Below are 144,179 nucleotides of genomic sequence, written 5' to 3' on the forward strand. Positions count from 1 at the left end.
AGTAAAAACAACGTAGGAACAGCTAAACCATACAAACACAAAATGGTTTGTGATGCACCTCCCTCTAGGTAAAGACACGGGTCCTTACGTTATATGCCCCCTGCGTTTAAACAAAACAATGATCCTTATGCTCTCACAGTATGCAACACCACTGCCCCTGCCGTTCCCAAGGGGCGGTTAGATTAACCAACATACACTTTGCTAACTGTAGGTTGCACCACACAGTCCCAATGTTCATAGATAAATAACTTTGCGAATGTCCGTCCAATATTAATAATGTTCAAAGTTCTGTATTCTTCTTTTCAATTGAGAGATATACACCAAACAGCCAACGTGTTTCGTTTTATTAGAAGAACTTCATCAGGGCGAATGTGTTATTGCTTGTAAATTTAAATCCAAAGGAAAAAAGTCGTCCGGCTTCTTCCACTATGGACTCCCAGTTTAATTTCCCCTTCCATTGAGGTGTAACCTGGCCGAGGCAAAATATGTCTACTATGCCTCTTAGACGATTTTGTCATGCGAAAGTCCAACTTCGACGACAGTACAATGTAAAAAGGCTGATGTGCCAAAGTAACACGGTCCCGGGCTTTGCGCACTGGAAAAGTTTCACGCTTCAAAGTATCAAAAAGTATCAAGAAAGTAAGGGCAGGAGGCCGCACCTTTTCTCATCTGGCCGCAACTCAATGGAATGAACTACCGTTAGATCTACGTCTCACTAACGACTAACTGGCATTCAGAAAGAAGCTGAAAACCCATTTGTACTCCAAGTCCTAAGTAACGGATATAAGGCCATCAAGCATCACTCCACATCACCCACTACCATTGAATCTCGCTTTCTTAGCGCCATGATATCCTTCTGGATGACTGTTGCGCTCTATAAATTTGTGAATTTTGCTTAGATTTCTACAATTTTGTAATTCCTGACAAACAAATGAGGAGTAGTTATAATGCCTAATTTGCTGAATTATCATGTAGATTTTACAATGATGAAAGATGGAGGAAAACAATAGGTCTAGACTTGAGCAAGGTGCATTGGGTTCAGTTCTGCTAAGTCAACCATTGTCATGATGCGCAAACGGAGTCTCCGGGTCAGCTCTAGAAAGTTTGTCTTCACACAGACGGCTGACATGAGTGACCTTAGTTCAGTGTGCCAACGTTTGAATGTGAGAGACAGGTTTTTGTAGAATCGAAGAACCCACCCAATACATAATTGAAGTGTTTTTGGGTTACTAACAGTCCCTAAACAGGGATGCACTGACACCATGATTATAAGAAGATTAGAAACACACCTTTTTTCATTCTCTTCAATAACACAAAATTGTGCTAAGAAAAAGATGCTTTAACTAAAAAGTATTGTTATTTCAACATGTGCACTCTGTTGCTCAGCACGTCAAAAATAACCACACAGAATACGATTAAAACTGCACAAGTGCATGTTGTAAAAATCGAGAATACAATTAGCATATCTATCATATCTATCTGTCTATCTGTCTGTCTGTCTATCTATCTATCTATCTATCTATCTATCTATCTATCTATCTATCTATCTATCTATCTATCTATCTATCTATCTATCTATCTATCTATCTATCTATCTATCTATCTATCTATCTATCTATCTATCTATCTATCTATCTATCTATCTATCTATCTATCTATCTATCTATCTATCTATCTATCTCGGTTAAAACGTCATCTAAGAACCTAATACCCTAAAACTACACTACACTACACTACACTGCACTACACTAGGAGAGCATGGAGTGGTGTAACTTGCGTCCACATTTTCATAGGGAGAATGAGCGTACTGCATGCCTGTTTATAGAAAAATGCTGTAATTATCAGGAGTGAAGGAGGCCGTGTTCCTTGTGAAAGGGGTGCATGCATTGCAACAGCATCAGCAGCTCCCAGACTCAATATCAGCTTTCCGTAGAAAGTGCAATACAGCATCATTTCTGGCAGGCAGGATTTACTGGGAGTATCTTGCTCACAATAATCTGGGGCACAGAACCTCTCCAGGCAAGTGGTCAAGTGACAGTCCTTTTATACAATATCTTATCTAAGATGGAATTTCCAACATCAACTTATGAATGTTTGATATAGCCAACGAGTATCAAGACACAAGTCTAAGACACATTCTTTTAAACAAAGTAAAAATACGACAATTTAGACTACACTGTTTTGGCTATTGCTCTTGTCCGCCTCTGATATTGAGATAACAAGGCACTTGTTCCAGACTGATGTCACATCAGGCGCCTTGTTGATGTTTATATCTAAATTGCTTGACACTTTCACAGGTTCTTGGAAAGATAAGGCAGACATGTTGATGATAATGCAAAAATACAGAAAATGGATTCTCAGCCTACTTAATATGGAGTCAGACCTTATGTCTCTATGTCAGTCAATGGATAGGGTCACGTAGCAGGAGATAATGAATGCAGAATTAAGTGGAGCGTGGAGGATGAATTTTATCAACTAAGGTTAATTTTGGTTTTAGATGTACACAACAAAGGATTGCTTTTAGAGTGTATTTTATTCCTGTTAGGATGACCAAAGTAGCCTTGTATAAATTGGATATATGTTGGTCATGGTAGCAACAACTTGGTATGTTGAAAGATATGTATTAGAACTGTCAAAAGTTGTTAAATCTCTGGAAGGAAGAAGTTGAGTGTATGTATATATATATATACTTTGTAGTGCATGCTTAAGAGAGTGTATAAGAAAGTGCGTTTGAGCCTATTTTCAATAATACAAAAATCAGTCTTTGTTTTGCACTGGAAGATTCTTAATGTATGGAAGCCAACGCATAAGTGATCCCTTAAAAATTGGCGAGAGGAAATGGTGGTGTTTTCTGAGCATGAGATATTTCAGCCCTATATATTTAACACTTGAATGAGGTTATATGATCTACTTTCCATGGCTATTAAACTTAAGGATGAGGAGTTGTGTGTGTGGTTGCTGATCCTTGCCCTTGCTGATGTGTATTTACAAAATAAAATGTCTATTTAATGTTACATTCTGGCGTAACAATTGTGATTCTTTTGTGTTTTTATCTTGCAGTTATAAAGTATCTCATTGTTTTCTGTCTTCGGTAACCTTTTCAAATTAGGACCCCTCCTTCACCCTCAGTGACACAGGCAACTGGTATGCAAAACACAATCTTCTTTCTGGACTAAAACCTTACACATATTGTCAAGCTGCAATTCCAAGAATATCTAAAATGTTCACTTTTGAAAGACCTTCAGAGATCTACATTTAGACCACTAGGTGCCATTAAATCTATTCTAGGGAGTGTCTGGGACATAACTATGGATCCGGTAAAAGTTAGACAGCTTTTTCTGTTGTAATTTTTTTATTTTACTCTAATTTCCAAAACATCACTCTGATTATGTTGCTGACTGAATTGTTGGCAATACTTCGGTAGCAGTTGCGGTGGCGGTTGTGGTGGTTGCAGAGATCTTAGTGTACGGGGAAAGTACTGTCAGGCTTCTGGTAGTCTTGATTGGGATGATCAGTGCTTAATTTGAGCCGGGGGTTTCAGGTGGTCGGCCTCAGCACTTAATTTTCAGCACCGTTGCTTGGGACAGACTGCCACAAGGTGGTGCTGTCTGACTAATTTAGAGAGGACCATAACAGTTAATTATTAAAAATACATTAAAAAATGACTATTTACTGCTGCCCGAGCAATTCTTATAGCATTGGGTGCCTGGAATAGTAGGAATTGTCACACTTGTAGAAGTGTGATGGTTAGTAGTTGTGTTGTTACTATCATTGGCAGCATAGCAGGGGCAGTGTGTGGTGCAAGCTGCAGTGCCCTCCCAACCGTACCCCGGCACTTATTTGTTTTTACAAATTAAGCACTGGGGATGATAATGGTTTTGGTGCTGCTTCTCCTGACAATAAATGCCACAAGTATGCTAGCAGATAGTATGTTTTGTATTTTGCTGCTGGCAGTACCAAGGTGTTGTACTGTAAGTAGCATGTGATGTTTCTGTTGTGAGCGGTGGTGGAGGTGCTATTCGCTTCTCTGTTATTGATGTAGGGGTCACGAGTATTCATCCCTGTGGCAGTGCTGTAATCTATTAACCCGTCTCATCAAAGACATGCTTTCTCATCTCTGTTATTTGTGTGATTTAAATTATTTGTTTCACTTTCGAAGTCTAAACTTCCCAAATCCCTTGACAAAAATCTTACATTGTAATGGTGTATAGAAGGACGCAGAGGCAAGGGAAGGGTACGTTTGAAAAGAACTTCTAGGAAACGACTTCTCAAACTTCATGACCATAATGTGGAAAAGTCAAATAACGAAAGGCTTGCGAATTAACCAAGTTTGGAGTTGTATGGAACAAGAACTCCCACAATGCACTGATCATGGTGAGCGGAGAACTCTCGCGGAGTATAGGCAAAACTCCTACTCCGCAGCAGAGCAGAGTTCTGAGCCCTGGGCCCCCACGTTTAGCTCCCCACATCTTATTTATTGTAAAACAAATATATATTTAATTTGGGGGGGGGGTGGAAGCATGGAGCAGAGTTCCACTGAGTTTTTGCCCAACTCCGTGGAACTCCGAGTAGAGCAACTCCACCAGCTCCGCCCAGGGTTACGTTCAGAGGGGCATATTATCAAGGGACCGCGATAAAATTATCGCCGCTTTAGCGTCCGTTTTCGGGTGAAAAGCGGCGATAATTTTACCGCATTATCATCAAGGACACGCTAGCGCGTGATTCCTTCACTTAGCGCCCGTTTTCCACACGCCTCGCCTCGCATTGCATCGATAATGAGATGCAAAGGAGGCATGGCTGTGAAAACAACATGGGATAATATCGCGAAGGCAGCTTTGCGATATTATCAACGAGGGGTAGCGATATTTGAAATCGCGTTAAGTATGCCTTAACGTAGGAATTTAACGTCAGCTAAATTCCTAACTAAGGCATACCTAACATGGGGGGTGGATTGTGTGGCTAAGACCACAGGCCCTATCATCAAGGATATCGCCGTTTCCCATGGAGCATCGCTGGAAAACCAGCGATGTTCCATGGAAAACACCGCTATTGCTGGAATAATTATCGCCATTGCGCTATGCGTTGTTAATACAGCGCTAGCATGGCGATAATTTCCAGCGATCGCAGGCAATAAAAATCCTCATGCTAAGAGCGGCTAGCGATAATTATCGCTGCCGCTTGATAATATGCCCCAGAGTAGGGTACTTATGAGCAACATACTTCAAATTCGAGTCAGTGCAAATGAATTTGAGATTGCAAAGGCAGAATTTGCGATACGCACAGCAATTTAAGCTCCAAAGATGAGCCACAGCGCAAAGCTAGCAACTACTTGCAGTGCAGGCTCTTTATAGAAAAGTGCCAAGTCAAAATGGGCACAGAATCCCTCTGTGATTCGCATTGACCTGCAAAAAATACATACCTAGTAAAACGTATTAACAACTGCAAAAAAGCTACACACTGTGCACAAGCCAACCCAGTAATGAAATAAGCATTGGTAAAGCCAATAAATCGAGTGCCAGTCCTTTAGCTTTGGCAAATCTTTTTTTGTTCTGTCATGGTATTTGCAAAACATTGTTGTGAGGGATGCTATCAGCGCAAATTAATTTAAAAAAAAAATATATATATTGCCCTAAGTTAAAAATATTTTTTTGATCTAAAAAAACACATTTCTGTGTACTTCTAGAATTATTGGCTATTTACAAAGATATTTTACAAGTAGTATCTTTATAACTGGGGCTTCTCTGCATATAAAAAGCTAGGGCTGTCTTATCATTGTATGTGTGGAAACTCCGCTGTCGTAAAGATACTACTTGCAAAATACCTTTGTGAACAGTAAATAATCATAAACTTACACAAAAGTGTATGTTAATCTTGTGAATAAGACCCCTAATGTTAGTAAAATCAAAATGTCTTGGCAAACAATAGACCTAAGAAAACCAAATGTTTTGTCGTTTGCTGTCACCCTCTTGCCTTTGCTAATGCCTTTTGAGCAATAAAAAAATATTTATTACAAATAGATAGGGAGGGTTGAAAAGATAGAAACATATAGAGGCTTGCAAAGACAGATAGATTGAGAGGGTTGTATAAATAATTAGTGGTGCATAGATAAATATTGGAAAACCACAGGAGTGTAACCCATAGACCCAACTGAGATCAGGGTAAATGCAAAATATTTTCAACAATATCTCAGCAGGAATTATTGAATTCTTTGCAATTGTATGTACAAAACATTACAAACCACAAAGCAAGTAAAAAAGAGGCTTCAAATAATTTGATTAACGCGCCCGTAGGCGTCATGTACCGCACACGTCTGTGGCGGCTTGGTGTACCTTCGTTGAATCTGCGGACCCTGACTCCCCTGACCTGCTTATCCAATTTCGTTGAAGCTTCCCTTCGAATCCCTCCCTGGCTCCCTAGTTCCGCTCTTGTCAGCGAGACGCCAATTCCTCACCCTTTCGGATGTCATGCAATTCAATTCCTTGACAACAGACACGCTACATTCGTTCGTGCCTTCAATTGGATCCCCACCGTGATGGCTTAACATCCACTCTCCGGTTCCTTCCACTTCCGAGCCCCTCCTTCCCGTGCCACAGCACTCCCTGAATTTTGCGACCCTGGTCCTGAGGATGATCCTAATTCAATAGGATCGAAACGTCGTCGACCAGTGCCCATCAGCCTTAAACTCTTTCCGGCGCCCTCTATTGCTTGGTTCTCCGAATAATTTCGAAAAATACCAAATGAACAATTGACAAACATTGGATGTTTTCTGAACCTTTCATCTTGTATATATTTTGTAAATACTGTTCTGCGCCATTTGGCTATGGTTTCTTTCACGTTGTCACTTGCGCCGTCACTCCATTATCACGAGCACATTGTGCACTTCTTTCTTTAGGGTTGTGTTGGTATTCATACCAAGTAGTGCTGTTACAATCTGTATATATTTTTCACTTAATCTTCTCCAAATACATGACGCCTACGGGCGCGTTAATCAAATTATTTGAAGCCTCTTTTTTACTTGCTTTGTGGTTTGTAATGTTTTGTACATACAATTGCAAAGAATTCAATAATTCCTGCTGAGATATTGTTGAAAATATTTTAGATAAATATTGGAGCATAGATAAATAGTGTTACATATATTTATAGAGATGGTTGCATAGATACATAGCTAGATAGGGAGGGTTACATACATAGAGAAGGACAGACAGACAGACAGACAGACAGACAGACAAAAATTGGAATAAACATAACAGTATCAATTAGTAATATAATAGTTAAATGTCTATATAAACATGACATGCATGGGCACTGAAAGAAAAGTAGAACGCTTGACAATATGGTTTACAACTATAACTGTAGTGCTTAATTAAAATACATACCAGCATGACATACAGGAGTGCCCTTAATGTACTTCATAACCTTATAAACAATGTTGCAAATGGACACAATCTGGTATGCTGTGAAATAGCAAAAGTCGGATAAACAAAGGGCCCTCCAAAAGGAATTTTCAACAGCCTTAGCAGGGGAAAGTACTGATAAAGATGGTCTTCATCAAAGGCATGAAGGGTTGATAGAAAGTGTCCTGATATCACATCAGGATCTGAACACAAAGCCAACACTAATGTAGTAATAAAGTTAAAACAAAAACTCTGGCACTGAAGGGAACTGTCATATGTGTGGACCCGCTTCCTGAGAAACAGCAACATGTAGTCTATCAAAGGGAAGTTAGCTCGTGGCTGAAGTGGACTGACCCTTTGCCAATGCTGCATGCTTAGCGGGCAGACGCAAAATGTGAACGATAGAATAAAAGACCAATGGATGAAGAGAGCTGGATGAAAGCCCCTTTAAGTAAGTATTTAATTTTAGTATAATCAAAAGGTCTTAGCTAATGCCAGACTTAAAAAGTACAAAGAACTAAAGCTAGTAATAGATATAGTAGTTGCATTATTATTGTTATTATCTACTTTGTTCCGATGATAATTCCATTATTTAAGAATAATCAGCAAATCATTGTTGATATTTTTTCCTTCTTCTTCTTCTTCTTCTTTTTCTATTTCTTCTTCTATCTTCGTAATAATAATAACAATAGTATTATATTTAATCAATCAACAATGAGTTCAACAATAAAATGTAAAAGTATAAATCTACTTTTAGTACTGAAGTGCAGAATTATATTTTTCTGTCAGGTTGTTTTCTTCTGAGTCATTCTTCAACCATTGTCTCAGATCAAGCTGAAAGGACTGCGCGTGGTAATACTTGTGTGGTATAGAGACCCTGATGCTATATTCATCCATTCCTAAAGCAATCTAAACAATTGGCTCTGAGTCCTGGGGTGAGGTGGCACAGATTGGTCAAGTGTGGGCTAAAACATATTTAGTGAAATGAGCCATCATGATCTCATTAGTTTCATGCATGGGACTGACAGATCGTGAAGAGGGATGCTGATTCAAGAACAGCCTTTAATGATAAAACTCTTGCCATTGATAGGCTTGTCCCATCTGGCCAACATATTAAAAGAATATGTGAAGATCAGCACTCTCCACTTGAGGGTGAGGTGTGATCAATGGCAGACAAACTGAGCAGGTGGGGTGTTGATATTTGGCATCACAGTATTAATGGCAATGATGCCCTGAAATGCAGCACTGCTTAGAAACTCTCCAGCCTGAGACAAGTTGCTAAAATACATGTCATACATTTTTATATACTTTGGAGAGGCCTATGACCTGCGGTTTTTTCAGAATCACCTGTGGTGTACCCCATGGCTCCGCATTGTCCCTGCTCCTCTTTAATATTTACCTGCAATCCCTGGTGGAGGCCCTGGCGCATATGGACTGCCGGGTTTTCAACTACGCAGATGATACCCAACTACTCATCCGGATTAACAACTGTAGTCAGGCCCAGGAATCTGCGCAAAAGCTACTCAGATTCACAGTGAACTGGATGACGGCCAATTCCTTGAAAATAAATCCGAACAAGACTGAAGTGCTCGTCATCCCTACAAAAACTAGCCCTTGGTGCGACCTTTTGTGGCCACCGGAACTGAGCACTGCCCCCACACCAGTCCCGGCTGTAAAAAGCCTGGGTATAAAAATTGACTCTGAGTTGTCCATGTCCAGCCAGGTCACCACGGTGGTGGGAACTTGTATAGGGTTGATGAGGCAGCTGCGGAAACTTGCCCCCCTTCTGTCAACTGCCTCATTACAGGCAATTGGATCTGCTACAGTCATCTCGAGGCAGGATTATGGGAATGCCCTTTACATTGGACTCCCCCAGAAACTTATTAAGCGATTGCAGGTAGTGCAGATTGACGCAGCCAGGCACATTTATAGACTTCCCAGAAGGACTCGGGCTACCCCTCTTCTACACAAATTGCACTGGCTTCCAATCAGACAGAGAGCCCAATTTAAAGGCCTCTGCATTGCCCACAAAGCAATTTATGACCAAGCACCAGTGTACATAAAAGAACGCCTGGAGAATTATGTTCCTGGCCGGACACTGCGATAATCTGAGGGCTGCCGTTTAGTCCTTCTCCGATATATCATCAAATCCAAAGGGGGTAGAGCGTTTTCTGCCATGCTTCCACAGATTTGGAGCAATTTACCTGAGCACCTTCGTAGGGAATCGGTCCTCCTTACATTTAAGAAACAACTTAAAACGCTCCTATTCAGGGAGACATTAGTCACAGTGTAATTCTGTTGACTTGCCGATTGCCATCTGTGATTCCGGTCACTCTCTCTAAAAAGCGCTTAGAGGCCTGAAGGTGATTTTGCACTATATAAAATACATCTAACATAACATTAAGGGGCATGCTGCTGTACAATGAGGGATGTATAGCATCACACACTTCGTGAATTTGTCAATAGCCAACCCTTTATGGAAATGTGACGATTTAATCTGTTTGAAAACAACATTATTTTCTACCTGGAAAGAGTACAACAAAATAACTTAGATACTAAACTCTACAGCGTGGAAGCCAAAATCCCTTTCATGGCCTTTATTGAAACAATACCCTATACTGTAATTGAAATATTGTACTTTGCATGCTTGCATCAGTCTTTGAAATTGTACTATTGAATAAAACTTTACCAGTAAGAACACAATATGCTACATTGTGTCTCACAATCTTTGATTTCATGCATTACAGTGGCTCTGGTGAATGTCTTTGATTTTACCTCGCATGAATATACGTATTGTTTGGAATTCCTGGTAGGGTCTCATGTATTAAAGGATGTACCACTGCAAAATGAGTTTTAAAATGTACTAACCCCATTTAGCAAATCAGTAAAGCATTTCTGAATCACAAAAGGTGTTAAAGTAATCATTCTGAATAGCAAATAAGAGGGGGCATCAAAGGAGCGATTAGCAATGGTGTTCATCAATGGTTTGCAATTGCATCTGCGTTCACAAACCATTGATAAGTTACTAACTCGTAAGAGGTGGTAGTAAATTGACAAAGAGCTAGCTGTCCCCGTTGGATTGCTTCCCCTCTTGGAATTGTGGCAGGTGACCTAACAGGGAGCAGGCTGTGATCTGCAGGAGCACTGCCACTCCCTCTTGGTGTCTTCCTAAATTGGAACCTTTTTAGGTCGAGCCTAGACAGTGCTGAAATATCTGTTGTATGTACTTTGTGAGATCTGGAGATCAGCTCTAGGACTTGTCTGCCTACACCTTTGCGTAGGGACTTTTTTTTCTTTTCAACTGCCTCTAATTAACTTCCTTGACAGAAAACGACCAGTAGAGGTCAGTAAAATACAAGAATTGCTTTCTGATTAGGGACTTTTTTATTTTTCTGGCAACTGCCTCTATTCAACGTTCTTAATTGAAAACGACCTGCAGAGGTCAGTAAAATACCAGAATCACTTTAGCATTCCCTAAAATCCAGGCCATAGAAACATGTCTTCCACGAGCACCCCTAGACAATAATATTTTTTTAAATCTTGTACTTTCAGTGATATGACCACCGAAGGACCTGATTTTATATTAAAAACAAGTTTGGACAATACAATTTCCCGCTGACAGGCAGTATTTCTCTCCATATGTTCCCATACCTGGCATGTTCCTCAGTTTTGTGCTTACTTTCCCTCCGTGTTAAAGAACAGTAGATGTTTTAGCACCCAGGCTAATGTGCTGCATAGCTAAATACATATAAGGCCCCAAAGGCAAGACCGATTGAGGCAAAGTTTTTATTTGCAATAGTAATTGTGATATCAATCAATTGGTAGCACATACTTGTATATTTTATAATTAGTTCTATATTTATATTATTGGGTGGGCAATTTTGATTTTGTTTATCTAATTGATTGTTTATGTATTGTCTATATATTGTTTTGGTTTTAACAAATTTTTATTGATGGTAGAAAAGTGTTTGTTTAGTTAAAATGAGGTTGGTTATTTTGCATTGTGCATTTATTTTTTATATTTATTACAGTGATATTTAATTATCGATCTGATTTTTTTGTCTTTTGATTACTTTGTTTATTCTTATTGATATTTCAATTTTGCTTTAATGATATTTAGAAATGAATAGTAATAAATATTAATAAAGTATGAGTATTTGTGTCTAGGGTGGATAAATTGTCTTGTTGTTTGGTGTCTTTCTTTCTACTAAGGGCCTGATTATAAGTTGGTTGGTGTATTCCGACCAGTGCATAATCCTGTTTACGCACGGGTCAGAATTAAGAGTTGGTAGATAATTATTATATGTGTGAAATACCTCAGCCTTCATTGCATTTTGACATGTCAAACCTGCTGAAATGTAATGGGAGAAAAGCAGAAGACTTTTCCAGAATCATGCAGATTTTGGTCGGTTAAACACCAAAATACACATGTTGTTCCCCACAAACTGGTAATAGGTGCTATTTATCACATCATATAAATAACGTACCCCAGGGTATAGTTACTTATCAGGTGTGATAAATAGCTCTTATACTCATAATCAAGGCCCTAGACAAGATATGGTAGACCTTGGTTGATGGTAAAGGGTCTTACTTTCAATGCCAGGAATTCATGCATTTTCTTTGTTTGGGGAGCTTTAGTTTGAGTTGTGTTGGAGATGGTTTAATTCTTATCTCCTGGAAGCTTTGTTCTTTATTCAGTGTTTCTAGGAATCGGTTGAGTGTAGGGTGTGCCATGCTTCCACTGCGTTATTTGTCTTTGCTTCTTGGGACACAGTGCTGTCATGGACGTTCTACCATGGAATGTGATACTTGGGTTGAGGCTTGTGTTCTGATTGGTGCAAGTGACCAACACAAGCATCCTCAAATTAAGCCTTTAGTGGAGCTAGTTTATTTTCATAATGTAGCTAATACAGGGTTTCATGGATCATATCTTAATGTTTAATGACTTCTGTTGCAGGGACATATGCTAAAGTTATTAGATGTTTTATTTCACATGAAAGTTCTAGGTCAACGGCATAGTCTATGTTGAGGGTGGACTTTTGTACATGTCTCCACCTCCTCTGGTTAAAGTGACAGTAGTGTCTCTGAATTTCATTGTTTGGGTAGATTGTAAGTATGGTTGGAATCATTACCTATTCAAAATCTATGCTTTTTTTTGGGTTATAGTTGATATTTTGTTGTTTTATATATTAGCATTTTATTGCAAGTTGCTCTTTGTATATTAGGTAACAGTGCAGACACTAATGGGAAGTTTGTATTTAGCTATTGACCTTGTACTGTGTATATCTGACTGCATCTGACAATTTAAAAGTGCCGCCCAGTGTTACATTTTGTTAAGGTTACCAAATTGTTATCAGTAACATAAATTATTATTCCTGAAGGCCGCAGGTAAGGGAGGGGGACCAAAACTCGTGCTGCCCGGGGCGGACCACCTCCTTGCCCCCCACCCCCCTTGCTACGCCACTGGGAGTTTGAAAGGCATTCTTGCACCAAGGCACGACCCAGAAACACACTAAGCAAAGCCTCCCAGCGGGTCTTACATGGAACAGAAGAAGCCAGGAGGTGGCAAGAAAAGAGTTCACATATTCCATATCCGTGATAGTGACCATGGGGCAACTGGTGTAGGTAGGACACAACCAGGAGGCACGGCATATGCTGCAGAGCAGCCTAAAACAGAGACTGGTCAGAGAGGGAGGAGGTGGAGGGTGAGATACGAAGAGTGGGGGCAGGCTTTAAGGCCATGAGTTGCAGACAAACATGGGGAGAGAAGCATTCAGTGGTGAGCTGACACTGCAAGGACACAATAGGGTGGGAGGCCTTTCTCTTTACCTGACACAAATGGGTCTGCCCACAGTCCCTTAAGATTGTGGATTTTGTTGCTGATCTCCTAACACTTCAGAAATGGTAGCCACCTTCAAAGGCAGCTTTCTATGCTGAAAGCATAATTTCCAGCATAATAGCAAACGGATGCTTACTTGAAGTATGAGCTGGATACGTTTGTAAATGCACTATATTATTAGTTATGTTTAAAGCAAACTATTTTTCACAATTTAATGTGGTGTTTAATCAGAATAAAATGGCATAAAAAATGACACCTCATTGATATAACAATGGAATGAAATACTTATATAAATCATACGCCATTTGGTTAGGATGCAGAATTTGTTAATTTTTCATGAGGGCAGCCTATTTCTAAGATAGTTTCTGTGTTCACCAAATAGTCCTCGCCAGCTGTTGGAATGCAATGTATGGAGCTCTCTCTAGGATTAGCCACAGTATGGCGGCAGACGACAAGTACTCTTTGAAGCGTGCTTCATGTACAGTTTAGAAAAGTAGCGACACAGCTTCTGACAAGGAGTTCAAGATTGGAAGCAGGGACATCTTAAGGATTTTGGAGGCCCTGGGCCAAACATATTTTGGGGGCCCCTGTTCAGAACAGCTTTGAATTTATGATCCAATTTGAGCCCACGTTTCCCATGCCGTTTACGCTTCCTCAGCTGCGTTAGCAATCCAGTTTTCATCATTGGCATTAGCCTATAAATTCCCGATGTAAACGGACGCGTGCAGCTGAAAGCGGTAGGATTTATTGTTTCCTGCCCTGCTATAAGGTTTTCAATACTTTTAAAATTGTATATGTGTGGCTGAATTACTCTGTGCTTTTTAACAATTTCTCCTACTTACGCACACTTGCACTTTACTTGATTCTGCTTGCCTACACCTCCTTAGCTGCTCCGATTAGTTTCTCGCTTTTCCACCAGTCCTGGTCCGCCGCGGCTGATACGCCGATTGTGCGGAGGGCTGGGGCTACTATCGGGCTCCTCACTTCTGCCCATGCAGTTTCCGTTTCCTCAGCTGTGCTAGCGATCCAGTTTGCATCATAGGCATTAGCCTATATATTCCTAATGCAAATGGATGCGTGCAGCTGACAGCTGTAGGATTTTGTGTTTCCTGCCCTGCTACCAGGTTTTTAATACTTTTTAAATTGTATATGTGTGGCTGAATTACTCTGTGCTTTTTAACAATTTCTCCTACATACACACACTGTACTTTACTTGATTCTGCTTGCCTACACCTCCTTTGCTGCTCCGATTCGCATCTCGCTTTTCCTCCAGTCCTGGTCTGCTGCGGCTGATACACTGATTATGCAGAGGGCTGGGGCTAATATGGGGCTCCTCACTTCCGCCCACGCAGTTTCCGCTTCCTCAGCTGCGTTAGCGATCCAGTTTGCATCATAGGCATTAGCCTAAATATTCCCGATGCAAACAGACACGTGCAGCAGGCACGCCAAAGGCAAGTCCGTCTGCGCCCGTCAGTGTCCCTTCAGCGTCCATCGCCAGCCATGCTGCCCAGTTCCCCTGCAGTGAGTTTCTTCCTCTATTTTACAATAGGGAAAAACTGCTTAGCCTTAGGCGGCTACCATTATGTCAGTGTACAGCGGCTGATCTGAGCTTGGAGGTCGACTTTCGATGCAATAAGTACAACTGGTCTCTCCTCCATCCCAGGAAACTCGCACCCAAGATCCTCCCACACAACAATAAGTGTAAAAACAATGAGAAAACAGAGGACTTAAAGGCCACCCTTTTCAATTCTCGCTCTATGCAAAAGTATGAACCACACATTTATGACCTACTTTTATATGAACAACTTGATCTTTTTTTCTCACTGAGATCTGGCTGTCTTAAGCCTCCAACCCTACTATCACCTTGGCAATCCCTACGGGTTATGAAATCCTTAGGAGTGACCGACCGAGTGGGAAGGGGGGGCGGTGTTGCCATAATTTACAATCAAATACTAAACTGCTCTCCCATCCCGATGGAAAACATCGAGGGCGCAGAGTCCTTAGGCTTCCACTGTACCTTATCCCCCCATAATAGCATAGCTGGTTTTCTGATTCACAGACCTCCTGGTGCAATTGGAAATTGTATTAATACACTTAATACAGCCACCACCTCCCTGACCTTAAAATACAACTGCCTTATTATGGGAGATTTCAATAAACATATGGATAATGGAAAAGAAACTCAGACAATTTCCTTGTTGGAGATGCTGCAGACCTGCAACATGTTTCCATCTATTTCTTCGGCCACCCATGAGAAGGGCCATACCCTAGACCAAATCTTTCACAAGTTTGAAATATCAGTAAGCCTACCTCTTCCCATTACCTGGTCTGACCACCTCCTATTAAAATGTGTCATTCCCAACTCTGCCACAGCCCTTTCGGGCTAAGGCAGGACAGAGGGTCCCTAATTACAGGACGTTCCATAAAATAGCCATCCCGATATTAGCAGACGCTCTCAGTCGTTCCTCACCAGAGCTGTCTGGCTGCCCCGACTCGGACACCCTCTTAATAGATTCATGGCTCTGACCCAACATTGGTGCAGCAATACCAGTTGTTTCCCATTCCTCAAAGAGGTTGGCCCACCAGCTCCATGGTTTAACGATTCCCTCAGATCTAGCAAAAAAAATTGTAGAAAAATTGAATGGAAATGGCGTAAATCCTATCTACCTGAGGACAGGAAGGTGTATAAAGACACTTTAAAAGCTCATTACATTCTCGTGAAGGCAGCCAAGAAAAACTTCTTTCAAACCAAGATTAAAAATTACCAAAATAAGAGAAAGGAAATCTTTATTATAGTTAAATCCTTTACCGCCCCGAAAGCCGGCACAAAGGAAGGGCCATGCACAGAAGAATAGTCTAAGCAAATAGCTCAATTCTTCCACAAAAAGATCTCCGTGATTCAACAAGCCTTCACTAACATCTCGGAGGAAGAACTGACCTTTTACCTTAGTACTAATAGCAAATTTCACCTCTTGGATCCTCCATCTTTACTAGCTTTCCCTGAGTTTCAGCTTGAAGAATCACCGACCCTTCTCCAAAGCATTAAGTCTAGCTCTCCTACTGACCCATGTCCAGCAAATATCCTGAACCTATTAGCTCCCACCATAAACCCCACGGTAAACCAGCTCTTTCATGCTTCCCTCTCCTCAGGCAACATGCTGAAATTATAGAAGAATGCTAAGATTCTTCCACGAATAAAAAAAAACCGACGGACCCTGCCAACTACAGGCCAATCTCCCTTCTTCCGGCCCTCTCCAAAGTTTGAGAGAAGCATGTAAACAAGGCCCTCCAAAAACACATTGAAGGTGGGAAGCTCCTTCATGAGCCCCAATCTGGTTTTAGGGCTAACTACAGTACAGAGTCTGCTCTGCTGGAAGTAACTGAATTTCTCAAGGGTAAGCTGGACCAGGGAGGCAAGGCTGTTCTGATAGTGCTCGATCTATCGGCGGCCTTCGATACTGTCCCACATGAGAGGCTGCGGGAGAGACTTGCTAACATCAGCCGGGGGGGGGGACCGCCTTAACATGGATGTCATCCTTCTTGGCAATGATGTTGCTCCTCTGTACCGTATTATGTGCCTCCCTTCGTAGCTTGCTGTCTTCCTGTTTATTGTATTGCTCTCCTGGATTCATTTGTCTGGGAATCATGCCATTATTCCTACTTGATGTCGATATTGGATCTATGCTCTTCTTTTCCTCATTATATGCCCCCCTTGTAGCCTGCTTTATACCTGTTTATTGTACTACTCTCCTTGATTCATCTGTCTGGGAATTATGCTATTATTCATGTGGTGTATTCTTACTTGATGTCGTTATTAGATTTATGTCCTGCCTTCCATCCTATGTAAAGCGCTCTGATATCCTTCGGGATCTTGTTCGCGCTATATAAAACTTTATAAATAAATAAATAGATAGATCTCAGGACATCTGGCTCCCCCCTTTCTCATCCCCGGTTCCAGCCATGAATGTAGGTGTCCCTCAGGGCTCCATTCTCAGTCCTACCCTTTTTATTATATATCTATCCCCCCTTGCATTTCTGGTAGAGGAAGAGGGCGCCAAAATTGTTTCCTACGCTGATGAGACTCAGCTGATTTTTACATGTAAAAAATGAACCGACGTTGACGGGGCAATGATTAGGTCTTGCCTCACAAAGGTTTTTAACTGGCTTAAGGTCAATCAGCTGAAGTGCAATCCTGACAAAACTGAAGTTGTTTTCTTTGGTAATCCATAAACGCCTGACTGGAGCGCTTGCTGGCCAAAAGATCTGCCGCCCCGCCCGCTGAAAAGGAGAAAGTCAAAAACGTAGGCATTGTCATAGACAAGACACTCTCCATGTGCTTTCAAATTCAAAATCTAAATGGCACTTGCTTTGGCATACTCTGGATGCTAAAAGAAACTCCTGCCACTGTTACCGCTTGAGAGCAGAAAGATCGTGGTGCAGACTCTGGTGACATCAAAGCTTGACTATGTCAACAGCTTGTACCTCTGTCTTCCCAAATCCCTTATCCAGCGCCTACAAGTGGTACAAAACGCGGCAGCCAGAGCCATCCTGAGACCTAAACACAGATCTAGGTTGACCCCTATCCTTAAATCTCTACACTGGCTCCGCATAAAAGAACGGATCGACTTCAAAGCGATGACCATCTTCTTTAAAGCTTTCCACAGCTTAGGAGATGGCTATCTAAATAAGTGCGCTAATCGCTACACAACATCTAGACCCCTAAGATCCTCCAATGCCAACCTGGCCATCGTGCCTAAATTATGCTGTGCCCGCACTGGGGGCAGATCCCTCGGCTTTCTAGGCGCAAAATTGTGGAATAGACTCCCTAAGTCTCTGAACCGAACCACAGACCTACTCTCTTTCAGCAAGAACTTAAAAACCTGTCTTTTTAATAACGGATGGGCCTTTTACATGTGTTTTCCTCTCGCAGTCACGCGCCAGGACACTCAAGTCTGAGTAGCTGCGTGCTTTATTAAATACACTATTTCATTTCATTAGGTCCCTGACAGTGCAAAGAAACACTCGTCCAAATTGTAAGGGCCTTATTTATGAGGCCTTGCTTCACTTTTACGCTGCTGGTGCGTCACTTTTTGTGACGCACTAGCAGCGTAAAAAATGTGCCATGTTGCCCCCTATTTACAAAATGACGCATCTAGGCAGATGCGTCACTTTGTAAACCCCTGCACCACATTATTCCTGCGCCAGGTATAATGTATGCAGGGTGGGCATTTCCACGTAAGTAAGCCTCGTAGAAGTGATGCAGTGAAATCTACCAGATTTCACTGCGCCACTTCTAGAGTACAAATGCGTCAATATCTTACACCTGCCTCACAGCAGGCATAAGACTGATGTAGGCCCTTTTACATGGGGCTTGCCCCATGTGAAAGGACACATTGCTGGAGTTGCGTCTATTTTCAGACACAGCCCAGCAATGCATCACTTTTGCGCCTACAGATACTTCAGAAATACTGACGTATCTGTAACTCCTTGCAACATGATGCTTCATGTCGCAAGGAGGGCGCACTAAGAAGTGGCGCATCCCTGTTTTCACACAGCGATGCATCACTTCTCAGCAATACGACCCAAAATGTGTTTATATCTAATATTCAGGGATAGTTATGTGTGTTTTCAATATTGTAACATAGCAGCAGCTCACCAATATTACTGCAAATAATCTCTGTGAGGTCCTCCCATTTCTTATATGTTAGGCCTTGTTTTGAGCTAAAAGAATTTTTTTTTTAATGCATATTGCATGAAACATAAACACAGCATTTCTCTGCAAAATGGTTGTATTAGACTATCAGGTACATAGAAAATAAATTAAAGGAAAACAGTATTTAAAACACTCTATTTAAGAAATATTCAAGGTCATTAGGGCAAAACTCTGGAGAACGGAGCTGACTCTGTCAGGGGGCCCCCTAAAAGGCTGGGGCCCTGGGCCAGAGCCCACTTTGCCCCTGCATTAAAACGTCTCTGATTGGAAGCCAGGCCAAGAGAGGGCAATGGTCTTATTTCCCCAATAGAAATGTTCTTCAGGTTTTTTTTTTGTGACTAAAATTCATATATGTTACATCTGGTCTGGTGAAACAATATGAAGCCCTTGGTTTAAAAGGGTGCACGCTCGAAGTGTGTTCAAAGGGTCTTCGGTGACATGAAATTACTTTTATTAGGGTGGAAAGAAATGCAAGGACATTGTAGAGTTAGCTATTTAAGTTAAAGGTTATTGGTTCCAAGATACCTCCCCCTACCAACAATTGTTGTAATGGGTCAAAGCCCAATTAAGCTTTTATGTGTTTAATAATAAAGCAGAAACTTCTGATGTTAATATCACTCATAATTGATGGCCATCCGGCAAAACAGAAACCGGGTATCAATAGATTCTATCTTGCTGCTGTAGCGCAAACATTAATGTAATGCTGCCACCGTGTGGACATTAATATGAGCTTGGTTACATTCTATATTCATTTATTTTCAGAAATCCCTCATTTTCATGGCAACTAACCGGAAATACGTGCACCTCCCGTACATGCTCGAAAATGATATCAAAGCCCTGCCAATCTGTAACCCGGAGTCTCTGGCATTAGAATCTAAAACCGAAACCAACTGTGTGTGAATAAAATATGTTAGTTTCCTAAATCCTGAAGATAGAGAAATTAAGTCCCTGTGTTCAACTAAAACGTCTCTCACTCGCGGTTTCGTTGACCTTTTCTGCAGAATTGGTCCAAACAGAGAAATGTGACCTTAGATAGTTTCTTTTTTGACCTCTCAACAGCAGTTCCCACAGGCTTTAGTGTTGAAGAAGAGCCCTACACTATTGTTGAAGTAGTTACCCCAGAAGAATCACTTCTAAGTGTTTACAGTGCTGCAGTTCTGAACTGGTCTAAGATGTAAAAACAGGGATTTGGAAAAGGAAATCCTAAATCTGGTTACATCAAAATTTATTTTTAATACTGTGCTTGGGCGCCCACCAACGGCGGCTCCTCCGCTAAATCGGAGGAGCGTCGCCCCACTGCTTCTTAGCAGTGGAAATTTTTTTTTTAAATTATAATAACATGATGTTATTATTATTTAATGTTTCCGTGTTAAAGCTAATTTTGGGGCCTGGTGGGGCTTGGCTGTTGTCACAGCCAGCAGGGGTGAGAAGTGGTTGGTGCACTTAAGTGCTTGGGCTGGCCAAACAGTTATGCGCACTTAAAATGCTCTCCACCCGGCTGTATTGCACAGCCTGGGTGGAGAACATGCACAGGCTCCAACTCCGTGTCTAAGTGCCGAACCAGGCCACTCAGACCAATCACGACGCTGGTGACAGTAGCATCGTGATTGGCTTTGGGGTACCTGTGTGTTTCCTGCTTCCGGGAAGAGAAGTAGAGGAGAGACAACAGAGGAGAGATGGCGGCTGTGCAGAGGTAAATTACATTTTCTTTTTTTCACCCCCCAATCCCCCGTGTCCATACCAGCTGCCACTGGTGCCCACATGACACAAAGCGATGCCAAGGAATGTGTTAATCAAAAAGCCTGTAGGGGTAGCACAAAAACTGTGCAGAACAAAATTGTGGAGCGTCATGCGTGTGCCAGTGTACCTGTTAGTACATCTAGGCTAATGTATTTGGAGGTCAGGAGTGATAACTAAAGCAAAGGTGTAGGAAGGTAGGATCCTTCTGCATCGTTACCCCCACTTTTTGCCTGGTGCTATGCTGGTTTTTTACTAGTCTGACTGGAATCCTGCTAATCAGGACCCCAGTCTATCTTCTTTCACCCTAAACTGTTGTGTTAGTTAGTACCTAGGTATAATCCCAGATTGGATACTGGGGTTCCCTTGTCAGTCCCTAGTATATGGTACCCATGTACCCAGGGCATAGGTACCCCAGAGGTCTCCAACGGGCTGAAGCATTCATTATGCCCCCCATGAGAGACCATGTAAAATGGAACTACAGGCTTGCAATTGCAGCCTGTGTAAGTTGGTGCATGCACCACTTACTAAAGATATAGGATTACTATATCTAAGGGTCACTGCACTTAAAACCTATGTCACCCCTATAGCAGGCCTTTACAGTCCTGAAGGCAGGGTGCTTGGTTCTAAGTGAGAGGGTGCCCCTGCATGAGCAGGACACCCCTGTAGCCTACAGAGTCTATTCTCCCGGGTTGTCAGTGAAGCAGCCATATACTATATAGATGGGCACGGCATAATTATGCAATGACCATCTCCAAAACGGCTGCAACAAATCCTATCATGTTTGGTATCAAACATGTTGGAATCATATCCCCACACCATAAAGGGTGCGGGAGGTATGATTCCAAGCACTGGTAGAGCCCTCCAGTAGGCTCTCAGGGGCCGATTCACAGAACTGCTTGTGGACATTTAAGCACATTCTGGCAGCATGCTTTTTAGTCTAGCAATGATATTCTTCATGAGGCCACCGTGAATAATAACTGTACATATATAGGGGTTCCCCTGATACTTGGTGGATTCCTAAGCCACGGACTGAAGATCAATTGTATAAACAATGCTTAGGCAACTGTGAATTGGAACGTTATGTTTTTAACAGGGGCATCCATGAAATAATGCCCGAACCCAGAAGAAAAAACTGGATTTCAAATATTTATTGTATCAAAAATAGAAAATTCATAAAAATACATACATTTCAATCCAATTATGATCTATAGGTCAGTTAGTTCAAACATAGTTTTGTCATGACCTAATAAGACATCCTTTTTATATTCATTCGTCCATCCTCATTCATCCTTTTTATTGATTAAATGTTTTTCTTTTATGCAATCTTGCAATATTATTTTAATGTATAAACATTTTATATTTCAAATCTCACAATGGGGACTGGATTCAAGCTAAAGCAATCAAAGACAGACCAAAGGGGAACAAGGAAGTGGGTTGTATTGAGAGTCACAAGTAACACAGCGGTACGCCCGGTGAGAAGTGGGTATACATTGCGGGGCCTAATGGGGACAGCTCCTGGGGGAGTGTTCAGAAGTGTGGCAAGAAAAGGGGTCACAGCAGCACAGCTGCTTTGGGTGATGCGGAGAGCGCTTTTGCTCTTGGGGACAGCCCCTGGGGAATATGGTGCCCACTCTTTCCGGATCGGGGTAGCAACGGACGCAGCAAAGCAAGGTTGTGGGGAGGACAGGATCATGCATTTGGGGCGGTGGACGTCTGATTGTTTTAAAACATATATTAAGCTGGGGGTTCCAGGGTATGGTGATGCCTAGTTTCCATGTACTTACACTTGTGTCTTTCAAGGTACAGTGGCTGGGCCAGCTTCATGGAGCTTTCTATATGGATAGTTAGTTATTCTTTTGTAAGATGGGCAGAAAGGCATGAAATCCAGAAAGTGAAAGGTTTGGATACGTCTTTATTCCATGTTTCTTGGCGCGGGAAGGGTGGAATGAGACCGCACAAGCTCATCCCCTGTCTGAACACCTTAATTAGCAGTAACATTTGTCCTGATGTGTTGTTAGTACACCTGGGTGAGAATTACCTTGTGGTGTGCAAAGGTTTAGCCTTACTGAAGCAAATGAAAAGGGACCTGTTAGAGATCAAGCAGCAATGGTCCCGTTGTTTTATTATTTGGTCAGAGTTTATTCCCAGAAGAAATTGGAGGGGTGCGAAAAGGCCCGCTGCAATTGATAAGGCAAGAGAAAAATTAACAGGGACATGAGGATTTAATGTGAAAAGGAGGGTATCAGGAGAGTAGAACATCCAGAACTGAAGTATGCTGCGGTGTATTTTTTCAGGGATGATGGTGTGTATTCATCACGCTTCGGGATGGAGTTGTATCTAATTCAGATAAAGGAGATCATAGATCGATATTTTAATATTAAGAGATATCCTAAGCACCATAGGTTAGGGGGGGTCAGAAAAGTCATAAGTCAGGCGCGGAGGGGGGGACGTTTCTGAGTGGCGTTTTGTAGCTAGTATTTTACAGGTTTTTCAGGTTAAAGTTATGGGTTGGGAACAAGTTAATCCGGGAGCAAGCACTAACGGGATGTTCCGATCCTTAGTTAGATAGATGTTTGGAGAAGTAGGAAGAGGTTACAGGGTTAAAGTTCAACGGTTAATGATTGAATAGGGGTTGTAAATAGTTGCAAGGAATCGGAAAGGAGGGAACCTTAGGGGTGTTATGGGTGGACTGAACTCAGCAGCAGTATCCTGAGGTTTGGGTATGCAAACTGTTATTTCACTGCACATTGATGTTTAGCTCAATTATTCTTCAGCACACTATAGCATGTTATGCATTTGGATATACATCCTGTTGTTTCACTGCATATTGATGTTTAGCTCATAAACCAATGGTAATGTTATGTACCTTTGCCGATCGGCTCCCGTAATGTAATTATTATGCAAATCTTAAAAGGTGGTCATAGAATGTCAAATCTTAAAACTTGCTTACAGAACTTTCTGCTCGCATCTGCAGTAACATGCGCATGTATAAAGTGTTCTTTTGTGCGCACGTGGAAACCGTTCTTTCAGGCACAAGTGAATACTTGAAACAGAGCTGAGCGCGTAGCTATTTAAACCACGCTCTCCTCAGCACTGCTGAAGTGGCAAGGAATCCAGACGAATTAAGGTGAATTAAGAATGAAGTTTATTAAAGTACTCCACCCATCACACGGAGCATCCCTTTAAGTCGAGACTCAAACAGCAACTGAATCGTAGCGTTCGAGTCTCTGACAACGGACTCACCCCATGCGTGAGCCACATATTCAAACACATACAATTAGTCAACCTATAACAATTGGATGCACGAGCACCGCATCATGTGAATGATGCATCGCGCGCCAGTCGCGCGATGCATGACTCACACCTAATGCCGTACCGACCGTAAGTTACTACCACATCACCTTCCCCCTTATAAAAATTAACAGAAGAAAAATATACAAATATATTTTTTTTCAATATCTAATAAACATATTAAATCTTTCTGGTGCTCTGATGGTACACCCTCGAGAAGAGCGAGGATAAACCCTTGAAGAATTCTGGCTAACAGTAAGAGGAGCACAGGATGTAGAACATGGAGAGGAATTAATGATCTTTCCAGAAGGTTCTAACCAGTGACTCCAATGAAGGTCCTCCTCGTCCGTCCCATGCCTGTCCTGCATTATTCCAACTTGGCGTGTGGACACCTTTACCAAATGCCTTTTATTCCACCAGCCTTTTCTATCAATAAAAGCAGCCCCCTTACTGACTTTCATAACTTGAACTGGATCATAAAAGATAGATTCGCCCTTCCTAACACAATTCGGTTTCTTAGTAAGAACCCAGTCTCCAACAATGACATCCTCATAAGACCCACTCTTTTTATCGAAACTAGTCTTCATCTGATCCTGTTTCATATTCACCCTTTTATAAACTTCGTCCATGTTAACCTTTTTCTCCCCAGCAATATTTTGGAGCCAAGATGGGAATAACGTGGAACGTACCTCCCTGCCTCTTAACAAACTAAAGGGAGAAACACCTGTGGTGCAATGAGGGGAAGTATTATAGCTCCAAACTTTCTGCCTGATAAAATCCTTCACGTTAATTCTGGACGATAAGGCGGTTTGAATCCCTTCTTTGATTATTTTATTGCCTCTCTCAACCAATCCATTCGATGAAGGGGAATACAATGCCACCTTCAATTGCTTAATGTCTAAGTTCTTCAAAAATGTACACATTTTCTCTGAAACTAAATTGAGTACCATTATCGGTAACTATTATCTTTGGGGGACCTTCCACTAGAAAAATCCTATTTAAGAACGAAATAGTTGTGTTGGTGTCAGGAGAATTGACGAAATCGTAGTACATCCATTTTGAATAGTAATCAATTAGAAGAATGATGTACTTATTATCTTGATCCAAAATGGTATAAGGACCAGAAAAATCAATCCCTACTTTTTCCCAAGAAGAGTGAGGAAATTCGGTAGGGTGAAGTGGAACCTTAAGTGTTTGCCAGTGCTTATCTGACAAAAGAAACTCAGGACAATCATTAACTGACTTTCTCACTTGACTGTTCAGAGAAGGCCACCAATAGTGTTGTTTGATCCTCATAATGGTCTTGGTAACCCCAAGATGCCCCTGATGAGCTTTATTTATAATTAAAGGGCGCAAATTTTTGTCGGGGGGACAAATTTTTCCCCTCTACGGACGATACCATTCTCCACCAAAAGTTCCTCAGCTATTTGGGCAAAAACCCGTAGTTCGCCATTGAGGCATCTAGTCTCAGGCCAATTTTTAGTGGAATACTCCATTACTTTTTGAAGTACTCCGTCCTCCCGGCCTGCTGAATTCCAATCATCTTCCGATAAAACTGAACAAAATTCGGAAACGGCGTCTACAACTGTGACACATTCAATGTCTTCAGGTACAGACTCGTTGTCATCATCTTTGATCATCGACAATCTGGACAGACAGTCAGCACGGAAATTCTTTCCTCCCTGAATATATTTCACCACAAAATGGAATTCTTGTAATCTAGAAACTAACCGCATTAACCTGGCGGACATTGAAGATGAACTAACTTTCTCAAATATGTAAATAAGTGGTTTGTGATCGGTGACCAGTTCGAACTTCCGACCCCAAATGTACATCTTACATTTTTGTACGGCCCACACACATGCCAAAGCCTCCCTTTCAATTGTACTATATTGCTGTTCAAACGATTTGAGGGACCTCGACGCGAAGGCTACTGTCTGTTCATGGCCATTAACTCTTTGCGTGAGGACCGCGCCTAAACCAGAGAGGCTCGCGTCCACTGTTATAATAGATATGCAATCATCTCTAAAAACGTGTAAAGCTTGTGCAGAAGTAATCATTTTCTTTACATCATTGAAAACGTTATCTAGTTCCGGTGACCAGTTAAAGCTAGTGCCTTTCCTTAAGAGTAACCGTAAAGGTACAACCACCTGAGCATATGCAGGTACGAACCAGGTGTAATACTCAGCTAATCCCAGCGTCTTTGTCAGATGGGTGTTTTGCATCTGTAATAGCTCTGATCCTCGAAAATTTTGGTTTGATTCCATTCTTTGAAACCGTGTGGCCCAAATATTCTAGCTCTTGCACAGCTAATTTACATTTATCCGAACGGACAGTCATGTTCCTAGATGAAAGAATTGATAAAACTCTTTTAAAAACTATGTTGTGGTCTTCAAATGACTTTGCAAAAATTAGAATGTCGTCTAAGTACGCTTGCACCCCGCTGATTCCATTAAACAGCGTATCCATAAGTTTTTGGAAAACGCTTCCGGCCGATGCCAGGCCAAAAGGAAGGCGTAAAAATTTAAAAGCCCCGAACGGTGTAACGAAAGTAGTCAACTCTTGAGATTCTTTAGCTAAAGGAACCTGGTGATAAGCAGATCTTAAATCTATCAGAGAAAACCATTTCGCACCACCCAGGTTTGCAAGTAGTTCATGAATCTTAGGCAGCGGGTGGCAGTCAATTATAATATTTTTGTTTAAAGCGCGTATGTCCGCACAGAGCCTAATCTCGCAATTTTTGTTTCATGCGACCACAATGGGTGCGACCCATTGTGAAGAATCCGTTGGTTCTATAATACCATGGTCGCATAATGTCTTTAACGAGTCCTTCAATTCCTTCCTAACACTTAATGGAACAGAACGTACTTTATGGGTTACCGGCTGGGCCCCAGGGATTACCTGATACGATGTTCAAAACCTTTCACAGACCCCACTGAGCTGCTAAAAACTGATTTAAATTCAGAGATGATTTCCTTCATAAAGTCAGACTCAGTATTGATGTTGTCACATTCAACGTTACACACTGGTAGTTCACCTACTTTAATTGGGTTCGCATGCCCTGGAACTAAATACAAGCCCATACGGGCAAGATCCTTCCATCCAATAATGTTCTTGCCCTTTTCAGCAACATAGATCTTTGTCATAGTCTCTCTACCCAGACACTGTACCAAACCTGGAAAATAACCCAGCATGTTAATATCTTTCTCTCCAAATGCTTTTGGGTTTACATCGGACATCAACAGATTATTTTTTCCTTTCCATAACTCATAAAAAGTTTAATCCCTCAGGATCGTGATCGGGGAACCTGAATCTGCCATTACCTGTAAAGAAACATTATCAATTATGGCAGAGCATAAAGGACCTTTTATGTGATTTGTTTGATCATCACAATCTAAAGTTATCACAATGTTATTCAAAGAACTACTACAAGCATCAACATCAGGATCGACATAGTTCACATTAAATGACTTTCTAACATTTCTACAAACTCCTTGAAAATGACCAATCTTTTTGCATATAACGCATCGTTTGTTAATAGCTGGGCAATTAGGAGCATTGCCAATGTGGTTTTTAGATCCACATCTATAACAAAACATCGGTTGTCTCCTTTGAAAGGTTTTTTGTGGTTTGCTCCTAACGTTCACTGCACATAATGCGTTGTCATTGTCTGGTTCGGAGGTTGAAACAATGTTAACTCCGCTCTTAGAGCCATCTATTACTTTGCTGGAGATGGTAGAACGCTCAATGATTAGAGCCAGATCAATTACTCCAGACAACGTTGGATTCTTGCATTTTAGGATTCTTTGTTTAATTTTCCGTGAAGCACAATTAAAAACAAATTGGTCTCTGATATAATTGTCAGACAACGGACCAAAATCACATGTAGTAGACAAGACTCTGAGAGCAGATATGTATTCTTCTACTTTTTCCTCATCTGTTTGTTTCCTGCTGTAAAAATTATGCCGTTCTAGCATTATATTGGGTTAATCTAAAAATAGTTTTTTTAAACGGGCTACTGCTTCCAAGTACACATTCAATACTGTCAAAACTTCTTTGGGCGGCCTGGCCCAAACATCCAAAGAGAATAGCGAATTTGCAGTCAGGGGAATAACCAACAGCGTCAATAGCCATCATATGGTTTTGAAAAAGCCTGAACCATTCAGACCAAATAATCTCAGGGCTACCAGGTTTGCTGAGAAATGGAGGGGGTTGGGTAATCTGTTGGACATTAGTCATGGTGAAAAATACCTTATAACTACACACAATGCAGAACAATTAGAATGGATTAACTATCACTCTCTGTATAAATCAATGTATAAGAATAAACAATTATTCGATTATTGCATTTTACCCATCTTCAAAAATAAAATGCTTATCAAGTTTTGACAAATATTACCTTTAACTCGTTTAAAGGTTAAAATGACAACATGTTGATCAAAATAGTAGATACTTGTCACATTAATCTTATGAATTCTTTTATGAGAATGAAGTAATATTGAAAAAGGAAAAAAATAATGGATATTTGAATAAATGTGGACCGCTATACTTTACAAGTAACCTAAATATTAATTTTCTAAAATTTGAGATCCTGTATTTAAATAATCAATTTGTGTGCAAGCGTGCGCGTCGCTGAATAACAAACGACGAGCAGGGCACATGCAGAACAGTGAAATCGTTCAAGCGTGCGCGTCGCTGAGAAGCAGATCGACGCGCTGGACAAACACAATGAAATAGAAACGTCGCTGTCATGACTAAGGATGCGCTGGCAACAATAGCAACAATGTATCCGTTTGCTAAATAAAAGGGATCAGTCCTTCGCCGCTTTTGAAACGTAAAACAGCTTCGACCAATCAGGAGATGTCTCACGGTATGCTTGTGAGGGGAAAGCGTACGAGCCAATCCGACTCCGTGTCAGTTAAATTTAATAACGTACCTCTTCCGGGACAAACCCTGATGTACGTAAAATCCGGCTTTGAAGTCTGCTTCCGAAGCTTCGAAGGAACTGGAAGGACATAAGATCAAATCCGCCGGCATTAAATCCAAATTTCGAAGAGCGTGGGTATGGCTGGAGTTTCCTGATCGTCGCCAAATGAAGTGGTAAGGAATCCAGACGAATGAAGGTGAATTAAGAATTAAGTTTATTAAAGTACTCCACCCACCACACGGAGCATCCCTTTAAGTCGAGACTCAAACGGCAACTGAATCGTAGCGTTCGAGTCTCTGACAACAGACGCCCCATGCGTGAGCCACATATTCAAACACATACAATTAGTCAACCTACAACAATTGGATGCACGAGCACCGCATCATGTGAATGATGCATCGCGCGCCAGTCGCGCAATGCATGACTCACACCTAATGCCGTACCGACCGTAAGTTACCACCACAACTGCACTTCACTTTTGATGAGCTCAGCACTCACCTGACTCCAGCGACGCTCCTGTCTTCCCCATAGCTCTTCAGAGGATTCCTGCTCCGGTGTTCTCCGTCTCCTGTCCCTCGGCTCCTCTTTCCCAAAGCGCACCTGAGGAATTCCTGTTCCGGTGATCTGCCGTCTTCTGTACCTCGGGGCAGCTTCCGGTTACAGGCAAGCTGTGCATTCCGGCTCTCCAGTCCTGATTCCTATGGAAACAAAAGTCAGAAAAAGACAAACCAAGCTTGGTATAATGTTTTCTTGAAGAGATTTAATGCGGTAAGACTTTATTACCTTTAAAGTGACTCTGGCATGAGGCATGTTTCCTTTCATCAAAATATAACGTGGTAAGACTTTTTAACCCTTTAAAGTGACTCTGGCATGAGGCATGTTTCCTTTCATCAAAATATAACGTGGTAAGACTTTATTACCCTTTTAAGTGACTCTGGTATAAGGGATGTTTCCTTTCACCAATATTTAACGCGGTAAGACTTATTACCCTTAAAGCGACTGGTCAAAGGAGAGCTCAAAAGACTCAAAGGAACTTTTGTCTGCACATGAAAAGCACAAGAAAATAATAACGCTCAGTATAATTAAGGCATACTGTATCAAGGGCATTGTACTGGACATTTTGCCTGTATTTGTTTTGTGTTTTCTTTTAGTACTCAAATCATTTGGAGGCTCTTAACAAGAGAACACAAGGTATGATTAAGTTGCATGATTATGTTCACAGCATATAATATAATTAGAATTTGAGAGGATAATAACCTGTTGTCTCTTGTTTATAATATTACAGAAGTTTGTCATGAGAAGTACTTAGTAAAGAGAACAGTAAAATCGAAACCCACTACCCATTGATTTGTGCAAGAAACTGGTAGGCAGTTGTGAAGGAATATTTATAGAATTATTGTGCAAAACAATTTGAAGTTCTTGTTAATCAGAGATTCCCTTTTCCCTTGTAGATCAATCACTTACGGTCCTTACTGTCATCAGAGACACTTCCAGGGAGACACACCAAGAAACTTCCCTGAGAGACGCGCCCAGCAGCCAAGACGAAGCTATCGGGACGACAAGTGTAAAATCCCTTGTCGGTCTGGTAGGTTCCGGAGGGATTTGGGACCAGTCAGCATCAAGGAAGGAACAACTGGAGAACAGGTGGGTGTTTTCTAACAAGGGGTGGGTGGAGGAGGCAGGATAGGTGAAAAATGTATAGCTAGGATTAGTTTTATAAGGCAAAGGCCAAGGGTAATGTTTTTGTGAGGTGCGCACCTGTCTTCAATATAGTGGCCGTTTTCACTCTTATTCGAGAGTGGTTGTTGTCTGTGCTGCCCCCCCTTTGGTCCAAACCTCCAAAGCAATGTTGTGTAGTGTATTTCACCGGTCCCTAAATCCATTCAATTCCAACTTAGGCCCCAAAATTCGAATTTTGCTCAAATCTGCTGACTTTTTAAACTCTTCACCACTTACCTCTCATATCGAGAAAGCGGCCTGAATGGAAACAGTTTGCCCTAGGTGCCTCACTGCCACAGTGAGGTAAAGAAGCTGATTATGTGTTCTTTGCGATTTTCTTAAGCCTGCATGAATCTAATGTCAGTGTGACAAGGCTGCCCTTATAAGCTGAATCATGAGTTCCCTTACACAAACAGTGGCCATAGTAGAAGGGAAAGTCTGACGCCAAATATCCTTTAAGCTAAAGTATTAGTTTTCCTTCAAAAAGAACGCGGACATAAAAATGGAAAACATAAGGCTACAACTAATTCAGCAGTGTCTACATCCACGCTCTCCTACCTATATTAGAGATATGTAATTGGCTTCAACAAGGTCCTGCAATTCACAGAGATGGACAATTAAAGGTACAAAATCATTATGTCTTAGTCATGGCCCAATATAACAAGCATTGGCAGAGCCAATAGGTCTCATGATTGGGACCTGCAGGTTTTACCAGTGCCTTTGGCGAGGCTCTTCAGGATTGGCAAAAAACTGCGTAGCATGGGCAATACAAAAAACACTTAGTGTACGTTTTCTAAGTGTGTATCTCATGACATAACTTAAGCCCACTTTGCTTCCACTGACAGGAACAACATAGGGTGACGCTGGCTTTTGAGCAATGGGCCTTGATGAACCCAGCACTAATAATGATTCACAGTAGAAAGGAAAGCTTTGTGTGCATCCCTAGGAACAAACTTTCCAAGATGGAGCTCTGAAAATAATATGCTAAGCTTAATGTGATATGAGTAAAACAACATTTCCTCTTATCTGAAAGGACTAGCAGATTGAATACAGTGTGGATGAAGACACCTATGTGTAATACAAAACAAAACCAGATCTGATGTTATCTGCTGTTTTTAAACACAAATTACTATCTTTTACCTCAACCTGTAATTATTGTGGTCTGCAGAAATAACTGTACTGCATCTTTAATTTTGAGGAGTGGATAAATTAAGATAGGTTCAAACACAATTAGGAGATATCAAGGGACGAAGACATCACAGTAAAACTGCATTGTGAAAGACCATTGAACTGCAACCATACAATCAGCCACTTGAGATCTTAAACACATGAACAGTGCGTTATACATTTTTTGGCCTTCCAGGCCTTTTACAATGTTACCATGCAGAAGGTCTCTAGAGAACAAACTACTTCCAGCTGTAGACTAAAACCTTCTACCCCGGGAAAGCTTGAAATGCATTGGAAGGCAGTGAAGATGATAATTTTTAGGTCTCATCCAACTCAGGGTGAGGACCGGGAAGTTGACAAGAAAAGCAAGGCCACGTAGTGCGGAACAATTTGGTGGTAGTCCCGTTGCCCTAGGACAACTACAGGCTGAGATATGGATGAAAAGGCGTTTTAAAGGCCCACAAAGCATTATGGGGCGAGTTTGCAGCAAGCAATACATGTTATTCTGGTGGCTCTCCTGCTGTGCCAGAGAGAGCCATGGTGATATTTCCTTGATGGTTTTTTTAGAACGCAGCCTAGCGTGTACCAAAGCAGTCAGCGCTAGTTCTGTAATAGGAAGTAACCCCAAGACATGCAAACTTGTTGCCGTCTACGCCGAATTTTTTGAAATATTCTATGTGAGGAGAGAAGAACAATAATTACAGCCCTGTTTATGGAGGAAGCCTGAAATGAGTGCTGCGGGGATGAGGGGGTGCGGTAGCGGCTAGATGCCTTTAAGCTGCCATGAGAAAGTCAAGCAGCAATAAATAAACAAATAGTCGCAGAAACAAACAGAGAAGCACCAAAGTGGAACATTACCAGTAGTTTGGCAGTGCTCTGTGGGAGTAAAAACACAAAAAGGAGGGACAACGAGATAGGATTAACCAATAGCAGGCAAGTATTTTTGAAGGACAATCGAGGGGCAAATAAAAAGGCAATGGGCGGGCTGTAAGCCAACTAAGTGGATACAGCATGTTTCGAAGTGACAGCGCATGCTCTGCCTAGGCTCAACCTAAAAACAAAAAATAAAACTCCTTTCAAATGTAATTGATGGAAACCATCTCTTTTGAATCCAGAAAACTAGACTTTCTATTCCACTTCCACAGATGTATTCAAGGTATCATCACCCTGTTGCAAATGTATTGCCATGTCCCACCAGACCCTCGCATTCACACTAATTCTCTAAATGTGATATGTCAAATTCAATACTACTCTCTAAGTAACCCCTTCCTGTTCACATCACCATTCATTCACTGATCCATATCTTCTCTCTTGTGATCCATATACCAGACAATACAAACCAATCATCTGTTTTACGAACTTGTTAAAGACATGCTCACCAAGTCTTAAATGTATCTCTCTGCTAGACTCTCTGCTATATCTCCTTAACATAAGGGCAAATAATTCTGTAAACAACATTTATAGTCCTAGAGTTTGTCATTTATTTCAGATATCTGGTCTTACAATCACATGATAATTAATTAGTAACCACTGCTGCTTTATTGCATGATAAGTGCCACACTAGGGATTTCATGTCACTGGGGAAAAATTCTACAGTTTAGCTAGGGTCTCTGTCTCTTCTTCCCTCAGGATACTATGCATCTAATTGTCCCTGTGGTTTCTAGCCTTATTAAAGGCACACAAAGTCTTATTAAAGCTCTTACCCAAATCCGTATTTTAAATGTGGCAGTTCGCTGGGATCAACTTCTTAATATTTTTACTCTTGGTCGAAAAGTTTGTAAGGGGCTCAAGTATGCCCTATGAATTCTTAGTTCTTGTATTAGTGAACATTGATTTTCTGTTGTCTCGTAAGATGTACAATGTAACCCCAAACACCAAACTTATCGATCAACACATATTTCAAATAGCCCTTCATATCCAGGCAATTCTTCTGGAGTTAGAGAACACTGGCCAAATAAGATGCCCACGGGTTGGCTCTCAGAATGAAACCTTTACATATGTAGTATAATATTGCAAGCTTTTGATTTCACAAAATATTCCACCTTGAGGCTGTGGTTATCATTACTATTCTGAATGTCTGGGAAGCATACCCTGATCTTACTTTTCTTGGCTGTAAATTTAAAGTTTACATTACACAGCTAGAATAACAAGAAGAATTCATCTATTCCTCCTCATTACTCCAAATAAAGAGAATTTCATCTATACATTTGGACCAAGCTGTGACATTTAATAAGAAATTTTCATTTTAAATATTAATAAGCTTCTCTTCAAATGCCCGCATATAGAGTTTCATTACACACGTGGCGCAGATGGCCCTATACTGATACTCTTCAGTTGTATTTTGAGGAGTCCTTCCAACACAAATTAAATATTGGTCAATGCAACTTCCAAATATTTTACAATATATTAATTAGGGGTATTCTGAAGTTTTTGACACACAAATTCCCTAATAGCCTCTATTGTTTTTCACTGAGGGATATTGGCATATAACACTTCTAAACGTAGTGTCTCACACATTTACAGATTGTCATTAAATGGAAGCTGTTCAATTTCCTTATGAAATGGGTAGTATTCTTGGCAAAGGACTGAAGTGATCTTAAATTGGTCCAAACTGTATATTCACACATTTAGACAGAGGTTCTGGTCACATTAATGTTCTAAAGTATGGGTCTCCGTCCTCAGTTTTATAGATGTCTGTTCAATATCCAGCACAAATTGTTGATGGGAAAGAGGACAGACTTGTCCCATACCCCAATCTTACTCAATACACAGAAAGAATGTAGCATTGTTAAGGACAATTGAGACTAATATATATCTCAGTGAGCAACAAGAGCAACAAAAACCCAACCTTCTCATTACTGCACAGAGATAGTTCCACTCAGGGAATCACGAAAAAGTGGCAGTGAATTGGGGAATTCTGAGTCTGTCAAACTCAAATGGAATGGCACCTCCTGGGCAGAGACTATTTTTTAAATCTTGAGAGATCTGCAGCACAATACCATTGTTATCAAAGAGACAGTGGCCTCGATTGAGGCCTCCGTGGCCACCCTTGACCATTGGTTAATCAAAATGGAAGGTGAAGTACAGGGAAACGCCTCGAAACTCACATGGTTGGAGCCTCGATGTTTGTGCTACAAGTAGAATGCAAAGCACACCAAAACTTTAAGTACTGTGGAGTGCCAGTTTTGATCCACGTGGTTACACACAATAACTGCAATGCCAGAGACATGCAACAAATATCCGAATTTCAGGAGTACCAAGACACTCAGCAACTGAGCAGTCCTTGTGGGTCATTGCCCAGGCATTTTAAGAAACAAAGATATTAGCCACCGACGACACAATGGAGACCATGGTGAGGAAGGCATATTAAGGATTTTGAAAGAGGCGTCCAACTCACAAGAGTCTACCATTGAAGACAATCACATTCTAATTCTTCCTGACTACAGTGCATCAGTGAAGATTTGCCATTAAAGCTGCAAGGGGGCAAGAAGGAATTAGTTCAACTGGGCCTGGAAAAATCCTTGTGGCACCCCCACCAAACTGAAGGTGCCTTTTGATGACAACTGTCATGTAGTCATGCAAGTAGAAACAACTGAAGAATTTCTAAAGGCAAGAAGAAAAGAACAGCAGTACTCTTGATGTCCCTATTGTTTGCACTCATTTGGTCCGTAAAGAGATTGGTTGCCCAGCTAATCAAGGGGATCTACTACGGAGTTGAGCAGGAGCAATAGGTTCTTACTATGTGTGACCGACAGATGGAATGGAGGACACATCGTAGCAGTTGGTGTGCCCGAGTCTATAGACAGGTGTTTGACCTGACATCCTAGGCACGGTTTTCCCCCAAACTTTTATTTGCCTTCACTCCTCCCATTTTACTGTATTTGTTTTTGTTTTCTCTAGGATTCTGCGCATAGCCTCCGCTAACAAGTGCTAAAATGCTTATGTTCATTCCTGTAAACGAGGTAAAACTGGCTTACACCCAATGGGCATATTAAATGTACTTGTTAGTCCCTAGTAATGTGGTATACCATATACCCAGGGCTGGTAATTTGAATGCTACTAGTAGGCCTGCAACACTTACTGTGCCACCCACATAAGTTGCCCCTTAAATCCTTTCACAGTCCTACAGTTAAAAGTGGACTGGGTTTTAAGGTCTCGTCAGTGAGGCAATAAGGTCTACAGAATGTCTTTGTTGAATCTCAAAACTAATTATTTTTTTGTTTTCAGACAAAAAGCAAATAGGCCAACATGTGTTTCACGACACACATCGCTTCATCAGGGCCATTTCAACAATAACTAATAGTTACTTTTAAAAAAGCTTGGGGTTTAACATATGACACAATTTGACAGTGAACATAAACAAGTAATGAAAACAGAAAATAAAAATATTGAAGCAGGTAAAAGAAATTATATTAGTAACTAATATCACAGTTACTGAATGTGTACAATACTTAAAAGACAGTAAGATGATTATTAGAAAATAGAGAAACAATGGAATATTGCCAAGAAAAAAAGTAAAAAGGAATCAGAAGGAATCACTAGAACCTTAACTGTGGGAAAAAAACAGTATACACCGAGTGATTGAAAAAGATACTGAAAAGAACCCAGGAAAAGATATTAATTAAACCTTTGCACGATGTAAAGAAATCAAAGACAGAGTAGCAAGTCTTCAAGGTGAAAAACATATCGGTAGCGGCTTTTTATGAACCAAGTGATTCTAAAAGAAGGCCTACAATTATAGCCTGTGTGTGCAGTTGAAAACTGCTATTTCAATCTAGAAAAATAAACCTTTTGCCAGGCTTAATCAAACCTTTCTTTTTAACACATATAAGTCACCCCAGGATAGGCCCCAGACAGCACATAGGGCAGGGTGTGTTGTGGTTAAGAAGTTGGAAATTTACTTTTGCGTTTGCATGTCCAGGTAGGGAAAAACCCTCAAATTATTTTTTCACCACTGCAAAGCCTACCTCTACCATAGGATAACATTTGGTTAACTTCAAACATTTAATAAGTAATAACTTGTGGTTGGGAGTAGGTAGGGAAGTCATGTTTGGTGTCTGAGGAATTGTAATTTAAATGCCTCTTTAATGATAAAGTCAGACTTTACATAACAATTCTCAAAAAGCCACTTTTAGAAAGTTGGCATTACCTTGCCCTAACTATTTGGTACCTGAAGTCTGTTCCTGGGTCACATGACTTGGTGTAGTTGTCAGGCAGTCTTTGTGTATTCCTCCCAGACAGTTGCAAAATATAGAGTCTTGGTGTTGGCAGGATGGGCCATCCTGACAAGATGAAGGAGGCGGAGCTGTCACTTGGCACACTTGCACTTCAGAGACACTGCCTCAGCTAACACACAAAGGACATTACACTAGCCTACTGTGCCTGCAGACAGACTGGGACAAAGACAGGGAGGCAGAACATTCCAGACACGTCTGTAGGAGGAAGACTTTAGAAGTTTCATCAGTTTCAAAGAGGAAACCATGTATAAAAAGGGGACCTCAGACCCACTCTTCAGTACATGCCTGGGCTGGTGGATACTACGGAAGAACTGCCCTCACGCCAAAGGGCAACCCTGCTGCTTGAGGCCTGTCCTGCTGTCCGAGAAGAAAGATTGGACCTGCAATCTTCACTGACTGACTCTGCTCTGAGCTACAGGGGCACTACAAGCTCCAGAGGCCTTCCCGAAATAGCCCTGCTAACCTGCTGTACTGGACCTGCCTGGACCTGCAACTGGACCTTCCTGAGCCCTGCTGCCCATCTGCCGGAGTGAGTTCCTGATCCTCCAGACGAGCTTGTGCTAAATGGAAAGGATATGTCCTGAAGTTTTAGAATCTTTGCAACTGGGAATGGGTCAGTTCACAACAATATCTTGCCTCCCATGCAAAGTGGCAACACGCAGCTCCAGTGAACCTGACTTTTCGAGGTACAGAGACTGCCAACAATGACAGGTAACACGAGATCTGCACTTCACGTGACAGCATCGACATCTTGCGGGGACTGGCAAAGATAAGCTCCAGCACTGACCGTCTGCAACGCCCAACAAGATCGCTGTGCTACAGTGATTACTGTCCATGACACCTGGCCTGCTCTTTGTGCTACAACGACCATCCACGATGCTCTTCATGCTCTGGTGTGTCTTGGACATGCGGTTTTGATGGCAGGGAGTTTTAAATGCTTATCACTAAATCTGGAATGATTTTTACTTCTTCCACTTGCCCGTATTCCTGTGACAATGCATTAAAACCTTTAAAATCTGTTCTTGGAACACAAATGGTTTTAAATCACTTCTCGAGGACCCAGATATAATAAGCTTTCTTAGAGACTTCGACATATTAATGCTCCAGGAAACCTGGAATATGATCTGTGAACCCCTTATTGGTTATTTTGAATATTCAAATGTGGCTCTCCGTAAGGCCTCTACTGGTCGTCCTAGTGGCGGCCTTTCTACTTATGTTTCTGTGAACTTGGATGTTAAACATTTTGAGATTGACTTTCAGGGAAAATGGCTACAGTGTATTAAATTAATTTCCAAGCAACCTATTATCTTTTTAAATATTTATATAAGTTCAAAACATAAGGCTAAATCTTCTCAATTATCGTGGCTGTGGGAAATAGTGAAAGTGTTGTACTATGACCATTTAGACTCATTGATAATTATTTCTGGTGATTTTAACATGCATCTTTTTACCTGTAAAAAGCTGAATACACATTCGAAAATTCTATGCCTGTGGATTAATTCCCAGTTTATAAAATGTAATCTTAAAATATTGCAAGATGAGAATTACACACCGACATTTAAAAAAACGTGTAATCCTTCTATTATTGATTACTCCAAAATTTTCTGAGAAACTGTTAAATTTGCTTCAAAGCTATCATGTATCACCAAGGATAGAGAGTGATCATAATCCACAAGTTATTTCCTTCGCTTTTTCTTTTGACCACTTACCAGAAACAAGAATAATTAAAACCATCCCTACACCATTTAATCTTAAAAGGTTAATATGGAATGAGAGAACTGAAAAGGATATATTGGAAGCCCTTGTTTAATTTTAAAAGCTCAAGATGCAATTGCTGAAGGAAACTCTATGGTTGCTCTCTGGCCTTGTTTGTGTTCTACTCTTTTGGCTAACTTTCCTAATTCTAAAACATCAAAAGGTGCAACTTTGACTTCAAATAAACCAGGGTGGTTTTCAAACCGGTTACTGTACCTTAGAAGAAGTCTTAATAGAGCAATAAAAGCATTTTATAGAAAAGTGAAAGGAACATCTAATTTTCTTGTGTCCCAACAAATAAAACAATTGAAAAAGGGATACAAGAACAAAATATGGAGGGCTAAACAAACGCACTATGAAGAAATTTGGTCTAAATTACATTTTTCATGTAAAATTAAAGACTAAAGGTCATTCTGGGGTATCATCAATAATCTTGAACTTGGTAATCATGGAGGCAATAGTGCCAATATTGAAGAGTTAAGCTAGGTAAACTTTTTCCATAACCTACATGCTGTTCCTCCGGGCCCACAGTTGGATTCTAATAAATTTGACTCTGCCCATCATGGCTCGCAAGAAAAAATAAAAAATGGCGAGTCAGACTTAAATGTCTACGACCCACTGAGTCTACTCGACAAAGAGCCATGGTCGGTAGAGAAAGTTAAAAAAGTAATAAATAATATTAGATCAAATGGAGCTCCCGGCCCAAACGGAATCCCTAATATAGTTTTTAAAACAAATCGAAAGTATTGGCCAGAGGTTTTAACATTTTTATTTAATGATGTGTTTAAAACGGGTTCCATTCCTGATTCATGGCAGGGAAGTATCATTCAACCAATATATAAAAGTGGTCCCCAAGACAACCCTGCAAACTACCGTTTAATTGCTTTAATGGATGTGGAGGCTAAAATATTTGCTAGTTGTCTTTTGAAAGAACTGGAAGCATGGGCTTTGAGAAAGGAATTGATTCCAAATTTACAAACTGGTTTTAGAAGAGGAGAATCGACTAACACAAATTTGATTTTATTGACGTTATTGGGCGATAGGGCCAAATACAGGAAACAAAAGTTGTATATTTGTTTCATCGATTTAAAAGCCGCCTTTGATTCTGTACCGCGAAATCTATTATGGTCGAAGTTAACCAATTGGGGCATATCTAATACTCTACTCAATATGATTACATTATTATACTCCAACACATGGGTACAGATCAAAGTTGGTGATGGAAGACACACAACTCGGCGTCTTGAGACCAATATCGGATTGAAACAGGGTTGTGTCTTGGCACCTTGTCTTTTTAATCTTTTTATGTCTGATCTCCCAGTTCATTTTAAACATGTTAATGCCCATTCTCCTGCTCTTTTAGGCAAAGAGATTAAATATCTACAATATGCCGACAACACCATTTTATTAAGCCAATCTGTCGTAGGACTAATAAGATTAATAGATTCTTTTAACCAATATGTTTCTCAAAATGGCCTAAAAATAAATACAAAAAAGACAAAAATAATGACTGTAGGAAAAACGAAATTAGGAATGAAAGAATGGAATATCAATGGTTTTGTCGTCGAATGTGTAAAATCGTATAAATATTTAGGGATCACATTTGACGATAGTATGACGTTTAGGCAGCATTTTAATATCCTTGAAGCTAAGGGAACATCACTATCATTTTCTTTCAGAAAATTGAGGGATAAGCTATCGTGCCCAAATTATGATTACCTGTTGAAGGTTATGAAAGCAAAGTTGATTCCATCCTTGGATTACGGTTCTATTATTTTCCGCGGCAAAGACGCGAGAATCCTTGATGATATCGAAATAAGAACATATAAATCAGTTTTTAGGATCCCCAGATATATTAGCCGTGCCAATATAAGACTAGAATTTGGCCTAAAAAGACAAACGTTGGCCCGACAATCAACATTCTTAAAAACCTTATTGTCATTGTCCCGTGCTGAAGAGGGTTCCCTTGCAAATCAGTATTGGCATGAGATGATGAGAAGTGAATATGCGAGTAGCTGGCAAACATATCTAAATGAGTGTCTACGTAATTTTGATTGTCCAAACCTAGAAGATGAAATCAGGAGTAAAGTTGGTTATAAAAAATCAATCAACCAATCAGCTAGTTTATTGTCGTCTATAATAGATAAAGATGAACTTAGGAAAAAAAATCAATTATGGTCAATTGCAAATTCTTTTGGTAAATTGGCACCCCAACCATATTTGTTTTTCCATTTAAAACCTTCAATTAAGAATACATTTATGCTACTACGGTTCGGGAGATATCCGACTAAAGATGGAATACCAAAATGGGAAAACAAGTGGCCTTCTAAATTGTGTAGGTTATGTGGTTGTTGTGAGGAAACCATAGTGCATATAGTAACTTTATGCCCCAAATTGTTAGAAAAGCGGACAACTATATTAAAGTCTACTTTTAATGAATTTATGGGTAAGATCTTGTAGAAACGCCATTATCTTATGTTTAAATGGTGCCACTGTTCGTCTTATTTCCCAATTTGTTAAATTTATTTTTATAGTTGAACAGAAACTTTGTAATATTGATAATTGAAGTGAAGACATTTACAACATGAAAATTATTTATAATGTTGTAATGTATTTTTAGGGTTATGCATGGTCTACTTTAAACCATAGTTGTCAAGGTTTGCTAGTAGAATAGTATTTTATTTTGATTGCTAGCCCAAGTGTACTGTTGCTGTTTGTTATATCGCTATTAAATGTTTTTAGGGGCAGTGCTGGCATCCTTTAAATTAAAACAGTTAAAGTTTGCTTAGCGGAAACGCATATTATCTATGAGGTATTGAACATTTGTATTTTATTACGACTTCTTCTCTTTCATTCCCGCTTACACTGTTATAAAGCACTCTCTAGTACATTGTATGATATATTGTAAATTAATCTTGCCAGCACAAAGCATTTTATTTTTTCTATTAGCACAAACACACTTTATTGCTAATGTCGTTCCAAATGTAACTTTACTATGGTTGGTTCTTTCTTATGCATCTTTCACTGTTTTAAAGTTTTTAAGAGTAATAAATGGTATATTGATAATTTTAGTTTCTAGCACAAGGCACTTTAGTTTACGCTGCTAAAAGTTTACTAGCACAATTGCACTTTATAGCCAATATTGCTCTATGTGTAATTTTACTACGGGCGTTTTTATTTTTGCATGTTGATCATTTGCAGTCAAACAAACTATCTTGAGGCTTAGTAGTAGATCTTGCTTGGATATAATTGTACACTTTAGCCGCAAAACAATTATGAAGGGAAGATGAATCTTTTATTTTCTGTTTGAATGTTATATTTTTAATTTAATTTTATCTTGTATGTGTATTTTGCTGATTGTAATGATTTTAAATAATCAACAAATAAATACTACCTACCTACCTACCTACTTCTTCCACTTAATTGTGGATAACCATGGATGGAGGTCCAGAATTACTATGGCCTTGCACTGTAGACAAAGTGATCAAAGTGGCACAAAGCAATGCAAAGCTATGCACAGGTATTTACTTCCCAGCACAAAATGTATGTTGCACTGGAAAGGCTCCCTTTTCTGAGCACAAAATGTGTTTTGCCCTGCATGCACAACAATGCTGCCCAGAGCCATGCACACAGCTTTACATCATAGTGCAAAGGTATTCTGTATTTTCCTAGCATACGTTTTGCATTCAAAGAGTACTTTTCCAGCACAAAATATTATGCTAACACATAGTAAAAAAAAAATCAAACATTGTATGTGTGCTGCACATCGCACCATTAATGCAAAGTTTGGAGAAATAGAAATATTTCTCCAAGATAATGCTCGCCTCAAAGATACATATTTTTTGGATGCAAAGCCCTGTCTACAAATATTAGAAACTAGGTATCATCCATAGTACGCACAAATGAAGCAAAGCGATGCAAAGTAGAGCTACTTTGCTATACTTCAACAGTTCTGTTCAAAGCAAAACACATTGTGCACTGGAAAGTAAATCCCAATTTTTTTAAAAACTTTATTTTGCATTTTATAACGACAACTAAGTGGGTGGACATGCATGAAAGCAGTATTGAATCAGCATTAGTTTCATCAGACAATAAATACTAGTGAGACAAGAATTACCAACATCCATGACTTACAATATATATGATCATGTACTTACAGTATGATTAGGTACCAAGGAGGTACATACTCTTCTGTATTATAATTCGACTCGGCCCTCACTATTTGTCTCGCTGTCGCTAGCGTTTTATTCACTTTGCACACTTACATTCACCTCTGAGTTGAGTAGCTCCCTACATAATTTTCTCCAGCTGCTAATATCCTCCTCCAACTTTTCATCTTTTCTGGTCGCTTTCATATGAATCTCCTCTGCCAGAGATCACTCACGTACATCTCTCAACTTGCTCTCTATTGTTGCTGCGCGATTAGTCATCCAGACTCTGGCTACCGTCTGTCGTGCCAATACCATGGTCAGCTGAAGCAATGTATATGCCATTTGGCTCTTCTTAGGCCTTAGAAATTGTCCTAATAGACAGTGAGTGGGGCTAGCCTCCACAAATATACCAATTCCCACACACACTTTCTCAACCACATGTACCCAAAACAGATGCACCTCCGCACATTCCCATTTTAAATGCAGAAAACCTACTTGTACCCTGTTACATCTAGGGCACTTGTGAGAGTGATTAGTGTCTATACGATGCAATCTCACAGGGAGCATTTGGATATGCAGGCCATGTTGTTCATGTTGTGTGGGGGTGTCTGTGTGCGAGTGTTTTTCACTGGGTGCGCTGGTTAATGGGCTGTAGTGTGATAACATGGTTCACATATGATGGATGCGTGGGACATAGCACGATGTTGTATTTTTATTATGAAGTTTGGAGGGAATGACTATCCATTGTTTTCCTCTTCCTCCTAGATATGTTCCTCCTCTTGGAATTTCCTAAAAGAGCGAGACGGGCATATTGTCCAAAACACCCAAGGTAATAAGTACTCGACAAGGGGTACTACATAGGGACCAACACCCTGACGAATGCCAGAGTGACCCTTCTGGGCACACGAGTAACTGGCAGAAACATGTTGGTTTTAGCAGGGGGATTATAGGGTCGTTACCTGCCCTAGAGACCCCATACGTTTCATTTTAACCCTGCCAGAGGTTGACACGAATAAAGTACCAAAGTCAACCCCTAGACAGTTTTAATTTCTTTCTGCTTCCCTTGGTCCCTTGATTTTGAGAGACTATCTGTTGTCTTTCTTTTTGAATAGCACGAAAGTGTGTTTATTCTACCTTTTCTGTCCTTTATACTTTACCCTCACCACCATTTTCTTCATCATTCACTCTCCAAAAAAATTGCGCTCCACCAAAGGTGTTGGTCTGCACCTTGGTGTATGAAGCGGCCCAATGATGAAGCATGACACTCTCGGGTGTGTGAGGGCAGTATTATAAAATCTATTGATTTTCCCACTTTCTGCATCCTTGATTGCAAGATTTGCTTTTTTCTGTTTTCCTCTGTCTCTGTTGAGTGTGATTAAGTCTGATTGAGGGAGTCAGAGACATTGTTGTCCCTCGTCTCTCCTATTTTGTGGGTTCATGTTGTTCTGACCAGTTCCGTAAGGCCAGCATATTGCGGATACTGCCCTTGTCCCAGACCAAAACCTCGAATGCTTGTTCAAAGGTGATAAATGTGTCGTTAGTATACAGATCCGCCAGTACCTGGCAGTCACCCTCTCTCCAAGCCTGAAATTACATATTTAATACCATTTTCTGAACTGGGGCTAAAATCTAGATGCCCAATTTCCGGTGAAATGGCGCATGTTTAAGCACTCGCTCCACAAACTTTTGCCAAATATATGCTGTCTGCATAACGATATATGGCAAGTCTGCGGAAGTACCTGATCCTTCCTTCAAAATGGCAGGTAGGTTTTCTGGCTGTATTCACCCATTGAATAAACACTTCTCCCAATTATCACCTTCATCTAGCCACCGAGCCACATGTTGCAGCTGTGCCGCATAATAGTATAGGTCTAATCTGGGCACCTCCAGGCCCCCTTCCTCGTATCCCCTTGATAGGACCGGCAATTCCACCCTACTACGCTTCCCTGCCCAGTATAGAGATACCAACTCTGAACTAAGTTGTCTGAAGGCTGCCATGGGTATATGGCACAATGAATGATGTAGGATATAAAGACACTGAGGCAATACCACCATTTTGGCCACAGCTATCCTACCCACCAGAAGGGACAATGGCAGCTTGTTCCAAAAGGCCACAGAACGCTTCAGGGATTCAAGCACCCAATTCATATTTAAGTGTAGTACTTGTGAGTCCACGTGCTCCACCTGTATGCCCAGATAAAGGAAGTGACCGGTCTCCCACCGTAACCCGAGCCTCAGCAGGTCTTCAGGATTTTTCGCTACCGGCCCTGCCATTAAGGCGTAAACCTGAATAGTCAGCAAACTCATTCAAAAGCTGTAGCAGTTTGGAGATCGCTTGGAGACGTGATGTAAAACAGCGCATCGCCCGCATAAAGCGATACTAGATGGGTACTGTTCCCTATCCGTATATCCATTTGCATAAGATCCCACCTGGCCCATACTGCCATGGGTTCAATGGCCATGGCGAATAGCAGTGGGGAAAGGGGGCATCCCTGACCAGTGCCACACTCCAGTCCCCATTTTGCCAATTTACTTTGTCCCAGCCGAACCCTGACACTAGGTTCCATATTAGAGATTTGGACCCATCTACGGAATTGCAGTCCAAACCCTGACACCCTCAGCACCTCCTGAAGGTAGCCCCAATTCATTGTATCAAAAGCTTTTTTGAGATCAATGGAGATCAGAGCCATCTCCTCTGCATCGGCTTGCATCTCTTTCATAATGTGCACTAAGCATAGAATATTCATGGACGTGCTGCGACCTGTTATAAACCCACACTGATCGTAGGTCGAGGGTGAGGTAGTTCACATGTGGGCCCAGACGTTTGGACAATACCTTGCATAGTATTTTGACATTGGTATTTATCATTGTGAGTGCACAATATGCCACAGGGTCCTGACTATCTCCCCCCGGCTTCAGGAGCATACAAATTTCTCCCTCGCACATAGATAGGTGCAATACTCCCCTCTCAAAGGTCTGCAACAGAGGCTGCACCAGTTTTGCTGAATAAACCAATAAATCCATCCCCCCCAGGCTTTAACTTTAGGTATTTCAGCTATCGCCTCTATTACCTCCTCCACCGTTAACTGTGCATCTTAATTCCTTCCGAGCTTCCAAGGGGAGCCTCTTCAACTGGAGGCCCTCCAGGAATGGAGTATAGTATTCCACCCTGCTCGGTCAGATGTGTACACTTTCTGCAGCTACTGCTGGAATTGTTCCAATATTCCAGCTCTAGAGTACACCATGCCACCCACCGCACTTTGTATACACGCAATGGATGGGAGTGCTAGTTCCCTACGCAAATACCAGGTCAACAGGCGACCGGACTTGTCCCCTTCCGCGGGTAGCTACTGCCGATACCGGATGAGAGTGTATTTGTCCAATCTGTCCCAAGTGTCAGTAACCTTCTCACACAGCATGCGCGCCAGCCTCTGGGACTCAGTTTGGCCGTGGGTGTCTGTCTGAAGTTCAGCTAGTGCATTTTTCTTGTCTCACATGCAAATGTTATCTTATGTCTCTTAAGGAACGAGAGGACTCTATGATGTTTAGGCAGGTGCCTAGGCCCTTGACGTTCCAGCTAAGAAACAATACCTCCTGTGCCATGATATCTCTTTTGATTTTTCTCCCCGCCTGTGCCACTGTAGTTACTGCTACCTGTCACGGTCTGTGATTAAGGACACAAACCTACCCTCCCTCCTCCCACGGACAATACTTGGCAAACATCACAGTTGATACTGCCCACCTCAGGCTCGTGCCAGGATGTGCACAGCATCCCAATTAGCCCAACAGTGGCAACACGTAACATTGCATCCCCAATCTGCCGACCGATTACAGATCAGCAGCTGCTCTTCAATTCTGGGGTATCGGATACATGCACAATGCCCTCACTGGCATCTGTTGTGCTTCTCCCGAAATATCCAATCACTCCCGCAGACAGGCTATCTCACACTTAATCACTTGCGCTAAGCACACTGGCATTGCCTCATCATTCCATCAGTTCCATTTCAAAACATTGCGTACATCGCTTTGTATCCCGGGCCATAGTCCATATTTCCAAAGCTAACATCCATCCCCCAGTCCCCTCCTCTTCAGAAGCTACATCCATCAGAATTTCGGCACAGTATCTATTGTCTGGCCCAAGACCTGCGCCCCCCGGCTCCAGTTCAGCATGAGTGACCACTGGCTGAGAGTCCAGAGTTCTGGCAGCCTCAGTTGCATCCATGCTTGTGCCCTCGTGGCTCCCAGGGTGGGAGACCATCTCCTCGAATTTCCAGCCACTCCCAGACTTTCTCCAGGGAGTCGAAGAAGTGCACTCTATCCCCCATTAGTACCTTTAACTTGGCTTGGTACAGGAGCATGTACTGTAGCTGCAACTCCTGGAGCTTGCGCTTAACTCCTAAATAGGATTTCCAGAGTTCCTGCACCTGCCTTGTGTAGTCTGGATACACAGAGACTTTATTATTCTCATTCTGAAGGTTCTGGTGTTCCCTCACTGCACGCAATATGCAGTCTCTGTCTCGGTAGTTGAGCACTTTAGCTATTGTTGCTCTGGGCTGCGTGCCCAGAGGTGGAGGTGGCACCAGGGCCCTATGAGCCTTCTCTATCGTGAACTAAGCAGATAAGCTCTTAGGGCGGAGTTGCATTCGGATCCAATGTTCTAAAAATTGATCGTCCGACCCTTGTTTAGCCTTTTCGGGGATTCCCAGAACATGGATGTTACTGCGCCTGGCTCTTCCTTCCGCATCCTCTGCACGCTGCTCCAGCGACTTTGGGGCCATTATCATCTGTGCAACTTGCTGTTTGAGCGTCACTACATGCCCTCGCAGCTCCACTATATCTGCCTAGGCTGTCATTACCTTATCAGCCACTTTCCGCAAGTCCGCCTGTAGCATGTTGACATCTATAGAGACAGTCTCTATGCGGTCCTCCAGTGCCTTCCTGGACCCCTGTATGGCGGCCATGGGTTCCGCTCTGGTGGGCTCAGGATTCTATTCTTCTGCTTCCGGACCTGCTCTCCCGGTTTGCCTACTCAGATGCTGAGGGGGTGCCTCGGGGTTGTTTATTGGGTAATTGTGTTGGCACCTGCTGCTTTCAATGCCTTGTCTATGTCCATTTTGATCACCGCTCAGGTAACCCAGTTCGCGTGAATTACTTGTCAGCTGATGGCTCAGGCTACTCCCCACTCTGTGTCCGGACAGTAACATATTGCACCTCCAGGCCCAGGTTGAGCTCCCCTTGCGGTACTTCCTCCATTGTCAATGCCTACAAGAAAGCAATGGAGTCCACCTCCCACTGCAATGGGGTCTCTTCACCTGCTAGGCACTTGGAGGGGTCAGCCTCGACTCAAACCGGTCCTACACCCTGATGCATGGAGTCCCTGCCTGCTGACCTGTTCACTGGGCCCTGGCCAGTTCGAGGAGGGATGCGGTCCCCGCTCCGTTCGCACCACTATGTCCCAATCGTGCCTCCGCCTCCTTGCAATGCTGCTCGCATTGTGCGGCCTGTTTGCCAGCCGGGTCTCCTGCAATGGCGTCTGAAGGACCCCTGTCATTGTGATGCCTGATGTGCACAGTTCACAGGCCCCAAATGCACTGCCCTCGTGACCCAAATAACAGTGGTACACCGGGACTTGGTGCGGGCCTCGATAACACTCTGTGCTGCTCCCTCCACACAATAGACCTGGCCTGGGGAGGCCTTCTTGCTGTTGTCCTGCTGCCCTGTTGAGGAGGCTGCATTGCCAGCCCCAGGTACAGGGCTCGGCTCTCAAGGCTTGCCAGAACCGCAAGTCGCAGATTTCATTCAGGAGGTAAGAGGGGTGGGAAGAGTAAGGGGGCTCAACCCTTCTGTGTGGCCCGGACCCCCATACCTTTTCAGTCAAGCGAATCCACAGCCGGCATTCGCTCCAGGCTGCGCTCTCTTACAGGTCCGAGCCATCACTCATTAATGTGGCCCCGTTTGCTCTGTCGGCTATGGCCTTTCACTGTTCATCTCATGTCCCGGGACAGCTCCACACCTGCAGGAGGTCAGTGCATTTCGGTGACACTCAATTCCAGCTGGTGTAAGCAGGATCTTGCAGGATTTACGGGCAAACGGACTGGGAGCGCGAGAGGCTCACGTCCTGTCGACCATGTTGTTTGGCCATGCCCCCCCAAGTAAAAAACAATTTTACACTTTGCACCATTTTGTTGCTTTTGTGATGCAAACCCCTTGGTACAAAGTGTTAGTATCTCTGCCCCAGACAGTCTTCCTCAACAAACTGACTAACCGGACCCCATTATTCTCATACAAGCTACGTGCCACTCAAAGGAAGCCTTTATGTGTCTCCACACAAATAGCCAATCACCCTTTTTCAAGGAATAACAGGGAGACTGCCCATTTTGAAGCCCAAAATGGCCTTATTTTGACTGCCTACCACATCAAATTTCCTCTTCTTCAGTAGAAGTTGTAAAAAATTGGGCTGTTGGTTGACTGGCGTGTGAGCCCTGGTCAAGCAGCAACCACAATTCTTGTCAGGGTAAGGCACATGGAAACCCCAAATTAACTTGTGCTCAACCCCTTGGTAGCTTGGCACCGAGAAGTCAAACTTAACTCAGAGGCAATGTTCATGCAATGTGTATTTGTGCAACACTTCAAAGAGTAACACAGTGACAACACACCACAAAAGGAGCCCACACAATGTCAGAGAAATGGACTATGATTTACCAAATAAAGCAAAACCAAAATGTCAAAAAATCCTATAAGTAGAACCGGAGATATTACATTTTAATGTTTTTATTGAAAATAGGACCAAAAAGCACAAAGTGCAAATTGTGTATATCTGGTCATGCCGGACCATTACAAACTCATCAGTTCAGGCCGACTGTGATGGAGCATGGGCCAGCTACAGGGACCCAGTAAGGCCCACTGAACAAAGTATCGTAAAACCTAGTTGCAGAGCGCTGCAAAGATCCGTGTCGAAGATGTGCTGTGCGACCGAAGCGATGCGCCGGTTCCGAGATGTGGTGAGGCTGTGGCACGAGGTCCTGTTGCATTGTCAACGAGGGTCCTGTCGACAGGGCTTGGGATGCAGAGTCTGTAGTCGGGGATGTAGCTCTCAGTCAGAACTTTGTGTCGGTTCTGAGGAGTTGCGAGGCTGCGATGCGGAGTCAAGCATCATCGTTGAGGCTACTGTCAACAAGCGAAGCAGGGGACTGTTTCATGGATGAATCACGCCACTGGGGTGAAACGTCGGTTCTGCGGGTTGCAGGGGCGATGCGGGTCTTTGCGACCGGCCCTATACACACTGCAGCAGCAATGCCTCGATTCTACTCGGAGATGCGCTGTTCAGCAGAAACGATGCATCAGTTCTGCACGGCGATTCGCTGTTCAGCAGTGAAGATGTGTTGGTTCCGTTGGCTCCACAGGGGCTGGCAAGCACCTTAGTCCCACTTCCAATGGTCTAGGGCTGGGGTGGCCCTACTCAGCAGGGTTGACTCACAGATGGCATAGTACAGGTGCAGGTGCAAGGTTGTTGGAAGCCTGTTATGTCCCTGAGGCTTCAGATCAGGAGGTCAGCCAGCTAGCCCTTGGAGTCACTCGGGCCTCTGGGTTCAAGAGATGCAGGTCCAGTCCTTCTCGCCCAGGCAAGAGGACAGCAAGCAGCAGGTCAGCACAACAGGGCTGTTCCTTCGGAGCAGCAGTACAGCAGTCCTTCTTTCTAGCAGAGTATCCACAGGTCCAGAAGTCTACTGAAGAAGTGGTGTCTGAGGTCCTTCTTTTATACCCTTGTTACCTGGTTCTGGAAGGTGGGAGAAGCTTCTAGACAGTGGATTGGATGTGCATGGAATCCCCTACCTCCCCTGCCCTGGTTTCAACCTGGCTGAAGTGACAATACAGGAGCATTAGTCCCTTTGTGTAAAGGAGGTCACAACATATTTAAGAGTTTGTGAGGCTATAGAGAGCTCCTCTTTCCCAAACTGCCAGTGACGGCCCCTCGAGTCACACCTAAGCTCCCATTGTGTGTGGTTGTCTAGGAGGAATACACAAAGCCCAACTGCCAACTACACCCAGTCGCATAATCAGAGCTAGGCTGCAGGCACCAAATCGCTAACACATGAAAATGCAACTTTCTGAAAGTGGCATTTTCAGAATTGTAATTTAAAATCTGACTTCACCATAAATTAGAATTTCAAATTAGAATTCCAGAGATACCAAACATGAATTGGTTATCTTTTCCCATTTGGAAATTACACTTACAAAATGTAATAAGGCAACTCCAATGCTATCCAATGGGAGGGATAAGCCTTGCAGTAGTGAACAACAAATTTCTGAATTTTTCACTACCAGGACATGTAAAACTTAAAAGTACATGTCCTTCATTTAAAATACATTGCACCCTGCCCTCTGTGCTGTCCTGGGCCTACCCTAGAGGTGACTTATATGCATTTAAAGGAAGGTATGGGCCTGGCCAAAAGTTTATTTTGACAGGCGAAATGACTGTTAAACTGCACAAACAGGCTCTGCAATGGATGGCCTGAGACATGTTTAAAGGGCTGTGTAGGTGGTGGGACAATCAGTACTGCAGGCCCACTAATAACATTGTATTTACACACCTGGGGTACAGGTAGTGTACTTTACTAGGAACTTATAAGTAAAATAAATATACCATTTGGGGACCATACAATATTACCATATTTAGAAGAGATAGCACAAGCTCTTTAGCACTGGTTACAGTGGTAAGTGCACAGTGTCCTAAGGTCAGCAAAAACGAATTCTGCAAAAACAGGAGTGAAGGAAAAAGGTTTGGGGGTGACCTTGCAGAGAGGGCCAGGTCCAACAGAAGTAAATTGGAAAAATACCCTGTCCCCCCACCCCTGAGTTTTTTTACCCCTAAATCTCCCACTTTCCTGTTCGAAAATGTTGCCACGTATGCTCCAAATATGTATATGACATGATTGTTATCGTATTAACCAGGGCTTTAAGTGTGCCGGGTCTCACCGGTGCTGAGCACTGGCAGTTTTTTAAAGGGGGCCTCAAAACGGGTCTCTGGCACAAGCGGTCCGTTTTTTTCCGGACTGCAGTGACAGCAGGCACATCTATGTGTGCGTGCTCACACTGCTCACTTCTCACTAGTGGAGAAGTTACGGTATGACGTCATGCCAGGTGAGCTTTGTAGAGGAAGGGAAATCCTTTAAAGAGAGCCATTTTCCCCCTCGATTTCCCTTCTCTTTTTGAAACTCAGTAGCAGCAACATTGTCGTGGTATCACCAGGGCTTTAAGTGGAAACGTTTTCAATATTATATACAAGCCATAGTTGCTGCTTATTTTTCTTATGCAACTAACAACCATTGACAAAGCCAATAGTCCTGACTTGTTGTAGGTATGATGTTACTTGTTGTAGCATATATATGTATGCAATGACAGAAACAGCAAAATACAAGTCGGGCGGCACACTATGCTAAGCACATATTTTTAGCTTAGGAGTTTGAAAACACGCCCTTAATTACATTGGCCACACCCCTTTATGAGACCCCCCAGTTTTTTCATCCCACTTAAAGCCCTGGTATTAACTATTCAGCTTGTTTTAATTGAGGTAAAAACATATTCGTAGAAGGCGATATTTCTTTTAAACTGACTAGCTCTTATAATCGGAATTCCACTCGGAGCTTCTGGAGCGCATCTCTTTGTTTATTCATCCACGATTTCCGGCTACCCTCTCCCTCCGCTGCAGCAGCAGCCTTGATACGTGCTTTGCCTTCAGCGTTTTTCACCTACCGGCCGCTGACGACGTTTTGTTTCGCCAAATCCCCTCAGCTCTCTCAAATCTCTCTTCTTCTGAAAGTCCCGGATAAGAAGACCGAGGCACGCGAGAACAGGCCGCATTGTCTCTATTGTTAGGAGCTGCTAACCAGGGACGGGCGCGTTTCATGAACCCGGGTCTGATTTTCCACAGACATAAAAGATGTTTCATAAAATTCTCTGGGGGGAAAAAAACGCAGTTTTTGACGGGCTTCAAACCCCACCGTGATCAGCCTTCTCCAAGGCATGGCGTTGTTGCCTTTGTTTGCTGATGGCACAGAAGCTGCGGTTGCGTCCTCAAAGAGAACAGGACGCGGGCACGTAAGCGCCCTGAGCTGCTTACCATTATCAGCTTAGAGATGTAGGTCAGGTGGGTGGCTTTAACGGTCAGAAGCGCTTTTGCACAGGGGCATTCAGTGATACCGTCAATTCTCTTAAATAGAGATGTGGACGGAGCTCTTCTAATGCCTTTCATCACTTTCAATGGCGCGTGAACCCTCAGCCTGTCTCAGGTGTCCTAGGCGAGCCATATTTCTGAAATGACGCGGCAAAGTCACGCGCATGTATGTTCACCCGCCTCCCACAGCCTCTTACTCTACACTTCTGAGGCTCGAGTCCCAAAACTTTTCTATCAGCTGAAAATTCAGGCCTGCTTCACTAATCATATTTAGCAGTGTTTAATTTCTAAAAAATGTAGGTGCAGGGGCTCAGAGTTTTTCTTTGGTGCTGTCTTATGCTGGGTTTGCTGAATTCCAAGGCTATCTAGTTTTTCTTGCCTTTTCCTTCCATCGCCCGCCTCTTTGTGTCTCTTTGTAGTAATCTTGCATGTTCTTGTTCATTAATGGTTCTTTAGCCTTCTCTTCCTACTTTCACCCTCCTCTACCTCTTTGTGTGGTCAAACTCTGTGGGAAATGCATGAAAATGTCGCCCATAAGCCTGGAGTAAGATACACCCACGCATAAAAAATGCCTTGCAAATCAGGCATGGATATTCAGGTGCCGCTCACACCTACGTTCTGCTTCTTCAACGTGTCTTAGTCTTAAAGTTCAGCTCCCTTGTACATCGCAGTAATAGGACATCTTGCTCTATTCATCGCAAGCAGGTAAAAGTGATGAAGAAGGAACATTAGTTCTCAAGCAGAGGTGGAAGGCAGGCAATGGCGATGGCTGTTGACATCCGCAGCGTACATACTTTGAAAGTGATGTTGAAGTTCACATGCAGAGGAGGCTCCTCCGCTAAGGCGAAGGAGCGTCACCCCATTGAGCAGGTCAAAAAGGAAAAAATACAACGATAACTCATTGTTATTATCATTTTATTTTTCCATCCTTGCTCAGCTGGGTAGGGGCGGGGCTGCTTTGCTCACAGGGCAGTGGAGGAGTGGTTTGCCCACTCCCAGTGCCTGTGACGCTTTGGCCAGCCGTCTCAGGCTGGCCAAACCATCAAGCACACTTTGCATGTTCTCCACCGAGGGTGGATTACAGCCTGGGTGGAGATAATGGCAGGTTCCCATTCCCTGGCTGAGTGCCGAACCATGGCGCTCAGACCAATCACAGCGCTACTTTTGCAGCATTGTGATTGGCTATGGGGAGCCAGGGGCTGCCTGCGTCCTGCCCTGGAGTCCTGGGCAGAAGACAGTAGTCTATGCCCTCATAACATCTCAGCTGGTCTATGCCAATGCCTTACACTTGGGACTCCCTCTGTACCTACTCAAATGTCTGCAGTTGGTACAGAATGCTGCTGCCCGACTCTTACTTAACATCTCAAGTATTTCCATCTCATGGATTTGCACTGGCTGCCTGTGCGGGAGAGATTGATGTTTAAGGGCTTGGTGTTAGCTCATAGAGCTTTCTATGGCCTTGGACCCAGCTACCTTACTTAGAGACTCTCACATTATCATCACTCAAAAACCCTTCGCTCATCCGATGCTCTGTTGGTGGTGATCCCTAAGATCAAGTGGAAGAAATGGGGAGGCACCTCCTTCTTACAATGGCCGCTATAGGGTGGAATGTCCTTCATTTTCATCTGTGTTCGACTAAAGATGCTGGCTCCTTCAAACAAGGCCTAAAAATGTGTCAATTTAACCGTTATTTCTGATCTGTGCTCTGTATTTGTCAAACTTGGGGTCAATGTTCTGTTATCACTGGGACAGTCTATTGAGTAGCCGTACACTTTATAAATGCCACTTTGATTTGATTAGATAACCATATTATTGAAGCAGCAGTTTTGACCTTAGTTGATGCTGGACTTGAACCTCTCTGTAGGTTCACCCCCAAACCTTTTGCCTTTCCCTTTTCCTATTTTTCTGAATGCATTTTTGTTGGGCTTAGTTCTCTGTGCACTACACTACTGCTATCCACTGCTAAAGTGCTTATGCTCACTCCCTAAAACATGGAAACATTGGCTTATACATGATTGGCATATTTAATTTACTTTTAAGTCCTTAGTAAAATGGTATACCATAATCCCAGGACCTGTAAATGAACTGCTACTAGTTGGCGTACAGCACTTATTGTGCTACCACTTAAGTGTCCCAGGCCTGCCATTGCAGCCTGCCAGCAGTTTTAAAGTGCCAGTCCGACTTGGCAAAATAACCCATTTGCCAAGCCCAATGCTCCCTTTTTTAATATATATGAGTCACCCCTAAGATAGGCCTTAAACAGCCCATAGGTCAGGTTGCAATGTATTAAAAAAGTTAGACATGTACTTTTATGTTTCACATGTCTTGGTAGTGAAACACTCCCAAATGTGTTTTTCACTACTGTGAAGCCTACCTTTCTTATAGGATGACATTGGGTTACATTATTACATTCAATAAGTGATGACCTTTGATTGGACGGTAGAAGGAAAATCCTGTTTGGTGTCTGAGGAATTGTAATTTAAAATCCTCATTAAAGGCAAAGTCAGATTTGAGGTCACAATTATGAAAATGCCACTTTTAGAAAGTTAAACTAAGAGAAAAGGTGTCCTAGCCGTCACAATCAAATGTTGCTAAACCAATTTAACAGCCTAAAGGCCATCAATTCAATTGATATAGGCTTTCAAGCATTTATGTGCTACTTCACTCTGTGCCAGAGGTCTTCAAACTTTTTTACTCTGAGCCCCCCCTAAGCAAAATGTTTTGAGGTCGGGCCCCCCTCCAAAACTTTATGACAAGGATTGGGGAAGCGGGAGGGACATGGCTGCGTGCAGGGAGCGGGGCATATGAGATGATTTCAGGAATACTTTTTCTATAGCTTATGAATTGCACCAAATATGAGACTTCTAAAACAGCAAATGCATTAAAAAAACAGATATCCCAAACAAACTGCTCCCCATAATTGGGGTGTTGTGAGCCCCTCACACTCTTTGACCGCAATGCAACTATACCTGCTGTAGTAATGATAACTGCAGTCCTGAGTAGCAGGCTATCTCCTTTGCCTTTTTTACCTCTTCCCCTCCTTGATGGCTCATCACCTCTGTCCTAATGCTTGAAAGGACAATAAGCTCTGATGCCCCTTTTTTTAAAGGTAGTCATAATTGTGATGCAGTGGGCCCCCCAAATCCCTGGGCCCCAGTCCTGCTGCATCTGCTCCTTTATGATAACCAGCAGTGGCCACTTACACACTTAGCAGCAGTACTCGCTTCACTAATGAATGTCCCTTTAAAAAAAAAACACTTATATTGTCCCCTCCTTTGGGGTATCTCGCTGAAGAAGCGGTCTCTGGCCATTTGTAAACATAAAAATGAGTCTGCATACAGCGCTCCCTATTCTGGGCCTTCTCTTTGACAATATCTATGAATCTCGCTCCTTTCCTCTATCTCCTACACCATTACTGTGAGGCCCCAAGGATCGAGAGGATTAGGGCTCTGCATCTGAATGCAACCCTACTGGCCTTCTACCTGCCACCCCATGGACTCAGCTTTCACAAAAAACTGCTCCTGAATGGTTAATACTGACTTTGAGATGCCTCTGCCTGAAATCGAAGTGTGGGTGGTAGTGCAGAAAGTTAAAAAAGAAACCATGAAATTATGAAAAGGCGAATTATGCTGCATATTTTATGATAGCATTACTGCACTATTTTGCTATTTTTACACTTGTTAACATTGTCCTGGCCTTTATTGCCCCTCATAAGTACCACATTAACACCTACATGTAGCAATAAGCAACAGAAAGGTGACCAGTCAACCTTTAGAAAGGGCCTTCCACTGTAAGGTAACATGTGTTGCTACATTTTTTAATCTGCAAATTATGCAGCAGACGATGGATTATGTGGCAAATGCGGGAAACCCATAACTATGCGCTGTGAGTGCAGGGTGAGCGTGAAAGTGAAGGGTGAGAAAGAGGAGTGAGTTGTCTGAATGCAGGGTGAATTCCCAGACACTTGAAGTTAATCAGCATGTTATTGACGGGGCGCAGGATTTCAGATATAAGTTAAACTATTGCTATTATGGAATTAATCAGGGAATCCAGCGTGAAGGAAATAAATAATGTGCTGATCCTGCAACAAACTTCCAGTCTTATGATTAGGGTTGCCAGCTCATTATTTTGATGTTGCAGACGGTACAAAAATAAACAGTCTCCTAAAGCCCTTTTTCAGCACTTATATGTGCGTACTTTGAAAAGCAAATATAAAGCACTTTTAAATGTGTTCTAGGGCTGCCTGAATGTTTCATGACTGAAAATAAAAGGAACAGACAGAAAGTCAAATTACAAATGAATACACACTTTTTTAAGACCCTATTTAGTGTCAAAGCAAGGTCTTTGCAGGCTTTCTTCTATTGGCAACCCTTTTTTATATTCCTTTTCATGAAATGCATTTTCACACTACAGCAGTAAATTTACAGTACAAATGTAAGGAATAGGCAGAGTCAGGGCCCAGGGGTTACTGGAAAAAGAAAAAAAAACTAAACCTCCGGAACCAGTTTCCAAAGGTATGCAAATGGTCTTTAAAGACCTGTGAAAAACTCAGGCAAACTCAGGCGTGCTGGAGTCTTTATGACTCCAGACACTGCCCAGCAGCACACTCACTGACCTCTGGTCCCACGGCACTCTGCAGGCTTCAGAGTAAATGAAGACAGCCTGGAAATGCAGCAAATAAACATCTCTGCTCTTCCAGGCCTCTTCATTTACATGTGCTTGCAGAGGCCTTTGCGCCCCCCTGGGAACCCATCCACGCCCCCCCAGGGGGGCGCGCCCCACAGTTTGAAGACCTGTGCTCTATGCACTTTACTCCACATATAATCATAGGTCGGTTAAGTGTGGATATGTTTTAGTCAAGAACAAATTATAAATATTAAGGCAACAAATAAAACAAAAACATACAGATTTTGTGATGAGGTAATGTGATGTAACAAACAATACATGAAGAGTGATACATAACAGTAATTAGCTAAACATTATACCACCAGTCTTAGTTCACAAAAGGAGCAGCTACAAGGACATCCTTTACCATCCACATTGTGTAACCAATTTATGAAGCTGCTACCCACGGGGAAAAGAAAAATTAGACCCAGTAGTGAAACCATTCAAAAAACATTTCTAATGGCGGAAACTTAATTAAATGCGAAAGTCCCTGTGTTGTGTAATGCATTTGAATGGTCTCACTACTGGGTCTAATGTTTCTTTTCCCCGTGCGTAGCAGCTTCTTAACTCCCCTCCAGTTCTGGACCCTTGGAAGTAGTACTAAAGGTTCCCAGATAGCCCAAAGCCAAAACCTAGGACTTCAAAATTTGTTGGCCATAAAATGCTCTGGACACCAGAGAATACCGGGACCAATTTGCCCGTCGATCCACCCAAGGAGAATTGCCATTCGGCCTGACTTCACGTCAGCTCCTACTGTGTTCTTCTCCGTAGCAGCAAATACTCTTCAGCGTCTCCTCGCAGAAGGGGTATCTGACCTCGTGGAGCCCTCGTCAGCTACAGTCTGAAGCTTCATCCCACTGGAGAGCTTTGACTACCAAAAAAGAGATTTAAGGTCTGATTATGAGTTTGGCATTCTGACTGCCCAAACACTGCATCTGCAGCCTCCAGTAGACCACAGTGATTGCGATCTTTAGACTGCCGTATTATGAGTTGATTGTGGGGCCCGCAGTGTGGCTGCTCGGTCTGCGGCAATGGGCAATCGTTTTCCATATCTATTGATGCCTGTGTGTACATATTGAATGTACATGTATGCATGATACATGTGGAAAAATACCACCTACCCATTGCCGGAGTCTGGCCCATATGTGGCCAGTCCAGGCAATGGGTATATGGTACAAACAGGACTTACCTGTAGATCGCCACAAACAGGGTCATATTCTTTGGGGTGAAGATGCTGCTGTGAAGGAGGGTGCCTAGAGAAAGAGATCCACATCAAACTATGATGGGTAGAACAGGAGAGGGAATGCACCCCAATCCTTCGTTTGTGCCAACTTAAAGCTGGTGGTCCCACCGCTGCAATCAGCTCGTCGTAAAACAAACTCGTAATACTGACGGTGATGAATCTCTTCAGTACCGCCCTGTGGCAGCTGCTTTTGCCTGATCACGACTCCAGCGGTTGGTGGTGTGCTGGAGGTGTGCTGGTCGTGTCGGCGGTTCAGCCTCGGGTTTTGCAATTGAAATGTGCCCATTTCGTATTACAGCAGTCGGACAGTCGAGCTCGTGGCAGTCCGACCGCGACTGCAGGTACAGAAGTTCATGGACCACCAAACACGTGATCAGGCCCTAAGTCTGAACTAAGAATTCTTCACTGCGACTTCGGATTCCCGAAGGCAACATCTCCTAATCAGACACCGCTAGTTTCCTTGCCCCGTTGAACTTTACCTTCTCAGACACTTTTCCACACTATGTCTTTTAAGTCTGAATGCAAGCGGAGACCGGGCCCAATCCACTTCTTGTATCTGACCTGTGCTCCTTTCCGGGCAGCCATAACTTTAAACCTTGCCCGGGGCTTGTGCGTCTAGATATCTGCATCCTGTGGTTTGATCTTTTAATTGTTAGGTTTCACCGTAAACTTTAAAAATTCATAACTGTGGTTGTACTGTTTGGATTTTTGTTGATTGGTGTCAAATAACTTATGAAAATGTACTCTTTTTCTAAATTGGTGTGGAAAATTACTTATTGACTCCAGTCTTGTTAGATCAAATATCGAACGAAATTCCAAGTATTGGAAAAACCAATTGGTTAGGATTTAATGTGCTAATTCATGCAAATGTAGATAAACAAAAATCCGCTCAGACAGGTTATATTATTGATTGTGCTAACTGGTGCAAGCCCCCCAAAACATGAAGAATAAACGTAGGAGACGTACAGACGCACAGACGTAGGAGGCATAAACGCACAGACGAAGGAGGCATAAAAAGAGGCAGATTGGATAGAAATAGTTTCATACATTGTCTGGCTAATGTATTGGCTCTCATTAAGATTAAATACATTCCTCAGTGTGAGGTTATTTTGTGTTTGTCTTTGATTGGATGTCAAGAACAGTGCAGCTGAATTTAGATTATTGCCAGGTTAGTTATTTAATTCTTCGTAATAATCCTGAGAATCTTCCTTCTAAGCAACAGGAATTGCTATTCTTACAGTAAATATTGATGCAATTGTCTTACCTTTTTTCACAAATATAGCACACACTGTTTAAATTATGCCATTGTGTAAACTGGTGCATTTCACCGAAAACATGTGAAATAGAAGATAGGATGCCGAATTAGTAGGCACAGAAAGAGGCAGATTGGACAGAGACGGTTTAATAAATTATCTGAGAACATTTACGCATGCTTGTATTTACTTCTAATAGGACATTAAAATCACCCTATGGGATGATTGTTTATCTCAATGAAACTCCCCTAAGTAGAAAGGGTATAGCTAGATATAGGTCCTGTGCTCTATATGCTATAAGACTAAAACTGTACCTCAATTATGAGTCCCAACAGGCCAAAACAGGTCTGGGGTTCTTTGTGTTACCATTAAGAGGGGGCACAATCAGTTGTTTGGATTGAATGGTAGAATTGAAGCAGAACCAAGGGTGATTTTATATGGTCGGTCCACAGTGAGCACAAAATGATAGACACACACTTTTGTTAGAAAGCACTCCTCTTGTACGCTGAATCCAAATGGAGTGATGCACTCTTCTTCTCCTCACCGTTCCCTTTACTGAGGACACACAATATGATAAGCAAGAGAAATAGTATAAGTGGGAAAAGGAGAACGAGATAAGACAGAAACCAGAGGAACTAGATATTCTCTACCATGGCCCTCTGCTAGCTACATACATTATGGATTGGAAAGGATATTTAACAGCAAATAAGGTAGCTTTTGGTATGTTCTCATAAACATTCTGCAACTAACTTCAGCAGTGAAAGTATATACCCTTAGAAACCCTTTGTGTCTTTGTATGAAGTAAACTTTCCTAAAAAAAATGCAGAAAGATATTAGTGGCCTATAAAATGCTAATTCCATTTCCTCCTTATTAACCAGGAGAACAACCTGTAACTTCATATACGTGCAGCATTTGAAATTCATTGGCTACTTTGGGATTTAAGCTTGGCATAATTGAAAAGTAATTAACATTCATCAATACTCCATGATTCCTAATTTTGATGACACATGTATCACTTACTAAATATTGCTTGCATCTTGTGTGCACAATATATAAGCAAATCATAATCAATGGTGTGTGATGGAAGAATCCTTTCTGTTTTTTCAAAAAAGAATTAAAATTCAGTGGACTGCAATTAGTCCCCAAAGACTTTGGCAAAAAAGTCAGTTTAAAGTTTGTTTTTCCAAACAACGCGACTTCCAGAATACTATTCTGTAAATGTGGATTCTCGGCAAAGTCTTCAAGGAAATCTTACTGCTCTAATACAGAGTGCAAATCAAAGATGCAAGGTTCCTGGATGCATGCTGTGATTCTGAATCCTGAGGCTAAGATGGTGTTTATCCTATTGTATTCAACTTTCTTATGCCTGGGCCTCTGTAGGTTATTGCATCATGAGTTGATCTGAAGACAATAACCAGGTCTTGAAGCTCAATCAAAGACTAGAGGGAAAGTATAATAAGAAGAAGAATGAATGATATGTTATGATTGAGAATTCAGTGTAAACGCCAATCCATGGCAGATTTGGTAGAATGTGTTAAGGTATTGCCAATAAAGCTGGCATGAAAGAGTGATACAGTTCCAATTGCCTAAGCATTTTTAACACCTCACAGGCACCTTTGACACACTGAATAGGACCCAGAAGGAGTTGTTCTCATTTTAGTTTCCAGAACTACTGAATTTTTGTGGTAGCAAAATATTTATGTTTCTCAATCAGACCAGCAACAAGGAAGGAAAATATAAGAGCAGTGATGATATAAATTTCTTTTTCAGGAGCTATATAGCATGCATCTATTTCTTGCTTCTCAAATGCTAAGAGGAGGTTAGTTCTGAGTTCTCTGGTTAATCACCCATATCCCAATAATCAAGTGGATCACTCCGGCACTTTTCTTCAGTTTGGCTTACAGTTTACAACATTGCTATCTTCATGTGTCCTCATGGTGAAATCACCCACAACCCTCATGCAAGGAGGTTTGGAGAGTTCCCTTAATAGGGGACAAAGTAGGAATGTGTCCTGACTTTTTAAGGGTTTGTAGATGTAATTTGACAACGTTAATGCCAATACTCTTTTCCTAAACCACCAATTTGACTAGAGACTTGACCTAGAACCAGCGTCAATAATTCTGTGTGTCTAAATCAATTCACTTAGAGCAAATTGTTCAGTAAAAGGAACATATAGAGAGAAATCAGGTAACATTTTTTGTTGGAGGTATTACACATGACTATATTATTATGCCATTATAATGGCCACAAATAAAAACAGATAACTTGTTTCTCCTATTCCAGTGATACTGGATCAAATGAAACCCCCAATCATCTTCACTTAACTGATTTTGTGTTGGGCATACCAAATTTAGTTAGGGAAGGTGATGAGCAGAAGTCTACTATCTGCACAAATGTCAAACTTTTTTAGTAACAAGTACAGCACTTTAGTCCTGTGGCTTAGCAACCTTTCCATTTTCTTGTGAAAGGGTTCTATATGATTCTATGGACATCTTCGTAACCCCACATAGGTAACATCCCTATCCTTTCGTTTTCGAGAGAATGTCAAGCAAATGTTCCTTGCATTGGAATTTCTAGTCCAACATATGCTCATTTAGTGTCTATATTTGCGCATGCAGTGGAGTTCCTGCAATGTTTATTTACTCAGACGCAACCACTATAGTACAAACCAAAGTGCAAACTGTCTTCAAAAGTTAGGCATCAGAGTATGACAGAGACATTGGTTCTTTTGTGATTCCCTAGTTTTTACATGCTCAATGTATGCAATTTTTCACCAGTAGTCACATTAACAATCTCATGATGAAGAGGGTAACATTAAACTGGCTCCCTGAAGATCATTTTGATTCAGAATAGGAAATTATTTATCTTGTCCATTCATTCAGGGATGCCAAATTATATGTACTGAACTCCATGAGACATTTTCATGACCATCTCTTGGCCTGCCACAAGGAGATTCTGAAGTCCATGTAGTTAGTTTAATTCTTCTAATGATAGCCATCTCTGACTAGGATGTTCTGCAGTATGTCTCAAAGTACAAAACATGAACAAAGTCAACCTCAAAGACAAAAGCCACATGTCTGCTGCAACTCAGTTCACCTTCTCTTTTGTTCTGACACATAGTCTACATGGCTTCATAGTAGAACTTTCTAAGTGTAAGAGTTTCCACACAGTGCTGGAAGAGGTAAACATGTTTATAAAACTGTGTTGGGAGTCAATAAATAGTCTGCTCTACCTATCTATTTTAGAGAATGCAATTAAGTCGTTTGATAAATGTGCCACTCTAGCTAGGCCATGCGCTCAAACAATAACATAAATCAAGTTATTTAAAAAAAAATATATTTTGGTTTTACGGTTATTCAAAGCAAAAAAATAAATGCATAGATCATGTGTTTACATAATAAAATATATACAACAATTGCTGTGGCCTAAATAATGGTGATTCCCATGGACTGCCTTTCATACACAACATTCATACATTCTCATACTCTTAATAGACTCATTCAAACCGTGAAAACACACCTCACATTCATCACAAGTTGTATACGGTTATAATTCAAGGTCCCTATACATATGCAACATTGAAGGACTTTTTTCTCATAGAACAGTCAAGTTGCAAGTATGTGATTCAATGTTTATAACTTAATATATCAAAGAATACGAAAAATACTTTTTTTTGGATGAATTGAAAAAATTAGTTGTATCAATACTTGTTCATCTTTACATAAATCAAACAGTGGAATACATATGTAGAGGACAAAAAGATCAAAAACGCTGACGCGCGTTTCGGTGTTCAACCTCCTTTCCGGGTATCACCTTCTTCAGGGCGTAAGGGTGCATTCATATCTAAAGTCCATGGGGCCTAAACAATAAAGATAAATGAGGAATATCACAGGAAATACGTTAAAACTTGCAGCGAGTAGGTTCGTGTCAGTGCGTTCGTCCACCCGGTGGCGTCGTTGGCCTGGGAGGAACGTTCGCCGGTCAAAAGCACAAAGTGTCTGTATGGCCGGGACTCCTCAGATGATGATATCCTAGGTCATTGGTCAAATAGTCTTATCGTGAGATCGGTCTCTCCTTCCTATAATCGCTACATAAGAACAACGGGGCAAAAGTCCAACAATCGAGGCAACGTCTAACACTGGGCTGAATGGTCCAAGAGTCCGATATGACAGAATTCAGGAAAGCGGCTACTGTGTAAGGCCTTACAGACACTTCGTGCTTTTGACCAGCGAACGTCAACGAATAAAATGTTGTTTAAATAACTTGATTTATGTTATTGTTTGAGCGCATGGCCTAGCTAGAGTGGCACATTTATCAAACGACTTAATTGCGTTCTCTAAAATAGATAGGTAGAGCAGACTGTTTGTTATTTGATACTTTGACTTCCCCTGTTTACTCTACCCATACTCATGGGTTCCCCTATTACTTAGTGGTTGGGAGTCAATAAAACCTTGTTTACACACAAAGTCTAGAGGTTTATTTGACAAAAGAACCACGGTTACAGTCAAAAAATCAATTTACACTTTGTTAGAAACGCAAATATTGAGAGCAGATGTCAATATTAATGTGGCGTACAAGTGAAATAATCAATTGATCTCCTAAATCTCCAGAAATTTACTCACAAGATAACAGAGATCGGAAAAACAGATTCCAAAACCTAAGAACATACGGATACTTATTTCATGGGCTCCAGGTCACAAAATTCACAACAAAAAAGTGCTCCCCCCAATAGTCGATCAATGGTCAACTTGATCTTCGCTGATGTAAGGGGCTCCTCAAGGCTGTCACTGCGTTCGAGTGGTATTTCAACAGAGAGCAGGTATTCTTGTAGTTGGTCTCAGGGGTAAGTAGCAGAGCAGGGCATAGCAGCAAATGCCCCATCATCATGGCATACGGTGCAGGTACTCAATCTGTAATACTCAGCAGAGAGTAACTATGCCAATAACCTACCTGCCTTGTTACTTTTGGTGGGCTGCTTGGCTGTATATTATTTATAGTCCAGGCGTCTAACTCTCACTGCATATTTCCCTTTTGCTGCTCTATGGCACCAGGACACTAATCTGTCATTCTGCATCTCGAGCTCTAGGCCACTCAATATCTGCTAATCATTTTCTCCAGTACCAGTGCCTCCTGCTTAAGGACCCCCTTAATTCCATGTGTAGTCTAGATGTAAATGCCCCTGAGAACTACATTAGAGGCATCCTATTCAATTGTAGTGTCCTGGCCTGGCCCCTCATTTTCTTCAAAATAGTGATCTATACTTTGCTTCACCATGTGTAGCTATATTGGTTTGGTAAGGGCAACTGGATGGGCTTTAGACACTAAGGGCCTCATGTAGGTAAATAAATTTTACCGTTTCTTAAATACCGAGCCGTACCGAATCGGTAAATTAGAATCGGTAAGTTATATGTAGGTAAAAATTCGGTAACAGTTACCGATTCGGTAACATTCGGTAATCACGAATCGGAATTCACCGAATCGGTAAATACCGAGGTGGTATTTACCGAATCGGAAAATACCGAGGTGGTATTTACCGAATCGGAAAATACCGAGGTGGTATTTACCGAATCGGAAAATACCGAGGTGGTATTTACCGAATCGGCAAATACCGAATCGGTATGTACGGAATCGGTAAATAAAATCACATGACTTGACGAAACAGCTAATCCTGTGCAACCACAGCCCACCCAACCAGGAAGTGGCCACACCCAGGCAGGTGTACATAATTAGCCGACCCTGGAGAGGCTTGGAGTGCAGAGGAGAGGCAGGGAGCCGGTGCCTGTGCGAGCGGGAAAACAAACATCATGTCCAGCCAGAGAACACAGAGAGACGGAGGGGAAAGGAGGAGGAAGCTGAAATTTAGCCCCAAGGAACTCCAGGTGCTGGTGGAGGAGGTGGTGAAGCAGCACCAGAAGCTGTTTGGAAGGCAATCCCTGCAAGTGCCTGAGGCTGAAAAGCGCAACATATGGCTGGCCATCCAGGCCCATGTGAATGCTGTGGGAGTGACCCACAGGGACATAGAGGTCCTAAAGAAGCGCTGGTATGACCTGAGGATTGTAACCAAGAGGAAGATGGGCGACATCCAGAAGGAGGCCAGCCAGACTGGAGGTGGAACCAACAGGGCACCTGCCCTCACCGAACTGGAGGAGCTGGTGGGGGCCACAATCGAGCAAGAGAGCGTCGTGGGTCTTGGGGACGCCGACAGCTCTGCCAGAGCCGCCACACAACAAGGTAAGACGAAAGCACAGCAATGTAGCACCCCCTATCCCTATCCCACATCCCCCAATGTGAAACGAGAATCACACTGCAGTCCACACGTGTCAGTGCAGACAGGCAATGCATTCCGGGAGATGTAGTCAGGGAAACACCAACCATGACGTAAATGTTACAGGGCAACAAGGCATGTCACGCACTCGAGGCACAAGGAGACAGAGGACATTTTGGAATGTGAAATTATTTATTGTGACGCTTTCAATGCAGCCCTTCGGGGACACTGAGCCAATGTTGTATTTCTGTCCACAGATGTGACATCATGCATGACAGGGCATGCTGCAGGAGAGACAGCACACCGGCCACAAATATCACCTCTAGCCAGCACAAGTTCAGACCAGGGAGCAGGCCCACTGGCAGCCGCACCACCAACACAGGCAGCCTCGCCGCAGCCAGAGCCAGCATCACCTCACCCAGAGCCAGCATCACCTCACCCAGAGCCAGCATCACCTCACCCAGAGCCAGCATCGCCACTCATGTTTGAATCACCGGCCACATCTCCGCTTGCAGGTGTGGGAATGAGGAGGCGTCCAGCAGCCAGGCTACGAGCCTTAGACACCTCGTCAGACGACAGCATGGGCCCTGAAGAACTCACCAGGCCCCAGGAAGGGAGCCATGCCACTGTGCCCCACACCTCACAGGCAGCACAGACGGGAGCAAGAGGGCGCCGCAGGTCGCGTGTCCAGAGTCCACCAGCACCCATTGACGGCCATGGTGTCTTCTTGGGTCTCGAGGGCCAAATGTTGAAACAACAGCGCCTGCAAACAAAGGCAGTCATGACAGTCCAGAGGCACATGCGGGTGATGAAAACTACATTACTCAACATGGACAATAACATCAGCGGCATGGCTGCGGGCATTCGGGACATGTCCCAGTCAATCCAGCAGTTGTGCAGCAAATTAGATGCTGACATCGAGGCACGGCGCCGGGAACGGCAGAGAAGGGACACTACCAACAGGGCACTCAACCGTCTGGCAACTGCGACTTCTCTACTGTGCCGGCGCTCTGTGACGATGCAGGAGGGCCTAACACACTGCTGCAGCGACCTGTCTCGGGGGATGGTGCAGGTGACAAGTGCACTAGGGGTGCTATTTACTAGTCAGGCGTCGACAACTGCTGCAGGGGATGCTGCGGAGAGCATCGACACCAGCAGCAGGAGCAGCATCACACCCCCCATCCCAGAAGCACGCAGGAGCAGCAGGCGGCTTGGGGTTGGCTCTAGTGAGGATGCACAGGCTGTGCCATCCACCACTGCAGCGCGTATGCGCAAACATTGATGTGGCCCTGCTTAGCCACTTCCCAATGGGTGACGTAACCCTGGACATACTCCTTGTATAGATGGTATATTGCCAGATTGGCTTGTTCATGTGTTCATGGCGTGGTGCCACATTAAAACTACGTCATGACTAATCACAACTGGCTGTGTCCCCTTACTTACTCAGAAATAGTTGCATGTGATCTCTGTCCGTCTCTCTCTCCCATCGATTGCAGTTGGCACTCTAGCTGCGTTGCCCTGTGGCTGGCCTGACTCATCCTCGTTGTCCTCAAAATATGTTAGTTCCACATCTGTACCTTTTTTCGTGGCAAGGTTGTGCAGCATTGCACAAGTGGCAATAATCTTGCAGCAGGTGATGGGTGTGTACTGGCGTGCGCCTCCGCTCTTGTGGAGGCAGCGGAACCTGCTCTTCAGTAGTCCAAACGTGCGCTCCACCGCATTGCGTGTTGTTTTGTGTGCCACGTTGTATCGTCTCTCACTCTGGGTTGCTGGGTGTAGGTAGGGAGTGAGGATGAATGACCGGCATGCATATGCACTGTCGCCTAGATGAGTTAAAGGGAAACATCAGCCACATGCCTCTTTACACTATGATTTGCAGGTTGCAAGGGGCGTCACTGTTACTCACCTAGCAGGTATCCCTCTCCAAATTCTCCGGCACTCAGTCGTGTGTAGATCCCACTATTCTGGAAGATGTACGAGTCGTGGGTGCTCCCAGGAAACTTTGCAACAATATCTGTGATGATGTTGCCTGCATCACAGATCACCTGCACATTGATGGAGTGGGTGGACTTCCTGTTCCTGTAGATGTGCTCTGTGTCAGCTGGTGGACAGATTGGGATGTGTGTACCATCAATACAGCCGATGACATGGGGGAACTGTGCCATGTGATAAAAGTCTGTTTTTGTTTTCTGCAGTGCAGCCTGTGTGTTGGGGAAGCTGATGTAGTGGTGCATTCTCTGCATCATGGCATCCAGGAACTTCCTGAAGAAACGTGACAGGCAACTCTGGGATACACCACCCACCGCAGCTATCACCACCTGATAACTGCCGGATGCCAGCAGATGTAGGCTGCAGAGCACCTGCACATGTGGGGGTATGGCGTGCGCCCTTCTTATTGGCTGGTCCAGGAGTGGGTGAAGGTCCCTGATTAAGTCCATGATGGTTTCGGGGTGTAGCCTGTACCTCTCATGTATCTCTGCATCAGTCAGGTGGAATAGTGTGATGCGCTGTCTGTAGATGCGTTCCTCCCGTCGCCAAACCCTCAGTCCTGCTGCCTGTAGACGTAGGCGCCTTGCAATGACATACATAGCGGCCATGTTGTCCACGCTGTTGCATTTTGGGATTGCTAATATGCACTGTTGATGGTTACCACCTGCTTTCAATCCGTGTTAATTACCGACTCTTATTTACCGATTCTCTTGGATTTCTTAATTACCGAGTGCTCCTACATGTCATTTTAATTTTTACCACTTCATATTTACCACTTCATATTTACCGATTCGTTAAGTATGTATTCGGTAAATCTGATTCGGTATTTTAGAATTCGGTAAATATTTTTCGGTATTTACCGCCTCATATTTACCGAAAAGTCGTTTTTGGACTCCTACATCTCACTTGTCTGAATACCGGTCGGTAACGGCATATTTACCGAAAATCGGCCGTTACCGACCGGTATTTGGCTACCTACATGAGGCCCTAAGTGTTGTCAGCAGCAATGGGTTATGGACCAGGTCCAATTCTGAGTTGATCTTGGATAGGCCGAGGGGATTGTGCTGAATCATCCCCATCTCCACTTTTTTGTTTTTTATCTAGTCTTTATCATAAAGATTCACCTGCTCTAGGTGTGCTATTTGTGCCTGCCTGCATTTTAGGTATGAGGATATTTTTATAAATGTGGGCAGTAGAAGTCATGCCACATACATTCCATGTTATATCCTTTCGTCTGGATTGAATTATTGTGTTTAATATGTAATATATGTCAAAGACACATATTTCATTCTTGTTTTCCCATTCATGTCCCAAACATATGGTGAGATTGGGTACCCAATCCCACATGCCATTCGTAGTTGATCCCTTGGGGAAACCAGGGAACAAACCATTGAAACTTCATCCAAATTTCCATATCCTGGTCAGAATTACAGCTAGGCTCCAAACACAACAGCTAGACAAATTAACAGTCCCTTTCACAGGTGTGTGGAGTCGCTGCAGCCACTGGACCACTCCCTCTTGGCCCAGCTTCCTTTAGATGCCATAATACAATATGAAAAATATAGTCAATTATAGTAACTTATGTAAGCACTTTTGCCCTCACTGCGGGTGCAGGTTCTACCAGTTTTCATAATATTTCATCCACTGTCATGAGGGTGGCCTTTGCACTGGGTCCTGGATTTCCTATTAAGTCCTAGGAAGCCATGTCCAGCTCGTTGTCAGATGTGTCCTTTTCACTGTTTGAGTCAAGAGTGGGTGGTTCTCAAGTCACCGGTTGCGCTCATTTAGCAACCACCTGTTCCTTCATGGGTCCCCAAAGGTGTTGCCCCCTGTTCTTTTTTCTGTTCCTTAAAATTAAGTGCTCAGCAGCCAAATGTAGCTTAATCCTCTTCCAGTCACATAGGTCATATTGACTATGGGTTCCTTTCCATCACCATGTACTGTATCAGCCCTTAAACCAGTCAACACCAACTAAACAGGCATAGAATAACTTAAGAGATCTGTCACATGCTGCTGGTTTGTCGAAGGACTCTCATCTGGTCTACTTCTGCAGGTACCAACTAGTTATGACCCCTTCTTTACATCTCACAAAGACTTTCAAATATGGGATGATAGTAACAAAGCACATCTTGGCAGATCACCCCGCCACTTCTCATCAACCAAGACTACTGAGAACCAAAAACATTAAACAAAATGTTAGGTTGGACAACCCAGTGCAGTAACCAGCTAGGTAGATTATGATCATAAGAAATACTGTAAAGGGGCCTCTAGAGCTGCTCAAAACTGCCAGCTTGCTGAAAACAATAAACTGTGGCCCGGATTCTAAAAGGTGTCAGGCAACGCAGTGCAGCCCCCAAAGACGCTGCACTGCATTGCATGAGAGCAAGTGAGCACCATATTCTCCATATTCACTCCCCTCTCCCTAGCACCATGCTGATTTCAGCTGCCATGCGCTAGGCATACACCTTAGCATACACCTTAGTGGCAAGTTACTAGGGTGTGTGCCTGAGTCTAGTATAGGTTTCGTACAGGAAGGCTACCCTTTCTGTACAAAATACTATGCCTAGACAAGTTTAAAAGCTGTTCCTACTTTGTATATGTGCTGTACAGTGCAGCACACATGCAAAGTCAGAAAAGCACGGAGAAATGAAAACATTTCTCAGTTTAACGTTTGCTTTTCTGTGGCGTTACTTTTTGGTGCTAAACCCTTTCTACCAATTTTAGTGAATAGGGTTTAGCATCAAAAATCATGGGTGTTTGCATGGGAACGCCCTTGTACCACCTATGTAACAAACCCTTGCCGCAAAGTAAGGCAAAGCAGAGTTTTGCACTACTTTTCCATACAAACCAACGCTAATACCTATTTGGCATTGGTTTGTTAATCCCAAAACAGGTTTAGCTTCGGGATTGCATTGAAAAAGTAACACTAACCTGACTCTAACCCTTTGAGAATATGGGCCTGTGGTCTATATCCCACACCTCTTCACCAACACTACTACTAAGTACTGCATCACATAGTACGATAAAGACACCTTGATGGACATCACATATGACATGGAAACACCTCTCTCATAGGATCAAAAAGAAGGACAACACCCTTTCAATCACAAACCCTACATGGCGTAGCTTGCTGGCCATGTAGGCAAGCATTTCAGTGCCCCACAGGGACAGTAATTGCTATATAAATGCTGTAGTACAATGCAATACAATTCAAGTCTAGAATCGAAACGCATGTTGTCTGATGCTGTTCCTTCAAGTCTTAAAAGGTAATTTATAATGTTCCATCGTGTTCAAGGAAGTCATGAAGTTGAGACACTACTACAAATGTCTGCAAATATATTTCTCTCCACATAACTGAAAACTAAAAACTAGCCCCGGGCGATGAACTCTGCCCGGTTTGCGGAGTTTTCTGAACTCCGCACTCCATGGAGCACAAGGAATTTCGAAAATCAATGCTCTGCAAAGCGGAGTGGAGTTTTTTCCCCGCTCGCGCTCATCAAAGCTAAGGTGGCGAGCGAGGATAACCCAATGCTAAATCACTTCCCAGCGAGATTTTCCAGCATAAGACAAACACCTGGCACTAAAAATCAGAGTGAACGGCATGAACTAACGCACTCCGCCGCTTGCGGAACTCTGCGTAGCGCACCTGAGTTTTTTTATTACTCCTCAAACTCTGCCCAGGCCTGCTAAAAACCAACAGTAAGCATGAAGAGACTCTTAAGAAAGTCTCAGTGTAGATCCTAGATATCCATATGCAACGTGATGTGTTCTAATACTTTTATTGCTGATTAAATAGCCAAATTGATAAGTGTTGAAATTGCAAAATGTCGCAAAAAGAATTGTATTGTGCTAGGTACTGTATTACTTTTTGTTTTACAAATAAACTGATACCGATCCACGCACACTGCTTTTCTTTGCCTTAATGTAGTGTTCATTTAGATAATCTGTAGTCCAAAATAAAATATTGAAGGTTGTAGAGCTCCCATGCTCTACTGTAACTGCAGTGATCCTAATTTCCGCTAACCTTATTTTTCTCAGATTTTATCTAAATACATAAAGTGTGTAACAAGAGGCAAGGTCATAAAACAATAGGGCAATTATGTATTACATTTAAAAACATAATTCCATAGAAATGTTGTTGCCTGAAACATGATTCATTGTGATCCTTGACAGTCAAATGCACCTAAAACCTGTGAACAAAGTAATTAGTCAGTTTTTAAATTGATCAGAATAATAACAACCTTTCATTCCCTAGCCTTGAGGCTTTGAAGTGCTCTAAGCAGATGGAGTTGCTGTCATCCAACCAATTGTTACAATTTTATAAATGTCAGAAAGGTGTAAGTTTGAATCAACCCATCCTGAATCCCAACTTGTGTGCTGTGTAACGTGAAAACAAAGTATGATGCAAACTGGTATTTTAGAAGGTACAAAACACAATAACATATATGATAGAAACAGAGTGTAAGTAGGACAGGTCAGTTCAATCCATGGGAGTCAATCAAGAGTGGCCGGAGGTAGAAGTCTCTGCTTTTGTTTTCCTTTTAGGGCCAGATGTATCAAGCCTTTTTGAGTTCGCAATCAGGCCCGTTGGCGAACGGAAAAAGGCTTTTTCCAATGTATGAAAGACGTTGGCATTCGCAATGTAGGTAATCACATTTTTTAGCGATTACCTAAATTGCGAATGCAAAAAGGGAGTCGCAATTTGCGAATCCCTATTACACATGCAAAAAGCGTTTCCTAAATGTGAACTGTGCATTTAGGAAATGCTAATTACCATCAACTTCAAGTTGATAGTAACCATGTGCAAACTTTGAAAAATGCACAAAAATGCATTTTTCAAAGTGCCATGCAGCACACACATGCTTCAAGGGCATGTGTGTGCTTTTCATGTGCACACTTTCTTTTATTGGGCTGATTCGGGGGGCCTTAGGCCTGCAGGCACCCTTAGCTTTCCATTAGTTAATTAGCAATGGCAAAACCATTCAATCCTATGGGCGTTCGTTAGGCCCATAGGAAATAATGGAGTCATATCACCTAATGGGGATTCGCTATTTACCGAATCACTATTAGGTAATGTTAAGGAATAATAAAATATTTTGTGATTCCTACATACATTGCCATTTTGCGGTTCCAAAATAGAGAATCAGTAAATATCGCTATTTCAGAATCGCAAAATGTTTGTTTGGTACATCTGGCCCTTAGAGTTTAGCGGACATGTTACTTCATCACAAGGAAATGGAGTGCTCTTTTCACCAAACTTTCTGCTTTCAGTGGACTGAGCCCCCGTTGCATCCTTCAATGGCAAGCTTCCCTGATTGCCCGACAGACTGGAAGCCATTGCCGGTAGAGCATTGCACCGCCACCCTTATTTACGGTGGGCAGTGTGATGTCCATCTTTTTCTGTCTGTCACTGAGGGATAGAAAATAACAAATAATGACCCACACAGCTAATGAGGAACATTCGTTTTTTTTGTTTTCCAATAATAAATGTCCACTTTGGTAATTTGATCTTGAAAAACGAAAAAGTCTGTAAAAGTTTGGTGGGCAGCCATCGAAACCAACGGGAGCTGTACTCCAAACATTTTGTCCCTTGACAGTAACCCCCATGACAGTGGTTCCTGTCAAAGTACAGGGAATGCCTCTGGGCCAGCAGGGATCTGTACGTTTGGCAGACGGTAGTCCATCAGCGTGGGGATGTAATGTCCTCTGTCACTCTGACGGACGGAGAACCATCCACCAGTCTGTAGCTTTGGCCCTAAGAGCCCTGTCAACTTTCTACATTGCGCCCTGACCTCCCTCTTCCCACTCAGCAGCAAATAAGAGGCTGTTGAAAGGCTGAGTATGGGGCTAGGGGTCCCCCCTCCATATCATCAGATGTCTACCTGTGTGCTCTGTCCCCTCCTCTGTCCTGCCATTTCGGTGAATCAACGTCAACGGGGATATCTGAAATAAAAACTACTCTCAGCTTCATGAAACAACTCTTGCAAAAAAGAAAGGGCTTTTCAGAGTTTAACTGTGCAAAGTAACACGAGGTGAACTGTGAAAATCGCGGGTCGGCCCTGGGTAAATTGTAGTGACTCAAAAAAAGCCTGTTTTCTGAACATGGATCTATAGTGATTTCATATTTTCCAGCGGGTTCGTTATTGGGAAAGGTATTTCATGATGGGAACGCACATTATAAAACATCAGTGAGAGGCTCGGTGTGCCGTCAGCAGAGCCGCAGCCTGGAGTTTCTCGATTTCATGGATGAAGGTCTTGGCAGCCAGGGAGCCGCTGTGCTCTTTTCTGTCACCAGGCCCTGACACGCCGGGTCCTTTGGGCCCCACGTCCCGCCCATGCTGGCAGCTTTCATCCTATGTTTAATTTGCTAGCTGACTTCTAACAACGAATGTCTTTTTGCCCTATAAGTCTGTAGAGGCGAGTGCACATGGGATGTAAACCTGATGCTTGACAAGGCTTTACTAGAGACGCACTCTAGGCTTGGTCGTAGGTTACCTGCCTAATTCAAAAGCTTTCTAGGGTACACTCGTTCAGCATAGCTGTAGGAAGTGTGACACTGTCAACACGTCGACCTCACAACCTTGCAGATTTTTTCTTCAAATAACATTGCTTTGTGTATCCTTTAATTGGACAGGCTATGTGGTTTCACCATCGTAAGGACTTCACTTTAAGGAAATGCCTCCTTTTGCATGCCACCCCACAGTTCTGGACTAATGCTGCTGGTTTGTCGACTCAGTACCAGTGCTTTAACCCCTTACAAAGTGTATGTCGGAATGGATATCCCCAATTGGCAAGCACTGACTTACTTATAAGTCCCTAGTATATGGTATCCAGGGCATGTAAGACAGAGTGTTCACTCAGGGCTGCAGCGCTGGTTGTGCCACCCTAAACGTGACCAGGGAAAAATGGACTCCACCCTGCCACTGCAGACTGAAGAGCAGTGTTTACACTGCTAGTTCGACTTTGCCATTACAACTAATGGCAAACCCACCACGTCTCTTAATGATATATGTAATTCTCTCCTAAGGAAGGAGCCCTATGGCAAGGAACTATATATTATTAAGTAGGACATAGGTTTTACAGCAACACTTCCAAATTGACGTTTTGATGTGGAAAGGTTAGGAACCCCATTGGCTAATACAGGATTACCAGCTGCCATAACAACCTGGCTCACATTGGCTAACACAGAGTTACCTCTTCTTGGGACTACCTAACAGGGTTGAGGAATGTATCAAATTAATCATGGCATTTAATCCAGCCTGATGTCTATGTCAAAATTAAGGTCTCTAATAAATTTAGCAACTATTAGAAAGTTGCCATTTTGCACTGTGGTAGTCTAGTAGCCTCACAAAGGGCCTTCCACACAGACAGGCTTCTGACCACCTGGGGAGGTATGTGAACAACTCCCAGGCCAGGAAATAAAGACTGTTGCCGCAGAGCGAGGTGAGACCTCCTCTCCCAGGATGGCCACTCAGGGTGCTGCACCTAAAAAGGCATGCTTCAAAGAAAAGCCACATTTGAAGAGCCCACTGTGACGACACCTCGGAACAGGATGCCTTTTGTTGTTGCAGACAATTAGGAGACAGGCCCAGAAAAGGAAAACCCATCCCCAAACCAGTTTTCCTGTGGGCGTGTAGCCCAGTGGTAGGCACACATCTAGGTTGGGCTACCGAGCTCCTGATGACCAACGAAGGGTCATGCCACTTTGAAAGGGGAATGCATGGGGCACGTTGGGGTAAACAGATACCACATATTGCAGGAAACAATTTACTAGGAAGGAGTGAATTCAGTAGCCCACTGGCTAGTGACCATGTGGTCTCCTCTGGGGTCTTTCCTGAGATAAATGTGGCACCCCTGTCACCCTGCCACTGAGATCATGCTGGAATCAGAGAGTGGACTGAAAAAGGACCTCCCTGGTGCCCTTGAAAGCGCACAAAGAGAGGCTGCACCATTGGAAGAACTGCACCTGCTGCACTGTGGCCTAGTGAAGTTTGGAGTGTGCCTGCTGCTCCTGGCTAGGTGAAAAGGTGATTCCCAGCCCCAACCAACAGCAGTGACTCTGAGGATCAGTTGGCTGATCACCTGTAACCAACCCCAGGGATGCAAGAGCTGAAAATCCCAAACGGACAAATTGGTAGTCACTGCGGTAGTTTTGCCACTACCAATCGCTGGGTGCACAAAAGGTCAAATATGAAGACAACCAAAAGCAGCACCCATGTCTGCCAGACCCGGGAGTCCTATTGAAGTCCAGATTCGTCAAACTCAAGGGACACTAGCCTCCACCTTAGGATTTAACCCAACCGCGTTGCAAGGAGAAGAGTAGCGCAGCATCGGCTGGCCTGCTGCTGAGACATGAAGGACTTACACTAAGTTCCTTTGCAAAGCCTTACTGATCTCAGTCACAGCTACCCAGGGTTGAGCTAAGGTTAAATACACAAGACTTGCTGGACCCAAGACGATATTTACGAGCATACTCCATGATAAGGCCCCACAGCCATATCATTTAGTACTTTCAAATCTCAAATTCACCAGCTCCTAGATAGGTTTGCAAAAAAAAGCCATCCGTGGCTGTTAATGCTCACATCCTGCAAACATTTACAGTAACAAATTGAATCTATGCTGTGACCTAGACATGCACATTTTCACTGCCTAATTCCTGCCACCACTCTGACATTCCTCTGCCAGAGCTAATAGTTATAATTACATGGGTAAATTAGTTGTTGTATGACTGTGATAGGACAGTGACAGACATCATATCCAGGCAGTCCCATCTACAGAAACATCACTCGACAGAGAACTTAGGCCATGGAAATCCCCAGCATTCGGGCCCAGAGTTCCCAAGGATTATCTTCCATGGAATGCTAAGGCTGAACCCAGCACAGGGAGTCTGTAAATGTCCTCACTGGTTCTGTGCAGAGCCAATGGCAACTCTAACTATGGTTGAGCTGAAAATTCCATGGGAAACTGATTTCTTGATTTGCTAATAACTTTATGCTTAAGTGTTGTTTTTTGAGCATAGCATCATCAGTTAACAAAAGGCTTTTTACAGCAGCGGCTGGTACAGGTAAGCACAGTGGGGCGGGCTGTATCTCAACAGATGACGGAATAGCGAAAATTAAATAAATAAGTCTGTAAAACCTATTCCGTCTTCTGTGGACATCCCCTCCCCCACCCCAACCCAACGTGCTTACCTGCACCGGCTGCTCCTGGCTTTTTATTTACACATGCAAAATCTCATTCAATAAGTCAAAATATCATAGAAATTCTGATCCCTGAACCATTAGAAAAGTAATGGAAAAGGGTAGAGGGAGACAAAGAGGAAAGGAAAATCACTCAACCTCAGCAAAGAACTGTGATATTTGGATATCCCCAAATTATCTCCAGTCTTGCATGGATGAGCTGTCCGTTGCAGCCCAGTCAAATTAACTCCAGCTTCAACTGCAGCTACCACCTCATCCAGCTGTTGGACTTTCTTTCTGTGCTTCAGTAAGACTCTGGATGCCTTAGGTCGTGTATAGGTGAGTGGTTTACCCTCACAGCCCAGTCTAAGTTGCACAGTGAATCAGACTGAGGTTTCACAGCTCAAAGTCAGTAACCTGATAATTGAAGCTCGTTTCTCTGGTCCTGGGTCTCTCGGCCACGGTCATAGATCAGGATCTTGCAGTCTCTGAATGATAGTGTTTTTTGACATATACTGATTTGGCTGCCTCCCATTGTGATCGACTACCTGACACAAGGCTGTGGTCTGGGACATAAAACTCGGTAATAAGTTCCAGGGGCGAAAACCACAGTTAAAAAATCAGTGATCTCTCGTTCCAGGCATAAGGTACAGCCAACTGATCTTAAAGCCTTGCTGACAAAACCAAAGCAAAGAGGGTCCCTGCAAACGGACATACCAGCAGGTTCAGGGGAAATATACCAATCTACAAATAAAACAAAACTCTGCCTGGTAACTGGATATACACAATGTGTTGATTCATGTATAGAAAAGTGCAGAAAGTCACAATATTGCCCACAGGACAAGGATCCCCACAAAAGATTGAACATATCAAATGTATTCATTTTTGTTAACACATAAAATAATGTATTCGTTTTTATACAATATAAGCAAAAGAAAAAAGTCCAGGATACCGTATATACATTAAACTGTGGAGAAATCTCAGGGAACCCCCAAATACCAACAACCCCCAAATCAAATCAATCAAACTACCATTCGTTCAAACAGGCACACAGAGTCAATCCCACACTTCAGTCATTCTAGCATAAATATCACACATCAATAAAAACAACCAAAAAGAATTTTCTATAGGCCAGGAAACACTTACAGGCACATGCATCAAAAGAAAAACCAGTCGCAAACATGCAGATTCTCAGAATCTGCCCCTTTGCGACTGGTATTTTTGCATTTGGGATGCATCATCCCAAATGCAAAAACCGCAATTTAAGTAATCTCTAAATTGTGATTACTTAAATTGCGGTTGCATTTAAGGAATCCGAAATTGAGATTCCTTAAATTCAATGCATTAAAGTAAAAAAATTAGCGATTTCGCTAATAGGGTGTGCAAATTACCATGAAGTTGAACAGTTGAACTTCATGGTAATATGCAAAACCTTTGAAAAAAGCACTTTTGTGCATTTTTCTAAGTTTCCTGTTGCGCAAACACATGCCCTTAGTTGCGAGTCGCAAATAAGGAATATGTAGGAATCGCTATTATTATAGCAATTCCTACATGCATACGATTTTGCGAGTCCTTAATTGCGAATCCTTAATATTCGCTATTAAAGAGTCGCAAAATCCTAGCTTGATGCATGTGCTAGTTAGTTAGGCTGTAACAATTCCTTGTTTTGCATATTCCAAAGTTTCAAATACTACATGGCCCAAGGTTGCACCATCGAATTGTGATCAAATTAGCTAAATGTCCTAGCCAGGATGGTTGTTGAATTAGTGCAGACGCGCGTTTCGGTATAGACCTTTTTCCGAGGTCAAATTTCCTCAGGGTGCAATAGGACTAAATGGAACTAGGACCCACAGGGGGAAAACATTCTTGAAGAGGTAACCAGGGGGCTCAGTGAACCGCTATAAATCTGGATCCAATCAAAAGGAGTTGAAGGCAGGAACACAACAGTTAAGTTTGTATATAAGAGATATATAAAAAAAACATCTCATCATAAAGAACAATGTGCCAGTCGATAATGGACCTCGATAATATCGGGCGGATAGACCATCTCCAAATTTCACTGGTTCAACAAGATAAGGGTATATGTCTCCATGTGTGATGTCTACGAGACATGGCTGAATCAACCGACAGGTCTGCGAGCTGGCATCCTTAAGGCTGGCAAGATCACAACTTGAAGTAGTGGACAATATGGATTCCATGGTGGAGAATTTTACAGGATGGTTAAGTACGACAATCGCTTTGGTAGCCCCTGCTAAACTAAAAACAATCAGAAGAGGGAAGCCCACTTCCTCTTGGTTTACTGATATGCTCAGGACTGCAAAAAAAAGCTGTTGCAGACAGAAGAGAGTCTGGCAAAGAGAATACAATAGCACTGAAAGAGAGAAATACAAAGTGTGTATTGCCCAGATTAAAAGAAGCTTATCACGTTCCTTGTCAAACAAATAAAATACGCCAGTAGTTCTACTAGGGACCTCCTTCCAGTTGTTTCGAAGCTTTCGGTAGTGGGACAGAAGGTAGTCATGCATTCTGTGATGCTCTGGAAAAACGTTTTCAGCATAAAGTGTAAGTAATCTTCAATAAAATCACCTGGAATGGATCTATAGGTCAGGCTAGGCAAAAAACCCTAGAAAACCTTTTAAACAAACTCACTTTTGCTCAGTTTGTCGCATTAACAGAGGAACAAGTGACCATAGAGATCCCCATTAGATCCATGCCCTCCTAAGATTTTTTATCTAACCCAGAAGCTGTCGCCCCATACGTGACTAACATTTTTAATTTTATGTTTAGTTCAGAGATTTATCCTAATTAGGGGAAGAAAGCCTTGGTGCTACCACTGCTACAGAAACCCAACCTGAGTGAGCAGGTTTTGGATAATTATTGTCCTACTTCCATATTCCGCTCCCAGCTAAATTATTTGAGAAAGCCATGAATTCTCAACTAACAGCCTTTCTGGAAGAGAATAACCTTCTTGATGATCTCCAATGTGGCTTTCGTAGTGGTTTCAGCACTGACTAGGCCCTTATTGTGGCAACTGAAGAGATCGGGCCGCAGTGGAAAAAAGAGGCAATGCCACCCTCATCCTATTAGACCTATCTGTGGCCTTTGACCAGCCAATCATGATCTTTTGATTGACCGTCTCTGGAAGTTGGGGATCCAAGGAGTAGCGCTCAATCTATTGTGATCTTTTTTGACGAATTGCTTTCAATCAGTAGCCTTTAAGGATTTTACCTCTAAGCATTTTAGGCTGCCTTGCGGGGTACCACAGGGCTCATCAATGAGTCCTACTTTGTTCAATCTATATGTGACCCACCTGGCAGCCTTGATCAAGTCATTCGGGTTGGCACTGGTATCAAATAATTGTGTCAATTTCTAACAAAGGTCCGAACATGAGTGAGACCTTTAGAAATTAGTGCAGTAGGTCTCTGACTGGACCCTAACTGTTTAAAATTGAATTCCACAAAGACATAGGTCTTTCTGTTTGGCCACATTCCTATTTTCTGGTCTACTAACTGGTGACTGGAAGAACTACGTACCTTGCCAAAACCAATGCAGAAGTTAAATAATTTAGGAGTTATAATTGATGACCACCTATCTTTTAAAGAACAAGTGACCAAGGTTATCTCGGCCTCTTTTTTCTGTCTCTGCATCATCAAACAAATAGTGGAGTCTCTGCCCTTGGACATGGTGAAAACTGTTGTTATTGCATTAGTGCTGTCGAGGTTGGAGCACTGCAATGGACTTTATGTAAATCTAGCAAAGAAGCATCTGTAAAAATGTAAATTGTTAAAAATGCGGCAGCCCGTTTTCTAACCTCCAGATATGGTTCAGCCTCCAACGCGGTCAGTAATCTCCTTTGGTTGCCAATTAGAAAACATAGAATCTTTAAGAGCCTTTGCACAACTTATAAGGCGCTTCAGGGCTCGAGCCCCGCTTAACTCAGAAACAGGTTTAGTTGATATTCCCCAAGTAGGACTCTCTATTCCTGTATTTTTCGTGACCTGTCAGTTACCTTGCAAAGATTGGTAACCTGGTAAGGCAGGAGTCTGTTTCGCTGTTCGGCCTTAAACTGGAATCGTCTACCACTTGAACTAAAAACAGCTACTTCTCAAATTTAGGAAGGGTTTAAAGTCTTGGCTTTTTACCCTAGATGTAACCAATTATCTTTGAAGTTTGGCAGCTCAGTCATACTTTCCTGTCTTAGGTAATACCAAGATGCCTTTGGGGAATCATTTGCCCTTTAGAAAAATGTTCTGTTTATATTTGTATTTTTCGTTGCAGGTATTCAAGCATTGGAATCTCTGACACAGTGTCAATATTCAGCCAACGTCAGTTCTTTTTGCAACCTTTATATTAATATACAAACAGGGAATGCGCCTCCAACAACTCCAACCCACCCAAACCCTCCGCCGCCCGGGTGCTCTCAAGTTCTCATACTTCTGTATATCTTTAGGTCTTGTACTCGCAAGGGCCTCCTTGATGCAGTTATGGATGTGGATTAGTCAGGCGTAGCAGTTTCTAGGGAGGTGAGTTCTGTGAATTCCTGTGACAATAGTGAGCTAAACGGTTGCCAGACCTCCCCGAATGCATCATCTTGTAGTTTCAGTGTCATTGTACTTCTCTCCATCCCCAAGAGGTGCCAACTACGGTGGATCCACCCCAGTCTTTTCGGGAGCCTATCAGTGCCCTAGAGGGCAAGAATCATTTGGTGGGCCCCCAGCGCCAGCCCTATGTCTCTACCTCTCCTAGCCTTGAGGGGAAAAGTCAATGGATTAGGGAGGCACAGCAGCACATAGACCGGGAACCTGGGGAGTTGGGTGCTGAAATGTTTGTCAATCTCTGTCCGGCTTTCCTCTCAAAATTGGTTCTTTGTCAGGGCGCTCCCACAAGATATGTACAAGTGTCCCCAGGGCACCATTACATCTCGGACACTTTTCGCTATGTTATGGGTTTGCTCTCTGTAAGCGGGCTGGAGTTAAGTACCAGTAGGTGATGATCTTTGTCACCGCTTCTGTGCTGGCTGCATTGGTGGCTGTGTGCCTAGCTCGGTGGAAGATGTCCCGCCACTCCTGAAGGGAAAGCTCCCTCCCCAATTCTCTCTCCCATCTCAGCTGGATTCGGGAGGCTTGTCAGAGGGCAATTTATACAGGTCCGACACTAATTGCTTGTCTGATTCTTTGCTTAATATCCATTTCTCAAAACTTGTCAAACGGCGTTTCATTGGAGATTTGAATCTTCATTTTGATGATTTAGGTGCACTAAATGAAGTAGAGTTGGCCAGTGATCTTGCCGCTTTTCAACTACCTCAAAAAAACCAACAAGCTACACATGTTAAAGGACACCGCCTCGACCCGGTGTTCTCTAATCTAGAGGACCAAAAAGGGAAAGATCTTATCCCTCTTCCGTGGTCTGACCACTTTCTCATCCCCCTTTCCTGGTCTTCACAGGTTACCGTACCCCTTACTCAATTTACATGGACCCAGAGTCACTCCTGGGCCAAGCTCCCCTTGGAGAAGTGGGTCTACGAACTGGAAAGGACCAGACCTAAGTCTGACCCCTGTCCAGTCAAAGCCAATGATGACTTCTCTAACTGGATAGAGAAGTCATTGGATGTGGTCCTCCCTAAAACTAGGATGAAAAAGACCGGCGGGCCTCATAAGTCCCCTTGGTTTTCCTCCGAACTGTGCATTTTAAAACAGCGCTGTAAGGTAATGAAAGACGTTGGAGGAAAAACTACCCAACAAAAAGTTGGAATATAGGGCAGCTATTAGTGTCTATAAACCAGAAATAAAAAAAGCTCAGGCCTCTTATTACGAGTGTAAGATTCTGGCAGCTGCCAACTCTCCGAGAGAAACTTTCAACATTATTAAAAAATTACTTAAAGCCCCCGTCCCACGAGTAGCACCGGATACCTCAGGCCTATGTTGTAATAAACAGGCACAATATTTTATCACTAAGGTACAGAATATTCTTGAATCCCTTCCACGAAAGGATGACAATGGTGATACCCCCAACAAACAGGTGGATCTGGGTCCACATTTACCTGAACACCAACTGGAGGTCTCCCCCCCCACCCCACTTATCCCAGGAATCACTCCTCACTCTGCTGTCCTCTGTAAAAAGTGGTTCGCCCAAGGACCCTGCACCACTAAATATCCTGAAACTGGTAGCTCCGATAATTGCCCCCACCATCATGGACCTGATTAACGCCTCACTGTCCAAAGGAATAGTTCCTACCAACTGGAAAAGGGCCATGGTGAAAATCTTACTAAAAAAACCTATTCTGGATCCGGCGGACTTGGGCAACTATCCCCCTATCTCCCTTTTGCCAGGAATAGGCAAGATTACAGAGAAATTTGACAGTCAAACCCTCTCCTGCTTCCTTGAAACGTACAATCTTCTTTACTCCTCTCAAACAGGCTTCCGCCCGCGACAGAGCACCGAAACGGCCCTGCTAGCAGTGGTGGAGGAAAGCAGAAAAATCTTAGATTCAGGAGGATTGTCCGCCATTATACTCCTTGACCTGAGCGCAGCATTTGACACGGTGAACCATGGTATCCGGGTTCACCGTCTCAGAAATATAGGAGTAACAGGCATGGTGCTTCAGTGGCTGTGTTTCTTTCTGGAGGGAAGATCTTTTCAGGTATTCGAGGAGGACACCGCTTCTAAACCCACCTCGTTACCGTGCGGAGTCCCTCAGGGCTCATCACTTAGTCCGACTCTCTTTAATGTGCATATGGCCCCTCTGGCAGCTATTGTAGCCCCCTCTGGGATCCGTATGGTAACCTACGCCAATGACACTCAATTGGTGGCAGCGTTAAACCAAGCAGATCAAAGGACTAATGACCTTTATTCCTGTCTTGAGGACGTATCGAACTGGATGGATGCATCTCATCATAAGCTTAATGGTGGTAAAACCGAGCTCATGATTTTGGGCAACCTCCTTGGCTTTAAACACAGTATCATGTGGCCAGCCTGCATGGGTCCCACACCGGTCCCTAAGTCTGAAATCAAGAGCCTGGGCATCTGGTTGGACCACGATTTGAACTTTAGGGTGCAGGCTAGGAAGACGGCATCTACCTGCTACGGTCTGCTTAGAATGACCCTTAAAGTCCTCCCTCTCCTCCCTTTCCAAGCTAAAAAAATACTGGTCCAATCACTTATACTTTCCAGACTAGACTATGGAAATGCTCTATACCTGGGTGCCCCCACTATAGTAGTAGCTAAGCTCCAGACTGTTCAAAACAGTGCAGCCAGACTATTGACTGGAGTTTCCAATAGACAAAAGCTATAAAAAGCTCTTAATGGCTGCTATTTTAAATTGTGATTTTACCTTTTTAATCCATTTAACGTGTTGTGTGGGGGAAGAGCTGTGTTCAATGCTCTGGGGGTGAAGGAACACACTTACTTCAGCATTTCCGATCACCGGGTCAGCAGTCTAGTTGCTGTTACCGGTGCAGTCTTACTTGTATAAAGGCGCGTGATGACGTGACCGCTTATCTAAGGACCAATTTATAATCTTTCTATTGAACTGCAGATCCCTGACCAAACATACAGCAGAGATCTGGATGCTCCTTAAAGACTCTGATCCGGATGTGCTGTTTATTACGGAAACCTGGCTCACCGCCAGTTCTGAGCCAGACATTGTGCAAGCACTCCCATATGGTTTTGTGATGCAGAGGGTAGACCGAACAACAGGCAAAGGTGGTGGGATTGCTAATATCCATAAGGAACAATTCACTTGTCGCCTGCTTGGGAACCCTCTTGCATACTGTGAGAACGCCCACTTTACCATAGAACTCACGCCACTCCTTTCGTTTACAGGCCTTCTCATCTATCGTTCCCCGCGAGCGGTAGGATCCTTCAACAAATCCCTGCTGGAGTCAGCGGTTATCCTGGCCAGCTCGGCAGCTAATTTCACTCTCCTTGGAGATTTCAATCTTCACTTTGATGATCCACGAGCTGTAAATGCAGTAGAGCTGGCCAAAGACCTTACGGCTCTCCAATTGTCCCAAAAAATCCTGCATGCTACTCATGTTAAAGGACACCTCCTTGACCAGGTGTTCTCTAGTCTAGAGGACCTTAAAGGGACAGATCTCACCCCTCTCCCGTGGTCTGACCATCTCCTGGTCTTCCTTTCCTGGTCTCCACAGGTCACCAAACCTCTTACTCAATCGGTATGGACCCAAGGTTGCTCCTGGGCCAAGCTCCCCCTGGAGAAATGGACCCAGGAACTGGCAAGGACCAGACCCATACCTAACCCATGTCCAGTCAAAGCCAATGAGGACTTTTCTAGCTGGATAGAGGAGTCACTTGACTCTGTCCTTCTGAAGACTAGGATAAAAAAGATTGTCGGGCCTCATAACTCCCCTTGGTTCTCCTCTGAACTGCGTACCTTAAAACAGTGTTGTAAGGTTAAGGAAAGACAGTGGAGGAAAGACTTCCTACCCATTAAAAAGTTGGAATACAGGGCAGCTATTTGTGTCTATAAAGCAGAAATAAAAAAGCCCAGGCTTCCTATTACGAGGCTAAGATTTTATTAGCCGCCTTCTCTCCTAGAGAAACCTTCATTATTATTAAAAACTACTTAAAGCCCCCATCCCACGAATAGCACCGGATACCTCTGGTCTACATTGCAATAAACTGGCAGAATATTTCACCACAAACGTTTAGAACATTCTGGAATCCCTGCCGCATAAGGATGACAAAGGCGAGAGCTCGTATAAGCAGATGGATTTTGACCCACGTCCCTCTGAACACACACTAGAGGTCTTCCCCCCATCTCAGGAATCACTCCTTACCTTGTTGTCCTCGGTAAAGAGCGGATCACCCAAGGATCCCGCACCGCTTAACATTCTGAAACAGGTAGCTTCGATAATAACCCCTAACATGACTGACCTGATTAACGCATCACCGTCCACAGGAATAGTTCCTATCAACTGGAAGGGGCCATGGTGAAAGCCCTACTTAAAAAACCTAATTTGGATCCGGCAGATTTGGGCAACTACCGCCCTATCTCCCATCTGCCAGGAATAGGTAAGATGGCAGAGAAATACTTTAATCAAACGCTCTCCGGATTCCGCGAAACCCACAACCTGCTTCACTCCTCTCAAACAAGATTCCGACCTCCTCAGAACACCGAAACGGCCCTGTTAGCAGTGGTGGAGGAAAGTAGAGAAATCTTAGACTCAGGAGGTTCGTCAGCCATTATACTCCTTGACCTGAGCACAGCATTCGGCACGGTGAACCATAGGATCCTGGCTCGCCATCTCGGGAGTATAGGAGTAACAGGCACAGTGCTTCAATGGCTGTGCTCCTTTCTGGAGGGTAGAACCTTTCAGGTATTTGAGGAGAACATTGCATCTAAACCTACCTCCCTGCCAAGCAGAGTCCCTCAGGGCTCGTCGCTTAGCCCGACCCTTTTCAACATGTATATGGCTCCTCTGGCAGCCATTGTATCACCCTCTGGAATCCACATGGTGACCTATGCCGATGATACGCAATTGATGGTAGCGTTAAACCAAGCAGATAAGAAAAAACAATGGCCTCCATTCTTGTCTAGAGGACGTTTCGAACTAGATGGATCCGTCTCAGCTCAAGCTTAACGGTGGAAAAACTGAGATCATGATATTGGGCAACCCCCTTAGTTTTAAATTCAGTTCCATGGGGCCAGCCGGCATGGGTCCTCCCCCGGTCCCTAAGTCAGAAATCAAGAGCTTGGACATCTGGTTGGACCAGGATTTGAAATTTAGGACACAGGCCAGGAAGACAGCAGCTATCTGCTATGGCCTGCTTAGAATGGCCCGTAAAGTCCTCCCTCTCCTCCCCTCTCAAGCTAATCCAATCACTTATACTTTACAGACTGAACTACGGTAATGCACTATATCTTGGTGCCCCCACAACAGTAGTTTCCAAATTACAGTCTGTCCAAAACAGCGCCACCAGACTTCTGACTGGAGCCGCCAACAGACAATCGGCAGAACCAGCACTCCGCTCCCTTCACTGGCTCCCAGTGCAGGAACGTATTAGATTTAAGGCACTGTGCCTAGTACAGATATCCATGCAGGGGAGTGGGCCTCCTATCAACTCAGCCATGATCTGTCCTTACAAAGCGAATAGGAAACTTTGGTCAGATGAATTGCATCTGGCCGAGGTCCCTAGGATCAAGAAGGCCAGAAGTGGTGGACGGCTCTTCTCTTATGACGCCGCTAAACTCTGGAATTCTCTGCCACTACATCTTCGCATAGTTTCCAATCATCTGGCTTTCCGTAAACAACTGAATACTGGGACACTCCCGGGTAGCCATGCGCTTTATAAATGCTTTTTCATTTCATTTCATTTCAATCGGCGAAACCGGCACTCCACTCCCTTCACTGGCTCCCGGTGCAGGAATGAATTAGGTTCAAGGCTTTGTGCCTAGTGCATATATCCATGCAAGGGAATGGGCCTCCTATTAACTCGGCCATGATCCGTCCCTACAAGGCTAATAGGAAACTTCGGTCAGACGAGTTGCATCTGGCTGAAGTCCCCAGGATTAAGAAGGTCAGAAGGTGTGAACGGATTTTCTCTTATAACACTGCCAAACTCTGGAACTCTCTGCCACTGTGTCTTCGCAAGGTACCCAATCATCTTGTCTTTCGAAAGCAACTGAAGACATTTCTGTTCCCCTAGTTCTTTCTGCCTCCCTCGTGTCTGGCCTAGTACTGGGATGCTCCCAGGTAGCCATGCGCTATATAAATGTCATTTCATTTCAATTTATTTCGGGCTGCATCAGCCAATGCCTAATCTAAAAGTATCGGAATCTCTCTCTTTCGGGTATATCATTATCTCTCCTCAAATCGTTGAACTGTATGGGCCCCTCTACATCAGAGAAATGTCCTATCAAACTGCAGCCCAGCTCCACCCATTCTCAAAAGGCCACTGTATTCAGCCCTGGGGAAAATTCTGGATTCTCCACCACTGGAGTAAGCGGGGAGGGGAAGGACAAAAAGCCCCCTCGGTCAGCCACAATGTCCCAGACTCGGAGGGTGGGTCTTCTTAGAGCGGAGAGGCAAAGGTTGGGGGCGCGGTGCATCTTGCCCAAAAAGGGGACCTTCTATAGGGATGTTCCGGCCAGCGCTCTATCCATGAAAGGCCAACTTTTCTCTGATTCTGGGCGCGCCAATTCTACCAGGAACCAAACCTGTGCTGCTTGAAAATATCGTAAAATACATGGAATGGCCATTCCCCCCAGTGCTGGTGTCTCCCAAATAAGTTCACGACGCATTCGGGAGTGTCTGCCCGCCCAAACATTATTTTGAAAGGCTTTTTGAAGAGTTTGAAGTGTCCCCGTAGGGGGCCAAAGCGGTAGTGTCACAAATATGTACAGGATCCTAGGGAGGACTGACATTTTTAGGGCCGCGATCCTTCCAAGCCACGGCAAGGGGAAGAATCTTCACCTCATTAGATCAGAATTCACTCTGCTAACCAATGTGCGATAATTTATATCTATCACTTCCTGAATAGTCAATGCCAATTGGACCCCCAGATATGTTACACTACACTCACAATGGTTGGAGATAGTCTGTGTAAGAATGTCCTTCGAATCTCATGTCATTGTCAGGCTCAATGCTTGTGATTTAGCTAGGTTAATTCGAAATCCTGAAACTGCTCCAAATCTCCCAACATCCCTTAGAAACTCCGGCAGGGACTCCCGTGATCCAAAGACACAATACATCGTCCGCGTAAAGGGTGATTGGTGTTCTTCTCCTACGAATCGTATGCCTCTGAGTTTTGGGTCATCCCTGACTCACTGCACAAAGGGCTCCATATAGTGCACAACTAACAGCAGAGAGAGGGGGGCCTCCCTGTTGCATTCCACGCTCTATGAGGAAGTCCCCGGACCTTGTGCCATTCATGCCCACAGTCGCCCATATCCCTCTATACACGCTTAGCACCCAGGCCGAATATCTGTTTCCTAATCCAAATCATTTCAGCACCTCTTCTAGAAAGGGCCAGTGGACTCTGTCGAAGGCTTTCTCCTCGTCTATTTAGAAAAGAATAGATTCCAGCTAAAATCGGGATGCCTTGTCTATGAGGTGAAGAATTCCATGGGTGTTATCTGAGCTCTGCGTGCCAGGAATAAATCCTTCTTGGTCAGGACCTAATAGTCCAGGCATAAAAGAGTCAAAGAGGATCCCTGAAAATAATATCCTGTCTACGTTGAGGAGAGCTATCAGTCTATACGAAGCACACAGACGTTTATCTTTCCAGTTTTGCTATTACTACCACCAAGGCATCCTTCATGGGGGAGAGGAGTGTCTCTGAGCCTAAAATCTCATTAAAAACTCTGTTGAGGAGAGGAGCCAGTAAATTACAGAAGGTTTTGTAAAAATGGGCCGAAAAGCCACCCAGACCTGGGGATTTATGTGGTTTCAGTATTGATATAGCTGTTATTACTTCCTCTATCCTTATAGGGCTATCTAAGCTTGCTGCTTGCTCTTCTGTCAAGCTTGTTACTTTAGCATTCTCCAAGTATCCAGAGATTGCCTGCGGTGGGAGATCTTGTGCTGAGTGTGAAGCTTTATAGAAGGCCCTAAATCTTTCCGCTATCACTTCATCCCCCATCACCTCTGTCCTATCTTCCATTAGTAAGGTCTCAACCACGTTAGTCTGGCGCAGGCCTCTGAGTTTATTTGTTAGCACTCTCCAATGCTTGTTACCTCCCACATAAGATGCATGCTTGAGGCAGAGAAGTGAATACTCCACCCTGTCCAAATCGAGCCCCGCAAGTTGTTTCCTGGTCACCTCTAGTTGGCGCCAGACTCTGGGTGCCCCAGTACGGTGGTGGATACGTTCCAGCTTGCGAGTTTGTTGCTGAAGGAGTGTACACTTGTCACATCACTCTCTGTTACCTGTAGCAGAAATTGCAATCATTTCCCCACTAAGCACCACCTTCATTGCAAGCCCAGATCACTGCGGTCGAGGTCTCCGCTGTGACATTAACTTCTAAGTAACTATGGATTGCACTCTCTATCTGCTTTGCTACCTCTGGTCTACGGAGCAGTGTCTCTCGCAGTTGCCATAAATGAAGTCTTCGTGCCTGGGCGGGAGAGAGTGCAAGATCTAGCAGAACCGCTGAGTGGTCAGACAGAGATCTAGGATCAATGTCTACTGCTTGCGTCGCTGCTAGGAACTCCCTAGAGCAAGGAATTGGTACAATCCTGCCTAGGATTTGTGTGCGTAGGAGTAGAACGTGTAGGCCCTAATGTTTGGATGCATATTTCGCCAGATGTCTCTCAGTCCCAGCTCTTTTAGCTTATGGGCAACACTCTGGCTAATTTCCCCTGCTGTCCCCTGTCTCTGGGTCGAGTGGTCAACTGCATTGTTGAAAACTAAGTTGAAATCACCCCCCATGATCACCCACCTGTCCTGAGTGGTTAGTATGTCAGCTGCAGCTTCCTGCAGGAAATTCTCTTGTCCCTCATTTGGGACATACACGGACCCCAGGACAATAGAGTGTTGACCAAAATGAATTCTATACCCCAGAAGGCGCCCCCCAATCCTCGCTACTCTTGACCCAACCTTCCTTTGAAATGATCCTGCAAACAGAATCGCGACCCCAGCCCGCTTGTGTGGTAGTGAGGAGAAGAATTGCGGCGGGAAGGCTCGGGATCTCATCCTGGACCAATTGTTACGTAGGAGATGCGTCTCCTGAAGGAGGCAGACCTCTGCTCGGGACTGTTCTAATTATGCTAGGACCGCCTGTTGCTTGACAGGATTATTTAAACCCTTAACGTTTACAGTCAATACCCTGAAGCTATTCGGTGCAAAGGCATTATATGGCTTCCTCTTTTCCCTGTTCCCCCAGCTCCACCTTCCCGCCTCTTCCCCACTTGCCAGTCCACAAAGAAGCCCTCCGCTTCATGGATACATTGATGTTTATGTCACGTTTGTCGAGTGCGAACCCAATAACATTCCCCAAAATAAAAACAGTAACAACAAAGAACAATTGTCCCTGGAGGAAAAACAAGTCTGTCTCCCCACCAGCGGACGTGTGTCTGTGTGGGAATGTGGCCATGTCCACTCACTCTCTCTCAGTCCCCTCCACCCCCCAGCAATGGATTCAGAACTGGTCAACCCAGGCAGGATCGTTGGAGGCAGTATCCTCCGTCAGTTTGTCCAGCAGAGCCTTTCTCCCTGATGCCATGGTTGCTTGGTTTGGGCCAAACCCCCTTCGAGTCGAGGGGATACATCGCCACCTCCATCGGTTATTTCCTCAGAAACTGACCGTTATCTCCTCTTGTCATGATTCCTGTAGTGTTTCTATTTGCACAATACTTTTCTGACGATGAGGGAAAGACCTGTGTGCACAGTGAATTATTAAGTGATTCTAACCGTTAATCGATTATGCCTGTTCTGCGCTCGACCTCTAGTGGCCCACCATTAAACCACAACCAATACAATAACAAACATCATACAGAAGGAGCGCTAATTTAATCAAAATATTAACAATTAAATATTGAAGTCCATGAATAATCCAATTCCAATGCAGGCTTCTTTTTATGACTGAGTCCAGTCTTTTATTGATATACGTAGATTTTTACTTTTTCATCTTCTTTTCATTCAAAAGATTCTTCAAGAGGACATTCACAAAATATATCATTAAATACACAACGAACACTCCACAGCCTACGCGTTTCGTCCCTCTTGGGACATCATCAGGGCTGTAAAGAAAAAGAAAAATAATAAAAAATTCTGTACTTCATTTTCTAATTAATTTCAGTTTTCTACATTTCCAACGTGACAATTCTATAATTTCAGCATGACAATTAAAAATGCCAATATTTGTAATGCGGAAGCCTGCCTATATACCACACTAAACCATAATATTGAATTCAAAGTCCTGCCTATATAACAATCTACTTTCCAATTGCTTTTAGACATATTACTAAGATGGTGGGTACAAGTACAAATCATGCTTTATATTTTTAATTTTTATCCGTTCAACATCTTCATCCAAAACACATGCAAAGCTTCTATTTAACCCCCCAAAAAATATCTCTTTATATTAAAATTCCAGCTTCATACCTTCCAAATTAATTAATCCTATGTGGAATATCTCTGTTGGTGTGCCTTCCTGTTCCTAATCTTTATTTACACTCCCAGATTCAACCATGCCGTTTTCTCAAATATATAACGTTTTTTTATATACATATTTATGGTTGGTGGGAAATGGAAAGCCTGTTTCCCTCTTATTTTAATTAAATTTCAACACTCCTGGTTCTCTTTCTAGTATCACTCACCCCAATTTTGTGGAGGCTACTTCTGATGTTCCTCCATATATCATCCTACATTTCTTTTGATACCAACGAAGTATCTTTGTCTGTGAAGAGACAAGATATTTGAGATATTATACAAAAATTCCTAAATAATGTGCCTCCATTTACTAGCCGCTCTTTTGCGACCGTCCTCTCACCTCTCATTTACGATCAGAAATGTTCCCATTATTTAGGAATTTTTGTAATATCTCAAATATCTTGTCTCTTCACAGACAAAGATACTTTGTTGGTACCAAAAGAAATGTAGGATGATATATGGAGGAACATCAGAAGTAGCCTAAAAAAAATTGGGGTGAGTGACACTAGAAAGAGAACCAGGAGTGTTGAAATTTAATTAAAATAAGAGGGAAACAGCCTTCCCATTTCCCACCAACCATATATATATATATATATATTAAAAAGCGTTATATTTTCAGAAAACGGCATGGTTGAATCTGGGAGTGTAAATACCGGACAGCTCATGATATAGGATCCCGCGGGGCCTCAGCTGTTGGTCATCTCGCAGGTCTACTACTCTAGGTGTCTTGAGAAGGGTCGCTGACTCCACTGAGCCTGCCACCACGGCACGCCAAGCGATGCTCCACTCCGACGCGGCCTGATCCCTGTGAAGAGTAAATAATTTCAGGTTGTTTTTTTATACATATTTTATTAACTCGCAATAGGTCAGGTGAGCTGGGACCCAAGAAAGCTGAAAATGCATCCAGGGAGAATAATAAGTTTTAATGGTGCTTCCCAATCACATCAATAAAATCCAGAAAGAGCAAGGGTTGTGCACTTTGAGCTGCTCCTTTGTGACTCACAGCTCACTCCAGCAGCTCAGGTTCAGTCAACAGAAGCCCCAGTTCTCACACATTCTGTAAAATGTACTCCAAGGGGGACCTCATGCATTCCAAACCTCATTGTTTCCTCCTTGATCGTTGCAGATCACAGGAATGCTGGCAGAATCAAGGCAGCCTTTCTGGATGCTGACTTAAGGGCTCAAGCTGTTGTCCATTCACTGAGATTCATTGGTTGGAATCCCCCTCGTTTTAAAATGTATGGGCACCAATAACTAATTATTTCTTTGTCTCCAGATACTGTAGCTGGCACCAATGGATAAACATGTCTAACTATGAGCAAGACACGCTCCACCACTTCCACTACCTTTACCATGGTCATTTGCAATATTTAGCTTCTTTTGGACTAGACTTAGTGGTATATTTGACTGTGAGCACTTGAGACTGCTACCAAGTACCTATGCTCTGACCCCAAAGCATGGTAACAAGAGGGTAATTTCAGTTGACACATCTCAATCTTTAGTAACATGGTGCAGCAGATGTACTAGTGGCATAATGATTTTATGTTATGTGTGGGATCCACTGTTGCCATACATTGTCCACTTAAGCGACTGTAAAAGCATGGTTTCAGGGCTGCCATTGTAATTCTAATTTACTGCCACCAAAAGCTACAGCCATAAATACCACAGAAAACCATTTTTATATGTTAAAGAGCCTACTTTTACCATTAGGTAATGCACTGCTAAAACGTTCCTACAATCCCAGAATGCCAGGTGCGTAATTTGTGTAAGCAAGCCATTCTTAACATGTAACTTTCACTGTCTCTGCAGTTACAAAATGCAATTTACTGCATGGGTTGGTGCAACGTTGCCGTTGGCAAACATTTGCTTTAAGTATCAAGTCCTTCAGGCACATCCTGCATAGGGGTCCATTAAGAAATTAATTGGTACAGCTTTCTTCTCAGTCTCAAGAATTCAATTCATTACATATTAGGTTTTTATTTCAAATATTACGATTTATTTTTTATAAAAGTGGTTCATTTCTTCGAAGGATGTGGCAGATCCAGGGATCGGGCTTGTCAAACTCATTGCAAGCTCTGGCCATGATCAACATTTCCCCATCCAGAACTGACCTGAGATTAAGATTAGCATAAAAACTCCCATGCAGAGCCCATTGCAAGACCAAAAGTTTTTGGGGGCAGCTTTCTTAATGGTTGAATCTTGGCAGGAAGACAGGAAGGAAATGAGATGAGCATCCCTCCTCTTATGTCACAAAAATGAGGGGTGTGGAAGAGCAGTGAATATCAAATTGCTTCAACAGGCCCTGGTAGGAATATTGCAAGGATACCTGCTTAAATTAATACTGAGCTATAGTGTGGACTGGATTTTGATGATTCAAGACAGGATGTCTCCTTATTCGGGTGGATTAGAAAGGCAGATAAACAGTTTAGTTAGTTTCCTACTGATTTTCAGAGGGAGTTACCTCATCTTCAATGTACCTATTCTGGAAATAGATATCTACCATCTTGACTTAAGCCAGGAAAAGCACTTCTTGGGACTGTTTCACCATAGTGTGGGAGAACTGCTAAAATGTTGGAAGGTCCTGAATAGCATTCAGCACGGGGTGTCCCACCCATCAATGTTGAGGTACCACTATTTATTTAAACTCCTTGTGGAAATTACATAACCCCTGGACTTAGAACAGACAAGAGTATGAGAGGGATTCAAAGTACTCCTTTTTGCCTGTGAAAAGGCAGAGTTTAAATGAGTGTCCTTTGTATCCAAACACAGGAAGTGTGTCTCAAGGGGTCTGTAAGTTGGTCTCCGTTGGTCTAATGGGAAATCATGATGAATAGGGGGCACTTTGAAGGAATGAATGAGCAAGTCCAGGGGGACTGGGCTCTTGGCAGTAGCCTTTGGGAAGCAGCAGGGAGGGAAATTTAGCAGCATATTTGAATTAGGACTTGTGACAATAGGTGTTGAATGTGGCCCCAAACACACAGACAGCCCACCCCACTTGGAAGCTAAGGGTACCTCTGAAGAAGGACTCAGTAGATCAGAGGGACTGAATTGGAAGAATTTCAGTATACCATTCTGCGTGGTAACTGACTCTGCCTTTTCCCTTTTAACCGCGGTGAGGCGGAGCATTTTGCTGGTAACTGCTCTTCATTTTTTATACAAGAGGGTGCTCCGGTGGCCATGTTTGTGAAAGCCTATAGTCTAGCATTCACTTTTACAGCCTCATTGTCCCAATGGGCGCTTTGTTTTACGTTTTCTTTTTAAATCATATCTTCTGCTCCACTTCCCAATTTTTGTTGTTTTGATCTTGTTTTACTAGTTTTTTTAATATTTATTTTTACTGAAAATGTTTGAGGAATGTTAGAAATTGGAATGCAGGTTGACTGAGGTATGAGCCCTAGTCAAGCTGCAACCACAATCCTAGTCTGGGTAAGAAGAAGCAAACACACAATTAACCTGTGCTCACCAACTGGTAGCTTGACACAGTGCAGTCAGGCTTAACTTAGAGGCAATTTGTAAAGTATTTGTGCAACACTTCAATAATAAATAAAGCAAGACCAAATTAACAAAAAATCCAGTAAGTATGACTTGAGTTATGAATTTCTAAAGAATAAATTGTAAAATAGGACTGGTCGTGCCGCACTGAGACAAAGTCAAAAGTGCAGGCCAACCACAAAGGAGCAATGGCCAGATACAGGGACCCAGCGAGTCCCGCTGAACAAAGGTACCTTGATCCTAGTTGCGTAGACGCATGTGTCGGTCCTGATCTGCACAGCAGCGGCCATGTGTCAGGTCCGATGAGCTGCGATGCAGAGATTCTTCCTTGTCGCAGACGTCGCCGTGGATGCGAAGACCTTGTGCTGCGGAGAGCATAACACAGTGGTGGTTCCGAAGTCGTTTCGCCGGGTCCGCATTCACACAGCAGAGGCAATGCGACAGTTCTGGTCCACGTAACTGAGATGCATGGGTTCTGCTGGCAAAAACACATTAGGCCCACTTACAAGGGTCCAGGACTGGGGTGGCCTCACTTGTCAGGGAAGACTCACAGATGGCAGAGTCCAGATGCAAAAGCAGAGTGGTTAGAAGTATTTTGTGTCCCTTAGACTGCAGATCAGGAGGGAAGGAAGATAGGCCTTAGAGTAAGTTACTCTGGGTTCGAGTGATGCAGGCCCAGTCCTTCTCAACCAGGCAGGGGAACAGCAGGCAGCAGGGCAGCACAGTAAGGTAAGAGTCCAGCAACGCAGCAGTCCAGCAGAGTGGCAGTCCTTCAGCAGCACAGCAATTTGTCTTCCTGGCAGAGTCTTTGCAGGTTCAGAAGTGTACTGAAGTGGTGGTGTCCGAGGTCAAGCACTTATACCTAGTTGTACGTTTGAAGAGAATAGACTTCAAAGACAGATCCTTGAAGTGCACAGAGTTCCTCCCTTTCTTCCCTGGCTCCAGACTCACTACACTAGAGTATGCAGCCCTTTGTGTGGGGACAGAACACAGCCTATCCAGGTGTAATTGAGGCTGGATCCAGCTCCTTCCTCCCATCCTGAGAGGATGGCCCATCAGGTCACACCTAAGCTCCTATTGTGTATTACTGTCTAACGGGAATACACAAAGCCCAGTTGTCACCCTCCCCAAACATGTATCAGAAACAGGCAGTAGGCACCAAATAACTAAGTTGAGAAAATGCTAACTTTCTACCAAATACCATTCACAGGATGAGACTCCTTTGTTGTGGTACCTGAAGTGGAATGCTGAAACTAGGCTAAAGCATACAAGACTGGCGAGGAACCGGACATTAAATCAAATTCGTCAAGAATACACTCTTCTTTTGGTCGTATGCACTCTTATGTACACTAACCTTTGAGATATTGACGGTGACTCAGACTATGCTAATATTGGTTTGTCTAAATCTTAGGATTAGTCTATTTTTTTGGGAGTAGTGTATTTCATCCCTCTTTCAGAGCACCGTGGGACTCAAGAACCCTATACCGAGGAACGCTTGTTGATGACTGTCAATTGAGCGCAGCACACCTATTTAATGCCCACTGGAGTTGATGCATTACGTATGGCCAAAGGTTCATCCCTTTATATTCTTGGATGTAGGGGTGTTCAGTGATGTCAGTGATTTTACTTTGTCAATGTGTTGTGATATAAGACGTCATCTGCGACAGCATGTGTGAGGCCATGAGTAGTGTAATGGGGGAGTTATGATAGCTTGCTTAACTTAAGTGGTGACTTTCAAATATATTTCGATCTTGCATTGTGACCATTCCCTCCTTTGAGTTGATTTGTTTTACCATAATATATGTAGTATGGTTTATTTGGAAACATAGCTGTGTATCAAGGGAGCCAGAGGTTAGACAGGAAGTAGAAGAGAAAAAGAGCATTGAGGAAAGTCACCCAGCTCATAGCAGGTGACTGGAGCTCGCCTTACCCTTTCACGTACAAAGGCAAAAGACAGACCTTGCTGGCCAAATAGCACCTCGAAACCCTTCATTTTCTATTCAGCACTCCAATAAATACCATTCCCAAATTTCAGAGGACGAAACTAATTTCGTGTATTTCCTCTTTACGACTAACATTGCTACTGCGTAAAAATATACATTAAATAGACAAATTGACCCCAAGCCTTACTAATGATGATTGACAAGAACACCGTTCACGTGCTTTCTTAATTTGTTCCCTCCAGAAACCAATCTCCTTTGCCACCCGACCTCTGCTTTGCCCTCGTAGCCTAGAAACCTTAAACTCCTCCACAATCCACGCGGGTGGACGCTGGCATGTGCCATATGTTCCCATACCCCAGGCGGATCACTGTAAGAGAGAAATAGGGTATTTGGTCCTCATATGTTCAGCCAAAGCTATCAGCTATAGGCCTAATGAATCGCAGGGCTTTTCCCAACAGCATTAAGAGTCTCGCGAGCTTGTGCTTGAGAAGGCTTATGACCCGCAGCGTCGGAGAGCTAGAGACACAGACCCCCGCGGTGCGCCGCAGCCGAGCAACGCACGCAAGGATGCAGGGTGTACCATGCAAAGGGGCAGCATTGGTATGGAGTGCGCGCAAAGTGCATGCGAAAAGAACGTTTAGATGATGCTGACGTCAGCATATGGGAATCATGAGTTCCAACTCGTCACTTGGGAAAAGAATAAGAAAAACCAAGCAAGACAGGGGTGTACGCAGGGCACAAGTGGGGGTACTAACCTAGTTAGACATCACGGTGTGCGACATCACGGCCCACGACATCACAGCGCATGACATCACACATGGCATCACAGGAATTGACATTATAGAAAGTGCGGTCACAAGCCACGACTTTACAGGAAGTGGCATCACAAGTAGTGACATCAGATCTTAAGCCCTCACATATATGTTTAGTAGGTCTATCGTGTACGTTTGAGCGCATTGCGAGGATATTAGCACAGTAAGCTTGCAATCCCCCAGTTTTATGTAACACATCCTGTACATTCATTTACAAATGCATTTAATTTATTGTACATGTAATATGCACGTGTTGATGTAAAGCGCTCTGACACCCTGCATTGAGATGGGTAGGGCTTACAAGAAAAAATAGTGGTACTTAAATTATTTCAACGCCTCCTCAGGTGTAGTAAGCTCTGTATAAATGCAATTTGCTTTGTGTAAACACTGGTAAAGACCAACACATCTGATATTCTTACGTACCTCCTTAACAGGGACTGAACAAAGGGAAAAGCTGCCTTTCTTAAGTATGTGTGAAGTGCTAACCTTTGTTTCTCCTCAGCTTCATTTGCATCAGGTGTGATGCCCCTGACTGCTCCCAGCCAGAGACTCCAACAAAAGGAGGCCTGATGACCCCTTAAATTCGCCCTTTGATATGGGCCCAGCTGGAGTCTTAAACAAGAAAGCCCCATCCCTGCCGCCTGCACTTTGTTGCTTGTTGCAGATGGAAAGCAGACAACGTGCAGGCGCTGCTGAAAGTGTCCCGGTGTTTGGAAATTACACCAGGAAGAATCAGCACATTGTTCAGTGGGGCCCGAATTCTTGGCAGGCTGGACGGCGTTCACTCTGTGAAAGAAGTGGGTGGACGCCGTCCACCCGTGTGTACCCCCGACTCGTGCCCTGGGTATACGGATTGAGCAGAACCGAAAAACAGGTGATATTTCTGAAAAAAATCAGCATATAATTGGCAGGTTCGCTCATTTATGTCTTTGAATAGCGATAATGTAATCTTATATATTTGAAAAAACAAGCACGTAAAATGCAGTTTTGTGCAAAATGGTACACACACCCGGAGTCCAGGCACACAGTTCATGTTGTGCTAAGAGCGCCTTTCCCCTTCAGGGCACTGTTCACAATTCCGAGACGCATTGGGATAATTTTCTCCACAAGAGCTCCCACCCACATAGTTAAAGCACTTTTTCTTCTGCAGAAACAACCCACCAAGATGAGGGCTTGATTCTGTGAAACAAAAACAAACATGTTCCTGACTTGCTGGAACAGCAATTGTTGCTTTTTGCTGATCGTGGAGAAGTGTGGCTCAATGAGTGGAGAAGTGTGGCTCAATGATTAGAGCGGCAGACCCTGATGCAGAGGTCTAGCCCGGGGCCAGGGTTCAATTCCCTGCCTCGACGGGGTCTTGGGCTCAAAAATTCCACGGACCTGATAATTCTCGCCTCGGTGCCTATTCCAATCATGGAGTCCCACTCTGCAACTCTGGGCAATAGCTTGCTTAATCTCCCCAACGGCCCCCACAACGCTAAGGATGCCTGGCCTCCACCTTGGGGGTGCCCAGGAGTGGCACCTCACAGGAAAAGCCAGGATGGGTTTTCGTACAAGCGCCTTGAGACCCTTGCGGGTGAGTAGTGCGCTATACAAGTATCAAATTTACAAAATTTACATTTATCGTGACCACCATTTCTTTCACGGTGGCCGAGGACAAGAAAAAGCAGCATTGGAAGGTCTGCCCTAATGCTCGGTTACTCAATGGTAATTTTATTACTTCGAGTCCAGGACTTCCCGTTCCATTCCTGAGTCCATCCCTCCCACATCATGTTTTTGGTGATTGTTTCTCTTCTTTTGTTAGGTACGGTATTCTCAGGATGTCCACATGACGTAGGTCGGGTAGTTTGGCACCATATTGGGGGAAGTCTTAGACATCAGCTACATGATTAGTTTCTGTGGAGGAGGAGAACTGCTCATTTGTGTTAAGGAATGGAAGGGAAGACGGGCAAGAAGTTCATTATGGTGAGCCTGCTGAAACCGTAGAGCTGTAGCAGATAGCCTCCATCAAAGGGTTTCTAACAGCAAAGCCAGCAGGGCTAAGCAGTTTCCACAACTCTAAATGGGGCATATTTACAACAGAATGGCGAAGCGTGGCATTAAGCAAAAATTGCTTACGCCACGTTTCACCATTCTGAAAACGCAAGGATACGCCATATTCACAAGAATGCGGTGCACCCCTGCGTTTCCCCTAGCGCTGGCGCTAAATCTAGCTGGATAGCGCCAACCCAGGCACACTTGTACCATAGTTTAAGGGTGTCTGCATTGGGGGGGAATGATTGTTTATGTGCAGGAAGGTGTCGCTTCCTTCACATAAACAATCCAGAATGGCGATTTGAAACCCCTATGTGTGCTGCATTGTGCAGCACACATAGAAGTCGCAAATCGCCATTTGTTTAATGATAGTGTATGTGCAGGAAGGGACACCTTCCTCCACATATACAATCATTCATGGCGATTCACTGTTTCTCTGTGTGCTGCACAATGCAGCACACATAGAAACAGCAAAAACGAGGAGAAGTTAACAATTTCTCCTCGTTTCGCCAAGTAAAGCCCAGGTTTTTCCTATTCTTAATTTTGGTGCTGCCTCCTATTTACGCCACCCTTATAAATAGAGGGACGCATCAACACACATTGCGCACACTTTTTACAGAAAGTGTAGTGTGAAAGGGAGCCCTCTTTACAAGACGGTGTTAAGCTACATTAAGTCTTGTAAATAAGGTGAAGGTATTATTGCCACAGGAACACCGCAAAAAGTGGTATTCCTGTGGTGATAGGGGCTTGTAAATATGCTCCAATGAGTCACTGGAGACTAAGATGGCCACTAGGGGACATAGGCAGCTTCACATCAGATGTCCTGTTACAGCCTACCTCTAAATGACTCACTTAGGACCATATTTAGAGCTTGGCAGATGGTCTACCCAATCATAAACATGGTGGATGTCCTGTTCACTGTATTTCAACTACTTTACTACTTTATAGCCAATGACCCATAGTCTCTTCAAGCCTGTGATCCAGCGATCCAGGACTAATCATTTTCTAATGACAAGGCCCAATTTCCATTACCCAACAAGTCCCTTCACGTTGGGTTAGTGTTATTCAAAACTATTCCAATTCACCAATTTCCATTTAGTACTCTCATTTCTAGTATACTAAATTTGGCAATGGAATCTTTATGTAGTTGAGTACACTTGGCAAACCAATACTTGTATCAGATCACTCATAATCTAGAATAAAACACTCCTAATAAAGACAGACTCTTTGTAAATTTATAATGTTTATCTAAATAATGTGAAGAAATGCTCATCAGTACCAGTACACACAGTACAAATCATAGATCATCACAAGGAAAACAACATCAGAAGAGAAAATGACAAATTCATATCAATGCTTTCGAAGTCCATGAAAAACACATAGTAAGGCAAATAATCCATTTTGTGGAGTCAGCTTCTAAACTGCACTCACAAATGCAGTGCTTTGATAAAGCACCTTTACAAGTTAAAAAGCATATTACCAATTCACAAAAGTGAACTTTGAAATTGATAATTGAAACATATCAGGTAATGAGAGAGGTGATGATTTTGGGGTCCCTCCTAACCTAGGGGGAGGACCAAGCAGATGCCTTGAACACAAAGAGCATATCATGCTGAAGGATTCAGTGGTGGTCCCATCCTTTTAGGACCATCCCAAGCAGAGTTATTATGGGCAAAAATACAATCCCAACCAAAGGCCCTGCAAAGCATTATGGGATGAGATTAGCAGTGGGCAGTGAATATTATAGTATCCAATATCGAAATAATTCTACAAAGAGCTGCAGTTCTACACGTTGTTACTAGGTGTCCCTCACGAGTCAAATGCAAAAGCATTGAATCAAGCTGCAGTTCCACTAGTCGTTACTAGATGTCCCTCACGAGTCAAATACAAAAGTATTGAAACCCTTTCATGAAGCTGCAGTTCAGCTCTTTGTAGAATTTATAGTATTAGCTCTCAGCTCAGGGTTTCAATGCTTTTGCATTTGACTAGTGAGGGACATCTAGTAACGACTAGTGGAACTGCAGCTTGATGTAATAATTTCAATGCTTTTTTTTGTTGTAAAAGATGTCTTTATTAATAAGAAAACACTAAGAAAAACCATTGGCGACAGTCCCGCACAACTTCCCTCGCAGAGGGATGCATATGAGGAGGGAGGGCCAGAGAGCCAAGCAGCCGCCTGGGGTAGCATCCACATTAAGCAGTCAGCCCCACAGCCAGAAGGAGACCCAAACGCTTCTGAGGGAGCAGGTAAAGTGTCAATGGCGGGGCCTCACTTCCTCCCAGTAACATGCCCCTGTAAAAGCCCCGGCTATCGGGCAATATTCAACAATCGGGAAAGATCTAGCTCTTCCCTCCTCTTCAGGCGCCTCGCCAAAAGACCAACTCAAAGGAAAAGAGAACCCCCCCCAACCCGCAACCTCCCTGACCCTCCCCACCCCTCCCACCCTCCCCCCAGTGGTGGTAACACTCAGCCTTACGCAAGGCATTCCCCAAGTGATAATCACACCTGGAACAGGTGAAGGGCTCGAATTGAGGGAGGACATACCGCTGCCGGCAGTCCTTTAGAGAGAAAGCGCACCAGAGGGCCCCAGCGGAAACTGAAATTTTTAAAGGACCCCAGGAAGACATCCGCCATGTGTTCCATGCTCAACAATTTCCACAACCTCGCATGCCACAGAGATATCGCCGGGGCCTCCTTCTTTTTCCAAGCTGCCGCCAGAGTGACCTTAGCCGCCCCAAACACAACCAAAGGATCTTTTCGTCCGCACGCGTCAGGTGCTCGAGGAGAGGATCCCGTAGACCCAGTAATACGTGAGCCACGGAGTCCGCTATCGGGTACCCCAAGATCTCTTTAATATGGGACAGTATCTCCTGCCAGTAGGGGCGGATGACCGGGCAATCCCACCAAATATGCCGAAAGTCCCCCAAGAGACCACATCCCCTCCAACACCTGTCCGAGGAGTTAGGGAAGATGCGGTGTATCCTGGCGGGAGAGAGATACCAGTCCATCATTGCCTTGAGGTGCGCCTCGCGCAGCTCCACCGAGTGATTGTGGCTGGTCAAATCGCGCCACAAGTGAGACGGCTCTCCCCAGGATGTCCTCCCAGACGCCCATATAGCGCGGCCTCGGAGAGAGAGCTGTGGCGAAGAGATGGCCATAGATAAAGGAGATGCTTCCGCGCATCGTCGAGGTGCGCGAGAGGAAAGCCTCAAAGGGGGTGGGTGGTCTAGTTGCCGCCTCTCGCACCGACGGAGACAAAGCCCAGTGCAGCAATTGGGTGTGGCGGAACTGCTCTGACTGAGGAATCCCATAATCCCGTCCACAATTGGCAAAGGTGAGCGGGGCAGCGCCATGAAACAAATGCGTAAGGGCGAGACAGCCCCCGCTTCTCCACACGTCGAATGGACCCTCTTGCATAGCAGGGGGGAAGGCCGGATTGAAATGTATGGGAGTGAAAGGTGACGGGAACGTAGTCCAGCGCTCATCCCCAGAGACCGAGTCCCAGACCTTAAGGGTGGTGCCGGTAGGGGTGCTGATGTACGCATTCTGGGGCCTGTCCCCCTTAGATTTCCATACCAGATCCCATATCGTGCGTCCCGCCACACTTCTGTCCATGTGGAGCCAGTGTTTCTCCGAAAGCGGTTGGGTCCATTCCACCAAGACCCTCAACTGCGCCGCTTTATAGTAGAGGAGCAAGTCCGGGAGGCCCACCTCTCCCTCTCCCCGAGGGCGTCGGAGAGTGGCAAAAGAAAATCTAGCTCGCCCCCCCTGCCATATGAACCGGAGCATGAGAGTCTTAACGCGGCGAAAGAAATCAGTGTCCAAGACGATGGGGAGCGCCTGGAACAGATATAAAAACTTTGGCAAGAGCGTCATTTTAATCGCGTGTATCCTACCTAGCCAGGAGATAAACAGCGGTTTCCACCGGTTCAAGTCAGCCCGTATCGCATCCATGAGAGGGGGGAAATTGTCCGAATACAGTTGCCCCACTGTGGGGGTCAAGCGCACCCCCAGGTATAGTAATGAGGACTGAGTCCAAGGAAGAGGGGAGAGCGGCCGAAGACGGCCCACCTCCATAGGCGAGAGTGTAAGATTAAGGATATATGATTTGTCGTAGTTCACCTTAAAGCCCGCCACTGCTTCAAACCGTGCCAGGGTCGTCTGGACGTGGGGGAGGGAGTGCGCAGGGTCAGCCAGCGAGAGCAAGACGCCGTCTGCGAACAAGGAGATCTTGTGCTGTTCGCCCGTAAAGGGTACCCCCCGGATATCCGGGTGCTCCTGTATCGCCAACGCCAGTGGTTCTATACTCAGAGAGAACAGCAAGGGAGAGAGCAGACACCCCTGTCTCGTGCCCCGCGAGTGTGGGAAGAAGGATGAAGGGTAGCCATTGACCACGACACGGGAACGGGGCCCACTATAATTGGCCTGAAGCATGGTGAGGAATCTATCCGAGAACCCGAACGCTTCCAAGGTACGGAAGAGAAACTGCCAGTCCACCCGGTCAAACGCCTTCTCGGCATCCAGTCCAAGCAAAACTGCCGGAATGTTAAAGCGGTTGGCCTTCTCGATGAGGTGAATCACCCTCCGGATGTTTTCATGGGTTTGTCGCCCTTTAATAAACCCCGATTGATCCGGGTGGATGAGCACCGGCATCAGGTCTTGCAGGCGGGACGCTAGGATGGAAGAATAGAGTTTGGCGTCGACATTGAGCAGGGCGATCGGCCTATATGATGAACAGAGAGCAGGGTCCTTACCGGGCTTAGGGATGACGGAGATGACGGCCTCCGCCATAGAGGCCAAGGGAACCCCCGACTCAGCCATCGCATTGAACAGTTGGACCAAGAAATCACTGATATCGGCGGCAAAGGTCTGATAAAAGAGGATCGTGAAGCCGTCTGTACCCGGCACCTTGTGGGGCTTCAGGGACTTGATGGCACTAAGCACCTCCTCTCTCGTGATGGGGGCAGAGAGCAGCTCATTCCGGGCCGCAGATACCTGTGGGAGCGGGAGAGTACGCAGGTAGTCGTTCTGGGCAGAGTGGTCCAGGGAGTCCCCCGTGTATAACTTTGCATAAAACTCGCCGAAGCGTGCCGCCTTGTCCGCATCGCAGTGCTGCAGCGCGCCTGCCGCGTCCTGAATGCCGCCAATGTATTCCCGTTCCCGCTTACGGTGCAGGTGGCGGGCCAAGTGTTTCCCCACCTTGTTCCCCTGAGCATAAGAGAGATGACGGAGCTTCAGGAGGGTAAACTCCGACCGATTATTGTAATGAGCCCGTAGCTTGCCCTGGAGAGCAGTAAGTGGTCGCAACGTGGGTTTGGAGGGTTGGTCTTTATGCGCACACGCTCCAGTGCCGCAAGTTCCGCCTCTAACACTTCTCGCTCTGCTCTCCGCAATCGATTAAGTGCCGCGTTAATAGCTAAGCAACTACCCCTCACGGAAGCCTTAAAGGCATCCCAGGTAGTAAAAACAGATGTGTCGTGAACCGGGTTAAGGTCGAAAAAGTCCCGTATCGCCACACGGAGGTCCTTGCAAGAGGAATCGTCCCTCACCAGGGAAGCCGGAAAGTACCATCTGCGCGGAACGTCCCCCACTGGCGCCCATTGGTGCCCCAGCGCAAACAAGCTATGGTCCGAGAAGGAAAGAGGAAAAATCTTGGCCTCACTCACGGAACCCCGGAGGGACTGGTTGTAAAAAATATGATCTAACCGGGAATACGAGTGGTGGACATGAGAGAAGAATGTGTAGTCCCGTGAAAGGGGGTGCAGGGAGCGCCACCCATCCAGCAACCCCAGCTCCTCGATCCGCCGGCGCGACTCCTCAGAGAACACCCCAGTTTCGGCCCTCCGGCAGTGGGAGCAGTCCAAGTCCGGATCCCAAACGAGGTTGAAGTCCCCCATCACAAAGAGCGCCCCCTCCACGAAATCCTCTACAGTGCGCAGTAAGTTCAAAAGGAATCCATTTTGCCCCGCATTGGGAGCATACAGCACAAGGAAGGAACAGGTCCTGCCGAGGAGCACCCCCTTAACAAGTAGCCACCTACCCTCCCTATCACTCCGGACTCCCAGGGGCTGAAAATGGAGAGACGAGCGGAACAGCAGTGCCACTCCCCTGTGTTTCGAAACCGCCGAAGATCTATATATCAGGGGGAACTGTTTATGCTTCAACCTGGCCTCATCCCGCTGAGCCAGGTGGGTCTCCTGGAGACCCACCACATCCAGGTGATGATCTAGAACATATTTCCAAATTTTATGGCGCTTCTGAGGCGAATTCAACCCCTTCACATTCCAAGTTCCTAGGGTAACAGGCATGCTGCAGTTCTCTCAACCATTAGCTCTCTCCGGGTCAGCCACAGACAAAGCGCCGCCCCCGTCCCAGGGACCCAACCCAACTAGAGAGGCCCCGGCAGAAGTGGGCCCGCAGTGCGCCCCAGGCCCGCAGTCCACTGACCATCCCACGTTCTCTCTCCTACGGAGGCTCGCAGCCCAGAACCAGCCTGAGCAGCGCCCCCCATCGCCGGCCCCCCCTCCTCCCCCACCACGCCTAGGAGCAGGGCCCCCGCCCCAGCAAGCAGAGCCCCCTGTCTGCCAGTTAAGAGCGACCCCCGTCGCCTCCTCGAGCTCCCCCCTAGAGTCCCCATTAAGCGCAACTCCCAGAGCCTCCCTTGCCACAACCCCATGTCACCACCACTGGCCCCCCCTCCCACCCCCACCCATCCCCCCCTCTCCCCCCCACCCCCCCCACAATCCCTCCCCCAAGAACTCATACAAAAACCAAATGCAACAGGCAGAGGAGTCAACTGGACCCCCCCCCGAGAAAGTAAAAAAAACAAATGCTGCAACCAGAAGGGCTGGTGATGAGACCCACGAAGAGCGGGGTCGCAGGCAGTAGGCAGTGTCCCAACCGCTCTCCAGTCCGGGGTGTCTTCCCCCAAAGTACATAGTTACCCACGGTACCTGAACAGGAGGGATACGTCCCCCCGCCACCAATCAGCCTTCCCTCTACCATCAAGCCGCCGATGAGCTGTCCCGCGGCGACGACACCGTCACATCCACTACAGAGGCCACTGCTCCATCTCTTTCCTGTTGACTGGACGCGATATCCGGCCTAGTCTGTGTCCCCAGACGCCCAACTCTGTGCCAGGAGGGACAGCGCCTTCTGCGCCGCGAAGGTGAGCATCCCCCCCTCGGGGAGTCCGAGGCGTAGTCCAGTCCCAGGAGGTCCTTGGCAGCCTGCAGAGAGCGAATCTGGACCAGTCTGTTCTGCCACCTGAAGATGAGGCAAAAGGGATGACCCCAGGAGTATGCCACTTGTTGATCGCGCAAAAACGCCGTCACAGGACGAAAGGCACGTCTCTTCTGCAGCGTAGAAGCTGCCAGGTCCTGGAAGAGTTGGGGATGGTGCTCCCTGAAAAGCAGGTTAGGAATACTCCGCGCCTTCCGAAGAATACTTTCCTTGAGCTGGAAATCATTGATGCAGACCAGAATGTCCGGCGGCGTAGCCCCCGAGCCCCTCGGGAGGCCTACTCTGTGGACCCTGTCCATCCTGACTTCGTGGAGATCGTCATCGCCCAGGATTTGCAGGAAGAGAGCCTCTACATACCCCCGGAGATCTCCAGCCTCGCCCCCCCCAGGGCACCGCTCGGATACGGATGTTGTGCCTCCGAGACCGGTTTTCCAGGTCTTCCGCATGGGCCTGGAGATCCAAGTTCTGCTCCGTTAGTCAGAGCACATCCTGTTGAAGCTGATGGACGTCCCCTGCCAGACCTAGATCGTGCTCCTCCAGCGTTGCCACGCGCTCGCCAATGCCATCCACTTCTCGCCGTACCTCTCTGAGGTCCGAGGCAAGCTGGGAGCGGAGATTCAGGATGTCTTCCTTGATGGCGGAAAAAAGCTCCATCATGAAGGCCTTGGTGGCCGGCGCATCATCTGCATTCTGCTGGGGGGAGGCGCTGGCACCCGGGGGCGGCGTTGGCAGCGCTCCGCTCGGGGGCCCCATCTTGCCCGTTTTTTCCTTATGGGGCTTCGTTGACATCACGGGCAGCACCACGAGGGACCGGTGCTCCAGACCGCAGGCAGACCTCGCGCCTTCGCCCCGACCGGCAGTCTCTCCAAACCCTCGCCCGGACCAGCACTAGCGGAGTCCCGCATCTCAGGTTCCCCAGTGCGGCCCACGCCGGGACCGCCGCTTCACAGCGCCCCAGGGGCCGATCCACCGCCAACCTGCACCGGAGGGCACACTCCAGCGCGCTCGGGGTCCGGGCCCGGGTCAGGTGGCAGTAGCCAGGGGGGGCAAAGGACACCAGGGCCAGCGTTCAATTCTTCAGGTCACGTCGTCACTGACTGACCCCCGGCCCTGCAGTCACTGGTGGGAAGGCGGCCAGCCACCCCGGTGCACCGTAGCTCAGGCGGCCGCTCCCCCGCTCCAGTAGGCACTAGCAGCAGCATCAGGTATGCGGCCCCCGCCGCGGCCCACCAGCCGGAAGAGGGGCGGGGGGAAGGGACTCACCGGCGGGTCCCGAGAGCCGCTCGGCAGCAGGCCTCACTCTGAGAAGGCCGTCCAGGGCCGGGCGCTTCAGAAGGGGAGTGGCCCCCGGCTCCACAGGGCCCCCACTGACACACCGCTGTGGATGGAGCCCCCACGGGGCCCGGGAAGTCCAGGGTCGGGGCCTCCTCACCTGCCTGGCGAGCACGGGCCCAAAGGTCCCCCAGCACCAGCGGGCCAGCGTCTCTCTTCGGGCCTCGGCCGCAGTCTCCCTCCGCACCTCCTCAGCGGCCCTCGAAGGCGAGGCCCACACGCCGCTCCACCACCGCCAGCCGCAGGCGCTCTCTCCCCGCCTCGGCAGCCCCGTGGCAGAGTCCGCCAGGCCCTCCGCATCCGCCGGGTCCCAGGTCTCGCTCCGCCGATCCGGAGGTCAGGGGCGGCATTCAGCGTCCGAGCGGCAGCACGGCAAAGGGCTCCGCCTCAAGCCGCGTCGCCACGCAAGTCTCCCGGCTGCGGCTGCCGCTCTCGTCCCAGGCCCCAAAGCAGTCAGAGGCCCCTGGTCTCGCCTCTCGGGCACAACGATCACCGGACCTCCTCCCGGGCTTCTAGGGGGCCAGCGCCAATTCCGGGAGTCAAGCGGGAAGGGCGAGGGAAGGCGCTAAACAACGCTAAGCAGGTACGGCGGCGGAGGGACTGAAAACACGTTCTACTCCGTCGCCATCTTGGACACGCCCCCAATTTCAATGCTTTTGCATTTGACTTGTGAGGGACATCTAGTAACAACTAGTGGAACTGCAGCTTGATTCAATGCTTTTGCATTTGACTCGTGAGGGACACCTAGTAACGACAAGTTGAACTGCAGCTCTTTGTAGAATTATTTTGATACTGGTTACTATAATATTCACTGCCCACTGCTAATCTTGTCTCATAATGCTTTGCAGGGCCTTTGGTTGAGATTGTATTTTTGCCCATAATAACTGTGCTTGGGGTGGTCCTAAAAGTTTGAGACCATCACTAGATGTGCTCTTTGTTTTCAAGGCATCTGCTTCGTTCTCTCCCTAGGTTAGGGAGGATCCCAAAATCATCACCTCTCTCACTGCTTGCTAAATTTTCACTTAAACTTTTGTGAAATTACTATATGCGTTTTAGCGTTTAAAGACAGAGATGCTTGATATTTTACCAAAAATATATGAGGTCTCTGTTGGTAAAGCGGAAGTTGGAATTCACAAAGAGACAAAAGATTCAAAGACAAAATACATTTTCAAATGATTATGCAAATTCAGATTCCAGACTATACTAACCCAATTAAGAAGTAGGAAATGCTACTCTCTGGTCATGAGAGCAGCAAGGGTCTCTCAAGAGGATTTGAAGAGGCAAAAACTAAGTCAGGTATCAGTGAAACAGGAACAGTCAGTATCAGAATAGGAGACAGCAAAGGTAGGACAGTAAACCGACGACAAATGACGACCTCATCCCAACAGTCTGTCAAAATGTCTGCCCAAAATCCCTCCCTCCAGGCACCTCAATTATACCATAAAACCCAAATATCCCACCTACACATGTATCTAAGCTAAGGGTTTTCTCCACATTTGATTGGTTAAGGAAGGGGGTGTATTTTCACACCACTCTCAGCATGTTCATTACATCTAAACGTCTCATTGTTTTATTCATTCAATTGCATAAACGGCCACCCCAGAAAATACAAATTCGAGCCACTGTCATTTCTTTTCCTCTTCTTCGGCAATGTTGGAAACTTTGTGTAACTTTTACAGATTGTGCCTCAGCAGAGGAAGGTTCTCTCCACCTTTCGCATTGTTCTTTCATTCAAATCTAGGCAGGCACTCAGAATCTTGAAGGACAGGGTTATATTCCACTTTCCTCTTCTGTCTCGTTTTCTCAATTTTAAGGATTTTATCCATTTTATTCTGAAACTCCATTAACCCCTAAGTCTTATGCAGTGTAGGAAAACATGCTTCTATAAAAAACAAATACAGACATTTATTATTCACTTGAAATGTATTTTTTTTCTCTACGCACAAATCCAATGCTGCATTTATTCCTGCGCAACCCATTATTATTACCTTTCCCCTAGCAGACATTAATGACGAGCACAAGAGCAGCATTTGTCCTTTTATTTTTGTTAATCAAAATGCATTTGCGGCCTACTTTTAGTACTTTAGTAGTATCTTCCCTCATGTTAGCCTCTTCCTGCATAATTTTCACTGCACACGGTTAGTAAATGTTACTGAGAGTTCAATTCGAGCAGGTTTTATTTACGCAAAAACCCTGCTCCATCAATCCCCCCTTTGATGGCGTTTTAAGTCATCACCAAAATACCCACCAATACTAATTATCACTTCTAGAAAGCAGATGTTCTCTCCCGTTTTATCATTATTCCATCTAAATACCACATGACTTCATAATAATTTCCTTTAATATTTTCTAATTCTATTTCTTCTCTCTTTCTCTTTCTTGCTTTTCTTTTATTATCAGACGAATACCTTTTTTATCTACAACACTTATAGATCAGGAAAATCATTAGTGTTGCTGTAGCCACTGCAATAATACGTGTTAGTATTCTCCCTAAAACACTATTTCCAAAGTTAGAAAACCAATTACCCACTGACGAAAAACTCTTACCAAGTTTCTCCCAAGCACCGTCAACCTTCAATTCTGACAAATCTTGATGAAAATTTGTAATATTCTTGATATACCCCTCAAGACTCTTAATCTTATCAGGGATATAAGTGCAACATTGTTGTGTTTTCAACATATTGCAGACTCTACCCTCTTTAGCCAATAATACATCAAGGTCAAGTCTATTTTGTAAAACTAGAGACCTAATTGCAACCATTTCAGTGTCAACCATTAAGAACCCACCAGCAGTGTCTGTTGATGAACGATCAAACATTGTAGACAATTTTCTAATTTTGTGCGAATTCAGAATAACTCCAACTGAAGGTATCAATGCTCCAAAAATATCCCCAATTATTTCTGAAAAACTCGCTCTCTTGTTAGGTATTAATCCATTCTTTACTTAATTAATTCTATGATTCTTATCTATATGATATATTTTTGGAAATACTATACCTAAATAACAACAACTATACCAATGTGCAGGCAACCTGTAATAGGCATTTTTACCACACACATAATAAATTCCTGGAAAGACAGGATCAGTTCCTCCTCTAATTCCCCATCCTCCTGTAATTAAAAAGGTATGATCACATTCACTAGAACCAATTAAATAATTATTATAATCAGTCTTTTGCCTTAGCAAACAAAGCTTCCCTCTATGATACCAGTCTAGGGTCATGGCAGCGCAGGTCTCACCTCTCTTGTAATCTCCTTCTCTGAAAGCCCTTGGAAGTAATTGAGACTTTTGCTCAGCAGCTTTCCTCTGAAATTCTTGTCTTCTATCTTCAACCATGTAAATTAATTCTATTTCTTCAAATCGTAAACTACAAGTTAAATTGTGTCTATATGCATATACTGTATTTATTGTCTGTGTAGAATGAAAAACATCTCCCATATATTCTGCATTTCTAGCAATAATAATTCTATTAATGTTCTTTCTAATAGGAATTTCTGAAAACACTAAATCTATGTTAAAGTAGAAGCACTGTAGGTTTCCCTTCTCGTAGAAAAGTCTGGTTAGTACACTACAAGACACACCATATGTTAAAGGTAGGTGATAATATGTTAGCCCCTCTGAGACAGACAATGGTAATTGCATGCACACATAACAATATTTTGCATCCATTGTATCCACGTATTCATAAAGTAATTTCATAAAAACATTTAACTAAAAATCATTAATTGATTTATCATGATGATAAATGCTGTCATCTTTCATCTTCTCTAATTTAGTATGTGAGTTTTCTTCAAAACTTTTAGTATCTACTTTTACCTCGAAACACGTGTCCAGGGATGGCTAACGCGACACTTATTTTCATTTTAAACTTTTGGCATAGGCGTACCCGCCGACGCTACTTCATGGACCACAATTCTTTGGGGTAACACGCTGGTAGGACTAGCAGAGTGCGGCCAATCGGATTTTTGTTTACATTCAGGCTCCCTTGAGCCGGTGGGGCTGACGAGCCCATGGCTACGCACCTGCGCGCCTTGAGTGGTACTTTACCTGAGAATATTTTTTGGCAGCCTATGCAGCAACCCTACACACATACCTACTCCCTGCTGACGAGAGGCAACTACCTCGAAACACGTGTCCAGGGATGGCTAACGCGACACTTATTTTCATTTTAAACTTTTGGCATAGGCGTACCCGCCGACGCTACTTCATGGACCACAATTCTTTGGGGTAACACGCTGGTAGGACTAGCAGAGTGCGGCCAATCGGATTTTTGTTTACATTCAGGCTCCCTTGAGCCGGTGGGGCTGACGAGCCCATGGCTACGCACCTGCGCGCCTTGAGTGGTACTTTACCTGAGAATATTTTTTGGCAGCCTATGCAGCAACCCTACACACATACCTACTCCCTGCTGACGAGAGGCAACTACCTCGAAACACGTGTCCAGGGATGGCTAACGCGACACTTATTTTCATTTTAAACTTTTGGCATAGGCGTACCCGCCGACGCTACTTCATGGACCACAATTCTTTGGTGTAACACGCTGGTAGGACTAGCAGAGTGCGGCCAATCGGATTTTTGTTTACATTCAGGCTCCCTTGAGCCGGTGGGGCTGACGAGCCCATGGCTACGCACCTGCGCGCCTTGAGTGGTACTTTACCTGAGAATATTTTTTGGCAGCCTATGCAGCAACCCTACACACATACCTACTCCCTGCTGACGAGAGGCAACTACCTCGAAACACGTGTCCAGGGATGGCTAACGCGACACTTATTTTCATTTTAAACTTTTGGCATAGGCGTACCCGCCGACGCTACTTCATGGACCACAATTCTTTGGGGTAACACGCTGGTAGGACTAGCAGAGTGCGGCCAATCGGATTTTTGTTTACATTCAGGCTCCCTTGAGCCGGTGGGGCTGACGAGCCCATGGCTACGCACCTGCGCGCCTTGAGTGGTACTTTACCTGAGAATATTTTTTGGCAGCCTATGCAGCAACCCTACACACATACCTACTCCCTGCTGACGAGAGGCAACTACCTCGAAACACGTGTCCAGGGATGGCTAACGCGACACTTATTTTCATTTTAAACTTTTGGCATAGGCGTACCCGCCGACGCTACTTCATGGACCACAATTCTTTGGGGTAACACGCTGGTAGGACTAGCAGAGTGCGGCCAATCGGATTTTTGTTTACATTCAGGCTCCCTTGAGCCGGTGGGGCTGACGAGCCCATGGCTACGCACCTGCGCGCCTTGAGTGGTACTTTACCTGAGAATATTTTTTGGCAGCCTATGCAGCAACCCTACACACATACCTACTCCCTGCTGACGAGAGGCAACTACCTCGAAACACGTGTCCAGGGATGGCTAACGCGACACTTATTTTCATTTTAAACTTTTGGCATAGGCGTACCCGCCGACGCTACTTCATGGACCACAATTCTTTGGGGTAACACGCTGGTAGGACTAGCAGAGTGCGGCCAATCGGATTTTTGTTTACATTCAGGCTCCCTTGAGCCGGTGGGGCTGACGAGCCCATGGCTACGCACCTGCGCGCCTTGAGTGGTACTTTACCTGAGAATATTTTTTGGCAGCCTATGCAGCAACCCTACACACATACCTACTCCCTGCTGACGAGAGGCAACTACCTCGAAACACGTGTCCAGGGATGGCTAACGCGACACTTATTTTCATTTTAAACTTTTGGCATAGGCGTACCCGCCGACGCTACTTCATGGACCACAATTCTTTGGGGTAACACGCTGGTAGGACTAGCAGAGTGCGGCCAATCGGATTTTTGTTTACATTCAGGCTCCCTTGAGCCGGTGGGGCTGACGAGCCCATGGCTACGCACCTGCGCGCCTTGAGTGGTACTTTACCTGAGAATATTTTTTGGCAGCCTATGCAGCAACCCTACACACATACCTACTCCCTGCTGACGAGAGGCAACTACCTCGAAACACGTGTCCAGGGATGGCTAACGCGACACTTATTTTCATTTTAAACTTTTGGCATAGGCGTACCCGCCGACGCTACTTCATGGACCACAATTCTTTGGGGTAACACGCTGGTAGGACTAGCAGAGTGCGGCCAATCGGATTTTTGTTTACATTCAGGCTCCCTTGAGCCGGTGGGGCTGACGAGCCCATGGCTACGCACCTGCGCGCCTTGAGTGGTACTTTACCTGAGAATATTTTTTGGCAGCCTATGCAGCAACCCTACACACATACCTACTCCCTGCTGACGAGAGGCAACTACCTCGAAACACGTGTCCAGGGATGGATAACGCGACACTTATTTTCATTTTAAACTTTTGGCATAGGCGTACCCGCCGACGCTACTTCATGGACCACAATTCTTTGGGGTAACACGCTGGTAGGACTAGCAGAGTGCGGCCAATCGGATTTTTGTTTACATTCAGGCTCCCTTGAGCCGGTGGGGCTGACGAGCCCATGGCTACGCACCTGCGCGCCTTGAGTGGTACTTTACCTGAGAATATTTTTTGGCAGCCTATGCAGCAACCCTACACACATACCTACTCCCTGCTGACGAGAGGCAACTACCTCGAAACACGTGTCCAGGGATGGCTAACGCGACACTTATTTTCATTTTAAACTTTTGGCATAGGCGTACCCGCCGACGCTACTTCATGGACCACAATTCTTTGGGGTAACACGCTGGTAGGACTAGCAGAGTGTGGCCAATCGAATTTTTGTTTACAAGTTAAATTGTGTCTATATGCATATACTGTATTTATTGTCTGTGTAGAATGAAAAACATCTCCCATATATTCTGCATTTCTAGCAATAATAATTCTATTAATGTTCTTTCTAATAGGAATTTCTGAAAACACTAAATCTATGTTAAAGTAGAAGCACTGTAGGTTTCCCTTCTCGTAGAAAAGTCTGGTTAGTACACTACAAGACACACCATATGTTAAAGGTAGGTGATAATATGTTAGCCCCTCTGAGACAGACAATGGTAATTGCATGCACACATAACAATATTTTGCATCCATTGTATCCACGTATTCATAAAGTAATTTCATAAAAACATTTAACTAAAAATCATTAATTGATTTATCATGATGATAAATGCTGTCATCTTTCATCTTCTCTAATTTAGTATGTGAGTTTTCTTCAAAACTTTTAGTATCTACTTTTTCCCTCATCACACTATTAGTATTATTTTTGTGATTAGTTACCATTAAGAGAGGCACTACAACAATTAGTGTTAACCACACCAACATTAGTAATAAAATACTAAATAAGTAAGCTTTAATACATCTAGGTTTAAAAATACGATGTTGATGTCCAGTCTCTGTTGTATTTGCCATTTCTAATGAAACATTTGTATCAAATCTAAAAAACTAAAAACAAACTCAAAATTCTATCAAAAAATCTCATCTATAAAAATGTGTAAGGTCTATCCAAAGTAGTGCATCCTCACACTCTATGGCTTTTTTTCTTTACCCCCTCTTTTTCTTTTTTTACATAATTTATTTTATATCTTCATCAAATTTCTGCTTACATTTTCTGCAATTCTTTCAATTAATTTTCAATTTTCTGGATTCTACACCTTATTTTTACATAGTTCTTTAAGGTGGTTCAAAACCGTCTCCTTCACTTTGCTCTGTACCAACGTCTTGTTTGATCTGATCTGAATCTTCAACATCTTCTAACACCACACATGTCCATTCTGGAGCTATGTATTTCTTGTTTGGAGCCCTTACTCTTTTTTTTTCAAACTAATTCTTCTTCTAATTCACTTTGTTCAATTTGATCTGGTACTTCTATTATTGTGTCTGGTGATTTCTGTTTCAGAGTGTATTTGTAGTGTTAATCTCATGCTGCAGTGGAATCTGGGCTGGAATGTCCAGATAGAACTTGACTAATTCTTCGAATTCTAGGAAAAGCAGCATTACTATTGTGAAAGCGCTGTGTAAGCAGCTGTTCTGCTGAGGTAATCGATTTGGAATAAATACATCTATACACTCATCCACTGTTCAGTGATTACTAAATTTTCTGGTGACGAGCTCTGTCTGGGCAGGGGGTCTAAATAATGTGCAATCAAAACAAACGATCTACATGTCTACATTGCCGGTAAGATCGTTTTAAACTCGTTTTGTATGTTGCATAACTAAAAGAAACTTTTGAGAGACATGTCCTAAAGTTGTGTGGGATTTTTTCCTATTATCCAAGGATAATCTCATCCTTTGGTAAAAGTCACTGTTGTGACCAGTGAACGTTTAAAAAATCATCATGAGCCTAGCGCTCGTATGAATAATGGGAGCGCGAGACACACTGTGAAGATTTGAAGGGCGCGCGTATGAAGAATAGAAACGCGAGACACGCTGTGAAGTTTTGAAGGGCGCGCGTATGAATAATAGAAGCGCGAGACACACTGTGTGAAGATTTGAAGAGCATACCGTATGAGACTGTAAGGTGCAAGTGTATTAAGTACGAGGCAATCCGCGAGCGTTTGAAACACTAAGATGTGAGAGCCACGCCGCGAAGCAAGCACTGAAGAGATGCGAGGCGTGCCACGAGTGAAGCACTGAAAACACTGTGAGTATTGTGAAAGTTTCAAATAGGCACACACATCTAGATTACTAAGCTATTATCAAGTGCGGTGACCTTTCTTTAACAATAATTAAACGTGTGCACCTCAGGCGCATCATCGAGTGCCAGTGTACACAATGCGAGTTCAATAGTAGAAAGCAAAAATCACTTACCAAGTTTCTTTTCCTGCTCTTCTCCTCACGTCCTGTGGAACCAATAAATGATCTAAAAACAAAAAAAAGAGGAAACTACATCACACCATTGGAAATAAAAATAGGGCAAGTATATTCACAAACAGAGAAAAAGGACTATAAAAAAAGGAAAAAGAAACAAACAAACAAAAGAAAGAATAGAGCACAATAAAGAAGATAGACTCACACAAGGATTGAAATAATTTATTATTTTGTTGCATTGTGTTAGTCTGTTTTATTAATTTATTGTTTTACTTCCTTGTTTTAATTAGTTATTTTAGTCAATTATTTTTATTTACTTTTCACTTTTCAAACATCTCAACATGTCTGATCAAGCCATGGCATCGCCACCAAGGTTTTTAGCTACACCGGGGTCACCACCCATTCCGTGGGAACAATGGAAAAAGGTATTTTTTACCTACATGTTAGCTATAGGTGGTGATAGATATGGGCCTGTTAGACGTCAAGCTATTTTATTGCATCATTTGGGATTGAAGGAAGGAGATTATGTAAAAATCTACCGGAAATTTCTTTAGGAATGGGAGATGGACAACCCAACAATGTTTATAAAAAGTCTATACACATGTTAGATATACGGTTTATTAACAAAATTAATATAGTGATGGAACGACATAAATTTTTTGCAAGAATGCAATTGTTAAAAGAAGATATTGATACATAGGTGGCAGCTTTACGCGGTTTATCCCTAAGTTGTAAATTTGACAATTAAAGTGATTCCCTCATTAGAGATCAGATTGTAAGATGTACTAATGATAAAAGGGTGAGGGAGAGATCTCAATCTTGAGGGAACTATTTAAGTTGTCAAGGGCATGGAGCAAGCTTCCAAGTGGTTGAAGGAAATGGATACTTCTTCAAAATTTGGTGTTAAAATTGAAAAAAACCATCCACTGGAAACATTGTAAAGAGCGATAATGGAGAAATGAAAAAAGCTATAATAAACACTGGAGGAAAGAAAGAAACTGCTACAAGGGAAATAAAATGTTTTTGTTTTGGAGCTCCTGGACATTTTGGTACAAGTTTCAAATGTACAGCAAGAGGGGTTGTGTGTCGTAACTGTGGGAAGAAAGGACATTTTTCTAAAATGTGTAGAACAAGATATAAACAGTGTTATGGAGGTTCAGGAAGTGTGTGAAAATGTTACTGAAATTTTCTTACCTATTTATGAAGCGGAATGTGCTGTACAAGTTTCTACCAATGTTACACATGTGAGGGAATTCAATGCTGTAAGAAAATAAAGCGATGCAAAATTAGAAAAGACACATTGTATTGTAAGTTTGGATAAGTTGCAAGTGAAAATGTTGGTGGATTCGGGAAGTATGTACATCTTGGTGTCAAAGGACACATTATTTAAAGATTTGTATGACAATTGGTCCGAGCCTGACATAAAAGCTCTAGGTTATGGTGGAAAAAGAATAGAAATTTCGGCTATGAGATGGATGAATATTTCATTTAAGGGACAAGTAGTGTATGGTCGGGTGTACTAAGCTAATTTTGGCTCTAACCAATTAGGTTGGCGTCATCAAAAAGATGTAGGCATTATTTTGAATCCTAATGCTGAAAACCCTGTCATATTATCATTACCTGAATCGCAAGGGGTGCATTCTGTGGATACATTTGATGAGTGGGTGGTGAAGAGATTTCCTCGTGTGTTCGAGGATGACTTAGGTTTACTGAAAGGATTTTGTCACAAAATAATTCTTAAAAAGGGAGCAGTTCCAGTTGTACATAAGGTACGCAATGTCCCTCTTCTGATGAAAGAATCTTTGCAAGGAGAGTTAGATAAGTTGTTAAGTCAGGGAATAATTGAGCCCATAGAGTCATCACCGCGATTATCTCCAATCGTCGTGGCTCCCAAGGAGGTGGTAAGATCAGGTTGTGTATTGATTTAAAAGACCTCAATAGGAATATTTGGGTTGACAGACAACCGCTTCCTAATATTTCTGAAATGTTGTCAGCTATGTCTGGAGGGACAGTATTTACAATTGTTGACATGTCAGCAGCGTATCACCAGAGTAATTTGTACAAAGATTCCAGGCACTTGACAAATTTTGTCACTCCATTAGGTGCACTCCGTTATCTACGAATGCCATTTGGACTAGCATCTGCATCAGCAGTTTTTCAGAGAGTGATGAAACAAATTTTGGATGGTTTAAAGAGTGTCTGGTATTTCCAAGATGATATCATAATAGCTGGGAAGAACGAATTGCATCATGATGAGTTGCTAGAAGAAGTGATGGGACGTTTGGATCAATTTGGATTAACTGTTAAGCGATAAAAGTGTCAATTTAGATAGAAAAGTGTTACTTATCTGGGACATGAGACATCGAGTGAAGGCATACAGCCCAAACAAAGTATTGTCTGGGGGATAAGTGATGCACCTTATCCTGAAAGTGAAGATCAACTTAAGCCCTTCCTTGGGCTAACCGAATACTGTTCATAATTTGTGAAGAACTTTACTGAAATAGTAGAGCCACTGAGATTGTTGATGAAAAAGAATGTGGTATTTGAATAAAATGATGCGTGTGAGAGTGCTTTAAAAAAAATCAAAGAAAGTATTATAGGAGCTCCTTCTCTGGGTCATTTTGAAGTAATGGCTAAAACTTACTTGACTACAGATGCTAGTAGCGTGGGACTAGGAGCAGTGTTGACCCAAGTAGTGGATGGTCAAGAGAAGGTTATAGGATTTAATCCCAGGAGGTTGCAAGGTGCTGAAAGGTCTTACTCAGTGATTGAAAGAGAAGCCCTTGCGTGTTGTTGGGGCATCAAACATTTTAAATATTTTCTCTGGGGTTTGCCTTTTAGATTTAGAACTGATCATAAGCCACTGGTGCATTTGTTCAAGGGTGGCAGAGGGTTGGAAGGCAGAGTTACTCCTAGGATTTCAAGGTGGATTTTATACATCCTAGAATACAATTTTGAATTGGAATACTTAAAAGGATTAAAGAAAGTGGTGGCAGATTGCCTTTCTTGTTTACCTACTAAGAGAGTGACAATTGAAATGGTTCATGTAGAGATTGATGGGAATGACAGATGTAGAATTCACAAATGTGTAGCATTAAAAAAAGAAGAAAGGGATACAGCCATGGAGGACGATTTAGTGTTAAGAAAAGTTAAAGAGAGCATTAGGGATGGTTGGCATCGTGATGTAAGTCATGATGATCAGATGGAAAAGTATTGGGGAGTCAGAGAGGAGTTGAGCATCGTGGGCAATAAGGTGATGAGGAGGAGTCGTATTATTCCTCCTATGGCACTTCATGATCGGATTGTCTAGTTAGCACATGAGGGGCATCCTGGGAGGAACATGACCAAGAGGAGGATGAGACAAGCTTATTGGTGGCCTAAGTTGGATAGTATGGTTGAGGATGCTGTGAAACATTGTTCTGCATGTGCCAACAGTGATAAAGTTAAAACGTTGAGGCAACCTCCATTGAAATGTGTCGAGATACCTGTAAGGCCCTGGGAAAGGTTGGCTATGGATTTTCTTGGTCCCATAAATAAACTGGATACTGAAAATAGGTTTATTATGGTGCTTGCCGATTACCATACTAAGTGGTTTGTGTTTAAGCCAATGAGCGTAATCAATTCTAAGTGTGTGATGGATTTCATAGAAGAGGTTTTTTTGGAAGAAGAGGTGCCAAAAACCATTGTGTCAGGCAATGGTGTACAGTTCATGATGAAGGAATTTATGGAGAAGTGGGGAATTGTTCACGAAAGGGTAGCTTTGGTTAGACTACAAGCAAATGGAATGGTTGAAGGAATCAACCGTTTAATCATGGACAACATACAATTGTCATTGGCCAATGGATTATCCTGGAAAGAGGAGTTGAAGTAATTAGTGTGAGCACACAGAACTACTTCCCATGCTGTTACTGGTGTTTCTCCTTTTGTTTCTTTGAAGGGGTAGAGAACCTGGGAGGAAGGAGAATCCTGTTAGGTTGGTTGCCAAAGATCGTTTGTGAGTAGATCATCAAGCTATTAAAGCTGGTGTCACAATGAAGCAGAAGTGTGCAGAAGTGTATTACAATGCAAGGAAAGGTGTGAAGGAACTTGACATTGTGGTAGGTGATTGGGTTGTTACAAAGAAGTGTGTAGTTGTAATAAAGGGAGACAGTACATTTTCCACTCCATTGATGGTTGTTGAGGTTAGACGTAATGTGGTTGTGTTAGAAAATGGAACTGTGTGGAGTGTTGGAAATGTTTGCAAAGTGGCTGAGCATTTAGGATAACTGTCATATTACAGAACGTGTTTTACTGAACATGCATATGTTTTGTTATTGAATTGTTTTGTTATTTATTGTTTTTTGTATAAGGGAAAAGATATGTAGTGTTCATCTCATGCTGCAGTGGAATCTGGGCTGGAATGTTCAGAACTTGGATTGTCTAATTCTTAGAGTTCTAGGGAAAGCAGCATTACTGTTGTGACAGCGTTGTGTAAGCAGCTGTTCTGCTGAGGATATCGATCTGGAATAAATACATCTGGACACATGCCTGCTGTTGTGTGATTACTACATTATTTCAATCTTTTCACTCCTTTGGTCACACATCACCTTTTCTTGCTTTCTTTACTTGAACAGTTTTTTCTGCATCAGTGTCAAGTTTGCAAGTTCTTTTATTCAGTCCTTTTCTCCGTCACCTTCAACAGCAGTCTTACAAGACCCGGTAGCTGGTGCCCACTTTATTTGACTTTTTCCCTGTTCAAGCACGTGTTCAACACTTTCAAAGTCTGTAGCTTCAGACTCTGTAGCTTCAGGTTTTTCAGCTTGTGGCTCTTCTCGTCTCTCCACCAGTTGCTGCTCTTCTTCTTGTCTTTCTAGTGGACTTGGGACTCTTCTTGTATGACTTGCGTGTATCCAATTAGGCAAGCCACCAATTTGTAATGCCATGCAAATCATCCAAATTATTTCATTATTAAAATGAGTACCTCTATCTGTTTCTAAAGAGACTGGAAAAACAAATCGAGGAATGATCTCTCTTAATAGCAACTGTTAGACTATCACTTCTTCTTGTTGGATATGCTTCTACCCAACGAGAAAACAGACAAACAACAACCAACACATATTTCAGTTCATCACATGGAGGGAGTTCAATAAAATCTGCCTGCAACCTAGTTAAAGGTTTGGCTGCTTTCCCAATTCTGCCCCAACTAACAAATGTTTTTCTGCTTGGATTCTGCTGCTGGCACACTACGCACTTCTGGCATTGACTCTCTGCAATAACCCTAAACTTGGGATTATACCATGACTGCTTGAAGAGTCTGTTCATCGCATCTCTTTCCACATGTGTAGTTCCATGGTACATCCTGGTCATCTGGGAAAGTAAACAATCTGGCATTACCACTCTATCATCTGTATACACCCATATATCATCTTCTGGTCTCTTCCTACAACCTGATTTAATCCAAAGCTCTGTTTCTTCTTCACTGGCTTCTTCCTGCAACTTCATCCCATGTTTCAACAGTAGAGAATATCAAGTGACAATTTGAATTCTTTTTTTCTGTTCCTTTATTAATTGAGACTGAATTTAGTGCACAGAAACGAGCCACTTGGCCAGCGTATCTGTTTCCACTGGTCACATAATCATTTCCTGATTTATGTGCCGGACATTTAACCACTGCAATCTCCTTGGGACATTGTAGTGCATTCAACAAATCTTTTACATCTTTACTGGTCCGAATCTGGGATCCTGAAGAAGTCAGAAATCCACGTTACACCCACAATTAACCAAAATCATGCACCACCCCAAAACCAAATCCGTAAATATGGTTATTCTCAGATTTTTGTCAATTCGACATGTCCTTGTCAAAGCAACCAACTCAGAAATTTGGGCTGAATTTATCACCCTTAGACAAGATGCTTCAAGAACCATGGCCACTGTACCTACAGCATATGAAGCATGCAGAACACCTTTTTCGTCCCTCAGACAAGAACCATCCACGTACATCACACAATCTAACTCTGACAACGGTGCATCTTTTATGTCAGGCCTCGGTTTCGTACACAATTCTGTCATATCCAAGCAATCATGATCCGCTTCATCTTTCACTTCTTCACAACTTGAGCTTGGCAACAAAGTCGCTGGGTTCAATGTAGTGCATCTTGTTACTGTCACATTTTCAGCACCCATGGTCACTCTCTCATACCTAGTCAAACGGCTACTTGTCATATGCTATGTCCTCGTACTTGTCAACTGAATTTCAACAGAGTGTGGCACATACACCCTCACTGGATGTCCCATTACAATTGACTCACTCTGCTCCAGACTCACACAAGTAGCAGCCACTGCTTTCAAGCAACCTGGCAACGCTGCAGCCACTGAATCCAAAGTAGCAGAGAAATATGTCACTGGACGGCGTGCCATTCCATGTGTCTGTGTCAAGACTGAAAGTGCACATCCATCTCTCTCACAGCAGAACAATGCAAACTCTTTACCATAATCAGGCATTCCCAATGCAGGTGCTCGACAAAGACTATCTCGCAACTCCATAAAAGCCTTTATGCTTTCTTCATCCAATTGAATTGGATCGACTACATCTTTGTGAGTCAATCTCTGTAATGGTTTAGCTGTCAGTGAAAAACCACTAATCCACTGTCTGCAGTATCCAACCATGCCCAAAAACATTCAAACTTCTTTCTGTGTTTTGGGAGGACCCATTTGCAAGATCACAGCAATTCGATCTTATGATACTTTTTTGACTCCTTTTTCAATTTTATGTCACAAATATTGTACTTCTTTTTGACAAAATTGTAATTTTGCTGATGACGCTTTATGGCCACCTACTGCCAAATGGTGCAGTAGACCAATTGTATCTGTCACACATGATTCTCGTGTCTTGGATTTCACCAATAGGTCATCAATATATTGCACCAATGCTGAGTCTTCTGGCATAACCAATGACTCCAGATACTTTTTCAGAATTTGATTGAAAATCGAAGGACTCTCTGTGTACCCTTGAGGAACTCGGCACATGCCAAAACACGGTCTCCAAACCAGAAAGCAAAAAGATATTGGCTATCCGGAAGAAGGGGTATCGGGAAACATGCTTGACCCAAATCAATCACTGTGAACCACTCCGCATCACAAGGAATTTGGTAAAGAATCACTGCTGGATTGGGCACTATTGGACAACAAGGTACCACAATCTTATTAACCTTGTGCAAATCCTGCACCATCCTATCCTTTCCACTTGGTTACTTAATTCCCATAATAGGTGAATTACAAAGACTCCCTAGTATCTCTATCAGAATACCCTGCTCAATCATTTGCTCAATTACAGGCATAACTCCTGCAATAGTCTCATGACTCATTTTGTACTGTGGTGTTTTCGGAAACTCTGCACCCTACTTAACCAAAATCTGAACAGGATCAACACCCTTCATTAATCTGATGCCTTTCCCAGAGAAATCCCATACATCAGCTGTCACCGTGTCTGTCAATTCAACAGGCAAGTTATTTACTGTAAACAAAGGATATAAATCATTCAATTCTGTCCCTTGTTTTGCTAACATCATTTTAAAAGCAAAATTCTCATCTGGGGTTTGAAACGCAATACCATCTGGTGTACAATAGATGTTGCAATTCATTTTGCACAGAAAGTTCCTACCTAAAAGATTTACTGGACTTGAGTCACACACCATAAACCGATGCAAATCTTTAAACTTCCCAATATGAACTTACATTGGTTTGATCACTGGAGTCTTAATATGCTTATTTGAGAGTCCTACAACTTGGATAGTTTCTACCGAGAGGGTTAGGCTTGGAATTTCCGCTGTTCCCACAATAGAACGGGTAGCACCAGTGTCCACAAGGAATGTAATATCATTACCTTCCACTTTCCCATCCACAAAAGGACCTGACTGATCTACCTCTAGAGATCCGCCAAGCACGCACTCTTCCTCCCCCCTCAGACACTGTCATTGAGATGAATCCGAATCACTCTCAGTACACTGCAACCAGTATTGTGAAGCGATTTGCACATTTTGATTCTTACCAACTTGTTCACCCACGTGAAAACCAGCATCCACTCTGTATCTCTGTAATTGAGCATTCACATTATTTGGCATAGGAGCTTGAGACACTTGTACTTGTTGTACCTGTTGTACCTGTCGTGTAACTAGCTGTTGCTGCTGCAGTTGTTGTTGATTGACAACCACCTCATTCTACATCTGTGAAATTTTTAACCATTCCATTAGTTCCTAACAAGGACTTACACTCGTTCCTCCAATGTCCTAACTGACCGCAGCCATAACACGGAAATCTCTTTTTCATCTCTTCTTTATTACCCTTACCTCTACCTTTTCCCGGTAACTGCACTTGAACACCTCCATTCATTACAACATTAGGTACCTGACCATTTTGGAAATTCTGATTCTGCCCTTTCGTCTGAAAACCTGTTTGTGAACCATCAACTAAATTTCAATTTTTCTGCTGTGCCAATTTTACCTGTGCCCACATCACTTTCTCCTGTAATTTCTTATGTCTTGATTCAATATCATCACTGCAATACTTTGCATACCTCAGTATCTCATCCACTGTCTTGTTCTGCCAACAAAACAGATGCTGCTGAATCATATTGCTAATCTCCGGTTTCAATCCAAACACAAACCTATAGACAAAATGTCCGATATCTTTGTCAGTTATACTTTCAAAACCACTATACTGTTTAAACGCCTACCTGTTCAGGCACCTTGCACCTTGCCCCTTAGCAGCCGAGTAGACGCTGTTGGGGGTGTGACTCGCTTCTGCATCCGCCATCTTGGGGGTCAATTTTGCGAGCGGTCCAGTGTTCGGCCCCTCCCTCGCCCAAAAGCATAAAATGGCCCCCCCTTACAGGGAGTGCAGCGGACGGGCGCAGCAGGCACGCCGGCGGCGCGCCGAAGGCAAGCCTGTCTGCGCCCGTCCGCGCCAGCGTCGCGCCGGAAATTATGGCCATTTAAAAAAAAAAACAGCCTTTCCAATACTCAAGCACTCAACTGCTAGAACGGAATCAATACCCCTGCAAACCTATGCAAATAGTAAATCTAGCAGATCTCTCTTCCTCATCTAGCTGTGCCTCCTGTGATCGGCTGATGCTCAACAATCCCCCTCCCCAACTTCACAAACTATGCGTCCTACCTGATTGCCCCGCTACCAATACTTATCTACTGGCCAATAATAATCATAACTGTGAATCTAGCCGCTCGATGGGCGGAAAAAGTTCCCTAAAGTGCATCCTGCTGAACACTAGATCCATGGTCAAACATAAACATGAAATTTCAGCCCTCATTACAGACCATGCTATTGATCTAATGTTTTTAACGGAAACATGGGCATCTGAGACCTCAGGACCGGACTGGAATGACGCTGTTCCAGAAAGGTACCTGGTAGAATTTGTCAATCAGTCAAGAGCAGTGGGGGGTGGCATTGGGATTATTTATAAATCCCATCTAAAAGTACTCTCACTACCAGAACTGGGTCTAGAAGCAGAAGCCATGAGCTTTAAAATTAAAAATAATAATTGTCTAATATTTACAGGCCTGCTTGTGTATCACCCCCCCCCCCCGGCTTAAGAGCACCGTTTATTAGAGCACTACTCACTTTTCTAGAATCCACATCTGACTCTACTTCCTATACTATCTTGGGTGACTTTAATTTTCAGTTAGAAGCAAACAATGATCCTGATTCGGCCACTCTAACGGACAATTTTCTCAGCTTTGGCATGACTCAGCTAATTTCAAGCCCTACCCATACTGCGGGTCATACCCTTGATGGCATTTTCACTAACAATAGCCATGTTAATGCTACCTCGATCCAAGCAGTCCCCTGGTCTGATCATAGTGCCATCTTCTTTAACCTGCCTCAGAATAACCTGTTAAATCACCGTAGAGGCCTCACACTTCCTGAAAAAACACGCCCCTCGAACGAACTTGAACCCGTCCTTCTGGCTGACTCACTTACAAATAACCCTCCTGCTCTCGGAACTGGCAACACTAACAGGGGAGCGATCAAATTTCAAAATTGGATCAGTCAGGCAGTCAATCAACTGGCACCTGTTGAAATAAAAGAAAGCTAGAAGGCGATCTGTAACTGCGCTGTGGTATTCCGCAGAGGTGAAGCACATAAAAATGAAATGTAGACGACTTGAGCGGTTGTGGCGTTCGGATTATAGTGCTCAAAATAAATCAGCATATACCAAAGCCCTACAGGAATATAAGACAGCAATAGTTCAGGCCAAATCAGCATATTTCACAAATAAAATTCAGGCAGCCTCTAATACCACTAGAGAACTATTTAAAAACTGTCACTCATTTGACCAAGAGCCCCCGCGACACTGTCTTCAGCCCTGATCAGAACCTCGTGACTAATATTGCAACCTTTTTTCAGCAAAAGGTTCAGACTGTGTACGATGATCTTAGCTCATCTGCACTAATTTTGCTTAATGATAACAATGACACTGCCCCCCTGACTGGGTCCAGCTACTCCTGTTTTCCGTTGTTAGAGGACATACAGGTGACAGACCTAATTGCACAGATGAAGTCAGGGTCCCCATTAGATCCATGTCCGCCACGCATATTACACATGATTCCACAGACGGTGGCAGCTGTCCTGACCCCGCTGCTAAATAATATTATCACGTCTGGTGACTTCCCCAGCTGCTGGAAAAAAGCCTGCATTCGACCGATCCTCAAGCACTACCGACCAATATCCTGCCTACCCTTGCCAGCTAAAATTCTCGAAAAAGCCATAAATAAAGAAATGATGAAGTATGTTGACCACAACAAGCTCCTAGACCCCTCTCAGCATGACTTTTGCCCCTTCCATTCAACAGAGTCCGCCCTCATCATGGCAACTGAAAACATTTGAAGGAAAATGGACGAGGGTGGTAGAACGGCCCTGATCTTATTAGATCTTACAGCGGCGTTCGATACCGTGAACCATTCGATTCTATTAAACAGACTAAAAAGTCTAGGCTTTTCCAGTACTGCACTAACTTTGCTAACATACTTTCTGGATTCTCGAATCCAACAAGTACACTGGGAAGGCTTTCAATCTGATGAATTCTCCCTCCCAGGCGGGGTCCCTCAGGGCTCGGCGCTGTCGCCCACCCTATTTAACTTATATGTTACCCCCTTAGCTGCCTTAAGTCAATCTCATGGCCTACAATTAGTGTCTTACACCGATGACACTCAAATTATAGTGTCAGTATCCCAGACCATTGAAGCCACGGCAGGGCGTTTTAAAAACTGCCTTCTTGATGTAAAAAACTGGATGAGCTGTAACTTTTTAAAATTAAATACGGACAAAACCGAGATAATCGAATTCGGTCAGAACTTGTCCGTTTGGAACAACCTTTGGTGGCCTCCGGAGGCAGGCACCTGTCCTAGTCCTGTAGACAAGGTCAGAAATCTTGGTTTCCTGGTGGATAAAGATCTCTCCTGTAAAGCACAGATTAACCAGGTCACCTCCAACTGCTTTTATACCATTAAGGTTCTTAGGAAAATTCTACCCTACATCCCTCCAACGCTAAAAAAAACTGTAATGGGTGCCCTGATAATGTCCCGAGTGGACTATTGTAACTCACTCTACTTGGGCACAGGTGAAAAACAACTTAATAAACTTCAGGCAATCCAAAACGCCGCAGCCAGGGTCATGTTAAATCTACCCTATCGTCACCCAACGTCCAAAGCCATCAAGGAACTTCACTGGCTCCCAGTTAGAGCCAGAATACAGTTTAAGGCCCTCTGTCTGGTCCACAAATCCTTGCACGGCACGGGACCAGACGACTTGTCCAAACTTCTCCCTCGTTATGTGCCATCACGTACGTTAAGGTCAGCCAATCATGATCTGACATGTCAGCCAAGAATAAGAAGAATGCGATGGGGCGGCAGGTCCTTCTCGTACCAAGCCTCCAGACTATGGAACTCTCTGCCCTCTGATCTGCGCTCACAAAAATCCAAACAATGTTTTAGAAAGGCATTGAAAACCTGGCTTTTCTCCTCACATTAAGATCTGCTTTCACCTCTCTTCCCTGTCACTACAGCGCCAAGACGCCTCGGCATTCGAGCGCTTTATAAGTACTTCAGTATTCAGTATTCAGTAAACACTTGTAAAAGCCATACGGCTTTCGGCTCCTGTGTCATCCTGTCAATCTTAACCCAATCTACTTCCTTCGGAGAAATCTTTCCTTTCAAATAAGTAATCACTTGATTATATTTTTTCATTACTTCTTCTGAAGGCGCTCCAGTTTTAATATCGCTAGGATATTCATCTTTTGGCCAATCAACTGCAATCTTACACTCAGTCCATAAATCAGCTGGAACCACAATATCAAACAAGCAATCTAAATCTTTCAATAAAACTTTTGATACTTTTACAAATCTCTCAACCTGTTTGTACCACTCGACATGTTTCTCTCTCAATCCAGGAAACTCATTTGTAAAAGACAATATATCCTGTCTTGACCAAGGAATGTGAACATATCCATCACCCGTAACTTCTCTCATGGGATATATCATTTCAGCAGGCTCTGTCCCTTTTAAAGGATGCAAAGGAGATGCAGTTACACCCTTACTCGTAAGTGCTTCTTCTTTCTTTCTCGTCCATCTACCTTTCCATCGTTCTACATCACCCCATCTTCTCAGAGTATGTATTAACTCCTTTATTTGCAATTGTTTTCCAGAAGCATTCAAATTCTCCAAATCCTTATCACTGAAATCCAATCTCTACGTCTTTTGTAAAGCCTTATACTTCTCAATAGCCACTCCATATTCTTGTGCAGCTTCCGCTAACCTCTCATGCAAGTTTATCGCTTTCAATGTAATATTCTTACACATGAATAACAACTCTTCATCCTGATATTTGCTTAATCTCTCCAGACTAATTGTACCAATAATCATTTCTTCCAGATCTTCCTTTAATCTTCCTAAATACATTCTTGATCTGAATTTATCAGGTGCCATTCCTCTTATCAATTCATCCAACTCCTCTGGCGAAGGTCCCACTGAACTAGAACCCCCTGATATCAAAGTTGTTTCTCTCGCATTTGGCAATAGTTTTCTAGGATCTATCTGAACACTTCTTATTGGGGTTTCAATCACATTTCCATTTACTGGAAGATCAATGAATGACATACTCATCTCGTTTGACTCTGATCCACTAACATTCCTAACACCATTCACCGGAACAGTCAATGCATTCACCCTTGAAATATTTTGACCATCACTATACAACGGAACTACAGGACCAATCATCACTGGAACTGACAACGCTTCTGCATTTAAACTCATCTGATTACTTTTATGAGTCAATTCTTCTTTTGCTCTATTAAGCATTTCAATTTCTTTTTCCTGTGCAGTTTGGATAACCTGTGAAACCTGTGGGGCTTGGGGAGTTTCTATCTCAATCAATGGGGCACTTTGAATAATCCCATCCGGACTCTCCTGATACGGTGGAGGTATTTTCAGTAACATCTCTTCTAAGAACTCATCATCAATTTCATTTGGATCTATATCTAATTCTGAAGTTTCTATATTATTCTTTTTCTCTTTACACTTTGCACCAGTCTGATCCTCAGCAATATAATCCATCTAAGATTACATCTCTCCTCCATCTCTTCATTTGAGCATCCCACTTAGCCTCTGAAAACCATCTCATTGTATACTTGTATTTTAATCCATTCCTGTCTCTCTCCCATCTGTACCTTTCATGTTCCCATTCTTCCAGCGCCTCATACTGCATAGGCCTAGGATTTGGTTTCAAGGATTTAATTCATCTTCTCAAGTTCTCCAGAATTTTCCCAATAAAAGTACCATATTCTGAGAAAGCTAACACTCCATCATCCTCTGTATACCTCACCCAGTTTTCCAACCATGTACACGTATGATACCCACGTTATAACATCATCAAAGAATCAGGCGATCTTGGAGGAGGTACAGGATTTCCCTCTCTAGTCACAATCGGTTTATCCTTTTTAAAGAAATCCCGAATCGCTTTTATCAACTTCATTTTTCAACACTCGCTTTTCTTCGCTAAATATCTCAAAGAAACAAGGAAATCCTTTCTTATTTCTATTCCCTCTCTTTGTTCACGCTCATCCACTACCAGCGCGACTCACACTAACCAACCAATCACAGCACAATAAACACCCGCTATACTGACCAATGCCAGCGCGGCTTTTTGTGACATCAGCTTTACTCCTACACTGACCCTCCCTTCACAAAATAATACATAAATGTTAAACAATGTTTTTCTAACTTAATTTTTATTAGAAACAACACAAAAAGCTTACTATATCTGCTCCACTAATAAAGAGATAGTTCAATAACTCAAAAAGATTCCTTTTACTTCCAGTAAAATAACGACAAGCGTCACTCTACTCCCAAACAAGTGAAACGAGGTCTTAGTACTCCTCTGGAGATAAGGCCAAAGTTTCGAAGAGGACTTTTTCTTAAAAGAGGTCTTGGAACTCCTCTGGGGATAAGGCCAGAGTTTCAGAAGCGGACTTTCCACTATTTCATAAACTCTCCTTACAACAGAATAGGTCCCTAAAATAACATTAACAGCATTTTACTGTTCGATATTACAACAACAGACAAAGTACTTCCATAATGTGATACTTTTCCACACTACTTTTCCTGCCACAAGGCTTAAATAACATCCCGGGATCTTAGGCAACTCCGTACCCGTACTTCCATACTACATAAAACAAAGACACTAACTTTTCATATCAGTCATCGAAATCATTAAATTAACCATTAATTTGCCAAATTAACCAATATAACCATCAAATTCTGCTACCAAAATTGATCCAGCGATCCGGGACTAATAATTTTCGAATGACAAGGCCCAATTTCCATTACCCAACAAGTCCCTTCACGCTGGGTTAGTATTATTCAAAACAATTCTAATTTACCAATTTCCATTTAGTACTCTCATTTCTAGTATACTAAATTTGGCAATGGAATCTTTATATAGTTGATTACACTTGGCAAACCAATACTTGTATCAGATCACTCAGACTCTAGAATTAAACACTTCTAATGAAGACAGACTCTTTGTAAATGTATGATGTTTATCTAAATAATGTGAAGTAATGCTCATCAGTATCAGTACACACAGTACAAAGCATAGATCGTCACAAGGCAAACAACATCAGAAGAGAAAATACAAAATTCATATCAATGACAATGCATAGAGGAGTGGATAGGCGAAGAGACAAAAGATTCAAAGACAAAATACATTTGCAAATGATTACGCAAATTCAGATTTTAGACTATACTAACCCAATTAAGAAATAGGAAAGACTACTCTCTGGCCATGAAAGCAGCAAGGGCCCCTCAAGACGATTTGAAGAAGCAAAAACTAAGTCAGGAATCAGCGAAATAGGAACAGTCAGCATCAGAATAGGAGACCGCAAACAAGGCCTCTCCTCACCCAGGTAGGACAGTAAACCGACGACAAACTATGATCTCACCCCAACAGTCTGTCAAAATGTCTGCCCGAACCCCCTCCATCCAGGCACCTCAATTATACCCTAAAACCCAAATGTGCAACCCACACATGTATCTAAGCTAAGGTTTTTCTCCACATTTGATTGGTTAAGGAAGGGGGTGTATTGTCACACCACTCTCAGCATCAATAAACGTCTCATTGTTTTATTCATTCAATTACATAAACTTTCACTCCAGGAAATACAAATTCGAGCCACTGTCATTTCCTTTCCTCTTCTCCGGCAATGTTGCAAGCTTTGTATAACTTTTACAGATTGTGCCTCAGCAGAGGAAGCTTATCTCCGCTTGTCGCATTGTTCTTTCATTCAAATCTTGGCAGGCACTCAGAATCTTGAAGGACAGAGTTATGTTCCACTTTCCTCTTCTCTCTCGTTGTCTCAATTTTAAGGATTTTATTAATTTTATTCTGAAACTCCAGTACCCCTAAGTCTCATGCAGTGTAGGAAAACATGCTTCTATAAAAAACAAATACAGACATTTATTATTCACTTGAAATGCGTTTTTTTCTCTACGCACCAATCTAATGCTGAATTTATCCCTGTGCATCCTATTGTTAATTACTACCTTTCCCCTAGCAGAAATTAACGACGAGCACAAGAGCAGCATTAGTCCTTTTATGTTTGTTAGTCAAAAAGCATTTGCGGCCTACTTTTAGTACTTTAGTGCGCGCTTGCGCAGTAGTATCCTCCCAAATGTTAGCCTCTTCCCGCATAATTTTCACTGCGCACGGTTAGTAAATGTTACTGAGGGTTCAATCCGAGCAGGTTTTATTTACACAAAAACCCTACTCCATCACCTGGAGAAAAATGTATCCACTCTAGTAACATGCCGGCATTCTTATTTGTGATGAACAATTAGGTGGCTTGAGTAATGCCAGTCCACTCCTTTCTAAATGAATACTTATTTTCATTTAGGTATATACCGCACAGAATACTAAGCAAGAAAGAGATACTTTAGTCAAAGAAAACAACAGATCATACATTTTCAATTAAATAAAAACATCAACCTGAAGCCGTGCCTTTTTCATATGTCTATAATGTGTACAAAGGGAAACATTCTATAATGAACTTAACCAAATGCACCCTGAAGACGTAGACCAGCCAGGAATAATACAGAATTGTTATAAATTCATACTGTCACTTTCTCTGGTATGTGGGACTATGCCAAATATGTGAATACCTTCCTTTTTGAATACAAAAAGTTACAATAATTTGCCTATGATAGACTGTATAGAAAGCTCCATCATTATTCTTTCAGTTTAACGGGGTTGCAATCTAGGCTGCCATTAATTTAGTACATTTTTCATTGTTAGGTAGATCACTGGTTCAGAAAATGTTGCAGACTGCTAGTGTGTGACAGATAGGGTGCTTTGTGATTTGTTATCAGAAAGCTGAAATGTCGTTTTCTATATCAAGAATGAAAGGTGGTCTCAGAGCACTTGCGCAATGACATTGTTCTCAGTTTGTGTTAAAGTGTTCACATAGCATGGAGGAAAAATCTGGACAGTGACTGTAAAAGTTCAGGACAAAGTGTCAAAATTCAGGACAAAAGGTGGGTTTAACAGATACATTAGAGTAGAGCAGGCAACATTTTAAAAGTAAGCAAACAAACAGCTAACATATGTAGAAGTCCAAGCAGGTTTATGTTCTTTGGCTTGCATAGTACATAGCAGCACTGTGAAAACATTCACATGTACTGGAATCAGTGGCGGCTGCTTCTGAACAGGGGTGGTGGGCAGGGGGGAAGGGATGAAAAAAATAAAAATGAAACTTACCTTCTTTGCTGCAGTGCGTCTCTCCTCAGTCTTCTTTGCTGCACCGGAAGCACCCATGCTCCCGGACTCTCCCAGCCAATCACGAAGCTGCTCATGCAACGTTGTGATTGGTCTGAGTGGCCTATTTGGCCGCTCAGGAAGTACCTGGGATGGTGGGCATGCTCTTCACTGGGCTGTGCAACACAGCCCAGTGGGGAACATGCCAAGTGTGCATGACTGCTTGGCTGGCCAAGCCGTCATGCACACTCAGGGAGGGAGGGCAAACCACTCCTGCTCCCTCTGACAGTGGGGAGCCCAGCCTCGCCTCACCGAACCTGACTGGAGTCGCAAAGAAAAATAAAATGATAATACCTTTTGGTATTATCAATATATTTTTATTTTCCACTGCTCACCGAGCAGTGGGGTGACGTTCCTCTGCCTTAGCAGAAGAGCCGCCACTGACTGGAATTATTTAAAGACTAAAAAACTAGCAAAGACATGCGCACTACGCAATATTTGACAGATGTCACTCAATACTACCATCTTGCTACAAATTATAGTACTTGGGGCATTGCTCTGTTGATAAATGTGGACTTCCAGCACATGGGCAGTCGTATTTCTAGTACGAAAGGCAGCGAGGGAGTGAAATGTTGAGTACATGTTTAAATCAAATTTAAGGGCGATAGTGCATATGTGCATGTGTATTCCATTGTGATATTGTGATTGTTTCTTACAAAACTAGTGTAGGGATTCAGCCAACCTCCCATAAGGACCTTTTGTTCTACCTCTGCATCTGTCAGCCTACACTGGGTCTCAGGTGGTACCTTCAAGGTCTTGTACGAGCAAAACCAATAGGCAAAAGCAATAAACAAGCCTGCTACAGTGCAAAACAATTTGTGTAAACTGTGAATGGAAGAGATAAAGAATGAAATGTGTAATGATAGTGTACACTTTTCAGATGTAAAATAGTCTCACATGCACTCCAAGGAAAGGAGTTGGGTAAACCCTGGTGAGACTAGAACACTCCTGTGGTCAAATAAAAGATATGGGGCCCTATTATGTTTAGAGTGCACTTTCCCTGTTTGCTCCCTGGAGCACCTTAAAAGAAACAGAGAAAGTGCACCCTATTATATAGAGTGCACTGCCCTCAGGGCAGCCGTTAACTTGTGCTGCTCTGGGGGCTGTGCATTCAAGTGAAATACGGGGCAGCTTTGAAGCACTGTGCAGGGGGCAACCTGCCTGCACTTTTAAATGGGGTTAAAGATCCCCTTGCAGGCAGGTGCATTGAGTGACTGCATCCATCTGCAAGGGGGTGTCTGGTGTTGTCTATGGGACCCCCTTTCCATTCTCCAGAGGGCTGCTTTCAGGGGACGCACTGTCAGTGGACACCTTCCTGCACAAAAACAATCACAAGAGGTGTTTTCCTCTTTCTATGTGTGTTGCCGAATGCAGCACATATAGAAAGAGAAAATAACAAGGAGAAATAAGGATAATTCTCCTTGTTGCACCTCCTTAATGCCACCCCTAGCATGGTGTTAGAATCTGGTTTACCATTCCTCGTAAATCTGGGAATGCTTCAGATTCCATGGGTGTTTCTTGGAAACACCCACAGCAGCAGCCATGGAACACCCCTCTCACTCAGTGTTCTGCATAACAGGGGCACATATTTACAAGGCCATGGTCACTGGAGTCTTAATATGCTTATTTGAGACTCCTACAACTTGGAACGACCCAACAATGAAAAATATATTAAATTTGAGTGGCTTAGCGTGGCCTTGTAGATATGCTGCAGCACATTGCGCCACCAGAACATCAAAAAAGTGACTCTCTGGTGGCTCAAAAGTACTGCTAGGGGCCTCATAATTGAGGCCCTCTGAGTGCAAACCCACCACAACCAGTTCAGCACCACTGCACTGAGTGACTGGATGGCCTGCAGCTGATATTGGCAAGCATGCCCATCAGAATGGTTTACCGCATCCTGGTACTTGACCTCCTGGGCCCATGGTAGCAGCACTTAGAGCCAATTTTTTTCTTTGTCTTGTTGTGGTGCTGTGTGGTGATGGCCCTGAGAGAGCATGCATTGTGGTACACCCAATTGCAATCCCTGTCCACTCAGGAGGAAGAACGGGTGCATCAATACAACAGTCAAAACTTAGCATGGGAAGTGGTAGCGGCAGCTGCAACTAACACTATGGTGGCGGCAAAGATGCAGGTGGACAAGGCACCCAGTGAGCTGTGAATGGTACAGTGCAGCATTACACCACAATAGAAGAAGCTCCAATTGCTCTCCATTCACAAACAAGCATAATTCAAACTCCCAACCCACACTTTCGAGGTTTTATATAACACTGGCCCACCATACCTCAACAATTGTTTCTGCCTTCACAAACATTCCAGACTCTGACTTACACCAATCCTATGCATATGGAAAACCAGATCTGGTGGTCTAGCCTTCTACATTGCTCCTAAAGAATGGAACAACATGTCTCTACACATAAGAAGCTGAAGACCTGGCTTTTCCAGTAGTCCCACTAGGCCCTAGGTGTCACTAGACTCACACCTGCTCAGCACCAGGATGCTCACCCGGGTGATAGTGCGCTCTACAAATCTGCCTAACAAAACATAACAGGGCTAAATCGTAAATGTGAGTTGTATGAGACTTATCACAAAAGCAATATCAGTGGTACTGTATTGGTGACCTTCTGGACTTCCCTCATCTCCCTCAGACTCCAGGGCCTGTGTACTTTGCTGTTTGGCGTTAAGAATCTGTTGCACCTTGAGAAGTAGAGTTGCTCAGCAGGGAAAAAGGTTGAGTCACAGATTCTGAAGCATTGCTTCACAAATGTGGCAAGCAAGTAGTCCTCTCTTTCCATTTCAGTGTGAATATGTGACTCAGTTTTGAAGTAAGCAAACATTTTTTGTGGCTGGCCCTAACATTTACAAGCTGCACACCCGCTTCAGCCAAGGTATAAGTTTAATAAGCTTGGCCTGATTCACAAAGGTAAGTTACACTTCAATTATGTTTACACTTTGTAGTACGTTTACTACTTCCATGCCTGATTCACAAAGGCATTATCTAAACATAAACACCTGTTAATCCCCCTAAGTGTGTGGGATCGAGGTGTGTTGGAGGGTCTATGAGGGGGGAGCAAGGAGAGGAGGAAACAGTGGATGGAAAATAAGTGGTGCTGGTGCCTACTGCTGCATGAGAGTCCTTTCCTGGCTTGGAGTGGACTGGTTCTTTAGGTCCCGACACGGACTCGTAGAGCCAGTAGGTTTCTTACTCCTTGTGTCTGAAACTAGTTCTGCGGCTGGTTGAAAAAGCTATTTAAAAAGACACAAAATATTAGGGCTGCAACCTGGCCACATAATTCACACTGATTGGATTGTGTTGATTTGCATTTTAGTGATGCAATGTGACCTGATGAGAAGCGATGCTTGTCATGGGTTGATTTGAGGATGTGCAATTGGAAATGGGCACATGCTGATAAAAAACACATGCTGGAAAGAGGAGACCAGAACCTGAAGTTGTATTTATCTGCAGTCATTAAGGCCTGAACGTTGAAAAATAAAACAATTTCAAATCATTCAACCAAGGGATGTGAAATTGCAAAAAATAATGTAATGACGAAAAAGTTCAATTCGCTTAAACTAATTTGCATCCATCTCTACTGCCCCTGGCTCTCCAGTAGATTTCCTGGTATATGCATAATCAAAAATTATGATTTTCTAAATCAGAGGTGCCCCTGGACGATGTTCTGAAAGAGCTCTTTCTAAAATTCATTTATTTCTCTGTTTTCTGTTGTAAAACCCATTGAGACTGCAAACATATTGAAAATGTAGAATATGATATCACTTCACTCAGGGCACTCAATGCACTAATATATATATTATCCACTGGCGGTCGCCAGTAGATAGTTATAGTTAGGACCGTGTTTCCATAGGAAATCTCAAAATTCTATTTTGAATAACTTTGGCGCCGGTTGACGAATCCTCGCAAAATGTTCAAAACTAATGGGGCGCTCCGCTCAGCTCCTACCCTGAAAGTCTCGGGGTGATTCGTCAAGCGGGGGCTGAGAAAAAAGGGGGGTCCCAAAACGCGTTTTCCCCATGCATTTTCCCATAGGACCTTTAGCCGAAGGTCCTATGGGAACGGCTGAACAGAATTACTTAAAATTTGGCAAAGAGGTAGTCCTCAGGTCAGGCATGTGCCTTTTGCATATATGGAGTCAATCTGTTCAGTATTTCCTGAGAAAATTGCAGTTAAAAGTACATAAATATCTATAGGCGCGCACCCTAACGTGCGCAAGCGTAATTCTGATTGGTGGTTACATGTCAGTTAACGTTCGAATCAGTCGAAATCAGGAAGTGTCGTCCGCCATTTTGTTTGTTTTGGGTGCGAAAGTGAAAAAGAGAGGTGGCGAACGTGAAAAGGGGGCAGGGTAGAGAGTTCCTGACCCCCTAGCCTTTGTCAGGGGGTCCCTGAAGGACTCCGAAGGGTGAAAAAAACATTTTATTTTTTGTAAAAAAAATCGCGGGGTGCGCGCACCGTGCGCACACGGTGAAAAACCTTAAAAAATATATATACTAATACATACATACATACCTTAGCATTTAAAAAACCGTACAAATTCACTTAAAAAACCATAGGTTTCATACACGTTATAGTTAGGAATTAGCATTTAAAAAACCTTGCAAATTCACTTAAAAAACCATAGGTTTCACACATGTTATAGTTAGGTGGATATTTCACTCGTGAAAAACCAATGAAATTCCCCCGTTATAATTAGTTCAGATAACTATAACTCGCGCGCCCGCAATCCACTGCTCATGACGTCACATATTACATCACTCATGACATGGTCAGTGGCATCACTCATGACATCACTGATGACATCATCCTTGTGATAGAGTGGCGGTCGCGCGAGTTATAGCTATCTGAACTAACTATAACGGGGGAATTTCATTGGTTTTTTACGAGTGAAATATCCACCTAACTATAACATGTGTGAAACCTATGGTTTTTTAAGTGAATTTGCAAGGTTTTTTAAATGCTAATTCCTAACTATAACGTGTGTGAAACCTATGGTTTTTTCAGTGAATTTGTACAGTTTTTTAAATGCTAATTTATTTATGTTGCGCGCACCCCCGCGATTTAAAAAAAAAATATATATATATTTTTGGGGGGGTTTTTCACCGTGCCGCACAGTGCACGCACCCCCGCGATTTCAAAAAAAAAAAATTCTGCCTTCGGGGTCCTTCAGGGACCCCCTGACAAAAGCTAGGGGGTCAGGAACTCTCTACCCTGCCCCCTTTTCACGTTCGCCACCTTCCTTTTTCACTCTCGCACTGAAAACAAACAAAATGGCGGCCGACACTTCCTGATTTCGACCGATTCGAACGTTGACTAACATGTAACCACCAATCAGAATTACGCTCGCGCACGTTAGGGTGCTCGCACGGTGCGCGCACGGTGCGCGCACCCTGCGCGCGTATAGATATTGATATGCTTTTAAATGCTATTTTCTCAGGAAATACTTAACAGATTTACACCAGACCTGCAAAAGGCACTTCCTTGACCTTATGGCTACCTCTCTGCCACATTTCAAGTAATTCTGTTCAGCCGTTCGGGCTGTAGCTGTGTCTAAAGGTCCTATGGAAAAATGCATGGGGAAAACGCGTTTTGGGACCCCCCTATTTTCTCGGCCCCCGCTTGACGAATCACCACGAGACTTTCAGGGTAGGAGCTGAACTGAGCGCCCCATTAGTTTTGAAAATTTCGCGAGGATTCGTCGACCGGCGCCAAAGTTATTCAAAATAGAATTTTGAGATTTCCTATGGAAACACGGTCCTAACTATAACTATCTACTGGCGACCGCCAGTAGATAATATATATATATATATATATATATATATATATATATATATATATATATCAAATCACACCGTCAATCAGCAGCTTCACGCTATAGACGGAGACGGGCCACAAGTAGGTGCCAAAGTGCGTAGTTTATTAGCCTGTACGGTCTTGACGCGTTTCGGTTCTAAAAGAACCTTGATCACATATATATATATATATGTTACCTACTACTGGAACGTTTCGAGGTGATCCGTCAAGCAGGGGCCAAGAATAAGGGGGGGGAGGTAAAAAAAAGTGCATTACCCATGTTAATAAACATAGATAATTGATACGCGACTACAGCCCGAACCGCTGAATGGAATTACACCAAATTTGGCAGGAAGGTAGATATTGGTCCAGAGAAGTTCCTCTTTCTGATTTAGTATAAATTCGCTCAGTAGTTTTAGAAATATTAAGGGAAATTCCAATTTGCATTATATATGGAAGGGGATCCACCAAGGATCCAACAATCTCTGTGCTGAAATTTGATTGGCTGTCAACACTTCAACCAGGAAGTTAAAAGTAAAGAACATGGGGAAGGGTAGGAATACCCTGAACCCCTAGTCCTAGGGCAGGGACCCTGCACTGCAAAAAAAAGCATTATTTAAAAATATTTTCGGGGGAGCCACGCTGGAACTGTGGCTCAAACCAAAAATCATTTAAAAAAGAGGCACGGACTCCTGCACTTCTGTAATGTTTAGTCCCTGGGTGGGCCAGGTCCTAGAGGCATGAGGAATTGAAAATATGTGGGGGGTGCCGACGCAGCACTCCTCTTGCCCTACTGACTGCCTGCTTCCCGGGGCATTGAAAAATGTGTGTGCAGGCGGGCCCACTGGGCCCGCTTGCACCCTGTGAATCGCAACCTCCCCATGGCTGAACATTTAACATTAATCGGGGGGCCTGTGCCGCCCCCTCGCAGTCCCTGGGACCGCTTCCTCCACGGGGCTAGATATTTTACATTAATGCAGGGGCCCACGTGGCCCCCCTCAGCCCTGGCGAGTGCCACCTCCCCGGGGCTGAAATAGGTTAATGTAGGGGGTCTGTCACTGACCCCTGTCCCTGGAGCCCACCACCTCCCCGGGCTGAATTCTATGACGGTGGGGTACTGTGCAGCCCCCTTGTGGAGCCATTTTTGGCCCTGGGGCCTGCCACCCCCTAGGGCGGGCTCCTGGTACTTCCCGAGGTGCCCACCCTCAGGAGGTAGCTGTTTGCTTTTGCTTGGTGGGAGCTGACAAAAGCAAACACAACTCCGCTTTCTGCAAGCTGGCAATGTCAAACAGCTCCGGCTAGCAGAAAGTGGACTTTTCATCTGTTTCTGCATATTTGCGTGCAGGGAAATAGATGAAAACATAGCTCTAACAGGCAGAGAGTGGCCTTTCAGCAGCCCCTGTCTGTCAGAGCAGTGTTGGCTCCAGCAGGAGGCAGGGGCACAGCTGAGACCATGGAGGCCTTGAGGCTTCCCAGCGGTCCCATTGCGCACTGGGTGCCCTTGTGAAATTGGCCTGGGGGGGCTGTATAATGACCAGGGATGGGGTTCCTAGGGCCGAAATCAAAACGGGAAGGGGCAGTGCAGGCCCCCTCCCCTAAAGAAAATGACAAAGTAGAGGTCAGAAGGGAGCAGAAAGAGGCACAATAAAGGTCAGAAAGGAGCAGAAAGAGGCAAGATAAAGGTGAGAGACTAGCAGTAAGAAGCTAAATAAAGGTGAGAAATGAGCAGAGAGAGGCAAAAATAGATGTCATAAACCAGCAGCAAGAGCAAAATGAGCAGTAAGAGGCAAAAAAGGTCAGAAAGAAGCAGAAAAAGGCAAAATAAAGACCAGCAATGAGCAGAAAGAGGTAAAATAGATACCAGGAACAAGCAGAAAGAGGCAAACTAGAGGTCAGCAGTGAGTAGAAAGAAGCAAGATAAAGGTCAGATAGGAGCAGAAAGAGGCAAAATAGATGTCAGAAAGGAGCGAAAGATTAAAAATAAAGGTCGGAAATGAACAGAAAGAAGCAAAATAAAGGCCAGCAACGAGAAGAAAGAGGCAAAATAGAGGTCAGCAAGGAGGAGAAAGAGGCAAGATAAAGGTGAGAAACGAGCAGAAAGAAGCAAAATAAAGGTGAGAAATTAGCAGAAAGAGGCAAAATATAGAGGTCATAAACCAGCAGCAAGAGGAAAACAAGCAGAAAGAGGCAAAAAAAGTCCAGAAACAGGCAAAATAAAGGCCAGCAATTAGCAGAAAGAGGCAAAATAGAGATCAGGAATGAGCAGGAAGAGGCAAAATAATGATCCGAAATGAGCAGAAAGAGGCAAAATAGAAGTCAGCAAGGAGCAGAATGAGGCAAGATAAAGGTGAGAAACGAGCAGAAAGAGGCAAAGAATAGAAGTCATAAACCAGCAGCAAGAGTTAAACAAGTGAAAAGAGGCAAAAAAATGTCAGAATCAAGCAGAAACAGGCAAAATAAAGCCCAGCAATTAGCAGAAAGAGGCAAAATAGAGATCAGGAACAAGCAGGAAGAGGCAAAATAAAGATCAGAAATTAGCAGAAAGAGGCAAAATAGAGGTCAGCAACAAGCAGAAAGAGGCAAAATAAAGCCCAGCAACGAGCAGGAAGA

This window comes from Triturus cristatus, chromosome 8 (assembly GCF_964204655.1).
Source record: "Triturus cristatus chromosome 8, aTriCri1.1, whole genome shotgun sequence".
NCBI lineage: Eukaryota > Metazoa > Chordata > Amphibia > Caudata > Salamandridae > Triturus > Triturus cristatus.